This window comes from Coffea arabica, chromosome 7e (genome assembly GCF_036785885.1).
Source record: "Coffea arabica cultivar ET-39 chromosome 7e, Coffea Arabica ET-39 HiFi, whole genome shotgun sequence".
Classification (NCBI taxonomy): Eukaryota; Viridiplantae; Streptophyta; class Magnoliopsida; order Gentianales; family Rubiaceae; genus Coffea; species Coffea arabica.
This window is the reverse complement of record NC_092323.1, coordinates 34,403,681-34,547,859: the sequence shown is the minus strand read 5'-3', so window position 1 is coordinate 34,547,859 and position 144,179 is coordinate 34,403,681. Positions and strand designations below refer to the sequence as shown.

Sequence of the window (144,179 nt, the reverse complement as noted above, 5' to 3'; positions counted from 1 at the left end):
AATGAAAGTGCTATTGTAGTGCATTGGGAATGGTATATTGTGGAGTGTTTGGTTAATGGAATGTTTATATTGAGGTTATTGTGAGTGGGGTTGGTCGGCAATAGCAATGGAAGGTGCTAGATTGGGAAGTGAAATGGAACCGGCAGAAATGAAGATGTTTGGAATTGAAACTGGTTCAAGAAATTTCCACGGTTGCATGGCTAATTTTGAATTGGAGGAGGCTATTTTGGTCTTTTCACATTCATCCGAAGTTCCACTTACGTCCTCAATCCTAATCAAATTTCCGAAATTTACCCCAAGTATAAATCGAATGCCTACTTGTACATTAATCTCGCAAAAATTCAATTATCGAAAGGTATCGTCCTAAATATAATTATAAAAAGTTTTGACTTAAAACGATTCGCCTTGATTCTAATTTCCCCTTAACACCTATCGTTATTAATACATAAAATTAACTTATTGAAACTCAAGGAATTAAATAAAAACAATGGCACACTCAACGTCAAGAATTATTAATTTAGCTTGGCAGAAATTCAAATAATCTAATGTTTTGCACAATTGAATTATTTGTAATCTATAATAAATTATTTTTGCACACTTATTTAAGATCAAATAATAATAAAGTTTATTAAAAATCTAAAATGCACATAAAATTTATTTCTACGTACTTATTTAAAAACAATTAGATTTACTGCTAAAATTTATTAAAGAATTAAAAATGCAAATGAAATACGCACTAATATTTATATATTTTTTTTTCAGGGTTCTCACAGTGCTGTCCAATTTTTCTAGGCCAATTGGTTCCTTTAAGTTTGAATTGGCTTGTGATAGAAATGAAGGGCTTTTGGGTTGTTGAACCTAGGTCTTCATGTTACCTTTTTATTCCCAAAAATCATGTTTTGTACCATTGCATTAGTAATTATTTGGCGAGGCATACGACTAGTAGTCGAGCCTCACATGTGTATTTTGTTTACTCGAATCTAGATGTGAAACCTTCAATTGTTTTACTTTGGTATCTTTAGGGTTTCTTGGCGATTAAAGCCAGTTTGAAGTGAAACCTTTTGGAAGTATCCGTACTTGGACCGGTGAGTGTACCACTCCCCTCCATTGCTGTTTAACTTGATTTCTGCTCTGCAATCTGTTTAATTTGTTTGAGACGAGGGTGTACTTTATCACACTCGTTCTCTTGTCTGTTCATATGCCAATTTCGGTGTCAATCTGAATCTGAATCTGTATCTGATATCTGTATCTGTATCTGTATATGTATCTGTGACCTATGAGCTCAAATCCTGTGGCTAAGTTATTCGAGTCGGGCCGGCAAGGGCCTGGACGATTAGATAACGAACCACGGTAGTCTGTTTTGCGATCTTTGGGTATTGAGACCCTTGATTCCGGTATCCTCGAGTATTACCATTTCTGTTTCTGTTAAGGTGAGCGGGCCCGGTAAAGGGGTGTTTGGTGGACGGAATTTGGTGTAAAGTGGGGTCTACGGACGTGTTGGTTCTATATACGTTGACGGAGAGTCAACCGGCTTGGATCAAGTACTGCGCTGGAAAGCTGGCTCCTGAGAGCCACCTGTATCCTTCCTATTTGAGTTCTTGTGTTTACCTGTCTTACTTTATAGCGAGCATGTGTATCTGGTTTGTATAACGTGAAATACCTGATTTTTCTGCTACATGTTTGGTACCTCATTGGGCGTAAGCTCACCCCCTCCTCGTTATCTTTGTTTTCCTTACAGGAACCTCTTTTGGAAATCATGATTTTGAGAAGCGAGTTGAGCTAGTTAGAAAATCTTTTGTTCTTTTGTATAGCTCCTCGAGAATGAGCAAACCCTAAATGTATTTCGTTTCACTGGTTCCATTTGAATTGTAAACCTAGTGACATGTATATATGAAAGCGTTTTCTCCATGGTTAAGCTTGGCGGTCTTCAATCGCTCATTTCTTTTGGGTTCTCTCGCGTAATATCGGATTTGTGTGATTCGACTCCGTAGTCCTGGCGAGATCTGGGCAGGCGGTCCGCTGAACCCTTTGGTTCGCCTTAGGGTGAGGTGGGGCTGTCACAGGTGGTATCAGAGCCTGCTTCGCGTGGTCTCTGCGCGGAGTGAGCCTGGACTAAGTAGTGGATAGGTATGAGGGATTAAGTGCTCGTTCGAGCCTAAGCTCTGAATTGTGAATGTTATAGGCTTTAAATTTTCTTGTGGTATTTAAGGACCATAGATAGGTATGTCGGGTAGGAATTTCGATTGTAGATGGTTTACTCTTGGGACTGGCCAGCTCGAGATGTGAACTATCTTATTTCGGATTCTTGTGCCCGAATACTCCATAATTGAGGCGATGCAAGCTACTGGGTACTTGAGACCTGTATTTTGGGAACATGAACAGGTTTTATTTGGCTAGAATGAGACAGGAGGTCAAGGGACAACTAGGTTGGTTGATAAGTGACGTGAGAGACCGGACGGGGTTATTTGACTGCGACCGGGATGATATCGCATTTACTTCTGATTTGTTCTTATACCGTTATGACATGACATTGGTTTGAGTATTTGTGCATATGATTATTTGTCTAATATGACATGTATTGGTGTATTGGATTGTCTACCATCTTGATACATGGTGTGTTATACGTGTATATGTCTTTGGTGTAATTGGTGTGCTAGAATTCGATTACTTTTGTCACTTTACTGTATTTATTCGCTGAATTACCTTGGGGGGGGAAAAAAAGGGGGAAAAATATATATATATATATATATGTAAGGAAGATGCAGTCATGGACGTGGTCGTGGCCGTGGAACTAAGCGAGGCCAAGAATCAAGAGAAGAAAAGGGAAACAATAGCTGGACAAGGACCGAGAGTGCCACTTGTACTTAGGAATGTATTATGACCTATTGTTTTGCCCGACAGGCTAGCATCCGAGTTCCAGCAACTCTGTAAGATGACACATTGGATTGATCCGTATCGGGAAATTGCGGTTCTCCGAGATGAAATAGAGGTTCAAAGGAGGCTGACCGCGTACTGGGAAGGGCGATGGAAGCAAGAGTATTCGGAGAAACTTGAGCTCTTACACCAAAACATGGAGTTAAAGAGGAAATACGAAGGGATTTCCAAGGAGACTGTAGCAATGGCACAAAGCAATACTTCTATGGGGGTTCCAGAGGAAGCTCAAAAGATAGGAATTGTAAGGCCACAACTGAAGATCTTCCATGTAAAGAAAAAGGGTAAAACTGGTAGATCACTTGCTAAGAAGGGCCGTGGAGCTGGTGGTGTGACAATTTGTGGTTATTGTACAAAATCCAATCATATTGAAGTGGATTGTTGGAAAAAGGGAAGGAGATGTCTGCGCTGTGGAAGCGCCGAGCATCTGATTGTTAATTGCCCGGGCTTTATTGCACGAAAAGAAAGGAACCAGCAGCCAACCAAGACCGACCATGGACCGTCAAGTGGAGAAGGGACTAAAATGAAGAACCTCGTTTCTACTGACTCTGAAGACGAAGAAGGTACAAGCCATTGGTTACTTTAAATTTTGAAGGTAAAATTTCGAGGACGAAATTTTCTTAAGGGAGAGAGAGTGTGAGAGCCGTAATTTTTGTTTTTAAAGTACTAAGTTTTATTTTTCTTTTAATTGCACGTTTTTCCACATTTTATTGATTTGAAAAATTGTGAAAATAATTTTTATGAGTAAATAGAGTTTTTAGGTGATTTTTCTAGTATCGAATAGTTTCTGAAAAATTTAGAACGTATAACGGACGTGGGACCCGCTAATACGAAAAGTTCGGAAAAATTTGGCCAGTTAGGTTAAGTTTTGGATACTGGGTTTAATTTATCGGGTGTTATGAGATATTTAGAGGTACCAAGTGCATAGGTGTGAGAAAGACAAAAACAAGTTAGGCATGAATTAATGAGAGGGACATGTGTCACCATATGATTAAATCTTGTTTTGACTTACTATTCAACCTTTTACCAATTACTAAATAAAACCAAAAATTGACCAAATATCTTCCATTTTTCTTCAAGCTTGGCCGAATTTCTCTCTAGGAAAGGAAGAAAGAAAACCTCTTCAACTTCTTGATTCTCTCTTGCTCAAATCCAAGAATTCAACCATCTAAACTTGTTTGTGTTCCATAGAAACACTTAAGGGAGTGATAGTGAGTTGTTTTGTGGAGTTATTTGGAAAGCTAAGAGGACCAATAACTCTCTCTCTCTTGTTTCTAAGGTAAGTTGTGAAGAACCACTTTCCTTCCTTGATTGATGCTTAAATCATGCTTAGTGGTAGTAAGAGATGCCATTTTATGGATTATATTTTGAGTTGTGGTTGAATTGATGAATTTTATATTTTTTTGGGGATTTTTCTGTTTTAATATAAGCATGATTGTGTGGCTACCTATGATGATTGGAAATGGTCTATAATGACTTAAAGAGGTGGGAAAAGTGATTAATTGCAACCAATTTCTGTTTTGGAAGAAAATTGAAAAACCTAGGGTTCTTAAGGGAGCATTCTGTCCGAATTTTTAGGTCCTAGATAGAGGCCGAATTGGCCTTAGCTCAAAACATGAAAGTTGTAGGGAATGACATTTTAGAGGTACCTACAAAATTTCAGGTCAATCGGAGTAGTGTAGAATGAGAAAAGTCGAAATTACTATTGCTGTTCTGGTTTTACCCGAAATTGAGAACTGCGCCTGTAATTGGTTGTTTTGCCTGGAATTGCTTCCGAATTGGTTATTGAGGCCTTCTGATGAAACTTAACCCTGTTTCTTAGCTTTCATATGGTTTTGGAATATCTGGATTTGGACTTGTAGAGCCTGAGTTATGATGTTTCCGCTAGAATGCGTTTTGGTGAATCTGTTTTACGTTGTTGATGTAGTATCTTGCATTTTTGACCTGTTTTCACTCAAAACTGGGTTGAGTGACCTTCTGTGATTTTGTAGCCCTGTATTTTAGCTTCGAGATGGTGGGTCTTGCACCCTCATCCGATAAGCGTAGTGAAATTGGTGCCATTACCGCAAAATGAGGACAAAAACTGTTTTTTCCGGGCCAAAGCTAGTTACATTTCCGAAATTTCTGGTTTCCTCTAATGCTTATATATGCTTATGGAACCCTATTGTGATCGTGTTGGCATCGGTTTATGACTTTTAATCGAGTCTTCTTGTGCTTACTGGAATATCCTAGGGCTTGACTTTTATTTCCGGTCATTTTCCTAGCTAACTTTTGTACTTGGATAACCTTGAGCCTATTGAACGGCTGTGGTGATGAATGTATATTGAGTATGACTTTGGGAGTTGATTGAGGAAAATAATGAAGCCGTGATGGCTGGAAAAGTAAGAAATTTAGGGGAAGTGTTGTCCAATTTTTCTAGGCCAATTGGTTCCTTTAAGTTTGAATTGGCTTGTGATAGAAATGAAGGGCTTTTTGTGAGGACTCGCAAATTCCTCGTATTTTTCCTCAAAAATACCCTTTTATTTGAAAATTAGTATTTATCAAAGGCCACTACCCAAATATTTCACACTAAGAGTAAATAGATCTAGAAAGTAGAGTTTTACGCTTCGGTTTCAAGTTTGGAGCAAAATTAGGGTTTTCGCGATTTTCGCCGGATGAATTTTCGGTACAGAGTAAGGATTAATTTTGGGGATTAAAAGTGACTTTTAAGTGAGAAATAATATGTGACTAGTAGCAATGATATAAGGTTAGTGAATGGGAAGTAAAAATACTAGTACGTGAGTTTTTAAGAAAAACGGCGCGAACCGGCGGGTCCCGCGCATTACCGATTGAACGCACCACTTGACCACCATTTTTCTTATCCAACAAGTTTGTTGACTTTTGTACATAATATCTTCTTAAATTACAGCAAGGTTGACCGAAAATTGTGGCTCAAAGGCAAGGGAAGAAAGAGAAAAATTTTGTGGCCAAGATTAGTCCAAGTGTTTGCCCAATTTGTGGACACCATTAGTCCTAATCCTCTTGCTTTTTTATAAGGCAACTAAGCTCCATTTCTCTTCATATTTCTGCCAAGGAGCCGAGAGAGAGAGAGGGGACGAACAAGAGAGAAATTTCTTCATTTCATCTTCAAATCCAACAACTTAGTGAGAAAATAAACAAAGTAAACCGATTAAACTTGTTCTTGAGTGACTAGGTGGTGATTTGTGGTAAGTTTTTGGAAGAAGGAAGCTTGGGCTACTTGTAGTAACCTCTAGTCAAGGTAAGAGAGCTTATCTCTCCAAGTTTTGCTTTCAATTTTGTTCAATTAAGCTTGGCAACTTGATCTTGTGGTGAGATTATGGATGATTATCATGTTTTAGTAGTTTTCCCCAATTTATTTGATGAACTAGGGCTTGTGGAAATTCTGCCCAAATTGTTGTATGATGCTTATATGTTTCAATTGAGATTTTATAAGGTGTTATGGTAGTGATTAGACCAAGAAATTAAGGAAAGTTGCACTAGAAACTCAAAATTCCAAAATCTGGAAAATTTGCTCAACATTCTGTCCGAATTTGTATCTGTATGTTAGAGGCTGATTTGGCCTTAGCTCAAAGAATAAAAGTTGTATAGAATGGCATTTTATAGGTGCCTACAAAATTTCAACTCAATCGGAGCAACGTAGGACGTGAAAAGTCCAAAATACCCTTACTGTTTTAAGTATTTCCCAGCAGTCCGTTTCATCAGTTAAGTCCAGTTTATCACAATTTTTGACCAGGATCCATTCTGATTGAGCTCTGGGCCGAAACATGAAAGTTGTAGTGTTCTGAAGTAGCTTAAAAATTCCTCAAAGAAAACCTGATTCGGACTTGTGTACACTGAGTTATGACCATTACAGTGTTCTGCGTTTAAACAGCCGGTGAATTGGTTTCTGGTTTAGTAATCTGAGATTTTGACTAAGTTACATTAGAAACTGGACTAAGTGACCTTCATGAACATTGTAACCCTGAGTCTTAGCTTCGAAACGGCATAGGTTTCGTCTTAATCCGATAAGCGTAGCCTCGAATAAGTTGTTTCCGCTTTTATACGTCAAATCTGTCTTTTGGCTATAAGGAATTTCTGTTCTTGCTATTGATGCGAATCTTATTATTATGATATTGTGAGCCTATGGAACGGCTCTTGACCTGAATTGCTTATATGTATGATGTTGGGTTGTGTTTGAGAAAAACAATGAAGCCTAAATGGCTGGAAAATTAGGTAAACACAAAGGGCATGCTGCCCGAATTTTTACTTGAGGACTAGAAAACTATATTAGCGACTTGAGTAAAGGTTAAGTACTTAATACTTGAACTAGCGAGGACTTTGGCTATTATGTTTCTTGAGTGTTAAACGTTAGGACTTGACTAAACTTGTACCCTTGGGAAATGAAATAATGATTGCTCGAAGTACGTTTTCCTTGTACTCTCGACTCACATGACAATTTCAAGTATAAATGTTACAAAGCTTTATCGTTTAAAAAGCGAGCAAGTGTTTCATGACTACTGTCCGAGTGAATTTCAATTTCTTGATTCTTATTGAACGAAACGTCTAAGTTTCGAACTCTAGTCATGTTTCAAAGTTCTCAAATTGAGTTTTATCGCAGATTTGGACTCCGAACTCGGAGTATAACCTGAAAGTGACCAGTAAAAGCACTATATCTTTTGGTGAGTGCTTTCAAATACTGAATTGAACTTGATACTTGTACTTGATACGTGCCAATATGATTACATGTCACATGCGTGAATTGTTAGGGCAAGAGTGTACTTTATCGCACTTGCCCTTACATGATATACACTTGTTTATTGTTGCAATTGACTTGACATACTTGTTATGATGCGCGCACTTCCTGGAATTCCAGACACCCTGTGGCGAGTTACTCTAGTCGGGCCGGCAGGGGCTTGGTCGATTGGGTAACGAGCCCTGGGTCTCTTGCTTTGTCGAGTGGAGTGATATCTTCTCGACTAATCGGTATACTCGAGTATTACCACCCGTGTTTATTGAGGATTTTGGGCCCAGTAGGGGGTGTGAATGGTGGACGGAGAGTAGTGTAAGTGGTGTTCTACTGGATTGGTTTCTTTACTTGAAAGTTGACGGAGTGTCAACTATTACGTGATCAAGCTCCTGATGATGAAATGGGAAGTTGGCTCCTGAGAGCCATCCGTATCCTTATGCTTTGGAATGATTATTGCTTATTGGATTATTGTTGATTTTGAAAAACTTTTACACTCGCTCATTTTGAGATTTCTATTTGACGTGTTATTGTTCACGTTTATGAACTCTTCATGCTCGTTACTTTGCTATATCGAAAACTTGTACTTATAAATAATGGTCAATTTGCTATTTGGAACCTCACTGGGCTTTTAGCTCATACCACGCTATTTATTTTCCTTACAGGGGGTACGAGTGACGCGTGAGACTTGTAAAAGACTAGCGTAGCCTTTTGTTTTGACTTTTGACTTTTGGTCTTGTACTCGCGCTATTCCTCGAATGGAACATGTTGTACTTGGATTGTATACGTTTTGAACTAGTTTGGTGTATTGAGGCTTTGTACCTCGATTTCTATCAATGTAAATTATAAGCTTGAATTGTGGGTGTTATTTATGGTTCATGGATGTGTGCACATGATTTGAGTGAGTGAGTCCTGGCGAGAGCTGGGCAGGCGATCCGCCAAACCCTTTGGTACGCCTCAGGGGGAGGTGGGGTCGTCACACTTTTGGGTTGTTGAACCTAGGTCTTCATGTTACCTTTTTATTCCCAAAAATCATGTTTTGTACCATTGCATTAGTAATTATTTGGCGAGGCATACGACTAGTAGTCGAGCCTCACATGTGTATTTTGTTTACTCGAATCTAGATGTGAAACCTTCAATTGTTTTACTTTGGTTCGTTTAGGGTTTCTTGGCGATTAAAGCCAGTTTGAAGTGAAACCTTTTGGAAGTATCCGTACTTGGACCGGTGAGTGTACCACTCCCCTCCATTGCTGTTTAACTTGATTTCTGCTCTGCAATCTGTTTAATTTGTTTGAGACGAGGGTGTACTTTATCACACTCGTTCTCTTGTCTGTTCATATGCCAATTTCGGTGTCAATCTGAATTTGAATCTGTATCTGTATCTGTATATGTATCTGTGACCTATGAGCTCAAATCCTGTGGCTAAGTTATTCGAGTCGGGCCGGCAAGGGCCTGGACGATTAGATAACGAACCACGGTAGTCTGTTTTGGGATCTTTGGGTATTGAGACCCTTGATTCCGGTATACTCGAGTATTACCATTTCTGTTTCTGTTAAGGTGAGCGGGCCCGATAAAGGGGTGTTTGGTGGACGGAATTTGGTGTAAAGTGGGGTCTACGGACGTGTTGGTTCTATATATGTTGACGGAGAGTCAACCGGCTTGGATCAAGTACTGCGCTGGAAAGCTGGCTCCTGAGAGCCACCTGCATCCTTCCTATTTGAGTTCTTGTGTTTACCTGTCTTACTTTATAGCGAGCATGTGTATCTGGTTTGTATAACGTGAAATACCTGATTTTTCTGCTACATGTTTGGTACCTCATTGGGCGTAAGCTCACCCCCTCCTCGTTATCTTTGTTTTCCTTACAGGAACCTCTTTTGGAAATCATGATTTTGAGAAGCGAGTTGAGTTAGTTAGAAAATCTTTTGTTCTTTTGTATAGCTCCTCGAGAATGAGCAAACCCTAAATGTATTTCGTTTCATTGGTTCAATTTGAATTGTAAACCTAGTGACATGTATATATGAAAGCATTTTCTCCATGGTTAAGATTGGCGGTCTTCAATCGCTCATTTCTTTTGGGTTCTCTCGCGTAATATCGGATTTGTGTGATTCGACTCCGTAGTCCTGGCGAGAGCTGGGCAGGCGGTCCGCTGAACCCTTTGGTTCGCCTTAGGGTGAGGTGGGGCTGTCACAGGATATTTGTCATTTGTTGGATCGCCATCGCTACTTGGTCTCCTGCCTCAACCCTCGGCCTACGATCTTGCTCAGCTGCTGTTTCTATTTCATTTCTTGGTTCTTGAGCTTGCCTAATCCCACACCCTGACTAGCTCCATGTCCGCGACTACGTCTCCCCTCCATACCCTTTTTCTCTCTCTTTTTTTTTCAATAGGTGATTTAGTATGTAACAAAGTAAATTGACTAAAACAACAAGATATAACACACCAAATTCACAAAGCTACATATCAAGTTGAACAAAAACAAAATCAAGTACGGCAAATACTATACACGTAAGTATTAACATGCCACAAGCCAAATACATACGGTAACAATACAGAGGCAAAACAAAAGAAAACACGACATACCGTTCCACACTCGGTTAAAATATTCCCTGTCCCATCTCTCACTTCTCTTACCATCCGAACTAGACGTCCGTTAACCCCCGACACTTACTCTTACCAAACATTAGCCCATTCCTGTTCCCTGCAAAAAAGATCGCAAGTCCTTAGTATTGCCCTCAACTCCCACTTACTCGAGTACAAGAATCCGAGATAATTCACCACTCGAGCTGGCCAGTCCCAATAGTAAATTATCTACAATCGAGATTCCTACCTGACGTAGATATCTATTGTCTTCAAATACCATGAGAGAGATTTAAGACCTATAACAATTCATGATTCATAGATTATGCTCAAAAGAGCACTTAATCCTTCATACTTATTCACGAAATCAGGACCATAACACCACTTGGCCCAAGCTCACTCCGCGCAGAGACCACGCGAAGTGGTTCTGAGACCACCTGTGACAGCCCCACCTTCCCTTAAGGCGAACCAAAGGGTTTGGTAGACCGTCTGCCTAGCTCTTGCCAGGACTCGATCGCTCTCATCAAGTGAAATAAGATATAACCTCGAGACTAAGCGAAAAACAATTCCCAAACTTGAAACATATACTTACATTCATATCCATCTCAAACAGAAATACAATCCCAATTAGAACAAAAGCTTTAAGTTCTTACTACATCCAACCTTATCCAAGAACTAGTGTGAGAACAATAAAAAAAATAAAATTTCAAAAAACTAGACCAAACTAGTCTGCACAGGACTCACGCCCTCGCTCGCATCCCCTGTAAGGAATACAAAACTAACAGAATCTGCTAAAAGCCCAGTGAAGTTCCATACACGTAGCCAAATAATTAAACAAGGACATTAATCATGTAATAACAAGTAATCTAGAAAACATTTACAATATAAAGTAATCATAATACATTCATTAAAAGGATACATGCTCACATGGAGTCCTTCGTTCATTCATTCCACCAACCATTTCCTTATTCCTCCAGCATTAAAAATAATTTCATTTGTAAGTGAAAATCCCTCCATTATTCTTGCCATTCATTCATTCATTTCATTTTCCCCCTATTGGACACTGGCCAGCCTCTACCAGACTTCGTGGTCGTACTCGAGTATACCAAACATTAACCCAGGGTTACCAATCGCCTGACCGAGTCCGCTTCTGGCTCGAGTCGACCGACAACGAAGGGCAAGGGCCCAGTTCAGCCAAAATACTTACATTCATGTACAAGTAGTATTTAAAAATTTAATCATTGTAAATTTCACATTCATTTAGGTTGAGTGCGATAAAGTACACACTCGCCTAGCAAAATTCATTTTTAGAAATCATTGAAAATATTTAACATTTAATCCAACATTCACAAATAGTCAAATAGTCACAACAATCCACATAGTCATTGAAAACATAACGTACAAAGAACACTCACCTATTTAAGCAAAATAACGTCCAAAGTTTCCTTCCGGATAATACCCTCAATCACCAAGGAACCCTAATAATAACGAAGAGAAAATATTACAGTTAAACCATCCAAAGTTTAGGAGAACCAAAGAAAATTCGAATAACTACTAGTACAAAGTATAAGTATAGCTTTGGAAGTGAAGAGAGTACATTTAAACCAAAGGATATGAGTAAAATATTTGTAAAACTTATGCTCGCTCGTAAAACTTTGAAATCTCCATTTGAGTCGAAGAAACGAAGAAAACGTATTTCTATTAGTCGTAAATTTCATTTTTCCAAGGGTACAAGTTTCGGCCAGATTTTAACTTATATACCTCTAATGAAAAAGACTTGAATACCTTAGATTATTCAAGTTAGTTTCATCCTCAACCCTTACTCAAGTTGCGAATACATCTACCTGGCCCTCGAGTGCAAATTTGGGCAGCATGCCCTTTGTATTTACCTATTTTTCAGCCATTTATGGCTTCATTATTTTCCCCAATCAGCCCCCAAAATCACACACAAATAATCTCATTACAATAGCCGTTCAATAGGCTAAAATTCATTTCATTACAAAACCAAGCTAGAAAAGTGACCGGAAATAAGGTTTAATGTAAAGAACAAAATGACAGATTTGACGTCTCTTAGCATATCGGTCACAACCAAAGCTACGCTTATAGGATTGGGGTACAATTTATACCGTTTCAAAGCTAAGACAAAGGGCTACAACTTTCATGAAGACAACTCAACCCGGTTCACAGTTTATCTAGGTAGAATTTACAGATTACAGAACTAGAATTTCACTGTCAGGCTGGATAACAACACTAGGTTCAAATGACAATAACTCAGGCTACACAAGTCCGATTGAAGCGTTTTCGGATGCGTTGGAAAGCTAAAACATAAGATACAACTTTTGTGTTTTGGCCAACTTCTAATTTAATATGATCAAGTTGAAAAACGAAGCCAGAATGATGAAATGTCAAAACTGTCCGCAAAACTCTACTATGGCAGTCAAGGGTATTTTTATCATTTCATATGCTACAGTGCTTAGATTGAACTAAAATTTTACAGGAAGCTATAAAACATCATTTCTTACAACTTTCATGTTCTAAACTAAGCCCAATTCGGCCTCCATCATGGCCGAATGAAACTGGTCAGAACAGGGTAGTACAAAAACTTAAAGCTGGAATTAATGCATTCAAGTGATAATCTTCTTATTCATGTATAAAACCACTACTACCACTCCCTATCTAAGCTTATTCACATCTTATTCTATCTAAACAATAAGAAATACAACTAACCAATTCAAAACCCTAACTCACAAATCCACCATAATCATCAAAATTACTTAAAAAGCTATCGTAAGCCAAGAATACAAGTTGCTACATAAACTTAAGCAAGATTAAGGGAAAGGAATAAGATGGATAGCCATGATACCTCACTAAAGTGCTTGTAAAAGAAATCCACCACCTCTTCTTGTAAAACTTTTAGCACCCCAAGCTTTCCAAGTGCTCAACTAAGAGATTAATCGTTTTGGATTCTAGATTCTCACTCAAATTGAGCTAAAACTTAAGATGGAATTGAAGCTCTCTTCTCTCTTTTTTGCTCTCAAGGTTCGGCCACCATAGCTGCAAAATGCAGAAGAATAAAGTCCAAGAAAGGTTAAGAAGTTTGGTCTTAGTTTAGGTCAAAGATGGTTCGATTGCTTCCACTTGTCACCACAAAGTTTGATCTTGAATTTTCTTCTTTTCCTTGGTTTTAATGGTCAACATTTTCGGCCATAATGATCTGATGAGGGGGTGATATTATGCACTAATAACAATGAGATCAAGTTAAGAAAGTGGTGGTCAAGTGGTGTGTTCAATCGGTAGTCAACGGTACACGTCGGTTCACACCGTTTTTCCCTAATGAATAAGTGGAACAATAACATTCGAGTAATTAACAATTCAGTGAAATGTAAACAGAAACAATTCAAGGATACGGTAGCTCTCAAGAGCTAATTTTCACTTGCTTTGAAAATTTCATTCGTATATCTTCCTGTGATGACTCTCCGTCAACCGGGTCGATATTTCCAATTCGTAGAACTCCACTTACTTCTCATGTCCGTCCACCTTACAACCCCCTACCGGGCCCGAACGACGATTAAGGCTGATACGTTCCTCGATCAACACGTTTTGAGACACGTAGCACGTTTGCCCAAGGATCTAGCGAGGATGTCCAACGCTTGGAATTGCGGGATCTAGAACCAAACGGACGACACGATTTGATTCAAGACGGTAGACGACACTCCAATGAAGGTGAATACTCCAGGGGAATAGGTCGGTAGAACAATCTAGGACAGGACGCAAGACTGCTCAAAACCCTTGCCAAAGCAAGTAAAGGGGGTCGAATCTCTCTCTCAAGAAGAATCGAAAATATGCAAAACTTTATTGATAAAATGTCTCCCTAAAACCTTACAAAGCAAGCCTATTTATAGGCTAAAGTGACTGAAACCCTAAAGGGACTAGGAAAGGGAAAAGTCGGCCCATGGTCTTGGGACAAGATGGGCCGGCCCATGCTCTTACTTAAACACTAATCAATTGCTAAATAACTACTAAGGCCTAAGGCCCTATTCGGCCAACTCATTTGGAGGCCCACTTGACTCTTCATGGGCTTGGGTCATGGTGTAGATAACTCGATTAAAATCCTTCAAGCCTTCAATATCTCTATGGACTCCATGTTGGTTTTGGACAATTCGAACAAGGGCTTGGAGGGATTCTTTGAAGAGCTTGGCTCGTGCACGTGTGACTGGGCCCAATGGAACTCGGACTGGGTCATTACTTGGGCTAAGGTCCGTGCACACATCAGTCCCCTCCACTTGAGCAGGATTTGTCCTCAAATCTGGATGGAAATGAATGACACGAACAAGGGTTGGTATCATGGCTCCAGTGGCTCCTCTTGTTCGTATCATTCCCCCCCTCTTGAAAGCAATTTGCCCACAAATTGAAGCACGAATGGTGACAAGACGAGTTACATGCCTTCGACTCAATCTTGTTATGATGGCTACAGATGGCATCCAATGCAAAGCCCATGGGCTAAGTTGGACCATAACCCTTGTCGAACCTTGAATCTCACAAACCATCTTCAATGTATGCTCAACTTGATCGTTTGTGGTCATGAGGTAAGGGTCCTCAAAGTGGTATGAAGTGTATCCCATGAAATCGAACTCCGGCTCGAACACACTTGCAAGGCACCAAGGCGGATTTGGTGATGTTGGAGCTTCATGTGGACTAAGAGCAAGACGAAAATCATAATGGTCATTGAGGTACTTGTTCTTTAAACGAACCCTTGGTACACAACGATCCCAAAAATGTGGAGTGTTCCCTTCAAGACGAGCTCGAATCAACTCCCCTTTGGTGTGGACTGATTTGAGTTGATATTGTTCCATGAATGGATACCAACGGGGTTTAACTCTTGGAGTGCCAACTTCATGGAGGCTTGCAAAGTCTACAATTGATTTTGGAATGGAACACACCAAGATCAACTCAACTTGCCTTTGCTTGATCTGTATAAAAGTAGAAACACTAAACAAAGCGAAGGTAAGTTCGTTAGGAAAATAATAGGCCTTCACCGGGTTGCTCAAGATCAGCCCACTTTCTCTCGTTTCTTCCTTTTTACCACCCATCTCATTAGATTTTTCCATCTCTTTTTCTAGTTCAACAGCTGACCCTTTCATCTCATTATTTTCAACTCCCTCGGGTTTTACCTCTTCAGGCACAATTCCCTCATCTAGCTTTTTCTCCATTCTATAACGCTCAATCTCACTTTTCATGCATGCTAGATCAATACAAAGTTGGTCATAAGTAAGTGATACAAGTGCAAGACGATGGCTATTAAATAAGAAGGAATACTTATTAGTATGTCCGTCATATTTAATTTCTCGCCTCGACATCCATGCTTTGCCCAACAACACATGTGTCACTTGAATTGGGACTACATCACACAACACCTCATCCACATATTTGCCGATTTGAATAGGTACAAGTGTGTACTTAGTAACCCAAACATTACCATGAGTGCTCGTCAACTTGTATGGTTGAAGATGATCAATGGTTGGAAGATTTAATTTCTCAACCATGATAGCACTTGCAAGGTTGACTTCACAACTCCCATCAATGGCCAAGCTACAGATTTTATCTTTGACACCACAACGAGTATAAAACCAACTTCTTCCTCAAGAGTAATCACGGAGATGTAGGAGAAAGTGTAGGGAAGTGTTCCTAAAAACTAGGAGAAAATATAGGAGAAAGTGTAGGAGAGTGTTCCTAAAATCTAGGAAGAGAATATAGGAGAGTTTCCTAAAGTGGATGAGAGAATATAGGAGAGTTTCCTAAAGTGGATGAGAGAATATAGGAAAGGTCCTAAAAATGGATGAGAGAATTTTAGGTGAGTTTCCTAAAAATGGATGAGAGAATTTAGGAAAGTTTCCAAAAAAATGGATGAGAGAGTTTAGGAAAATTTCCTAAAAATGGATGAGAGAATTTAGGAAAGTTTCCAAAAAATGGATGAGAGAATTTAGGAAAGTTTCCTAAAAAATAGATGAGAGACTTTAAGAAAGTTTCCAAAAAAAATGGATGAGAGAGTTTAGGAAAGCTTCCTAAAAAATGGATGAGAGAATTTAGGAAAGTTTCCAAAAAAAAAAATGGATGAGAGAGTTTGGGAAAGTTTCCTAAAAAGGTAGGAGAGAGAGTGTCCAAGTGAGTACAAAGAAACCCTAGCCGCAAGGATAACCCTAGCAAGATAAGGAAACCCTAGCAGCCGTCACGTTATTGTTCTTGCTGCCCAAGCGACAACCAACTAACGAGACAGATTTGGGAGCAACGTTGAAACACCAACAACCAGAATTTTTGATGCAACTGATACGTTCCTCGATCAACACGTTTCGAGACACGTAGCACGTTTGCCCAAGGATCTAGCGAGGATGTCCAACGCTTGGAATTGCGGGATCTAGAACCAAACGGACGACACGATTTGATTCAAGACGGTAGACGACACTCCAATGAAGGTGAATACTCCAGGGGAATAGGTCGGTAGACCAATCTAGGACAGGACGCAAGACTGCTCAAAACCCTTGCCAAAGCAAGTAAAGGGGGTCGAATCTCTCTCTCAAGAAGAATCGAAAATATGAAAAACTTTATTGATAAAACGTCTCCCTAAAACCTTACAAAGCAAGCCTATTTATAGGCTAAAGTGACTGAAACCCTAAAGGGACTAGGAAAGGGAAAAGTCGGCCCATGGTCTTGGGACAAGATGGGCCGGCCCATGCTCTTACTTAAACACTAATCAATTGCTAAATAACTACTAAGGCCTAAGGCCCTATTCGGCCAACTCATTTGGAGGCCCACTTGACTCTTCATGGGCTTGGGTCATGGTGTAGATAACTCGATTAAAATCCTTCAAGCCTTCAATATCTCTATGGACTCCATGTTGGTTTTGGACAATTCGAACAAGGGCTTGGAGGGATTCTTTGAAGAGCTTGGCTCGTGCACGTGTGACTGGGCCCAATGGAACTCGGACTGGGTCATTACTTGGGCTAAGGTCCGTGCACACATCAAAGGCGCTACTACACGAGTAGGCCAAGCAAGATCTCTTCAATAGATCAAGGTTTTCATGTTATTCTCATAGTTCACCGAGGTCCCCGACCAAGCCCATACAGGCTCGAATCCCAAGGTCGGTCTATGAGTTTGGGCGTCCCCTATGTATATTTGAGAGTCGAGGAGATTCATTCCAACGACGTATGCAGCCATAGCATACAATTTCATTTCATTCAAGCATTTAATCATTTCATTCCATTCAATCAAGTCATTAATAATTCATTCATTTCATGTCAATCATGAGTCATTCATTTCAAATAAGAACGAGTGCGATAAAGTACATACTCGCCTCCATTTTCAAAATCTCCAATCAATTATAGCAATTAAACATGTATCAAGTATTTATACACTTGACACTCACCAAGTAATCAAGAAGCAAGTACATGTGTTTGTTTTAGGTGTCTTCCGTGAGATCCTCTTGAAGGTCTTTTTGAGTGCCTGAGCAATTAATAATGAACTATCACTTAAAAATCCCAATTATCAAGGAAGATTGCACACTTGTACAATCTAAGAAAATTTCACGAAAATGAGTCTTAATTACTCGTAAATCGAGACTCAAAAGTGGGGTTTTAAAACACAAACGAAATTTGATTTTCATCTTTGAAATCAAGTGTAAAACGATCAAGTGATATCGAAGGAAAAAGATGAGTTTGAAAAACTCCATTTCCTTTAAGTTAGGAATTTTTAGATTTGCTACACCTACTTTAAAAAATCATATCTCACTCTCTACAAGTCCAAAATTTGAAAACTTGGTATCGTTGAAAACTATTTTCAAGGTAATAAAATTTCCTAGAAGACACTCTTCCACGATTCCAAATGGAAGATATTCAAAATTCGGTTCAAAGTGGCTGTTTTGGAATGCCAAGACAGATTTGGGTTCATTTTCGGCAAAGTTTGGAAATTCGGCAAAATTCACACAATACGAACTAGCCTCTGAAATTTGGAACTCAATTAGAGTTACAATCAAAGTTTTGAACACAACAAGCGGAACAAGAATTGGAGTTTTGAGTACCAAGATATAGTGGCTCAAATTCACTGAAATTTCCTCCTCAAATAGGGGTTTTCTAGGTTTAAAGCTTGAGTTTTGGTACTTTAGTTGAGCATCTAAATGAACTTGGAATGGAACCAAAGTTAGCAGTATTACACTACCATCTAAGGGATATTCCTTTGTAAATTTTCATGTAAAAAGTCGCACGGAAAGTCAGTTAACAAAACCATTGAAATTTCAAGAATTTCCAAGGCAAATCTGCCTTGTACTTTAGTTTTCCTTTTCTCAAACATTTGGCCAATGAAAATTCCTTGAACACGATTCATTTATGAGGATAAAGTCTAGGAAACATCCAAAATATGTTTGATAGGTGATTAACACCAAGGATTTCGAATAACAAGTCCCAAATCAAGATTAGCTAAAAATCAGTCTAGAATTAGGGTTTTCTTTCACTAAGACAGTTCTGAAATTTGGCCACGTCTCACTCAATTCAACTCAGAATTGAGTGTGATTAGTGGCATTGAAAACTAAATTTATAAGGCTACAATTTCTTAGAAGGAATCATTTTAAAATTCTGTCCACAACTAGCTTATATTTGAGCATCAAGTCGCAGTTCAAAACAGGGCTTCCAGTACAGACGCGAAACAGAACAGGCAACTTTACAAGGTTGGTACGGATCCCTCAGGTGGAATCAGGGTATACATTTTATACCCTTGGAAAACTGGGAATGTCTAGTTTCTAGTGTTGCAAACGGCCCTTGATTTCGACGTCAGAGCAAAATGTTATGGCCGAAACAAAATCACTGCCAGAGCAATACGGGACAAAATTCCAGTTTTGGTAGAATTTCGAAATCTCAACATTTTCCCAACCAAATCAAGTAATTTTTTTATGAAACTTTCTACACAACCTATATTACACATTTACATCAAAATCTAGTAATTTGAACCACAAAAAAAAATGCACTAAGGGTCATGGCAATGGCAAGGGCAAAACTGGTAAAATTTTCCTCTTCACTTCCTTTGAACTTTCTTTAACAATACCACTCATTTCCACTAGATTAAACACTAATCCAACATAAACAATATCAAATCTCATCAAATCAGTCCATCAAGCCATAGTGGAATTTCATAGAGGCCACACACAAAATTTCCAACAATATAAAGCTACCCATATGAATTTATAAGCTCACAAGTGCAAGATAACTTCCATAAACTAAGATTTTAGAGGTTGATCGTTCATTACCTCTTTGGATAAGCAAGGCAGAAAATTTCTGTCCCTTGGAGCTAAAGAAAAACCGTGAGATGAAACTCTTTTCCTAGCTTGAGGTGATCTCCAAGTGGTTAACAAAGTGTATGTAAATTTTGAGGTGATTTGGTGAAGATTTAGTGATGAAATAAAAATGAACTTGATGAAGAAATTTGGTTCTTTTCTCCCTTGGATGGCCAGCCAGCTTAGAGCAGAGAGAGAGTGTGTGTTTGATGAAAAATGAAGCTTCTTTGAGAAGCTAAAATGTGTGGCTAAGAATGCCTCAAAAGTCAACTCTCTCCCCGCGCGCACACGCGCGCGTTTCCTGCTCGATTCCGTTCGAGTTTATTTCACTTGTGCACTAAACCTCTAATGCACTTCCATTCATACTATTATTATTCACTCTTAATGGTTTAAAAATAAGGGTCTAAAGTTCCTCAATGAATCGCCCGCGCGAAAACGCGTACTTCCGATTTGTGCACAATAAAGTGGAATTTCCAAGAAATTCTTATAACGATAGTATCACTAACTAATAATTGAACACTTAAACATAAAAATACCTTTTTCAAGACTAATGTACAAGTGTCCAATTTTTCAAGTTTATTGTATCCTCAATTCGATTATTGTCTCCAAACGTGCAACCACTATTCACTCTAAATGAGCTTTCAAAAATAAATTTTCGAGTCAAGGCATTTTTAAAATACTTGTAGGTCATAGTTCCATGTAATTAGATCTAAAAATGTTGAAATAAAATATTCGGAGTAAACGGGCAATTAAATATTTAAATGAGCTCAATAGAAATTTAAAATAAGAAAATTTGTGAGTCCTCACACCTTCCAACTGGAAAATGATGAAAGTCACTTGCCTTTCTTCAGTGTAGTGTAATGTAGCAAATATATCCACCATTCTTCAAACCAGTTCTCGGCAATTTCGGGATCTGGTCCTCCAAGAAATTTAGGAGGAGAAAACTTTTGAAACCGTTCCAAGGCCCTATCTTCGCCTACTTTGGGGTCCCTTTGCTGATTGCTAGGCACTTGACCTTGCTGGTCAACCAATAGAGTTAACAAGTCAGTCATACGATTGATATTCCATAGCTATCTGGTCCCCTTCTTCACCTCCAGGTCCCTGGTTCTGATTTGCTACAGATCCTTGTTCCTCTTCTTGATCCTGGATTTGCCTGGCTCTACGCCTACGGCCCCGACCACGTTGTTATCTACCCTTCATTATTTCTCACCGGTCTAGGGTCCACGGATTATAACTAATAGGGTAAGTAGGTATTGTATATAATAGATACTTGTGCATAATCAAAAGTCAAAGGGAAATAAAGTCAAAATCACGATAAGCAAGTGAAAACACAAAGCAATTAAATGCCAAATCGAAATAAAGTCAAAGTCAAAGTTAATATACATTCAAGAGCTAATATCAGTTATTTACAAGCTAACAAGGACAAATATCAAGCACAAGCCCCAAAAGTACAGGCATAGTTCATCAAGCCATGTCACACAACCACTGAGTCAAAAGGAAGCTGTACAACCAACGAGTCAACACATCCCCTACCCTTTTTATGTACAAAGGTCAAAATCATCCAAAACGGTAACTTAACAGTCAAGACTTAGTGTGCTGCAGAACTAGCTGACCTCTCATCCTGAATAGGCTCAGCTCCTGCATCATCTCCTATGTTAAAAGCCTCATCGCTTAAGTTCCGAAGTAAATCTCCACAAACATTCAGGATCGGCTCAGCTCTAGTCCTCACCTTTATTGTTCCCCTAAACAGCCGTTCCTGGGCTTCTCCAAGTTGTGCATAGAGGTCATCAGTTCTTTCTTGACCCTCAACTACATCATCTTCAAGTTCCTTAATCCGGTCAGCTTGCATTTTAATAGTTTCCTTTAATTGATTCACTTCAGCTTCAAGCCTAGCATTATCCTTTGCTAGCACCTTCCTTTCCTCTACCACAGCCAAAACTACTGGATTGGGATAGGCGTAAGTATGTCGACACTTGTAATGCCAATAGCGGTTAGCTAGACTCCAATGCACGGCAGCTCCTCCTGGCCTGATCTGGTATCTAATCATCGATAATGGAGCACGGGGCTGCTCATCAACCTTACTATCACTAGGGCCACTAGGTCCATCCATCCTACACAAAGCATAGATAAAACTTAAGTACTCTTAAGGGAAAATAATCAAATATAATCTTAAAGTCAAAAATTTCTAATACACTCAGGCCACTTCAAACCTAGGCTCTGATACCACCTATGACAGCCCCACCTCTCCTCAGGGCGAACCTTAAGGATTAGCGAATTGTCTGCCCAACTCTCGTCGGGACTCAGTCGACTAATGAACTAGCAAGCCAAAATAACTAATTAAATATCTTTGAAATAAAGGGTACAGACCATAATGGAAATGTAATCACCACACCACTTTCCAAACTTAGAATATAGAGTTAAATGCCAAACTTACAATTTCACACTTAATTTACATAATAGGCATCGAACTTAAAAATTCACGCTTATAAGAGTCATAAGTAAAGTCTTCTAAACAAAAGGGTTACAATCCAAAGTACAAGTTCAAGATAAAAGTTAAAGCTATAAAAGTTCTCGACCATAGTTCCATCCCAAATCTGTTAAGGAAAACAAAAGAGTGGTGTGAGTTAAAACTCAGTGAGATTCCAAATAAACATGTAAGCACATAGCCAATTAAAGGCATAATATAAACAAGTAAACACCGTATTGTACTATAACAATTTAATCACAGTTCAAGGATACAGGTGGCTTCCAAAAGCCAAATCCACTTAAGCTTGATCATACGAGAATCCATTGACTCTCCGTCAACGTTTGTATTTAAAGAATATACTGTCCGTAGAACACCACTTTCTCCAAATCCCGTCCACCAGTCAACCGCCTTACAGGGCATGAACGCCTCAAACAGTAATTAGGTAATACTCGAGTATACCAGATTTCAAATTCAGTAAACAGTTCTCAGGGTTTATCGGCCTTCTCGACCAAGCCCTTGTTGGCTCGATACAATCGACTCACCTATGAGGTTGGGTACCCAAACAGTCACAGTAGTTGATAGGATATCACCCAAACAACACACATATAGCCAAATATATAGAAATCACATCTTATAATATCAGTAGTGGAATCGAAGGAGGTCGAGTGTGATAAAGTACACGCTCGCCTCAAATTTATCAAAAGAAATGTTTAGCTCAACCAGTCACAGATCAAGTATTCAGATATTTCACATAGACAGTTTACAGGCAATGGAACACTCACCTGTCAAGAAATACAGAGTTCAAACGTCAAGTTTCGTGGTTACGCTCACCTCCGTTTCCCAATCCTAGGGCAACGAGAGAAAGTCGTTAACATTCTTGGTTCATTTTCCAACCCAAATGTAAGTTCATTAGATGACTAAGTGGGTTGTTAAATCGTCTCAAATCACCATGTAAGTTTGGCCCAAAATGTAGTAAAAGGTCATAAGAAAATGAGTTTGACAAGTACAAGAAAGTTGAGCAAAAGAAAATTTTCATTTAAGTTCATAAGTGTCTTCGCGGATAAAACAGTCGTGCCCGTGCAGTCTCGGGAAAATGGTCATATCTCACTGTAGAAAAGTCAAAATCATGTGTCGTTGGAAACTAGACTCGAAGGACTTTCCAACGGTATAAAATTCAGACTCTAGTTCCTCCCCTATCAATACCAGTAGTCGTGGAATTTGACTGATTTTTCTGTTCTGATCAGCTCAAGACCCTAACAAAGTTACTCTATTTCTTCTTGCCAACTTCACTCGTTTCGGCTCAAATTCATCCAATTCAATCTCCTAGAGTTCATATACAGGGGTTCAAATTATCTAGCACCATTGAAGCTTAAAATGCAACACACAAAATGATTAAATGAACCAAAACAGTCTAGCCTACAAAGAAGAACCAAAACAGTCCACTAGCTTGCCCAAAAACAACCACTTTACTTCCTTCATTTCCATTCAACTCACACCAAACCTTAAACCAATGTTTAGCCAAGTTCCTTAGGCTTAATTAAGATGCAATGAGTCACAAAAATCAAGGACAAACCTCCACTCCAAGGCCGGTCAGCCAAGAGAAAACAAAACAGTCCACAAGTTCACATTCAACTCCAACTTCCATCCTTTCATTATAGCTAACTCAAACAACATTCCAAGAGTTATCCCTAACTTTAAAAGGATCCATAACATGTTAATACAACAAGAAAATCCATAAATAAGGCTTAGACAAAATATCAAGCACATGCCATGCTAAACAACCAACCCTACTTCCGCTTGTTTAACTCAAGGAATTTAACCACAAATAACATCCACTCAACTCCTAGTTTGCCATCAATACCTCAAACACTGGATATAACACAATAAAGCTAAGATTTAAGGATCATATACCTCTCTTACGTGAAGCTTGAATTACCCAATAAGCCACCAAAACCAAAAGCTCCAAGCTTGAATCACACACTAGCCTTGAAGGAAGTTCACTCAACTAACTAAAGCTCTCTCTCTTTTGGTTTTTGTTCAAATATCAGACTAAGGTTTATAAGCAAGAAAATGGAGTTTTCTCTCTTCTCTTGGAAGCTCAAAGTGGCCGGCCATATGGAGGAAATAATGGAGCCAAAATGGTTTAAATTCTTCTAATTTCCTTGGTCAAATAAGATGAATGATTAGGGTTTTGCCACATGGTTCAATCTTGGCCATTCTTCCTTTAATCTTTGCCAAGTAAGGTTGCTACCCTCCAAATGTTTCCAATGTCTAACTAACACCCCTAAACTATCACATAAAGTCTCACACACAATTAAAAGGATATTTGGTTGTAGTATATATATTGAAATAAAATAAAACCAAGTCAAGGAAATGTTTCAATTCTTGTAAAAGGCAATGAAATGCAAGGCAAGGAAATGTCATAATTGATTTAATTTTAGGGCAATGCAAGTAGTTTAGGAGAATTTATATATTTAGGTGAGGGTTCTCACACTGGGGCTGTCACAGGTGGTATCAGAGTTGCTTCGCGTGGTCTCTGCGCGGAGTGAGCTTGGGGCCAAATGGTGTTATATCTCGATTATGTGAATAAGTGTAAAGGACTAAATGCTCTTCGTGGGCATAAGTTATGAATTATGACTGTTATAAGTGTAAACCCTTTATCATGAGACTTGGGAAGGATAGATATGTACGTTAGGTAGGAATCTCTAATATGGCTGATTTACTCTTGGGACCAGCCGGCTCATGTTGTGAATTATCTTATTTTGGATTCTTGTACCTGAGTACCAAAAAGTAGAGAGTACTAGACTAAGAGTTGGTATCTTGATTGCACTTGAGGTAAGTTTTGATAGCAAAGATCAAGGCGTAGAAGATTCTAACATTTGAACTAGGAATTAAACTGATCGAGGGGATTGGATTTAGGAGTGCTATCAAGGACTAATCTGGTAATAGTCTGGTTAGAGTTTCTATAGATGGTGGCTAGATTGTAGTGTATATTGGGAAATTAACACTGAAGACTTCTTTCCCTTCTCCTATGAACGTGAGGATTTGATAAGTGTTTACTTGATTTTGAAGCGGTTTAACTGCAACTAGTATTTCTACCCCTCTTGTGATATTTGATACCCGTAGCTTGGTTCTTGATGAACTACTCTTGCCTATACTTCCTTGATACCTATCCATTGATGTCAAAGTATGGATTTGGCTTTGATTATTATCATGCCTAAATTGAGAGTTTTGGACTTAGGTATGGGGATTTGAGAAGAAGAATTTGAGTTCTATACCTATATGCAAAAACTTGAGATAAGGTGTGAAACTTTTGATTATGAAGTACGCTTGAGGGTTTCTTTATGAACATAAGTGCTAAGGGTACACCTTGTGTTAAGATCCCAGAATAAGAATAACCGGTATCGTATCTTGAGATATTGCCCTACCTGTTTTCCACTTTCTCATCTACCTTATTTGAGAATAGTTAAGTTTAATCTTTTGTGGTTCGATTGGAATTGAATGAACTTAAAAATTATAGGGCTCGAGTTTCCAATTGTAATTAGTTACTTATTCTGATCCTTTGATTTGTCTAGCAAGTTATCATTTGAGTTAAGTGAATCGGCAAGATGACAAATTTGGCTGATATATATAAGGAAATAGAGATTCTTTGAAAGGAAGTAGAGTTCTAAAAGAGATTAGCTGAGCACTGGGAAGGACGATGGAAACAAGAATACGTGGAGAAAATTGAGCTGCTGCACAAGAACATAGAATTGAAAAAGAAATACGAAGGGATCCTGGAAGAGATGTGGAATAAGTTTGAATGGGTACATTTGCCTAGTCGAATAGCATCTCAAGACATTCTTAGTAATCAATATAAAAAGAGGTGAAGGAAGTGCTCGTGATACTAAAGGGAGACGTAAAGAGATTTGTAAAGATGAATTTGCTATGACCGATAAATAGAGGAAGAAAAGAAAGAATAGATACCTTATGAAGAGATGCGTAGCTGCCAATTATGAAATATGTAACAAAATTCATATGGGATTATGTTATTTGAAAACTGGTGCATGTTTTAGATGTGGCCAACTTGGACATCGAGTGAGGGACTACCCAAGACAAATGAATTTCGGGATGGTGAAGCTACTATAATAGTTAAAGTTAGCAATTAGTGAGCATTTGCCTGAAATAGTTGTAATTATTAGACTATGTGTAGGAAAATTTTATGTAGTAAGTTGTATCCCTGTTAGAAATAGTGGACTTGATACTTGATGTTTTAATGAGTGATATTAAATATTGGTGGTTAGACAGCATTGGATCCTCATTCATGAATCTATAACTATAATTTAGTCTTGAATTTAAGCGAGAATTCTTCATTTGTGGTTCGAAAGGAAAAAATTTTGATTACAAAGGTTGATTCGGATCTAGTGGTACAATTGTAAAAATGAGAGGTGCCTTATGTTGTGGATGATTTGTCAACGTACAGTGTATAAGTTTAAGAATTAGCAAGAGTAGTAACCAAGTTTCAACCCTTCTTTTCACCGAGTTTGAAGTTTATGTCACTTTTCACCATTGATCTTAGCATGTTAATTTAGCCATTGCATTATTAAGATTTTCTCTCTAGGTAAGATTGTGGTAGCAACATGACAGAGGGGATGCTCTTGAAAAGTGGAAGAAAACCTTGTAGAATCAAGTTTTGTGAGCAAAGTAGAGAATTTCGAGGACGAAATTTTGTTAAGGGGGAGAGAGTGTGAGGACCCAAAAATTATCTTTATTTTATCTTATTTCTTTGAACACATTTTCTTTACCTTACTTTATTACCTTAATTTCCTAGATATTTTTATAAGTGAGTCAAGTTTTAAATCATTTTCCTTGTATAAGTTAGTTCATGTTAAGTTTGAATTGCATTATGGATGTGAGACCCGCTAATGCGGTGCGTTCGATAAATTTTTGAAGATTAAAAGGAGTTTTGTGCAAAGGAATATTATTTTATAAGGTGTTAAGAGATAATTAGAGATTGGTTAGATATTTTAGTGATTAGAAGACAACAAGATGAGGATTAATCTTGGCTAAACACTTGTCACAAAATTTTTGGATCTTTGACTTTGACGAAAGACTTTCTTACCTCTTTAATTAACCAAAAATTTGACTAAAATTCCTATCACTTTGCTCCTCTTTTGGCCGAACCATTGAGAGAGAGAAAGGGAGAGAAATTTCATCTTCAACCTCAAAATTTTGCTTGAATCTTGAGTTTTAACCAACCATCTTGCAAACTACTCTATAGAAAGTGATAACTAAGGAAGATTAAGGGGTTTGGTGGAGAGATTTTGGAAAGAGAAGCTCTTGGTTTCCATTTCTTCTTAGGGTTCAAGGTAACTACATCAAGAAGCCCTCTTTTCTTTTATTACTTGCATATGAGTAGATTTAGAGCTTGATTTTGGTAGTTTACTTGGAAATTTTCATGATTTAAGTGGTGGTTGGCAAATTTCAGCTTTTGGTGAAAACTTTCAGCCTTGGTATGATGGTTTGAGTTTGGCTATGATTTGGTAGTTTTGCCATGTGAATTTTCTAGCTTTTATAAGTTATTTTGGCTTACTTATAGAAAATTCCTGCTTGTGATTATGAATTTCAGCTTAGGGTTTAATTTTCTAGTTTAAGTAGGTGAGGGTTATATGCTATAGATATGCTTAACTTAGTGAGTTGTTAGCCTGGTATGTATATGCTTGGTTTGAGACTATTTTGTGATGAGACTGAAGCCATGAAATGGCTGGAAAAATTGGTAAACACAAAGGAAGTGCTGCAGAAAATTTTTCGCAAGAAACCTTGAGCAGTCTTGGGAAATCTGTTATATCTTGGTGTAGAAAAGTTGGATTGAGTTCTGTTTGTTGTATTTGGAACTATATTTGGAGTACTTTGTACCGTCAAAATTTTAGAATTTTTCTCAATTCCTATGAATATCTGTGATTTTTCAAAATTGACTGAATTTCCATTCCTGTTCTGTCTTTCTACTGGATAAAGTAGCTGTGTGAGGCTGGAATTTGACTAACTTGTGGATAGAATCTTACAAATGTGTCTTCTGGACAACGGTATAAAGTTTATAAATTTTGTACTTGGGAAGCTTGAGTTATGATTTTTCAAATAGCATCGCGCAAAACTGGAAAAATTCTATTTTCCTAGAACTGTTCTTACTTTCATTTCCAACTTTAAGATTGGAGTTGGTAAATTATTTTGAGTTTGGTTTATGGGTGGAATTGAGATTTAAATGAAAGGAAGTAAAGTTTTGGAACCTTAATTTTTTCATGTATTTTGGTTTTGTATTGCTAGTCTTTTAATGCAGTATGTGACCACAGGACTCGAGAGATTTCAAGAGGACCAACCAGGGTTAAAGTGAAGGGTTGCAATTGATTGGAGAGTGTTCTAAGTGCATGAAAATATTTACGTGGAATGTCTCCTTGCTTGAATGATATGCTTGCTTAGTTAAAGTAATTACTCTTGAATTGATGACCTTTGGGACAAGGATGTACTTTATCATACTCAATCCTTTGTAGCTAACTTCTTGATATTGATATGAAATGAATTACTTTGCTTGCACTTGACTTGTTGGTCACTCGGGTAGTTATCCCACCCACTTTCTTGTGTGCTTGGGGCGCGTGTTACATGCTCACTGTTGCTAGAAATTGCTAGGTACTTGATTTATTATCTCATGGGCAAGTGTGTACTTTATCGCACTTGACCTAACTCGACTAAACTTTTGATATTCTGTTAAAACATGTGTTGGCCATTTTGTATAACTAAAATGTGGCCGGAAATCCGGCCATAAATGTATTGGCCGTTTTGTATAACTGAAATGTGGCCAGAATCCGGCCACTTTCTGGCCGAAATTCCTGCCAGATTCGAAGCAGTAAGCAATCAAATTATTTTCTGCCTTCCCTGTCAATCCGGCCTTGATCCGGTCAATATTTGGCCGGATTTGTGGCCAGATTTGCTGAAGAAATTTCTGATTTCTGCAGTTTTTCTCCAATTTTCTTGTTTGATCAGGTTTTGCACCCACCCGATTTTCAACTATTTGGATTTGAAATACTTGAAACATGATATACTAATCTTATTTGTGACTTGAGCCTGTTTAGGCAAGTGTATTCTTATGTACATTCAATTGACCTGACTTGACTAAACACTTGATATCTTATTTATGCATGAACAAGTGACTTGATTTGTATGTGACTTATATATTGACTTGAAATACTTGGAATGCTTAAGAATGTGAATTGCTGGACATTACTTGTGACTTGATCATGGCTAGACGAGTGTGCCCTTATTCGCACTCGACCTCCATGAACTTAAATCCACTGATCCTGTGTGTGGAATTGCATGTTTATGTGCATGATTGTAGATCGGCTGCATTCCTCTTGTGGCGGTTGAACCAAATCGAAACAAACTAATGAAAGAGGGAACCGAACAAAAGTACCAGTACAGGTATATGCCGTAGACCAGCAACAAGCTCCGAGGTCACCTGAGGCATCGGAAGGTAAAAATTTCGAGGACGAAATTTCTTAAGGGGGAGAGAGTGTGAGAACCCGAAAATTTTTATATTTTCTAGACATTATTTTATTTTTGCTTACATTTTTATACTTGCCTTTAAAATATTAAAGTTTCTATGTATTTTTATAAGTAAGTACAGTTTTAAATCATTTTCCTAGTATAAGTTAGTGTACATTAATTTTGAAGTGCATTATAGACGTGGGACCCGCTAGAGCGATAAAATTTTGGTGACTAAGTGATTTTTGTGTTAAGCTAGGAGATGATAAGAGGTTAGCTAGATAGATGAACCATTGGGAGTGAGAAGATAAGCTTTAAACAAGCAAGGTGCCAAGTGTCGCAAACCCATTGGATGTTGGATTTGACCAAGACCTTCTTAACTTTACTAAAACCAAATTTTGACCAATTTCTTTCCATTTTTCATCCATCTTGGCCGGCCACTTTGAGGAGAAAAACAAGAGAAACCACTTCAATTTCTAGTTTCTAAACTTGCTCAAATCTTGTGTTCTAGCTAACCAAATTTGAAACTACTCCATACAAGTGTTCACTAAGGAAGTTTAAAGGTTTTGGTGGAGTTATTTTGGAGGAGGAAAGACTAAGCTACCATTTTTTCCTTGAGGTTCCAAGGTAATTTGATGAGAACATCTTCCTTTGTTCATAGTAGTTGTAATTAGTGACTTGTGGTTTCCACTTTGGTAGTTTTAATGCAATATTTCTTGGTTGAGATGGTGATATGAAAATTTTCAGTTTTATGGTGTAATTTCTGCTCAATTGTGAAGTGTAATGGTTGGTCATGATTTACTAGCTTTGATATATGGAAAATCTTGTGTTTAGGTGCTAGTTTACTTTGCCTAAAGAAATTTCTGGTTGGTTTGCATAAATTCCAGCTTAGGGTTTTCATTTGGTAGTAATCTACCCTGTTCTGACCAGTTTCATTCGGTCATGATGGAGGCCGAATTGGGCTTAGCTCAAAACATGAAAGTTGTAGGAAATGATGTTTTATAGCTACCTGTAAAATTTTAGCTCAATCCGAATACTGTATCACGTGAAATGATGAAAATACCCTTGACTGCTATAGGTAGAGTTCTGTGGACAGTTTTGACATTTCATCATTCTGGCCTCTTTTTTTTCACCTTGATCCATATTAAATTAGCATTTGGGCAAAACACAAAAGTTGTAGTGCTATGTTTTAGCTTTTCAATGCATCTGACAACGTCTCAATCAGACTTTTGTAACCTGAGTTATTGTCATGTGAACACAATGCTGTTAACCAGCCTGATGGTGAAATTCTGGTTCTGTAATTTGTAAATTTGACCCAGATACACTATGAACTGGGTTGAGTTCTTTTCATCAAAGTTGTAGTCCTTTATCTTAGCTTCAAAATGGTATAAATTGTACCCAATCCTATAAGCGTAGCTTCGGTTATGACTAATACGCTAAGAGACGTCAGACCTGTCATTTTGTTCTTTACCTTAAACCTTATTTCCGGTCACTTTTCTAGCTTGGTTTTGTAATGGAATGACTTTGAACCTATTGAACGGCTATTGTAATGAGATTATTTGTGTGTGATCTTAGGGGCTGATTGAGAAAAATAATGAAACCATAAATGGCTGAAAAATAGGTAAATACAAAGGACGTGCTGCCCAAATTTGCACTCGAGGGCTAGGTAGATGTATTCGCGACTTGAGTAAGGGTTGAGGATGAAACTAACTTGAATCATCCAAAGTATTCAAGTCTTCTTTATTAGAGGTATATAAGTTAGAATCTGGCCGAAACTTGGACCCTTGAAAAAATGAAATTTATGACTAATAGAAATACGTTTTCTTCGTTTCTTCGACTCAAATGGAGATTTCAAAGTTTTACGAGCGAGCATAAGTTTTACAAATATTTTACTCATGTCCTTTGGTTTAAATGTACTCTTTTCACTTCCAAAACTATACTTATGCTTTGTACTAGTAGTTATTCGGATTTTCTTTGGTTCACCTAAACTTTGGATGGTTTAACTGTAATATTTTCTCTTGGTTATTATTAGGGTTCCTTGGTGATTGAAGGTATTATCCGAAAGGAAACTTTGGACGTTATTTTGCTTAAATAGATGAGTGTTCTTTGTACGTTATGTTTCCAATGACATTGTGGATTGTTGTGAATATTTGATTATATGTTAAATGTTTTCAGTGATTGCTAAAAATGTATTTTGCTAGGCTAGTGTGTACTTTATTGCACACGACCTAAATGAATGTGAAATTTACAATGATTAAATGCTTAAATGTTCAAATACTACTTGTACATGAATGTAAGCCTTTTGGCTGAACTGCGCCCTTGCCCTTCGTTGCCAGTCGACTCGAGCCAGAAGCGGACTCGGTCGGGCGATTGGTGACCCTGGGTTAATATTTGGTATACTCGAGTATGACAACGAAGTCTGGTGGAGACTGGCCAGTGTCCAGTAGGGGGAAAATGAAATGAATGAATGAATGGCAAGAACAATGGAGGGGTTTTCACTTACAAATGAAATTATTTTTAATGCTGGAGGAATAAGGAAATGGTTGGTGGAATGAATGTATTATCATTACTTTATATTGTAAATGTTTTCTGGATTACTTATTATTACATGATTAAAGTCCTTGTTTAATTATTTGGTTATGTGTATGGAACCTTACTGGGTTTTTAGCTCATTCCGTTAGCTTTGTTTTCCTTACAGGGGATGCAAGCGAGGGCGTGAGTCCTGTGCAGATTAGTTTGGTCTAGTTTTTTGAAATTTTATTTATTTTTATTGTTCTCGCCCTAGTGCTTGGATAAGATTGGATGTAGTAAGAACTTAAAGCTTTTGTTCTAATTGGGATTGTATTTCTGTTTGAGATGGATATGAATGTAAGTATATGTTTCAAGTTTGGGAATTATTTTTCACTTAGTCTCGATGTTATATCTTATTTCACTTGATGAGAGCGATCGAGTCCTGATGAGAGTTGGGCAGGCGGTACGCCAAACCCTTTGGTTCGCCTTAGGGGAAGGTGGGGCTGTCACAAGACTAGCTACATTTCTCTTGTAGTGGTTGAACTAGGCCTTGGACCTTATTCGAGATGTCGGGTAAGTGGAATTTAGGGTTACTCATGCGTATGCGTGAATGTAGGCCGGTAACGGCTGATCTGAACCCTCGTTGGACCTCTTGCTTTAGACCAGCCTCAGAGCGGTCGGGTAAGCTGGCAATCTTAGGTAAAGAACAAGTTCCTAACCTGTTTACTCTTAACTGGAATTCATCACTTGAATACTGATCTTACTGAATACAGAGCGTTAAGTCAACTAACGTCTCCAATTATTACTGCGTGAACGTTGGATACAGCCAATGACTCCACTCCCGAATACTGAATACTTGGGGCTATAAGTCAGATCCTGAATTACTGAATATCTGGGACTATAGTCTAACCCAGGGCTAGTTGGTCGAATCGAGCTGGCAAGGGTTTGGTCGAGGAGATCGATGAACCTTGGGTACTTCTTTGGTGTTCGGACTCGGTAAGGGGTATGTTTGGTGGACGGAAACTGGTGTAAATTGGTGATCTACGGACATTAAAATTCGTAGTTGACGGAGAGTCAACAAACCTTGATCAAGCTACAGTGGAACTTGCTCCTGAGAGCAATATATATCCTTTGCCATGAATGTGTTCTTTATTGTACACTTTTGCATGATCTATCTGGCTATTTGTTTAACTATATACTGGATCATGATCTATTTGAGTTTGACTTGTTTCTTGATATCCGGTGTATGGTCTTGCCTGTTATATTACCTGCCTGTTTTCTTGGAACCTCACTGGGCTTTTAACTCATTCCATGCAAATTTATTTTCCTTACAGGGATGAGAACATGAGCGGTTGAATTGAGAAAGGCCTAGATTTCATCTAAGTTCGTCAGTCGCTCATGCGAGCACTTTATGGATGTCTAGCCAGTTCATTTGGTTTGATTTTTTTGCAAGTTTGACTCCTTGGTTGTATTATAGACTGTGGGACATTGGAGGTCCATGAGTGTATATATTGAAGGTTGTTCTTAATATCGCTTTTATTTTGAGGTTATCATTTGTAAATTTCATGAATTGTAACTGAGTTCTGGTGAGAGTTGGGCAGGCGATCTGCCAAACCCTTGGGTATACCCAAGGAAAAGATGGGGTTGTCACAAAGGAGCATCAGGCAAAACTAAAGATACATTAGAAATGTTGCTCACGATTGAAAGATTTGGCTGACCACGCCTCCATTTTCTCCCTGTAAATTTTTACATGTGGTTGACAGACAAGTCAAGTTAAAGCTTTGCATAAATAGGTAAGAACACATCCTAAGCATGGACATAGCCAAACTGTGAGGACTCGCAAAAATTTACTTATTTTAAACTCCTGTTACAAGCTTATTTAAATATTTAATTGTCTGTTTCCTCCGAATATTTTATTTCAACCTTTTTAGACACAATTACATGGAACTATGACTTATATTTTTAAAATGACTTGTTTCAAAATTTAATTTTTTGGAAGCTCGTTAAGTGAGAATAGTGAATGCGCGTTTGGAGACAATAATCGATTCGAGGGGATAATGAGCTTGGAAAATTGGAGACTTATACATTAGTCTTAAAATAGGTATTTTTATGTTTAAGTACTCAAGTATTAGTTAATGATACTATCGTTATAAGAATTTATTAGAAATTTTACTCTATCGCGCATAAATCGGAGTTACGCATTTCGCGCACGTGATTAATTGATGGACTTAAGACCTTTATTTTGGGGCTATTAAGAATGAATAATAATAGTATGAATAGAAGTACATTAGAGGTTTAGTGCACTAGTGAAACAAACACGAGAGGAATCGAGCACGAAACGCACGCGTACGCGCCCTATTCCTAGTTGACTTTTGGAGCAATTCTTGTCCACAAACTTATAAGCTTCACAAGGAAGCTTCTTCATCAAAAACGTCACTTCCTTTCTTCCTTATAGCAGCCAAGTTTCACCAAGAAGAAGAACAACAAAACCCATCATCATTCCACTTCAAATCTTGCACCTTTTCTCTCCAAAATTTACACACAACTTGCAAATCACTTGGAGATCAATCTAAGCTAGGAAAAGGGCTTGCTTCTCATGGTTTTATTTAGCTTCCAAGGACCAAAATTTTCTGTTTTAGTCACCTACAAAGGTAAACAATGATCAACCTCTTAAATCTTGGTTTATGGAAGTTATCTTGCACTTGTGAGCTTATAGATTCACATAGGTAGCTTTATATTGTTGAAAATCTTGTGAGTGGGCTCTATGAAATCCCACAATGGCTTGATGAACTGATTTGATGAGATTTTATGTTATTTATGTTGGATTAGTGCTTAATCTAGTGAAAATAAGTTGTATTATGGAAGAAATCTCAAAGGAAGTGAAAAGGAAATTTTACCGTTTCTACCCCTGCTATTGTCGTGCACTTTTTTTGGGTCCAATTAACTTGTTTTTGATGTAGAAGTGTAATATAGGTTGTATGGAAAGTTTTCACAAAAAATTACGTGATTTGGGTAAGCAAATGTTGAGATTTCGAAATTTTACCAAAATTGGAATTGTGTCCCGTATTGCTCTGGCAGTGATTTTCAAACAGCTATAACTCTTTGCTCCGATGTCAAAATCGAGTTCTGTTTCCTGCACTAGAAACTAGACATTTCCAGTGTTCCAATGGTATAAAGTGCATGCCCTGATTCCATCTGAGTGAGCCGTACCAACCTTGTAAAGTTGCCTATTCTGTTTTTCGTATGTACTAGAAGCCCTGTTTTGAGCTGCAATTTGATGCTCAAATATGAGCTAGTTGTGGATAGAATTTTAAAACAATTCCTTCTAAGAAATTGTAGCCTTATGAATGTACTTTTCAACGCCACTAACCTTGCTCAATTTTGAGTTGAATTGAGTGAGTTGTGACCGGATTTCGGAGCTGTTTTCGTGAAAGAAAACCCTAATTTTGGACTGATTTATAGCTAATCTTGATTTGGGACTTGTTGTTTCGAAATTCTTGGTGTTAATCACCTACCAAATGTATCTTGGATTTTTCTTGGATATTGTCTACACAAATGAACCGTATTTGAGATTTTTTCGTTGGCCAAACGTTTGGGAAAAGGAAAACGGAACGACAAGGCAGTTTTGCCTTGGAAGTTCTTGGAGTTTTAATGGATTGGTTAACTGACTTCCCAAATGCATTTTTCTATGAAATTTTATAGAGGAATAGCACTCATATTTTAGGGTAATACTACCAAATTTGGTGCCATTCCAAGACCGTTTTGATGCTCAATTGAAATCCTAAAGTCTATGTTCCAACCTGGAAAATGGCTAACGGTCGCACTTTTTCAGTAACATTGAGCTACTATATCTTGATGCTCAAAACTCCGATTCTTATTTCGCTTGTTGTGTTGTAAACTTTGATTGTAACACTAATTGAATTTCAAATTTCAAAGGCTAGTTCATATTGTGTGAATTTCGCCGAATTTTCAAAATTGGCCAAAAATCAACCCCAAAACTGTCTGGATAGCCAAATCCACAACTTTTAGTACTTTGGAATCATGGATAAGTGTCTTCTAGAAACTTTTATTACTTTGAAATTAGTTTCCAACAGTATCAAGTTTTCCAATTTTAGACTTTCAGAGAGTGAGTTATGATTTTTCAAAAAAAATACCACAAAAATCGAAAATTCTTGGCCCTTTTGAAAAATTTTCGCGCGGGAACTATTCCATAGAATCCGGCTGTATATCTTGCCAGTGCTTGGCTGGATAGTTGGCCGGATTGATGGTGAGATTTGAAAAAAAATATTGAGTTCTTTACTGCCTCGAATCCGGCCAGTTCTTGGCCGGATTGTGACGTGGCACCTTCACGTCCGACTTCGATCGTTCGTCTGGAAATTGATTTACATGATTTCATACCTACTTGTTTCCGTCCAATGATTTTAAGGTTAAAAATCAGATTTTTGATTTACATGATTTCATACCTACTTGTTTCCGTCCAATGATTTTAAGGTTAAAAATCAGATTTTTACTTGAGTTTTGAACCCTACTTTTGAGCCCCGATTTACAAGGAAAATCTAGGCTCATCTTCGCAATATCTTCTAGATTGTACAAGTGTACAATCCCTCTCTTGATAAGAAAGGATTTTCATGTAATAGTGTGTAATAGATAACTATTGTTTGCTCAAGTGCTCAAGAAGACCTTTACGAGGATCTCGAGAGGAACACCTAGAGGCTTGTTTACGCACTCACTCTCTTATTTCGATTGGTGAGTGTCAAGTGCATGAATTTGTTGTTAAGTGGTTAACTGTTTCTTATCCGTTATGTGAATTTGAAATTTTGAGACGAGTGTGTACTTTACCGCACTCGTTCTCTTTCAAACGAAATTATATTCGTATTTTGCTATGTGAATTCATATCCGACTTATACATAGTAATGCGGATGTGATTCGTATTTGTGGTTCGTATATGTGATTCGTATTTGGAATCGTCGATTCGAGCATTTCTCATCGACTTATATTCATATTTGTATTCATATTCGTATTCGGGGGACGCCCAAACTCGTTGGTTAGCTTTACGAATCGAGCCAGCATGGGCTTGGTCGATAAGCTTAGCAAACCATGAGATATTCGTAGAGCATGATCTATTGGAGAGATCTTGCTCGGCATTACTCATGCAGTATTGCCATGATATACTCGAGTATTATCAAAACTTTGATGAGCGGGCCCAATCAGGGGGTGTAACGGTGACGAGATTCGAAGAAAAATGATGTATCTACGGATTTGATACTTATGTGGTTGACGGAGTGTCAACATGAGATATGATCAAGACTCAGACACGACTACGTGGAATTTAGCTCCTGAGAGCTGCAGTATCCTTGAATTGTTTGTTTTTATTTTTCCTATTCGAAGTGTGAATTATTCAAACTTGACAGCTTTACTTACAATGTAATTGTTGTTGCTACTTGGATTATGTGTTTGCATGTGTGTTTCTTGGCCTCACTGAATATTGGCTCACCCCATTAGTTTGTTTTCCTTAACAGGAACCCGATTGGAAGGAGTTAAGGAAATGCCGACTTGAGGCACTTTTGTATTAGTGTTTTGATTGTAATCAACTAGACACTTTTGGATGTTGTATACTTTGGGGAAAGTGATTGCAAATTTGAAATTGTGATGTAAGACTGAATATTTATGTATGGAAATGACTTCGTACCTTTATTCAGACTTTCATTGTTAGTATTAGACTAGATTTGAATTGGATTTGTTTCGAGTCCTGGCAAGAGCTGGGTAGGCGTCCCACGGATACCCTTGGGTTCGCCCTTGGGAGAAGTGGGGGCGTCACAGTTGGTATCAGAGCGCTAGGTTAGAGATCTATATGGGAGATATATTAGAAACTTTACCCTTAAGATTTGAAATAGGGTGGCTAAGTCATACTTTAAGTGATATGTGGGCAAGTTAGTGACTAAGTTAGTCATACCTTAAGCGATATCCGAGCGAATTAGTGACTAAGTTTCTAACCTGAAAAGTGTGATTGTTTTGCAGTGATGGAAAATGGAAATGGGACCCCGCAGCTAATGGGAATGGCCATGCTAATGGCTACGTAGAGCCTCCTAGGCCTATTTACTACCGAGCTCTTGGTGGAGGAGCTCGAGTGAGCTATTCACCCTCCACTAGATACCCTCGATGTTCGTGTAGGTTGACTTTTGCCTATCCGAACCACCTCGTACTAGCTTTGGACGATGAGCGTCGTCAGTTGGTGAACACCAACCTAGATTTATAGGTGGAGGTGGACGAGCTGAGACAGATGGTTAGTGCTCAGGGCGAGAGGGTCGCTGAGTTTGAGGAGGTACTGGCTGGCGAGGTGGCAACTGCTGCAGTCACTCGTGACGAGCTCCAGAGGACTAGGGCTCGACTCACAAGGTTAGGTGAGGAGGTCCGTGATTGGGCTTTCGGGATCCTGGCAGATGCCACTATGATGATAGAGGGTCAACGGATATTGTCCAGAGCCCGATTCAGGAGGAGGACCCTGAGGAGGATCCGTAGGAGGATCCTGAGGAGGAGATTCCCCCTGGTAGTCCTACTGTGGACTAGGTCCCTAGTGATTGACCCTTTTGACTGGTATCGTTAGGATTAACTGGGGTGATGCGAGTGCTGAGGCCATTGTATTTTGTACGACTGTGTGGCCTACTTTTGAGGCACTTGATTTTTACTTTAGTCTTACGTGACTAAAAGTACTCTTATGGCACCTACGTACTGTATTTTTGTGATTTCCCCATAACTTGCTAATTGTATGGATCTTGACATGATAATGAATGTAAATTATTGTTAGTTCCAATGCTTTCCATGATTGATCCTTGTTTAAGTATTTTTCCCGTATAATTGATTTATTTCTTGCACTAGGCATAACTAAGATAATGGAAGAACTAAGGAGTGGTCGAGACCGTGGACGAGAGACTAGACAGGCCCAACCTCATGGGAATGACCAGGGATCGGCAATTGGACCGACCCAAGGACAAGAGAATGTAGAGGGAAATCAAGTGGCTACTGCCATCAATAGGATGACTGATATCCTAGAACGCTTAGTTGAAAGACAGGGTCCAGGACCCCTTAACCAGCCCGGGGGCCAGGATAGAGGAGAAAATAGGGCTTTGGAGAGGTTCCTGAAGTTTAACCCACCTAAGTTCACTGGAGAGCCCGACCCCGAGGCAGCTGAGAACTGGTTAGAGAGAACGACTAATATATTCGCTGTTTTAGACTATACCGAAGATAGGCGAGTAAATTTTGCTGCTTTCCAATTTGAGGGAGTGGCACGTGCCTGGTAGGACTTGATAAGGGGAAATTGGGAAAGAGCGTAGACCCCTTGGACTTGGATAAATTTCACGAGAGAATTTAATGAGAAATTTCTCCCACCCTTGGTCCAAGAGAAAGGGGAAGATGAATTCATAAAGTTGAGGCAAGGAACTTCTAGTGTAGCCGAATATGAAGGAAAATTTACTAAATTTTCTAAGTATGCTCCAGAATTGGTGACTAATGAACGAAGGAGGATAAGGCGCTTTGTACAAGGACTTAATGTGGAGATTCAAGAGGGATTAGCAGCAGCCCAAATCTCTACGTTCACTGAAGTCTTAGAAAAAGCACAGAGAGTTGAGAGTGCAAGGCTGCAACTTAGAAACTTTCATGCTAAGAAAAGGGGCACTTCTAGTAACCCTTCTGGACAGGCAGATAAGGGTACCACACCTTTTAAAAAGGGAAAAGGAACGGGTAGAGTGGAGATATCTAGCACACCAAAAGGGACTCAATCAAGAGGAGATCGCAATGGACGAGGTCAATCAAGAGGGACACCTCCAAGTGGTCAATCTGTGGCTCCCCAAGTTGTTTGTGGTTATTGTGGCAAGTTCAACCATACGGAGAGTGATTGTTTTAGGAAACAAGGGAAGTGCTTGTATTGTGGTAGTACCGAGCACCAGATATCGAAATGCCCAACCGTACTAAAAGAAAGAGGTAGTACCCAAAGGCCTGAAGAGTCCGCCACTAAGCAGTCTAGTACTAGAGGAAGTCGATCTAAAGCACCAGCTAGGGTTTATGCATTAGGCTATCAACAGGTTTCCAATTTTGCTACGGTCGTTGAAGGTATGATTCTTGCTTTTCATTGTCTATCTGAGGTTCTAAGTGACCCTAGTACAATTCACACTTTTACAAAATCCTAACTTCATAAGATAGAATCAAAGTTTGACTACAATTTAGGTGGATAGAAATTGTGAGATATGGGTTAGCGATTGTAAGTTACTGATTGATCCGATAGGCGCGACTATTAAGGGGAATGATGTTATCCTAAGTGTGAATTTCGAGAACGAAATTTTCTTAAGGGGGAGAGGATGTGAGGACTCGCAAAAATTTACTTATTTTAAACTCCTGTTACTAGCTTATTTAAATATTTAATTGCCCGTTTGCTCCGAATGTTTTATTTCAACCTTTTTAGACCCAATTACATAGAACTATGACTTACTTATATTTTTAAAATGACTTGTTTCAAAATTTAATTTTTTGAAAACTCGTTAAGTGAGAATAGTGAATGCGCGTTTGGAGACAATAATCGATTCGAGGGGATTATGAGCTTGGAAAATTGGAGACTTATACATTAGTTTTAAAATAGGTATTTTTACGTTTAAGTATTCAAGTATTAGTTAATGATACTATCGTTATTAGAAATTTTACTCTATCGCGCATAAATCGGAGTTACGCATTTCGCGCGCTCAATTAATTGATGGACTTAAGACCTTTATTTTGGGGCTATTAAGAATGAATAATAATAGTATGAATAGAAGTGCATTAGAGGTTCAGTGTACTAGTGAAACAAACACGAGAGGAATCGAGCACGAAACGCGCGCGTACGCGCCCTATTCCTAGTTGAGTTTTGGAGCAATTCTTGTTCACAAACTTATAAGCTTCACAAGGAAGCTTCTTCATAAAAAACGTCACTTCCTTTCTTCCTTATAGCAGCCGAGCTTCACCAAGAAGAAGAAGAACAAAACCCATCATCATTCCACTTCAAATCTTGCACCTTTTTTCTCCAAAATTTACACAACTTGCAAATCACTTGGAGATCAACCTAAGCTAGGAAAAGGGCTTGCTTCTCACTGTTTTATTTAGCTTCCAAGGACTGAAATTTTCTGTTTTAGTCACCTACAAAGGTAAACAACGATCAACCTCTTAAATCTTGGTTTATGGAAGTTATCTTGCACTTGTGAGCTTATAGATTCACATGGGTAGCTTTATATTGTTGGAAATCTTGTGAGTGGGTTCTATGAAATCACACAATGGTTTGATGTACTGATTTGATGAGATTTGATGTTATTTATGTTGGATTAGTGTTTAATCTAGTGAAAATAAGTTGTATTGTGGAAGAAAGCTCAAAGGAAGTGAAAAGGAAATTTTACCGTTTCTGCCCCTGCTATTGCCGTGCACTTTGGTGCACTTTTTTGTGGTATAATTGACTTGTTTTTGATGTAGATGTGTAATATAGGTTGTGTGGAAAGTTTTCACAAAAAAGTACGTGATTTAGATGAGCAAATGTTGAGATTTCAAAATTTTACCAAAACTGGAATTGTGTCCCGTATTGCTCTGGCAGTGATTTTCAAACAGCTATAACTCTTTACTCCGATGTGAAAATCGAGTTCCGTTTGTGGCACTAGAAACTAGAAATTTCCTGTTTTCCAATGGTATAAAGTGTATGCCTTGATTCCATCTGAGTGAGCCGTACCAACCTTGTAAATTTGCCTGTTCTGTTTCTCATCCGTACTCGAAGCCCTGTTTTGAGCTGTGACTTGATGCTCAAATATGAGATAGTTGTGGACAGAATTTTAACAATTCCTTCTAAGAAATTGTAATCGTATGAATGTAGTTTTCAACGCCACTAACCATGCTCAATTCCGAGTTGAATTGAGAGAGTTGTGACCGGATTTCGGAGCTGTCTTCGTGTGAAAGAAAACCCTAATTTTGGACTGATTTATAGCTAATCTTGATTTGGGACTTGTTGTTTCTAAATTCTTGGTGTTAATCACCTACCAAATATATCTTGAATATTTTTTGGACATTGTCTACACAAATGAACCATATTTGAGATGTTTTCGTTGGCCAAACTTTGGGAAAAGGAAAACGGAACGCCAAGGCAGTTTTGCCTTGGAAGTTCTTGGAGTTTTAATGGCTTGGTTAACTGACTTCCCATATGAATTTTTCTATGAAATTTTATAGAGGAATAGCCCTCATATGGTAGGGTAGTACTACCAAATTTGGTATCATTCCAAGACCATTTCGATGCTCAACTGAAATCCTAAAATCTATGTTCCAACCTGGAAAATGGCTAACGGTCTCACTTTTTCAGTAAAATTGAGCTACTATATATTGGTGCTCAAAACTCTGATTCTTATTCTGCTTATTGTGTTATAAACTTTGATTGCAGCACTAATTGGGTTTCAAATTTCAAAGGCTAGTTCACATTGTGTGAATTTTACCGAATTTTCAAATTTGGCCAAAAACCAACCCCAAAATTGTCTTGATAGCCAAATCCACAATTTCAAACCAAAATTTGAATGCCTTCCATTTGGAATCATGGAAAAGTGTCTTCTAGAAACTTTTAGTACTTTGAAAGTAGTTTCCAACGGTACCAAGTTTTCCAATTTTTGACTTTCAGAGAGTGAGTTATGATTTTTCAAAAAAAATTGCCACAAAAATCGAAAATTCTTGGCCCTTTTGAAAAATTTTCGAGCGGGAACTATTCCATAGAATCCGGCCGTATATCTTGCCAGTTCTTGGCTGGATAGTTGGCCGGATTGATGGTGAGATTTGAAAAAAAATATTGAGTTCTTTACTACCTCGAATCCGGCCAGAAATTCTGTCGGATTGTGACGTGGCACCTTCACGTCCGACTTCGATCGTTCGTCTGGAAATTGATTTACATGATTTTATACCTACTTGTTTCCGTCCAACGATTTTAAAGTTAAAAATCAGATTTTTACTTGAGTTTTGAACTCCACTTTTGAGGCTTGATTTACAAGGAAAATCTAGGCTCATCTTCGCGATATCTTCTAGATTGTACAAGTGTACAATCCCTCTCTTGATAAGAAAGGATTTTCAAATAATAGTATGTAATAGATAACTATTGTTTGCTCAGGTGCTCAAGAAGACCTTCACGAGGATCTCTAGGGGAACACCTAGAGGCTTGTTTACGCACTCACTCTCTTATTTCGATTGGTGAGTGTCAAGTGCATGAATTTGTTGCTAAGTGGTTAACTGTTTCTTATCCGTTATGTGAATCTGAAATTTTGAAACGAGTGTGTACTTTACCGCACTCGTTCTCTTTCGAACGAAATTATATTCGTATTTTGCGATGTGAATTCATATCCGACTTGTGCATAGTAATATGGATGTGATTCGTATTTGTGGTTCGTATATGTGATTTGTATTTGTGATTCGCATTTGGAATCATCGATTCGAGCGTTGCTCATCGACTTATATTAATTTTTGTATTCGTATTCGTATTCGTATTCGGGGGACGGCCAAACTCGTTGGTTAACTTTGCGAATCGAGCCAGCATGGGCTTGGTCAATAAGCTTAGCAAACCATGAGATATTCGTAGAGGATGACCTATTGGAGAGATCTTGCTCGGCATTACTCGCGCAGTATTGTCATGATATACTCGAGTATTATCAAAACTTTGATGAGCGGGCCGGTAAGGGGGTATAACGGTGACGGGATTCGAAGAAAAGTGGTGTATCTACGGATTTGATACTTATGTGGTTGACGGAGTGTCAACATGAGATGTAATCAAGACTTGGACACGACTACGTGAAATTTAGCTCCTGAGAGCTACAGTATCCTTGAATTTTTTCTGTTTATTTTTCCTATTCGAAGTGTGAATTTTTCGAACTTGATAGCTTTACTTACAATGTAATTGTTGTTGCTACTTGGATTATGTGTTTGCATTTGTGTTTCTTGGCCTCACTGAGTATTAACTCATCCCATTAGTTTGTTTTCCTTAACAGGAACCCGATTGTAAGGAGTTAAGGAAATGCCGACTTGAGGCACTTTTGTATTAGTGTTTTGATTGTAATCGACTAGACACTTTTGGATGCTGTATATTTTGGGAAAAGTGATTGTAAATTTGAAATTTTGATGTAAGACTGGATATTTATGTATGAAAATGACTTCGTACCTTTATTCTGACTTTCTTTGTTAGTATTAGACTAGGTTTGAATTGGATTTGTCTCGAGTCCTGGCGAGAGTTGGGCAGGCGTCCTGCGGATACCCTTGGGTTCGCCCTTGGGAGAAATGGGGGTGTCACACAAACGAGAAACAATACTCAACCTGCATTTTCTGTTCTTATGCCAGAAGCACTACTACGTTTCTTGCTATGTGCAGAGAGTCTAGATGACAGATCAAGAGAATCATTCCTATTTTTTTTCCTTCCTCGACTAGCAGAATTTGTTGCAAACTGATTAAACTCTCTTCTTGAAAAAGAAGAGGTTTCTGTGGATAATAAAATCGAATTAGATCACTGGTATACTTGAGCAGGATTTTATATATGTACTTTTAATTCAAAGTAAAAGCTGCTGAGGAGGTGAAGGAGCAAGCAATTGGCCTGCAAGTTATAGCCTAAAAAGAACTAAATAAGGAGTGCTTAACAGAGGGCTTGTACCAAAGGAAAATCGAACCTTTGGATGCACTTGGTAATGCAGGATGTGTATTTTTACTAACAGGCCAATTTTTCAAAATAGAATTTTCTATTGTGGAAAATATAGATCGAAGAAGTCTTAGCTGCTATAGTTTAAAATGGTCATAATTCATCAGAATCTGGTTCTGAATAGATAAGGCTTGCAAGGTTCTATGCGTTTTGAGAAGGCTTAGCCAGAAGATATTCACTGAATAGAAGTACTGCAGTGTGCAAACAAAAGGAAACTCATTTACAGCAATACGGAATGCGTAGCAATCAATAGGAAGGCAAAGAAACAGCAATGATGCAAAAGAGGAAATTTCAAATCCAGTAGAACAATAAGATAATAAAAGAAATACCTTTATTAAGAGATGTCGTAGACCTGAAAGCTGCCTTTGTAGAAGATGAAGAAGCATGATTATCCAAAAAATTAGACACGTCAGAAGAAATGCAGGGCAACTCTCCACCAACTGTAATGACACTATCAACTGGAAGCAGGCACTCTCCATTTTCTAGCACACTAGAAAGCACACGCGTTTGATCATTACTACGAGAAGGGTTATCATGACTATATGAGAAACAAAAAGCAGATTCCACACAGGTAGGCGAAACCTTCTGAAAGAAAAAGTTTTTTTTTTTATTTGCAGCTCTAGCTTCTCGTAGAGAACGCAAAAATTCTGCTTTCTTGGCAGGCGGCATTTCTGTGTATTTTTTTTTGGCGCAAGGCATTTCTATCCATCTAATTCTAGCTACTAAGTAAGGAAGCAGCAACCCGAGAGTATTGAGTAAACATGGCAAGATGAAATTTACCAATAAGGAAGAAAATAATGAAAGGCTGGCCAACGGAACATCATACAACTGATAAACATAAAAGTGAAGAGAAAGAATGATGCAGTGAAGGCGAACAGCAGTAAACAATAAATAAAGACTGAACAACAAGAAAGGAAAAAAGTTTCAACCAAGCAAACTAAAAAGATCCACAAAGGAAACGACAAACAGAGAAGCATGCAACAGCGAAAAAAGAAAAAATAGCTGCATGGTTCATTAGGGAAACATACCAGCGCACATTAAAAGTAAACAAGGTAACAGCATAGGAATATAGTAAGAAAAGGTCAAGGAAAAACAACGAGAAGGAAAGTAACACCACCTCAGCCAAACACGCAAGCAGCCAAACCTCAGCCAATAAAATAGCAACAGGAAGGCACACAAAATCTCTTTCTGCCAAAAAAAGAGGCAAACAAGCGAAAAGCAAATGTGACATAAGACAGAGTACAGCAGAGAGGAGCAAACAATTTTTTAAAAATGCAGACAAAGCATAAAAAAAGAAAGATACTAACCTGTACTCAGAAAAGAGCAACTGACAGGAGAATCCGAAGAGAACAAAAGCTACAAAAGAACAGGATGATACAAAAGTCATGTACAGCAGAGGATCTTCAAAGCAAGAGAAAGAAAAAGATTCCAAAAAGCTATAGATTCATAATATAAAATAATGAGAAAGGAAAAAAAAAAAAAGATAAAGCGTGAACGAAAAAAAGGCAAATTGAAAAGAACAATGATCCTACGTCAGAGCAGCACAAAACAAAGAACAATGAAAAATTCACAACATCCAGCAGAGCATGCCTACCAGCAGCTAACTGAAAGTTGCAGAGATGCAAGGAAGCTTCTAAACAGGAAGCTAGCAACAAAGCAATAGAAAGAAAGACCAGGGAAATAAGAAGGAAGAAGATTAGTTCATTGTTCATGAAAGAGAACAACAAGTAAGACTAACACAAACAACACTGATCATAATGCAGGACTCCCAAAATCCAACGGGCAACTCATGATGACCTCACCAAGACTGTACGAAAAATTTTTTAGCAGTCTCGTCATCAACCAAAAGAAAAAGAAGAAAAAGCAGAAAGTCGTTCTTTGTCAGCATCGCACAGCGTTTACAAAGGGAACTTTACACTAATAGGCCATCCAAAGCAACATGGCCTTTAATGCAGAATCTGTAATATTAGCATAATAGTCAGGGTAAAATTGTCATTTCAATTTCCCTTTATTTAGCTAACCACCTAACCTTTGTCATTCAAGAAGACATATCACTCCTGCTACAATGTATCATAACCACTACTCCTTCTCTTTCACTATTATATCAGTCCTATACTCTTAGAACTCTCTTCCTCATATTATTATTATTATATATATATCTTATATGTTAGTCCTATCCTAATCTTGTAGTCTTAGTCCTAGTCCTATATATATTACATATATAGCACAAGCACAAAGAAAGAACGAAACACTGCAAACACGGCCTTATAGTCTTATCTTAGCCTTATATAGCCTGTTAAGAACTAAGAAAGAAAGAAAGAATGAAACAACAAAAAGGGAAATGAAACCGGCATACAACAGAAGGTAAAAAAAAAAGCTATAAGTGGAGATGAAGTTGGACGAACACTCTCCAACCAATCATGTTTGGCCACATCACCAATAGTACACACTCTTGAGGCATGGCATTCCCTCTTTTATACATATGTTAAAAAAGGTTCAAAAGTATGGGAACAAATGTAAACGGTGTGTTTTTGAGTTATTTGTGTATGGGAATTTAGAAGCATAAAATAAAAAAGAAAAAGAAAGGTCACTTTCAAAAGCTGCGTTCTTCAATCGGGAAGAACATAGCTTCAAAAGACTTTGGGAGGGAGAGGAGAGAAATTTCGACGGGCAAGAAACAAACATCAAAAAGCTACAATGCTGGTGAAAGTAAACAGAAGGCAGTGCATTGTCTCAAGAAAAGTATGCCTTTTGGTATGAATGAAATTAAAATTTGCTCCATTTTTGATGATTTAAAGTATAATAGGGATAGAAAATGCATGTTAATTTCACATATTTATATGCAATTTTGTTAATGTTGGATGAATGGTGAAGGATGAGAGTTGTCATGGAGGTGGTCATGAACCCTAATTTTTAATTAACTAATACTGATTTTAAGACTAGGTCCCTAATATTTAGATTGACTTAAAATTTTTTTGGGGTTTCAATTAGTGTTATGGTGTAATAGGCGAGGGGTTTTGTTCATTTATTTTTTACCTTTTGTTGCATAACAATTTGTATGCAGAATTTATGTCAATATTATTATAGCCTGGGAGTGTTTTGATTTTGGTTGTGGCTTTTGTTCTCATCTTTATTGCTTTCACCTTCTCTTAACAAGTACCTCAGCCTCTTTTTTCTTTTCCACTTTTGATTTTATTCTTTCATTCTTTTTTTTTGTCAAAATTTTTATTCTTTCATTCTTTTTCTTTTTTGTCAAAATTTTATTCTTTCATTCATTTATCTACTATGTTGTTTAAATATGTGAATGTGGTTCAGCTGAGAATATTTGTTAACAGTAAATACTGTACAAGTTTTAATTTTTCTTCTTGGATTTTTTCTAGATTAATTTTGATTGTGCATTCAGGATAATCATGGAGGATTCTGATACATTGGACTTGAATTTTTTTTCCTCAAATGTTGGACAGTAATATAAAGAAACTACGTCTTTCATTATTTTATTTAAATTTGTGGAGTAAATTTATTTCAGTTTTAAGAGTGACTGAAGCAATGCTAAAATAGTATATAATTTAGCTGAACACTAAACAAATGTTGCACGTTCTGATGGTGCATTAATTATTTAATTGTTAAAGACTTCAACCTTGAAGGATTCTGGGTTTTATTTGTTGTTAACTTTATATTGATCAGGGAAAATATTCTGCCTGCTTTTTTGCTTAAGTAGAACAAGAATCATGGAATATTGTATAATTCACTGGTAATCTCTATTTTTTACTAGAATTGGAAAGATGGAATTCTCCACTTAGAGATGTGTCTTGTTAGTGTTCTAAATGAGTGAATCAAAGAGCTTTAGTGGTAAGTGAACTGATTTTTGTTGTTTCCATTACTGCTACAAGATTTATTACACTTGATATGTTCCTTCAAAAGTCTTATACTTTGCATACGAGGAAAGAAAATTAGTAACTAATGGCATAGGTACGATCGGTTAGCAAAAGATATAAACAAGCTTTTCCATATAACTTCCTTGTGGACAGGAACAAGCATCACTTATGGACATCAATTTATATGCTCACAGGTATGCTTTATAACATTAGTCATTGGGATACTATTGCTGGAAAGTGAAGCCTACTAGTGGACTATCTAAATCCTTTAAACCACATGTGTGCAATCTTGATTTGATAATTAAAATTTGTTCCAAGACTTCTAAGCTGCTAATGAAGGAGACTGCAATTTCTGATCATTGAAGATTGTATTGCGACCTACAGAGACCTAAACTTATTTTATTATTAGCTTTATCTCAATCCTTCAATAAATTAATTAGCAAGAAGACGAGAAAATGGAAGAGGTGCATGAAATCTCCAGAGTCTTTTTAGACGTTAACATAGATAAACAATATGTAGGCATGTATTCTTTATGCCTTCTTATGGCGGATGTTTTGGTGTGTGCTGCTATGCCTCATAATCTGTCCTATTAATAATATTGTTCTATATTTCTTTATCTTTTAGACTGTTTTGAATTATTTGATATTCCACATATATTTTATAGTGTTGCATGATATGGTTCCCCTGTTAACATATCGTTTAAGTTCCTTGATGTCCTTTGTGTTGCATGTCATGCCTTACGTACTTACATTCTTCTATATGGGAATAAGTAGTAACATTGTCCGAGATTGCATACACAAAATTGTAGCATTGGATTTTTTGGCATAGCTACATGGCCCTTGGACTTTTTGGATCTTGATTGTGGTTGTTATTGAAAATTTGATCCTTGTCATCAATGATTTCATTTTTAATTAGCTAAAAAAGATGGTGAAATTTTGGTGAGACTCTTAGCTATAGCCAATATCCTTCTAAAGACACGTTTACATTTTTTTTATTTATTTGAAGTAAAACTAAATGATACTTGGTACACCTATTGTAGATTGTTAGGAACACTTTTAACAGAAAAGATAGCAAGAAATTATGTTAGATAATTACATCTTTTTGTATGACACCAACTTGAATAGACATGTATTGAGATAGAGAATATGTGTAATAGATTATTATGTAGGTGTAACAGTCCAACTGTTTGGTGCTTTTTTTTTGGGTTTTTGGATCAAGAGGAGTTGTAGTTCCGTGTAAAGAGCAAGTCATTGACCAGAAACTAGTATAATACCCGCCGATATGCATTTTTCTATGCCAATTATATCCACAAACAACTAATTTCTTTGTCTTCATTTTGTCAATACTTTAAGACTTACCATTTATTTATTGTGGTATAAATTTTCAACCATTTCTTATAAATTGTACAAAGGGTACTCCAAAAGAATTATTTCTAATTATTCTTATTTAGTGGTTACATGAATCACCTCTATAAAAAATTAGTTCTTGATTGTAAGAAATTAGGTTAGTACTTACATGTAATAGTTCAGTCATTTGGCGCAACACCTAAATCATCTGGTGTAACACTACTGGGTATAACGAGCTGGAATAGTAATTAGATGTAACTATTCAACTATTTGGTGTAATTTTTTTTTTTTTTGGATTTTGTTGTGCAAGAGGACTTTTACTTCTATTTAAAGAGTCATTGTCAAGAAACTAATATTTTTTTTTTTGCATAAAAATTCCTTTTACTGCTTTTACGGAAACGGTGGTATACAAAGAGAGGGGCCTAAACCGTGCCTCCAAGAGTTACTGGAACATAGCTGATGAGCACTAGTCAATCCTAATAGAAGGCATGCCTACCTGTTCTAGAGTAACCTCACCGCTAACCTCTAGGGGGAGTTGATCCAGTGACTCGAATATCCTATTGTAACCTGAGTTTGTGGCCACCCTAGCAAGAAAAATAGCAGACCTGTTTGCCTCTTGAAAACAATGCATCATTACCCGCACATGATGCTGTAAAGCTAGAAGCTCCTCAAAGTCACGCATTAGCCACCAAGGAATCCCTACCTCGTCATGGAACATTTGAACCAGGAGCAAAGAATTTGATTCCACGTGCACATCCGCAAAATCGTGTTGTACACAAAGCTTCACCCCCTCAAGCACTGCCTTCAGGTCTGCCTGCAAACCTCCATCCATATCAAACACCTTAGCAAAGGCAAAAATAAAATGCCCCGATAAGCCCCTTAAAATACCACCCCCGCCTGCCATTCCTGGATTGTCCCGATAACAGCCATCAACATTCAACTTAGGGATCTTGAACTGCGACCTGCTCCAGTTGTGCTAGGAAATCCTACTCGGTCTGTCCCTCGTGACCACCAAATCAAGCAGAGAATACCAAGACAAACCACCAGTGGCCAAATTGGGAAACCGACCACCGAGAATCTCCCATAGCTGCCCGAGGATACGCAAGTGAATACTTGCTGCCATCATCCCTTTACCCTCAAATAGCACCGAGTTCCTAGCCCTCCAGAGGTGCCAACAAACTAGGCAAGGAAGTGTGCACGGACCTTAGCCCAAGTAATGACCCAGTCCGAGTTCCATTGGGCCCAGTCACACGCGCACGAGCCAAGCTCTTCAAAGAATCCCTCCAAGCCCTTGTTCGAATTGTCCAAAACCAACATGGAGTCCATAGAGATATTGAAGGCTTGAAGGATTTTAATCGAGTTATCTACACCATGACCCAAGCCCATGAAGAGTCAAGTGGGCCTCCAAATGAGTTGGCCGAATAGGGCCTTAGGCCTTAGTAGTTATTTAGCAATTGATTAGTGTTTAAGTAAGAGCATGGGCCGGCCCATCTTGTCCCAAGACCATGGGCCGACTTTTCCCTTTCCTAGTCCCTTTAGGGTTTCAGTCACTTTAGCCTATAAATAGGCTTGCTTTGTAAGGTTTTAGGGTAGTCGTTTTATGATATATTTCAGCATTGTTTTCTCTTACATTCGAGAGTTACAATTCCTTTACTTGCTTTGGCAAGGGTTTTGAGCAGTCTTGCGTCCTGTCCTAGATTGTTCTACCGACCTATTCCCCTGGAGTATTCACCTTCATCGGAGTGTCGTCTACCGTCTTGAATCAAATCGTGTCGTCCGTTTGGTTTTAGACCCCGCAACTCCAAGCGTTGGACATCCTCGCTAGATCCTTGGGCAAACGTGCTACGTGTCTCGAAACGTGTTGATCGAGGAACGTATCAGTTGGCTTCAGAGCTTTGGTAGAGGTATCTTCCGTTATATCCGTAGTTTTGTCTTAGAGTTCTTTATTTCCGCTGCCTTGTTTTACAAAAAAAAAAAAAAAAAAAACGTCACTGTTCATCGTACTGTTCACCTCTACTGTTCATCCGTACTGTTCATCTGACACTGTTCACGTTACTGTTCATCCGAACACAAAATCTGTTGGTGTGTTATCTCCTTTGTGTTGTGTCTAGTTTGTTGATAATTTCTGTCCACAACTTGTTTCTTGTGTTTGAGTCGTTTGTTGCATCAAAAATTCTGGTTGTTGGTGTTTCAACGTTGCTCCCAAATCTGTCTCGCTTGGGCCGCAAGAACAATAACGTGACGGCTGCTAGGGTTTCCTTATCTTGCTAGGGTTTCCTTCTCTTGTTAGGGTTATCCTTGCGGCTAGGGTTTTCTACTTGCGGCTAGGGTTTCTTTGTTTCACTTGGACATCCTCGCTAGATCCTTGGGCAAACGTGCTACGTGTCTCGAAACGTGTTGATCGAGGAACGTATCAGAAGAATTTGATATATTAGCTTCAAGGCGGATTTTGGTGTACCCCGTAACCACTACTTTGTCAGTGCATGTCGCACCGTAAAACTGGGTCGCGACTTCCATCAATCCCTTCGAAAGACTGCCAAACCTGTAAGGGGATCTCGCCCATGCAAAAAATATGGTCAAGACTCTCTACCTCCGGATCCTTACAGCACCAGTAACGAGAAGGGCCCTGTACTTGAAAACGGTAAGAATATCCATAACTGGTAATCGGGACTCTAGCAAACGTAACATAAAGAAGGAAACCTTCGCAGGGATCAACGAGTACCATATCTTTGCCAAAAGAAATGACCTGGGGCCAGGTTGGAGCACCACCTGATACGCCGATGAGACTGTAAACGAACCAGAGGAGTTCAAGTCCCACACCAGGCGGTCCGGCCATCGAGACGCAAGAGGAGGAATATGTAATATGTCTGGCACAATAACTCGGGGTAATCATTGCTGTAACAAACTTATACTCCACCGGCCTTGCTCAGCAAAATTCGCCACTAAATGCACCCCAAAATTCTCTACTGTATCGCACACAGGCCTAGTCCCCAACCAATTTTCATGCTAAAAATCCACTTCCTCATTCCCCAAAACTCATCGAATATGCTGTTCCGTTTGGTCCTTGACCATCACCATCCTACGCCATGTGGGCGATTGCCCCCGAATATGGTTAGCTTCGCACGGGTGACCCTCACTCAAATATTTCCCCCACATAAAACGTGCCCATAAGGACACATTTTGTCTGAACGACCACCACAACTTCATAGAGAAAGCATCATGGATAGCTTGTACCGACCGTATCCCCACAGCACCCTCCTCCACCGGCTTACAAAAGGAACTCCATTTTATCCAATGAAACCGTAACCCGTATTTTGGATTGCCCCATAGGAATCCTCCAAAGATCTTTTCCAGACTTCGCAAGAAACCCCTTGTGGGAGTAGTGACTGCCAATAAATGAACTGGGATCGATGTAAGCACACTCTTAATAAGAGTCAGCTTCCCACCGTACGACAACAGCTTACTACTCCACGCAAACACCTGCTTGGACACCGATTCTGCAATCCCAGAGAAGTAGGTCAGCTTGCCCCTCCCGACATATAGCGGGCAGCCCAGATACCTAATGGGGAAAGACTGCTCTTTGAAACCCGTAACCTGAGAGATGATATGTTTCCTCGACTCGTTAAGCCTCTGATGCACTAAAAAACAACTTTTCTGGAGGTTCACCTATTGCCCCGACACGCTACAGTAAGCTCCCAAAGATCGCATGACCAGCTTTAAGGACCTCTTCAACCCGCTACTGAAAACCATTACATCATCTGAGTAAGCAATGTGAGAAATGTTAGGGCAATCTCTAGGAACCTTGAACGGGAACAAACCCCCCATCTGCTAGCAATGCATTCATTGAACGAGATAGAACCTCCACCCTCAAAATAAACAACGCTAGTGATATGGGGTCCCCTTGGCGTAGCCCCCTGGAAGATGGGAAGAACCCCTTCGGCTCCCCATTAACAAGCACAGAAAACCACACATTAGCCACTAACCGCCACCATATCAATCCACCTCTCCCCGAAACCAAACTTGTGCAACACCTGCATCAGAAAATTCCAAGATACCCTGTCATATGCCTTTGTCATATCTAGCTTAAGGACCACATTACCTCATCTATTCGGCCTCCGAATACCGAAAACTAACTCTTGGGCCAACAGAAAGTTATTCAAAATCTGACGACCCTGAACAAAGTCGCTCTGGTTATCCGAAATCAAGAGCAGCAAAACTCTCGCCAGTCTCCTCGCAAGCAGTTTAGATATAATTTTATTCACAAACGTACAGAGACTAATCGGGCGGTATTGCGAGAAATCCTGAGGAGAACCCATCTTGGGAATGAGGACGATAGAAGTAGCCGTTATGCTCCTCGGTAGCTCCGATCTAGAGAAGAAACTACCTACCGCCTCAAAAACATCCTTCCTAACAACCTCCCATGCAAAAGTAAAAAACCTCCTCGAGAAACCTTCAGGCCCAGCGGCACTATTGGGATCCAAGGAGAACAGCACGTCCTTAACCTCCTCAAGAGAGGGGTGACGCTCCAACTCGAGGTTATCCTGCTCAGAGAGCAATCTGGGGATCACATCCGGCACCGGAGGGAAACCCAACCCTAACTGATCAGAGAATAGGTATTGAAAAAAGGAAACTGCCTCCTTAGCAATATCGTCCTCCCTTTCCAGCCACTCCTCACCTTGTGATTTTATCCGATGGATCACAGACTTCCTCCTCCGCTCCGAAACACAAGCATGAAAGAATCGAGTATTCTTATCCCCATCTGTTAACCACACCGCCCTAGTTTTCTGGCGCCAAAACATGTCTTTGATCACCTGCATATGGGTGAGCAAAGCTCGTCTCTCATTTAGACACACCTGGTACGTCTCTGACGGGTCCTCGTCGAAGCAACGTTCAGCCTAGACCACTTCCTCCTCCGTCTTTTTCACCTTCTCGAAGATATCCCAAAAAGACTCCCTTGACCATGCCTTAAGCGCCCTTTTAACCCGGCCCAATTTAGCTGCCAATACGTACAGAGGGTCTCCCGTAAACTCCACATGCTAGTTCAACCGAACTACATCCAGGAAAGACTCCTGCAGTCCAACAGTTCAAAAAATGAAATAGTTTGGGGAGTTATCCAAGCGAGTGACTGTCGACAATATCAAGGGGGCATGATCAGAAGGCGCCCTACCCAAATGCTGGACCCTGAAATTGATACCCAACTCCTCCGCTGAACAATCACTAAGCAGCCTATCTAAGCTCTTCCAAATGCGTGCTCGACCTTGTCTATTATTGCACCATGTAAAGTTGGACCCCAAGAAACCCGTGTCCACCAACCTAGCCATAGTCATAAACGATAGCAACTCTACCCCTTCCCAAGGCCGAAATGGCAACCCCCTTTTTTTCCTCCTCTCCCGTAACCACGTTAAAATCCCCTACAATAAACCAAGGCAAAGACGCCTCCTTATCATTGCGCAACCCGGCCCAAAGGCCCTCTTGCTCAGCCATGGTACATTTAGCATGCACAAAAGAAAAAATCATAGGTGTAGGCAGTAGCTGGGAAGTAATTTTTATGGACAAGTGTTGGTCCGACTCACCCACAAAAGTGCAGGAGACTGAACTTGAGAAAACACCCAAACTGACCCCGTACTATTTATCCAAGCCGAGTCCATGTGAAGTCTTAGCCGAATGGATTGGATATTTGCAGGACTAACAGGCAATTTAGGCTCATACAGAGCCACAAGCTGCAAAGAATGATATCGAATTAGATGTTTCAATCTATGAAAATTAGGAGGGCGTGAAACACCCCGTATTTTCCAAAAGAGATAATTAAACATTTGACAAAATTGAGAAAGAGTTATTGGATGACTTACTCTTGGAGCGTAAAGAACGATCTAAAGGAAACTGTGCCCAAATCCCCTTCGTCTTGTGTGGACCCACCAAGTGAAAACCCTCGCTGCTCTGCACATTGTGTTGTACGCGCTAGATTATGGGGTCCAGGTTGAAATTATCCAACACCGACGACGAGTCCGCATTACTACCCTTACCCACCCTTTGGCGTGGAGACCTGCTGAATTTCCTCTACCACTTCCCTCTCCACCCTTCCGTGAAACTCCCCCCCTCTCAGCTCCCCAAAAGGGAGGAACTGCTCTTGTGCGTCCGAAATTGGTAAAACCACTTGTAGCCTACCTGTCATGCGGCAACCGTCCCTCTCCGCACTTTCTTCAACACGCTGCCCACCCTCTTTCAAAACAGCCGCACCCTCCATGCTGCAGCTAAGACCAGCGTAGGCTCCATTGACGTCGACCATTGCCTCTACTGCCACTGGCACTGTGCACTGGGCAGCACTAGCAAGGCCAGGCCCTGCTTCCGCAACTGCCATAGACTGCTCCCCATCCTCCAGCCCCACCTACTCCACCTCCCCAGCCGCAGCATGCCGAACAGTAGTCTACTGCAACTGGACAGCTCTCCCACCTCCATCGTCAGATCCGCCCACCTCCACCGTCAGCTCACACTCCACCTCGCAAATCTGCCTCGCCTCAAGAAAAGCCTGCGGTTTGGACGACTGTTGGGTTACATTCACTCTCGTGGCCTGTGACTTATGCACAGCCTTAGTCATCTCCAAGGCTTCCCTGTTCCGCGACTCCCCTTGCGATTTTCTTGACTCTGGGTTCTTCACATGACATTCACCCTCATCATGTCCCTGCCTATAACAGTGAATACAATACTTGGGAGGATTTTCAGGCAGTAAAGATTGCCAGAAACCATCTCCATCTCCCATATCCAACCACACTCTTGATGGTAACGCCTTCATCAAATCTATCTCCACGCACACTCTGGCTACATTCGGCAAAGAGTAAGAAGCGGTTGCTGCGTCCGCAAAAAGGGGAGTCCCCAGACAAGAAACAACATGAAAAAGGCATTGCTTATCAAACAAATATATGGGCAACTTAGGCAACCTAAACCAAATCGGAACCAAAGAGGATTCTCTGTCTACATGAAATTTTGGTGTCCATTTGAAGACTCTCATGGGACAACCATAAACATACCAAATACTTCTTGACCAAACCCGTAGGAAATCTGCCTCGTTGTTGAGTGTGATCAAGACATGCCTGCCGTCCAAAAGTCCAACCGTAACCGTATCTTTCAAGTCCAATGTATTGAACAATTTTCTCAACTCTAGCAGGGCCGGCCTGCCCTTCGAGAACTTCCCAACCAGTATGAACCGGAATTGAGACGCTACTGCTGACATATCAGCAGCCTTGAAAACCACTGCTGGCTCCCCCATATGCGTCGACATAGTCGCTTGAACCTGCGATGTCTGCGACGAAGCGACGTTAGCGAATAGCTCCGAGAAGGCCTTCTTCCTGAAAGAGGGAGACGAAGATGCAGGTTGCCCTCCCTCCAGGCGGGAGGGCAACCTCTGCCGCCATGGTAGTAGTCGAACCCTAGCAGCCAAACCCTAGCAGCGTAGAACCTAACCAATTTTTTCGAGAAACTAATATCATACCTATTGTTATGCTTTTTTTTTTTTGCCAGTTATATCCATAAACACAACTAATATTTTTGTGGGGTTTCATTTTATTAACACTTAAGATTTACCATTTTAGTATTGCGGCTTAAAAATTTTCAACATTTCTTATGAATTGAGCAGAAGGGTATTCCAAAAAGAATTGTCTAATTATTCTTGTTTAGTGATTTTATTGATCACCACTGCAACAAATTAGATTAGCACTTAGGTGTAACAATTCAATCATTTGGTATAACACCTAAATCATTTGGTGTAACAATTCTTAGGTGTAACAAATTTGAATAGCACTAAGGTGTAACAGTTTAATCATTTGGTGTAACATTTCAATCATTTGGTGTAAGTTCAATCATTACTTTATTTCACAAATTAGAATCAAGGATTTGAATCAAGTCCATTGTTAGTGCTTGGGTTATAGGTATCGGATTCAAGATTTTGGAATGAATGCTAAGAAAATGGCAACCCTCAATTCCTGACCAAGTTGGAAGGTTATGTGAAATCCCACGTCTGATTCCAAAGCTAATTAATAGTAATATTTTTTATTTCATTTCACTCGTTACTTCACCATCTCTCTTCTATTCCCATCGCATTCTCCTATTTACTTACTTCTCCATATTAGATGTTTCCCTTCCCTCTATCCCACTTATTCCAATCTTCTAATTACTCTCCTACCGGTGTAGTAGGCCTCTTTTTTCACTTCCCCTTCCATAGCTGACGACGGCTCTTGAAATGTGAGTAATTTTTGTTGGCCAAAGAGTCTCATCTTGATTGGCTTTTCAAATTAAGACAAAATTGTTCTCTTTTCTAGTTCTAATCTCCATAAAATAGTTGCTGTTCATTTTTTTTGGGGGTTGTATGGCAGCAATGGAGGAGGAGTTGAGGTGGTGGAGTGAGGGGCTGCAAAAACCCATGCTCTCTTTCTTTCTTTTTTTTAAAATAAGTTGTTTAGAAACTAGATCTAATGATCTTCAAGTTACAAGTAGGATTTACGAAAATAGAATTTGTGACCTTGAAGTCGAAGAAAAATACCAGTTGATCCATCAATGGTCGCTATGAAGTTCTGCAATTGGGTTAGAAGGATGTTCTGCAATTGGATTAAGAACAAAAAGGAGAGAATAAAAGAAATTTAAAAGAAAAAGAAATTAAAAAATGATAAAATATTCAAATTTTAATGTAATATCCATTCCTGACAAAGATCTACCAAACGCTTGTTATTGTATTGATACCTTTGACCAAAACCCAATCAAATCCCATACTAAATTTTTTAATATGATTCCAATTACAATTCCAATTCCTAAACTTGAACCATAGTCCTCGGATTCAAATGATGTTACTAAATGTTTGTAAGTGCGTAGTGTTTGGGTTTCTGACAATAGATTATGGCTTGTACACGCAAAAGAGTTGCTAAAAATGTGAGAAGGCCCGGATGAGGGAAAAAATGTATGCATGATGCAAATGAAGGAGAATGTTCCTGGCGGCAGCCACCACCACCATTTAATATTTTTCTTGTAAGAAATTAATATAGTTTTGGTGGCTAAATTTAGTGTCGCTCAAGTGAGCAAATATTGCAAATTGAAATTGTTAGCTGTATGTAAGACCTTCCCATTTAAATGTATTAGTATAGGAGCAATAAAAACTACTTATCATTGAAAAGATAAATGATAATGTTTCTTTATCTTTCTAAAGAACCTATTCGCTAGCCTTCATTGTAACATCGAACTTCTAAGAGGTTACACAAACGAATTGGAAGTTGACAGGCACGCGATGAACACGGATGTCTATGTACAATTGTCCTCCCGTAGGTGTAAAATTTTTGTCTCGATTTAATCTAAATTGAATAGTTTTGTGAGAGATGTAAGATCATCTTATTTCAAGGATGTAACAAACGTGTGATGAATACGAATCATTCTATTTGATGGTGACATAATCTTTATCTTACTGAGCTGGAATTACGCCCCTTGCTCCAGAGGCAAATTAATTGTTCAATTTTGGGAATAAGACTGTCCCAATCAAAAGTGTAAGCATAAGTGCAATTAAAACTACCTGTTGTTGTAAAAGATAATGGTAATACATATTTATCATTTATAAAGTTAAACCTTTAATCTTCATAGCTACATCCAAAAAAGAACACTATGAAGTTACATTAATGAAGTATAAGTTGACTAGCATAAGGAAGAGATACGCATGCATTTACATGATTAAATTTCTACACCAATACTAAAATTGTCCTCCTATTGATGTAAAATTTTTGTCTTGTGTAATTTTAAGTTGAATAATTTTATGATAGATGTAAGATCATCTCATTTTTAAGGATGCCACAGACGTACAATGAATTCTACGTATCAATCTACTTGATGATGACTTAAACTTCATCTTGTTAAAGCTGAAATTATGCCACTTGCTGTAGAGGTACATTGCTTGTTTAATCATTGGTTAGGGCAATCACGCATTAGCATAGGTATAATTAAGACCATCTATCATTCTAAAAGAATAATGATAATGTATCTTTATCATTTATACTGTTATATCGATAGGCTTCATAGTTATACTTTAATATTATAAAGTTATGCGGACAAAGTATATATCGACTAGCATAGGGAAAGAGATATACGTGCATCGACATGATTCAATACATGTGACCAACACTAAAATTGTCCTCCCGTCAATGTAAAATTTCCATCTCGTTTAATTCTGAATTGAATATTGAGAGACATGAGATTGCCTCATTTAAGGGTGTTATAAACATGTTAGCATAGGAGCAATCAAGATTACGTACTCTTATAAAGGTTAACGATAATGAATCTTATTCTTTATGAAATTACAGCGTTAATTTTCATACTTGATACTTTAAGGTTAGACATTTCGACAATGTGTGAGTTGACTGGTATAGATGAAGAGATAGATATTCATTGACATAATTAACTGCATGTACCAAATATGCATATTATGCTCTCGTTGATTGAAAATTATCCTTTCTTTTAAAGGTACATCGAATAGATTTATAGGAGAGGTGAGATTGTCTCGTTTAAAGTTGTTATGAACATACGATGAAAACTATCTATCATTCTATTTGATAATGACATAATCTTTATCTTATTAAGTTAAAATTATGCCACTTGCTATAGAGACACATTAATTATTTAATCATAGGTGTAGGAATTGTAGACACCAAATTTTTGGTGTAATTTCATTTACTGTTTATTTTTAGTTTTTTATTTGTCGTGTTAGTTTTATTCGATTTTTAGTTTTTAGTTTCTAGTTTTATTTTTATTTTTAAGTTTTTAGCATACAATTTCTTGGAAAAAGAAAAAGAAGAAAAATGAATGAAAATGGAAAAAAGAAGAAAAGAGGAAAATCTTAGTTTTTTTTTATTGCTTAAGTTTAAGTTTGTTTGAATTATTATTGTTTTTATTGTTATTTATATTATTCTTAAAAAAAAAAAATGCAGAAAGCTGCGTTTTTTGCCGCAGCTTGCAAGGGGGATTGCGGGAGGTCCTTGGGAGGCAAATTTTAGCTACAAAGGCCAGGTGTCTAGGACACCTGGAGGGGGGGAAGAGGATTCTAGAAGTAGATGACTAGGTTTTGGACAGCAAAGGGGGGCCGTAGGATGGAGGTTTTGGAGAAGGTGTTTTGCATTTGAGGGTAGCCGGAAGGGGAGTCGGGGAGATAGGGAAAAAAAACAGCAAAGGCAAAAAGGAAACAGAGGGAGCTCGGTTTTGGGAGAGAGATAGAAAGGCTTACGGGAAAAGAAAGAAACGGAGGAAGGTTTCGGCTGGGCTGGGGGCTGAAGGAAAAAACAGAGAATGGGCAGCTGAGAGTTGGAGAGCCGAGAGCAAGGGGGAAATAACGGCAAAAGAAAAATCAGAAGAGCTAAGTTGACGGCGGCTGGAAACTAAGTGAGGGAGAGATTACAGAGAGTTGGATAGATAGAGAGAGCAAGGAGAGTTCTGGTGTTGACGGGTTGAGTGGGAGAGCTGCGGAAGAAGCGAGGTGAAGAGAGGGAAGAGCGAAGCAACGGCGGAAAGAAAAGTGAGAGGGCCAAGCCAGGAGGTTTTGACCGAAGCGAGGAGCTGCTGCCACCGCCTTCTGCTGTTTTCAGATCAGTTCCTTCAATCAAAAGAAGGCCACTGTAAGCCATTCTCCCCTCTAAACTTTAAGTTTAAGTGCTGATTCCTTAAGCTTTCCAAGCGTGTATACGAATCTGTGAGTCCCACGTTGCCTTGCTCATCTTCTTAGCGTCAAAGCTGTCATTTTTATGTCTGTCGTTACCTTTGCACGTTCAGTGGGGAAAGTCGGAGACCCATTTGGTGTTTGTTCATAGATTGAAAGTCAGTAGCAAGTTCCTAGCTTTGAAAAGACTATTCGCATGGCCTGTCGACGCCTTGTTTAGTTTCTTATTGTCTGGTTTGGTTCGGATGTTGGAGCCTTTGTCTTGGTTGTTGTTGGAACTCTTTGTTTCGATTGAATTCTGGGATTTGTTGCTCAGCTCGTACATCATATGCATACCTAAACTAAAATTCTGATATTCGGCTTGTGTTGATAAGAGAGTTATAGCAGTCTTTGCTCTTCCTTTTCTGCGTTTTTTTTCCAGAATTTTTGTACAATATCTTTCCCAAATTTCGGGTCATTGGATGGTGATCATCATGAAGTTTTGTTGCTTGGTTTTAAGGTTGTGATGTTGAGATGAAGAATATCTAATCAAAGTTGTGCATTTGAATCAAAATCTGGTCTTCATGGAAAGAAAGACCGTGACTGAAATTTGGCTGCAAGTGTCATCCTTTCTTTTGCTGCATCTCTACCCATTCATTTTGGTTTAGATTATTTGTTAACGACATGGTTTAAGAGTTGTAGTACTTGAGTTAAGAGGGTAAAATTGATAGGCTTCATGGGCAATAGATGAGTTTTAGCCGAGAGGGAGATATCGAAGAAGGAATGGTGGTTGGGGTTTGCAGACACGCATGAGTTTCTTCGTGATTTTTGCATCAGTTTCTGTTTAAGTCTTTACTTGTTGATGTTGAAGTTGTGTGTTGTTTGTTTAACTCAAAGTTTATACATTGGATTGAGAGAGTTTGGCTGAGGATTGTGCTGGTTTTTTCTGAAATCTGGGGTTTAAAAATGCAGCAAGGGAAAGCTGCTACATTTTTTTTCTTTCTTTTCTCTGCTGCGTTTCCTTTCCCTTCGTTAGTGGTTGAGTTTTGCACTTCAGTCATGTTTGATCTTGTGTTGGGGGAAGGAATGGAATGATTTGGTGTTGGGTATGCATGTTTGGGGACTGAAGTGTCTGAATCATGTTCGAATGCTTTGCTGAAATTTGCAACCATTTTTGTCGAACCAGTTTTGTTTTCTTTCTCAGAAGTTTTGCATGATCTTTTCCCAAGTTTTCTGGTCATTTGGATTGTGATTACCAGGTAGTTTGTTACTTAGTTCAGAGTTGTGATGTTGGGCTGAAAAACATTTGATCAAAGCTGTGTTTTTGGATTGAAAACCTGGTCTGCGCGATGAAATGGAAGCCGCAGCCATGAAAATTGCAGAAAACTTCTCTTCCGCATATGTTGCATGCATGAAATAAATTCTGAAAATTGCTCTTCAATCCCCCAAGTCTCCCCTTGTCCTACTATGGCCCAATCAATTGAATGATCTCCTCAGTTTGGTCCTTGGTAGCCTTTAATTTTACAACTTCATTGCTTGTTTGTTTCAATTGACTACTATGCTTCGCTTCAATCGCACTTAATTCATGACTTTAGGGGCTTTATGGCCAAGTGAGCTTGTGTTTGCCTATTTTCTTTGTTTTTCCCAAATAAAGTGGTACCTTGACCGTTTTATTGTTTTGAAGTCATTTTTCTTTCATCTGGGCCCCAATTGCAAGGGAGGTAACCTCTATCTCCTTGATTTTCATTTCTCCTATGTGATCCAACGTGTTATGTGAATATGCATGTCTACTTCGCTTTCCTTGCCTTTCTTTAATTCCTTTCATTCCTTTCATTTACTTTACTTTTATTTAAGTTATTCATTATGGGGTATGTGTACACCTCTTGGCTTGTAATAGATAGGGCTTGGAGGAGCATTCGATGAAGACCTATCGAAGACGTGTGCCTAGCTAGCAAATGTAATAGTTAGGGCTTTAATTGCCTTATGTGTCTTGCCTGCTTAGTTGTTACATGTTAATTTGCTTTGTTAGGGCCTTGCATCTAGTCGAGCATGCTAAATGTTATGTGCTACGTGTTTACGAGTGTTTGGCATGTCTACTCGCTTTCCATAACCATGAATGAATGTGATGGATGAATGTACGTTTCCGCTAGTCCAACGCTAGTCGGAATTCATAGATGGGCTAGTCCAACGCTAGACCCTTAGGATTTCCCTTTCGATAGTGCATATTTGCATGTTCACTACATGTCATGCATTTTTCTTAGTTTTATCATTTGGCATGCTCCTCGAACCCCTTTTCCCCTCAATTTAGGATTTTTTTGCATCTCATACTAGTTATAGGGTTCATTTACCTGGAGAGTCCCCTTAAATATGGGATATAGACGAGTGTGGCTTTTTCTAAAGCCTTAGCACGCTTGTATCCTCTCTATAAAAGGGCAAATTGAGTCACGATTTAGGTCTCCCCGTACCCAATATGCATGAATTCCCTAGGCTCATGCATTCTCAATCCACTCTATCATCACACTTTCACTTTTGTCTCATTTGCACACATGCACCTTTTTATCACTTTCACTTGCACACGAACACTTTTATCTTCACTTGCACACGAACACTTTTATCTTCACTCGCACACGAGTACTTTCATCTTCATTTGCACACCGACACTTTCGCACTTTTCTTTAAATTGCATACATGCATTTTTGCCCACTTGCACTTGGAGTATATATATTTGCATTCAAAGACATTTGCACACCTCCACTTATATCGTATTTTTATCATTTTTCTCACTTCACACAAACTCACACTTTCACATGGCATGCATTCCACTCATTTTTACGTCATTTAGGATTACGTGTGACCTCTCCAAAGGATCATTATTGGGCTTCACAATTAATGTGATTGGCACCACTCAACCTTTGAAGAGAAATTTCCCCCATGTCCCCCTAGGTCTAGGTTTTTGCATTCATAAAGACATATCCAACACGCGATACATACCCTGGGTAGAAAAATTAGGGAAAATTGGTTTAAGTCACGCAACTAGCCTTGGCTAGGACGAAGGGGTGCCTTGGATTTTTATCCTTGCCTTCCCCTTCGTCAAATGTGACCCCCGATCCCTCTTTTGGTTACGTAGACCCAAAAGTTCTCTAAAAGGGTTTATTTACTTTTTCATTCAAAAACAAAAATCATTTTTGGGTGACTTGGTACACCCTAACTCTATACCAAGTGGCGACTCCATTTTTGATACAAAAAACCCTTTTTGAACTTTATATGGCCAAACCGTCGCATTATCAAGTCCCATGGCCTTTATTTTCATTTTGCACACGTACACACACACACTACACACTCACACTTCACACCACACATTACGCATCAAAAAGTGGGGCGCGACAGGAATATTACCTACTATCATAGTTGTGATCAAGATTACCTATCATTTTAAAGGAAAATGATAATATATTTTTATCAATTATAAAGTCACACCATTAGTTATTAGAGTTACATTTTAATACTATAAAGCTACACTGACAAAGTATAAGTCAGCTAGCATAGAAAAAGATATGCATGCATGGACATGATGAAATGCACATGTCTAACACTAAAATTGTCATCCTATCGGTGTAAAGGTTTTGTCTCATTTAATTCTAAATGGAATAGTTTTATGACAAACATGAGATCATCTCATTTAAGGGTGTTACAAACGTATGATAAAGAGCAGCAATGCATTGTACTTAATGATGACATAATCTTCGTCTTATTAAGTTGAAATTACATCATTTGCTACGAAGGCACATTAATTGTTGAGAAAATTATCTGTTTTATCCCTCAAATTTTGTAAAACTATTCTTTTCATTTCTTACTTTCAAAATGAAACAAATTTGTCCTGATATTTAAAGAACGAAACTGTGAGAACCCAAAATTTTCACATTTTCTCAGCATTATTTTATTCCTTTGCCTACATTTTATACTTTCCTTGGAAATATTAAACTTTCTTTGCATTTTTACAAGCAAGTACAGTTTTAAATTCATTTTCCTAGTATGAGTTAGTATACGTTAAATTTGAAACGCATTATGATGTGAGGACCCGTAAAATTCCTTATATTTTCTTAAAAATACCCTTTTATTTGGAAATTATTACTTTATAATGGCCCTACTACCCAATCACCTCACAATAAGTGCAAATGAATATACAATTAAGGGTTTTTCCTTTTCGTTTTCAAGTTAGTGCGAAACAACATAATTGTAGGACTTTATCTTAGCTTCGAAATGGTATAAATTTCACCCCAATTCGATAAGCGTAGCTTCGGTTGTGTCCGTTACGCAAAACAACATCAAATCTGTCTTTTGCTAAACTTTATTTCCGCACATGCTCCTAGCTTGATTGTGTACTTGTATGACTTGGAGCCTATGGAATGGCTATTGAAATGAGATGATTTTGTGTATGACTTTGGGTTTGATTGAGGAAAAGAATGAAGCCATAAATGGCTGGAAAATAGGTAAATACAAAGGGCGTGCTGCCCAAATTTACGCTCGAGAACTAGGTCGATATACTTGCCACTTGAGTAAGGCTCGAGAGCGAATACCACGTGAACCATCTAGGGTATTTATGTTTTCTTTGCCACTTCGACTCAACTAGCGATTTTAAAGTTTTACACGTGAGTATAAGTTTTACAAATATTTTACTTATGTCCTTTGGTTTAAATGTACTCTTTTCACTACCAAAACCATATTTATACTTTGTACTAGTACGTATTCGAATTTTCTTTGAATCACTTACATCTTTGATGGTTGAAACATAATGTGTTCTTTTTATTATATTAGGATTCCTTGATGATTGAGGGTGTTATCCAGAAGGATATTTTGGACGTTATTTTGCGTAAATAGGTGAGTGTTCCTTGTTTGTTATATTTTCATTGACTATGTGGCTTGTTCTTGATTATATGATTTGTTATGAACGAATGATAACATGTTAAATGTTTTCAATGATTGCTTTAAATGAGTTTTCTAGGCGAGTGTGCACTTTATCGCACTCGACCTAAATGAATGTGAAATTTTCAATGATTAAATAATGAAATGCTAGTTGCGCATGATGTAAGCCTTTTGGCTGAACTGGGCCCTGCCCTTCATTACCGATCGACTCGAGCCAAAAGCGGACTCGGTCGGGCGATATGGTGACCCTGGGTGTGAACGTTTGGTATACTCGAGTATTACCTTGTTGTCGGGTGGAGCCTGGCCAACGTCCAGGAAGGGGTGAATGAAATGAACGAACGAATGTCAATGCAAACGAGGGTTTTACTTACAAAAATGCATTTTCAAATAATTGGAGAAATAAGGGGAATGACAGGAGAATGAACGAACGAACGAACGAATGGCTCCTTGTGAGCCCGTATCCTTTTAATGAATGTGTTATTATCGCTTTCCATTGTAAATATTTCTTGAACTATTGATACTCTATGTTTAATGTATTGGATTGATTATTTGATTATGTGTTCGGAACCTCACTGAGCTTTTAGCTCATTCCTTTAGTTTTGTTTTCCTTAACAGGGGACGGCGAGCCAAGACGAGAGCTCGGTATAGACTAGCCTAGACTAGTTTTAAATTTTTGTAATGGTTCTCGCCCTACCTTTCGGCACAGGCTGGATGTATGAAGGATTGAGAACCTTTGTATATCCGATGTTTGTACTCCCTTTTAAGGCAGTTATGTATATAAGTTTCACTTTAAGTTTTGGATTGTTATTTTGTTTGATCTTGGGGTTTTATTTCGGATTTGATTGAGGTATGACTGAGTCCCGACGAGAGCTGGGCTGGCGACCCGCTGAACCCTTTGGTACGCCTTAGGGGGGGATGGGGCCGTCACAGAAACTATTACATCCATAAAGCCAACTTTCGATCTAAATTAACCAACTTTCGGTTTGAAGTTGAACTAGATTCATTAATACTAGTTCTCATTTTAAATGAGAAATCTAGTTGTCCATGAAGTATTTACAAAGAGTGCAGTAGTTATTTGCCTTTTCGGCTCACTTTCTGCAGATTAGTCATTGCTTTCGTCAGTCGAACCAAGTTGCTGATGTTTTATCGAATGTAAGGTGTTCTCATGCTGGAGAGGAGATTTAATCGGCATTATCATCGATTCCACCGCTAGCTAGAGGAGCCATGTGTCTAGATAGGTTAGACATTGCATCTATTAGGAAGATTCCGCATAAGCATGTAAGGGAGTAGTTCTCTATTTCCCATTGCTGCACAATAAGTTGTAGTCACACTCATCTTTCTTGGTGATTTATATAATATAAAAAGGTTGGCGTGTGACAACCCCACTTCCCCTAGGGCGTACCCTAAAGGTTTGCGGACTGCCTGCCTAGCTCTTGGCATGGCTCATTCACTTCCATTAACTTTAGAGATAACATTTCTAATTAAACATCCAAAACATTCATTCTTAATACTTCTCCAACTAGTAAGACAAAAGCTTTGTCCATTACAAAATACAAAAATAAATCTTAACAGTGATATATATATATATATACACACAAAAATGGACCTCCCAAAACATTCTAACCCAACTTGTTCATTCTTCAAACTTCAACTCCTGTAAGGAAAACAAAACTAAAAGGTTGAGTTAAAGTTTAGTGAAGTTTAAATGTGTAAAACCAAATATCAATATAAGACATTCCTTAAACATAACCAATCAAGAGAACAAATTCAATAAGGTAAACATTCACTTAAAAGGATATGAATTCTTCTCACTCCACCATTCTTTCCCCTTATAACCTCCAAAACAATAAACAATCCCTGACATTCAATAAACAGTTCATTGATCTCCAATCTTCAAGGTAAAACTCGAGTATACCATTCAATTGCTCATGGTAGCCAACCTAATCTACCAAGTCCTTTACCGGCTCAACTAGATCAACTTGCCAAGGCATAGGACCCGATTCAGCCGATGTGATAAAGTACACAATGGCCTACAATCATTCATGCACAATCCCGTCAATAATCACTATGATATACATTTCAGTTCATTAAGGCAGTAGCGATAAGTACGCTCTAGCCTTTTATCAGTAAAATTTCAAAACCAAGCAAAGTCTTATGTCATTCATTCAATTCGCATCATTTAACAGTACACAAGCAAGTCACCAAATAAACAAGTACAAACAGCTTAAGAACACTCACTGTAGCCAATATAAGTTACACTTGAATCTCGGAGTTGCTTCCTGGCTCACTGTTGTCCCTTGATACAAGTTTATAAATACTATAATTATTCAACTACTCTTTGGTGAAGTTTTTAAAATAAAAACAGCAATTTCACTTCACTTCTTTTATAGCTTTAGATTTAATGTACTAGAACTCAACATTAACTTTTAATAAGGTAAGTTTTAGAAGTAACTACCTTGAAGGTATTTTCTTGTCCCATAAACCCCTTTTTATTAATTAAGATCATGAGCAAAACTAGTTTATTACCCTAAGGTGAATATACAATTCGTATAAAGCGACTTAAATCATGTTTTAGTTGAATATCTTTTCATATAAATTTTAAGGCTCTCTAGACTCCTATAGTTGGTATAGCAACCTTTCCCGTCCATTTTAACCATTTAACTTTATTTCTGGCCACTAATCACTCACCAATTTAAGGTTTAAATTACTAGAAACCAAGTTCCTTAGCTTATCAAACAAGAGGTGAAATTCTAGCAAACCTTTCTTACATTTCTCTTCAAGATTCATCAAGTTTATCAACTCAAAACAAGGGAAATACATACGTACCCAAAAATTAAGGTCTTGTGTGGTGTTTAGGCCAAGATTAAACCATTTTCAATCCAAAATTCAAAGATTAAGCTAGTAATTTTTCATTTGTTCCCTCCAGGCCAAACCAGTTAGCTTGTTGTTTAATTTTTTTTTCTCAGATTTCACCAGCTTTTCAAGTGTTAAAATCAATAAAATGTACATGAAAATCAAGGACAAGATGTTACAAGATTTTTTACTTGAGATTATAGCCAATTATCATGGAATTTTTTGAAAATAACATGAAAATTTCAACCCCCACTCTCTTGGCCAGCAAAACAGATTTTCCAGCAATGTTACTTCAAAATTTTCAACAAAGTTCCCACCTTTTACTCACTTAAACACCACACACACAACATACATTCTATCCATCATGAAATAAAGCAAATAGCATATAATTTCAGCAAATAATTCCACCAAGAAACCTCAAGTAAATCTGTCATCAGCTAAACAGAATTTCCAGCAAGTTAGTAGTTTGGAAAACAAGTTTTCTCCACAATCTCTTCATATTTTTTCACTCAAACTCAGCATGCAGATGGCGATTATCATGCTACGAGGTATTTTAAGCTGCAATGTAAAATTTGCAGCCAAAGAGTCGAAGAGAAAAGCTGGACAATGCTCTATTTCCTCTCTCCTAAAACTGGAAATTTCCAGCAGCTTTCTTTTAACATTTCTAGCCAAATCTACCAACATTTCATGAGTTTCACAGCTAAATATCTTATAAGACTTAAGATAAATATATTGCATGCATTTCCTAGCATTATTCTCCTAAGAAAGCTCTGATAACAAGCTACAATTCCAGTTCCACTCTCTTGGCCATCACACAGTTTTCTTCCTGTGGGGACCCAAAAATTTTCATTATTTTATTTATTTTATTTCCGTGCATACATTTTCTTTACTTTACTTTATTATCTTAATTTCCTAGATATTTTTATAAGTGAGTATAGTTTTAAATCATTTTCCCGGTATAAGTTAGTTCATATTAAGTTTGAAGTGCATTATGGATGTGGGACCCGCTAGTGTGGTAAGTGTGATAAATTTTTGACGACTAGGTGAAGTTTTGCATAAAGGGATAGTATTTTACAAAGTGCTAGGAGATAATTAGAGGTTAACTAGATAAATTAGCTTTGGAAGACAAGAAGATGAGAACAAAACCCTAAGGCGCCATTTGTCGTGAAACCATTGGAAGTTGGACTTTGACCAAGGTTGTCTTAACTTTCCTAAAACCAAATGCCGTGCCCCATTTTTAAATAAAAATAAATAACGGGTTTGTAAAAATAAGTTTTTGATTTTTAGAAAAAATAAATAAAGAAAATGATGGGCCTAAAATGGGGTTTAATAAGTGCGACGATTTTGACCCAAAAGAATAGTTTAAAAAGGGTTTTTAATAAAAATAGGAGTCGTCACTTGGTATTGAGTTAAGGTGTACCAAGTCACCTAAAATGAATTTTGAATAAAAAAAGTAGAAAAACCCTTTTTAAACGACTCCAAGTTTTCGAAATCAGAGAAAAGTGTTCGGGAGTCACATTTGAAGAAAGGGAAGGCAAGGATAAAATCCAAGGCACCCTTTCAATCTAGCCAAAGTTAGTTGCGTGATTTAGTCAAAATTTTTCTTATTTTAACCTAAGAATTTATCACATTTGGATATACTATATGAATGCAAACCCTAAACCTAGGAGGATATCGGGGGCTCAATATGTCTCTTCGAATTTTAATTGGTGCAAATCGCATTAATTGCGACGCCCAAAAGTGATTATCTGAAGAGGTCACGAATATGCAAAAATATGAGACTCGAAGAAAAGATAGGAAATAATAATATACAAATACACATGACCTAAAGGAATGCATCATAATGGGTGCGGGGGCTATGACCGTGACTTCAATTTTCCCTTTTGTAGAGGGAATATGAGCGTGCTAAGGATAGGAAGCCAAACTCGTCCATACCCCATACTTGAGGGGTATTTCCTAATCTAATCAGGCAAATGTACTAACCTATCTCTAGTTTTCCTTATATGAAATGCAAGTCTAATGTCATGTCTCATACGTAGGGGTAAGGGATATACATATAGGGGAAATATGGGATAAGGGATGTGTATACGTATAAGGGGGGATGTCATGCAAAAATGATAAAAAAACCTAGAAAGTGAAAAATATGCATGAAAATGTAGTGTAGTTACACAAACATGATCTAGCGTGTGAATGGTTCCTAAGGGTCTAGCATTGGACTAACCCATGTCTACAAATTCTCACTAGCATTGGACTAGTGAGAAATCGGAACAAAGGGCCACAACTAGCATTGGACTAGTGTGGTGACGGGAAAGGGGCTACAACTAGCGTTGGACTAGTGTGGTGACGTCATACATTTATTAGAACTCAACAAATCATATAAAGCTAATAAAAACACTACAAGAAAATCAGGCTTTTGTGAGAACCAAATGTCGTCATTAAAAATCAAAAAGTTGTCATTATAAAGAGACAGTGACGACTTTTTCTGTTGTCACGTGGTTGTCACAGATTCTATGTCACAAATGAGTCCATGTAACAACTTTAGATAAGTCGTCACAGAATCATATTATTCTATGACAAAGAAAAACTCGTAACTAACTAAAACCATTTTGTGACGACTTTTCTTGTCATTGCTTCAACTGTATTTTTGTCATAGATAATGTAAAAGTCGTCACAAATTTCATATCTACAATGATGACTTTTACATGTCACTTATAATCCTGTTCATTAGTGACAAGAATTGTTGTCATTGGTTGAACTTGTAGCTAGTGACAACCTTCCCTGATGTAGTCACTGAACTTTGTTTAAAATGTTTGAAATTTGCCATAAAAAGCCTACTTCTATTGCATTTTCAACAGCCATAGCAGAAAATTGTGGCTCGACTAATGCAAAAAATGATAGTAATTAATGTACAATGAACCCTCAAATATATATATATGGTTATAAACATCTCTAAATTCATCAAAACACACATTAACCAAAATGGGTTCCAAAGTCCACATTAGTTCAAGTACTAACAGCCATTATCCATCCAAACAATAGAGTACTAAGTTCACATCAGTTCAACTAGTAACAGCCATTACACATCCAAAAAAAAACAAAGTACTCTTTCCAAACAAAAACATAGACTAAAGCAGCAATTTGTGTCAAACTGAAGTCATCTTCATGAGCATATCCAAAAGCCAACCTTTTTCATCTCCTCAAGAGCATTTAATAGCATTGTACTGCATTGAAAGAAAAGTATCATACGCATTAGAATCGATTTCAGTCAAAAAATTTGCCATTACAAGCATACACTATTGAATTTGAATGAATAGTCATACTGAACAAAAATCCAATTAAGTCAATATGATAAGAGATAAAAGAATCAGTCAAACAAGAGTTTCAACCAAAACATACTAATTAGAATATAGATAAAATCTGCCCAAAATACCTCGTTAGAAATCAATAAAGTCAAGTTTGTTTCAATTCTACTATTAAGGGTTATTTCAACCAAAATTAACTTGATATAATTGACAAATTAAGCTTAAAGAGTGGCTTCTATAAATAAAAAAATGACCCCACCAACTTAGTAAATTTTGTATTGAATCTGCACCCCAAACTCATTGCATCCAGGCAAATTATAAGTTCTCATAGTAAACTGGAAAATGTCATGTTTTTCAAACACCGACATTATAAATACATGCTTATTGAAAAGAATTCCAAATAGAAAATATGCTTCTCTTCTCCCCATTCACAAGTACCTCCTCCCATGTCATACCACTTGACGCTTCTCTAACAAAAAATAAAGTTCAAGATAATTCAATTTTGTTTGCATTAATAGTCTTTATAGTATTTGACTTAATCAAAATACACTCAAAACTTCTTTAAAATAGAAATCCCAGAAACAAGACCCAAGTATAATTTCATGTGTTGTTGTTGATGTTTACCTTTGTAAATATTAAAGGAACACAAACTTTGTAAATTCAAAATTATTTTACAGTATTTTCCAATTTTTAGCACCATTACTATCACAAAATTGTCTCTAGTCCTTGAAAATAAATGAACAAACGATTGAATGTCAAATCTCCAACAAAATTTACAAAATAAAAATAGGGGACTCAAGTGTATTTATCTTTGGTATCATACTAGCCAAGAAATTAATGAAAGCTGATTGTACATGGTGGCCTCTTTTGTGTAAATGCAATTTTAGTGCAATTCTGCCCAAAATCTCAAAGTTACTACTATAAAAACCTTATAGCGATTAGAATATGTAAACTACAATAACTTAATAACTAAAAGACTTCAAAATCTACTAGTTGCACTCCGATAGTGAAAGGTGCTGGATCTAAAAAGAAAAGGAAAGTTACCTCTATGGGTGAGAAGTTCCTGCCAAATTGGAAAAAGATGCAACAAAGCCAGGTGAACAAAGCTATTACGCACAAGGGAGTAAGGGAATCAACATGTACTTTCTAATATTCTTTGTGGAAGAAACATATGAAAGAGAGTAAGCATCACCTTCTAACGAAGTGAAATATCCTCTAAGTTATGTTCCTGCTCTTCAATTAATCTTCTCGCAATCTCCTTAACCTGAAAATGGAGAAGAGAACTGGTTATTTAAGCTTCTCTGACCACCAGTTTAAACATGAAATGGTGATGATGCTGCTAGTTGGATGAACAAACTTTTGTTGAGAATCAAAGAGAGGCTGATGTTGCTGAAGCTAATGCTCTTCTAGCTAACAGAAAGGCTGGATGGGCAAAACATACCCCTTCTGAAGGGCATAGAGGACGTTTGCACTACTATAGTACTATGATGAAGCACATCACAATTTTCATCAAACAATGGATTTATAGCTACCAATTTCAACAATCATTACAGTACTACCCCCATCATACAAGATAGGCAAACTTACTGCATGCAAAGGGATATCCTAAATCAAAGAAAGAAACACAAGACATTCCAAGCGTGCAAAATAGCTTAGTATAGAAAAGGTATATGCCTTCTCTGAATGCAGATAGTGTGCAAAACAGCTTAGGATAGAAAATGTTGGTTAAACAAACTACACCTGCTACTCATTGTAGAATAAATAGATATCAAAGAACTTGTCTATGGTGTAAACTGTAAATGACATGATATTGCCATCATGATACGAACGGCACCAACCTTGTGATGCAACCCGTACAAAAAGGCTTGGATCTAGAAGGTAGAGTCTCACGTTGAAGACGACGAACGCAGCGGATCACCTAAACCCGTTGATCACGTGGTCAACGAACCTCGGTATTTGTAGAAGACGCCACAATCTAGCGCGGTCCTAGATTGATAAGTCAATTGAATACCTAAGATACAAATCTAAGATATTCAAGGTGCTTCAACGAAGCTTTGAGAGAACTCTCAATGTAATTTTATTAATCATCAAAAAAAATTGAGTGTAAACAACGACTTAAGGCTATTTGTAGCCGTAACTAAAAACCTAACGAAGCTTGTAAAGAGTTGAAGGAAAGGCGGCCCGCCCTTGGGCTTCCCTTTGGGCCGCCACTAGCCCAAAAGCTCCGGGGGCGTTGCCCCCTAGCCCCCACCAGGGGCGTGTCGTCCCCTGGGCCCCCGACTCGCTGACCGGGCAGCGAGACCCCCGTAACAGCTCAGCGTAGGGACTACAAAGGTGGCCCACATGGCCTAGCCTATGGCCAAAGACTGACAATGACTAAGGTCCAACCCATAGGCGTGTTGGACCTCTTTATTATACTCTACTAACTGATGATGGGCCATGGCCCTTGGCCGAATCTTGGGTAGCTAATCCTCTTGAATGGCTGCGAGTAAGATCACATATCTAGCTTCGTTGAGGCCCTCAATAGCCTTTGGCTCTCCACTGGGCGCTCGGGCTGCACGAACCAATATTTGTAGTGCTTCATTCAATCTCTTTGTGCGGGGTCGTGTCATAGGCCCCAATGGCACCTTCACTTGCTCCACTTGGATAGCTCTCTCGACCTCCTCATCACATCAGGAAATTAAGGTCAGTGTACGCTACCATGATTCAGAGTATCAAGATTCATGTATATTTCTTCCAAGCAATTGATGATCTTAAAGCTACGGCAAACTCTAACAACTTTTTCTTTAAAAAATCATCTGATCTGCGGGCATTCTTTTTCTATCTTTGTTATCTTTTTTGCATGCAAGTACAGGTGAGCCGAATAAAAGGAGAGGGATTACCTCCAGAGAACTTTTGGAGATGAAAATCAAGATCTGATACCCGAAAAGGAAGTCTAATATAACAAGAAATTACTAAATATGATATCTGATACCCTTGCGAAAGGCCTACACGAGCTTATCCCCTTCAGTACCATACACAACCAAAGGACCTTTCCTGCAGATGTAGCGGCAGTTACGCATCTTACCCTTTCCTGGGCGGATACCCTGGCTGTCTTTAGCCTTCTCAGCATCAGGGTAAGCCCCAATTTTCTTGAGAAGACTAATAGCGTTGGAGGTTTTCTCCATGGCCTCAGCAAAATTGGAGATCGCACAGGGGATTTGCAGGACAGACTCGATGCGGTGGCTGCAGGCCATGACAAGTGAAGGCACTACAGAGGGGGCGATGGCAGAAACCACGGCATACCGTTTCTTGTTGACTGGGACCTTGCGGTGCCAACGGCGCCAGATCTTGGTCGGAGCAAACATGTGGCCACCGCAGCACATGTTGCCATAGGCACCCTGGCCTGCATGGTGAGTGCCTCCGCCAGGAACACGAGAGATACAGGAAACAGTGCGACTAGTACCCCAGGACTCGACAAAGGTCTGGTGGCCAGCGGACCTAAAGACGGCGTAGGTTGGCGAGAGTTCTTGGAGATGTCGCGCGATGAACGTCTTGAAGGATGTCTGGCCGGATTGGGGCTTTCATGACGTCAAGCAGAGGGAGGGAGTTGGCGTCGGCCTCCATTTCATTCTCAAGAGGGATAACGGTAACTACAGGGAGAGCGGCGGCGGAATTAGGGATTTTTGCTATCTATAACTCCACTAAATCTACACAAATCTTTTGGGTAACTCAAATTACGGATGAAAATGGTGGGTTAAAATAATTTTCTGGATAATTTCAGCAAAATGATAGTGGAGAGAAGGAGAAGATGTAGTGTATGAAGTTGGCAAGAAGGGGGAAAGCAAGTTTTATCCGAAATTTTTCTAAGTGTTATGAGTGTTTTTGTTTAACTCTTGCTAACGTGACGTCGTTTTTGCTTCTTTTGTTTACCCGTCTCTACTCGTACAATTTTGTTCAATTTTTAACTTTCCCCGCCTCTACTCCAAATTTCAGCTTCCCCCGCCTCTACTCCAATTTTGAGCTTCCCACTTCCATTTTAGCTTCAGCCAAAAAATAACGCTTTCAAGTGACTTTTGTACTAACTATTTGGACCTTTCTTTACAAAAACAACGCCTTCTCTAGTATCTCTCCTTTTCTTTTCTCCATCTTTGTGTAATTAAAGTTGTTTATTATTTTGAGTTTTTAGCTCACAAGTTGTATTAAAACTTTATTTGTTGCATTAAAACTTTAGAATATGAAAATTTAGTGTTTTTTGATAATTTTGTTTACTGACACATGTTTTTTTTATCTCTACAAAAAATCAATGTCCAAAAACTATAAAGCTTATTAAAAATATGTTTATGATTCAAAAAAAATCTTTTAATGTAAATATTTTTGGTATTAATTTAATAATTTTATGAATTATGTACGAATTATGGTTTGACAAGACCTAACAATCTGTTTAGTTGATCAAATAACCAAAATAGTTTGCTAATACATGCATGACACACTAAATGTTTTTGGTACAAGTACCGATTCATAAACCATAAACAATGTGACTATTGTAATTAATAATAAACTCCAGTCATCCAATTGGTTTACTAGTTAATAATAAACTAGTTGATCAAATAACCAAAATGGTTTACTAATACATGCATGAAACACTAAATCTATTTGATACATGTACTGATTCATAAACCATAAACAATTTGATTATTGTAAATTGTAATACATAACAAACTCCAGTCATGGAATTGTCAAGATTTTTACTTAATTTCATATTCAATTTTATTATTCTCTTCCATTATTTTCACACTATGTTAATCAGTAATTTCCCATATGTTGTCAAGAGAACTAAATAATGAATTCATGATATTTTTTAACTTTATAACAAGGTATTAGCTATGTTTGGAATAATTAAAAAATAGGTAAACATTGTTTTTTACAATACCTTCCTCATTTTGCTAATGATAAACACAACCTAAAGTGTAAAAGCATAGGGTGCCATAATAGAATTAATAAAACCTTTCTTTATCACATACGAGGCTAAATTGCAAAAGATAAGGTGTCATGGTAGAGTTAATGAGATTAGTTTATCAAATAAGGGGCTAAAAAATAAAAGTTCGGGTATCATAACATAATTAATTAAATTTACTTGCAGCATATGGGCCATATAGAAAAAATTAGGGTGGTATATGGGGTTAAAATGTAAAAGTTAGGGTGTCATAGTAGAATTAATAAAATTTATTTACAACACATGGGCCATATTGAAAAAATTAAGGTGGTATATGGGGTTAAAATGTAAAATTTAGGGTGTCATAGTAAAATCAATAAAATTTATTTACAACACATGGGCCATATTAAAAAAATTAAGGTGGTATATGGGGTCAAAATGTAAAAGTTAGGGTGTCATAGTAGAATTAATAAAATTTATTTACAACAAATGGGCCATATTGAAAAAATTAGGGTGACATAGTAGAATTAGTGAAAGTGAGATGGGAATAAATGCTTTGGACAGTGACGACTAGTTGTTGTCACTAATTTAGAACTGGCAACCATATTGTGACGATATTTCAAGTTGTCACTGTAGGACGAGTTTCAGTGACAACATGTTTTCCAGTCGTCACAATGGTGATCTCCTGCCACACTGGATAGTTGCGCGCCATCCGTATTGTGACGACTTATTCTATGTTGTCACTGTTGACGGGTGAACCCACGATCAAGTATGACGACATTAAAGGTCGTCACTAAAGTTTTCAATTGTGACAACTTTCTCTCTTGTCACAGAGAATGTTGTCACAAAAGGCCAAATTTCTTGTAGTGAAAGCAAGTAAAGCATAAGTCACATAGAGCACATAGCACATAAGCATGATATCTAGATGCAAGACCCTAAGAAAGTGAGTAACACGTAGCACATAAGCATGCAAAACACATAAAGCAAATAAAGCGAATAAAGCCCTACTATTACATTTGGGGTGACCCTAACTACAATCTAAGAGGGAAAATAAAATAAATAAATAAAAGAAATACCTAACTATTACAATTTTGGCATTTAAATGCCTTTCAAATAATCAAAATTAAATTAAAATAAATAAACTAAATCAAAACAAATAAAGTGACTAAATAAATAAATAAAATAAAAATATTCAAAAAAGCATGCAATTTCACACATAAATTCACATAGGAGCACATTGGATCAAGTAAAAAATCAAAATAAAACGGTAGAGTGTACCTCCCATGAATTGGTGCCCTAATGAAATGAAATTTACTTATTTACGTTCCAAAACAAAGAAAAGGTCAAGGCATCATTTTAATTAACAAAAATAACCACATAAAATGGAAATAAACACGAAATTGAATCACTCAAAACATTCAAATAAACTAAACAACTCATATTTATCAAATTGAAACCAACAAGGACCCATTAAAGAGGTTCGAGGGATCAATTTATTATTATTACAAACATTAAGGACCTAAAGGAAATAAATTAAAATTAAGGACTTAAGGTGAAACCTATCCCAACCAAATGATAAAGTTCACAAAAAATAAATGAATAAATGAAACCTATTTGCTATAATTAAATAACAAATTTCAAAAATTTTCACTAAAATCCAAATCAAAACTAAAATTTATCAAAAAACATTAAATCCTCAAATTCCATCCTAAAATTTCTAAACAATCTGTCAAAATCACATTAGAGCATACCAAAGGAAAATAACATGTTAAAGGGGGCAAAATTGATTAAATTTTCCAAATATTTGGGCCATAGTAGAATAAGGGAAAGTTTGAGGGGTAAAAATGTAATTTTTGGGAACTATTGCATGCATGGTTCGAAGCATAACATAATTCAGCAGCCGAAAAGAATGTTTCTGCAATTCATATTCCACAGCTTTCTGCAACTCTATCTAGCATCAAATCATTTGCAAACTCACAAGAACAAACCATAAATTCGTCAACCCAATTACCACTAAACTTCATCCCATTTTCTCAACAATTTCCAACAAGATTTATCTATCCAAAGATCCCAACAACAAGCATCATACAATCTGCGAAAATGAGTTTGCATCAAGCATAGCAAGTATCATAAAATGGGTTTGCCGTACCATAAGATCAAAACATTATTTTGAAGGAGCAAAACCCATGTTAAATCATTCTTATCCTCATATAAAAACATCAAACAACAATGCTCCCCACCCTTTGAGAAAGAAGAAACAAGTTCTGAAGAAACCAGGTGCTAGAAACGAAACAAATGGAAAAGGCAGCAAGAAGAAAGTACGCAACTCCAAACGTGTACATGGCAAACCACAAACTTCAAGCAAACCAAAAGCTTCAACAACCCAAAAAAAAAAAAATGACTCTATCAACATGGCTGCAACTAGCTTAGCATCACCATAACAAGCAAACAGAGACTCAAAGTTTGGACCTTTATCAACTTCAACAACATGTCCGATAATTCTTAAACATACAAAACCATCTAGCTGCCTCATATCCTATTCTTATAAAATCAGCTTTGAAGGAAATAAAAAAAAAGGAAATCAAGACAGAACATAAAATACAAACCAATGGCAGCAAAAGGGAACGAAAGAGAACTGCAAATGTTTAAACCAACAAGTGACTAGGGGAGGAACTATAAGATTAGTTCAGAAGAGGACCTGATGAAGCCTTCTGACCGAACTTGAACAAGGAAACGAGCAAAGAAAGCAGCTGCAGTCGACTCGTTGACCCTTTGAGCATGAACCAGAAATGGGGTCGGCAAATGTAGAGCCAGATTCGAAGATGTTCCAGGCATCATTTCTGCCAAATTTCCGAACGAAATTTCTCTCCCAATGTTAGAGTTTGTGCAGAAATTTATGGTTTCGTGGGCAAGGCTGAATTGACCGCAACTCTCTTGGTTTCTTTTCTTCTCAGCCGCAAACCCTTTTTCCTGGCTTTCTCCCTACTGCCCAGATTCCCCTATTCTCTCCAGCCGTCACCTCTCCATGCTCACTCGGTTTCTTCCTTTTTGTTCAACCGAAAACCTCCCTTCTAATCTTTTTTCTACCTTGCTTTCTTTCTCCTTCAGCCGAAGACTCCAAGGTCTCTTCTCTTCAGCCGTCAAAGCCCCTTCTGGTTTTTCTTTCTTGCTGTCTTGCTCTCTCTCCGCCTCTCTTTTTCCCTTGCTTGCTGTTTCTCCTCCTCCCTCAGCCCGTCACTGCCCCCAAGCTTCCTCTTTTCCTCTAGCCCAAGCTTTTCTTTTCTACCCGAAGCCTCTCAGCAGCTTTTTCTTGCTCACTTTTCTTCCCTGAGTTTCCCGTTTCTGTCGCCCAGCCCCTTCTCGGCTCTCTCGTCACTTTTCTGGTTTCTGGTTCCTCTTCCCTGCAACCCCATAGCCTCTCTCAATCTCCCTTGCTCCTTTTTCTAATCCTAGCCGCCACTCCCAATTACTCTACTAATTCTCTTCCTTTTATAGCTACAAAGATCCCCTAGCCCTAACATCAAACGGTGCCGGCTGAACTGATGTTTCCATGATGGTTTATAAACCATTAGATGGGTTTTTGTCCTATGATTCTCTTAATGTAGGGATTAAAGCCAGGTGGCTTGAGATGAAATGATCCAATGGAGCTAGAAAAACCAAAAAAAAAACGTGGGAAAAGAGCTGGAAATTCACAGCTACAATTCTGCAGTATAGCTTCATTCGGCTGTCATGCTAAAGAAGAAACGGCGCGCGTGTTGTCCCCTTTTTTTCTACTTTTTTTTTGTTTACAGTGAGTGAATAAAAGAAATGATTTTCTTTAACAAAAATGGAAATAGACAAAAATTTAAACAAAATCAACTAAAAATGATATAAAAAATGCTAAAATTTTTGTGTTTGATTGATGATTTTTTTTTCTTTCCAATCAATAATAAAAATGGTTTTCTTAACAAAATTAAAATAAGATAAAAATTAAAAAAATTAAAACAAAATCAACTAAATTAAATAAAAAAAACTAAAATTTTGGTGTCTACACCAAAATTGACCAAAATTTTCCTTATTTGTTTCTTGTCTTGGCCGAGCAAAGGGAGGAGAAAAAACAAGGAGAGAGTTCATCTTCCACTTCAATTTCTTGCTTCATTCTTGAGTTCCAGCCAACAAATTTGCAAATTACTCCATACAAAGTGCTAACTAAGGAAGAGTAGAGGTGTTGGTGGAGTGATTTTGGAGGAAAAAGTACTAAACTACCATCTTTCTTGAGGTTCTAAGGTAACTTTGACAAGAAACTTTCCTCTACTTCTAATACTTGCATATTAGTGGTTTATGGTTGCAAAATGGGTAGTTTTATGAGAAAATTTCATGGTTGAAGTAGTGATTGAGAAATTTTCAGTTTTATGGTGAATTTTCTATCCATATATGATGCTTAAGAATTGTTCATGTTTTGGTAGCTTTGCTATGAGAATTAGCTAGCTTTTATATGCTAGTTTAACTTGCCTAAAGAAAATTTCAGCTTGTGTGCATAAATTCCAGCTTAGGGTTTCCAAATTGAGCTTGATTGTAGTTGGTTTTTGGAGTTATCAAGTGGCTATAATTGAAGGGTGTTGTGGCCCTAATCAGTGTATTTAATAGCTTATGATTTGTGTGTGCGATTGAGACTGTTTGGGATAAAATTTGGTGATTGATTATAGGATGGAAAAGTAAAGAAATTAAAGGGAAGTGCTGTCCAAATTTTTTGGGCTACTTGTCTCCTTCGAGTTTGGGTTGATTAGGGTGGAAATGAACGACTTTTGGTTGTTCATGGCCCTAGGTATAACTAATTCCTTTCACTCCAAAGCCACATTTTCGTATCTTTGCACTAGTAGTTAACTTGGATAGGCATACGACTCGTAGTCGAGTCTCACTTGTGAATTCCGTTCGCTAGGTTTTGGATGTGGGAACCATAATTGTTTACCTTGGTTGTTCTTAGGATGTGCCGGTGATGAAGGGTGTACTTTGGGAGGAAACTTTTGAAGTTGTTTTGCTTGAACTGGTGAGTATACCACTCGCATGACTTGTTGCTTAATTGATTTACTTGTGTTTGAAATTGTGACGTGAATGACTGTAGCTTCTGTTTATTCTGAATGAGACGAGAGTGTACTTTATCACACTCGTCTCTCTCTTGCCTATTTGACTGGTTACTGTATAAATTTGGTTCTGTTACTTGTGCATGATTTGATGCCGTTTGGAGGTTTGTATCCAACGACCTTACTGTGAAATTTGAGCTCGACCTCATTGGTAGTTAATCGAATCGAGCCAGCAAGGGGCTTGGTCGAGGTAGATTGATGAACCATGAGGATACTATTACTGATCATCTGAATACTGAAACCCTCTGATATTTGGTATACTTGAGTATTCCCACCACTGTTTCTGCTTGGTGTCTGGGCTCGATAAGGGGTATGTTTGGTGGACGGAAATTGGTGTAAAGTGGGGTCTACGGTCTTGGTCGTGTCTTTAAACATTGACAGAGGGTCAACAGGTTTTGATCAAGAAATGCAAAGGAGGAAATTGGCACTTGAGAGCCATCTATATCCTTTGACTTCCGGTTTAACTGTGGTGTTCCTTCCTCTTTATTTGATTTCTATATTTGAGGGATTACAAATGTACTTTCTGTGACGCCCCCACTTCTCCCTAAGGCGAACCAAAGGGTATCGGCGGGACGCCTGTCCAGCTCTCGCCAGGACTCAATACAATTCCAGTTCAGACTTAAAGGATAACGATTAATAACGAAAGTCGAACTAAAGACAAGAAGTCATTTCCATACATGAATATTCAATCTTACATCACAAACTTCAAAATACAACCACTTTCCCAAAATATACAACTTCCAAATGATGTCTTGTCAAATACATTCAAAAACCCTATTCAAAAGTGCCTCAAGTCGGTTTCTCCATAACTCTTTCCATCTTGGCCCCTGCTAAGGAAAACAAATCTAATGGGATGAGCTAACGCTCAGTGAGGCCAAGAAAACATGCAAACACATAGTTAAAATAGCAATAGCATTTAAGCAAGACATAAAGCTGTAACATTCAAGCAATTCACAATTTTGAATTAAACACATTCAATAAGGATACAGGAGCTCTCAGGAGCTGGGTTCCACTTGGTATGCCAAGGCTCAACAAATACCTCCTCGCGATGACACTCCGTCAACCGGGTCGGCATTAAATCCGTAGAACTCCACTTTCTTCACAGTTCCATCCACCATTTCAACCGTCCCGGGCCCGCACTTCTATAAAAGGTACTACTATAGGCCAAGCGAGATCTCTTAATAGATCAAGCTTACAGTTATCTCATGGTTCACCGAGCTTACAGTCGCAAGGTCAGCCAATTGAGATTTGGGCGTCCCCCAATTCAGTTATAGGTCGAGGAGATTCACTCCAAACAATATCCAGTCAATCAATTACAATTCAGTCATGAGCAATTCAATTATACAATCAGTTAAATGAGAACAAGTGCGATAACGTACACACTCGACTCAACAATTATCAATCATTCAATCCATAAGAAGCAATTCACATAATTGCAACAAGTCATGCACTTGACACTTACCAAATCACAATAAGGGAGTAAGTGCAAAAGATCTTTAATGGTCGGCCCTGGGATTCTCTTCAAGATCCTCTTGAGCGCCTGGAAACATAACAATTAACTATTACCCATAAATACTCACAAACTCCTTGCCAAACAAGGAAGAATGTACGTTCGTTTTCAAATTAAAGAAAATCGAGATTCCAAAAGTGAGGGTTTAATAACACGAGAGAAACTGATTTCCTTCACGAAATTGAGTTTAAAACGATCGATCAATATCAAGAAAGAGTAACGAGTTCTCAAAACTCATTTTCATAAGAACTCGGGAAATTTCAGCTTTGCATGACAATCTTTGGAAAATCGAATCTTGAGTTTGGCACATCAAAAAATGGAAAAATTTTCACCGTTGGAAACTAGGTTCACTTTTCCAAGATTCTAAATAGAAGGCATTCAATTTTCAACTCAAAGTGGCTGATCTGAACAAGCAAGGCAGTTTCAGTCATGCTTTTCGACAATCTTTGGAAATCCGGAAAAATTCACAGAAAGTGAACTAGCCTTTGAAATTCATAACACAATATGAGTTCCTAACAAAGTTTTAAACAGGACAAACAGAACTAAATTCAGAGTTTTGAGCGTAAAGATATAGTAGCTTAAAGTCGGCTGAAATTTGAACACTGATCAGGAATTTTCCAGATTTGAAAAGCAAAATTTGGAACATCATTTGGGTATCAAAATAGTCTTAGAATAACACCAAATTTGGTACACTTAAACTTCCATATGAGGACTACTTCTCTATAAAATTTCATGCAAAAAATCACGTGGGAAGGCAGTTAACAAAAATACCAAAATTTAGGAAATTTTCAAAGCAAATCTGTCCTCTTGCTTTTCTTTCCTTTTTCAAACATTTTGCACCATGAAATCAGTCCCAATTTGGTTCATTTTTGAAACCAAGGTCCTATGAACATCTAATAAGCAATTGGTAGTGACGGGTATTTTACATATGTACAAGTTAAAAAACCGAATTACACCCGTTCACTGCAAGTATACAGGTCAACTAGTAGTTTAGGGTATATATCGGGTCGATCCCACAGGGAAGAGTGAACAATTACCGGTATTACTAAAGCTTCTCTATTATTTAGACTATCAATGAATTATAACAAATTTAACCTATTGAAATTATACAAAATGACAAATGAAAGCTCCTTAGGTTGTGGTATCCCTAACTACTCATGTAAGTGCTATATTTGGATTATTAAATACTACTATCTAGGCTAGTTATGGTGTAATTTCCTTAAACATGTGAAACCTACTTTCGTAGTGAATCAATTATACTCATAACTAATCCATACCTATTCTCATGGTTATGAAATTAGCTACAAGTTCATTTCTTCAGTGAAATTACATGAAATGAATCACTAAAACCACATAGATGCACCTCTACTTTAGTGAGTGTACTCCCTATGTTTAGCACTTCTTGAACTAGTGTTAAATCTCAATTTTCATTGCAGAAACAACACCTTAGATAATCATAATTAATGGTACCAGATTAATCATGATTTAAAGAGCCAAAGTGCTAAATAACTTGCTCAAATCGTAGCAATCAAATAACCAAACAATTAACCCTAACAATCATAGAAAGTTCAACCAAACCCAAGGTATAAACTTTAGAAACACATAATGAACACAAAATCCAGAACTTGTATATTAACTAAACTTGGAATCAAATACAAAAGATAAAGAGTTTGGAAGGAATACAACCCTTGTCACATGAGCTTTCTTCCTTGCCTTCTTCATCCTCCATCTTCATCCTAATCTAGATAATAAACAAGAATGGAAAAGCTACACTACTCTATACTAAGCTAAACTAACACTAGGGAGATGAAAGAGCTACATTTCTGCAGCTTCAAGCTTTCTCCCGTAGCTCACTGTATTCTATTGTTGGATCCCTTTCAATCTTGCAATCTTGGCTATTTTATGATGAAAGATGGTCAAGAAATGAGGCCTCCACCTTCCTTTTACAGTTGGAGATGTTTCTCACATGTCTAGCAACGCATGTGAGTTGGTGGAGGTGAAATTGAGTTTTACGCGTACAAAGCAGCCTTTTCTGACCACAATCCGGCCAGGAATCCGGCCACAAATCCGGCCAAATTCCGGCCGGATTGCTACAGTGACCATTTGGTCACTTCTAGTTCAATTTCCAGCTCTGCTCCGATTTTGCATCAACTTCCACTGAATTTTTCTTGATGATAAAAGCTGATTTAGCTCTTGATCAAAACATGAAACTTGTAGCCCTTTGAGTTAGCTTTCCAATGCATTAAGAATAATCTCATTTGGATCTGTGTAGTCTGAGAAATGACCGAAATACCCTTGACTGTTCATTGCCCTGTTTCAGCTTCGACCAAATGAAATTGGCTACTGTACTTCGGCTTTTTGACTTGGAAAACCTTCAAACTGGATTCAGATGTCTTCACCAAAGTTGTAGATCTATCTCTTATCTTCAAATTGGTTCAAAAATCATCTTAATCCGATCACTGTAGCTCAAGTTATAGTCAAAATACGAAGATGTCTCAAAACTGTCAAAATACACAAAATCCCACTAAAAAGTGATAAAAACCTCATTTAATCATTTAAAAGCATTTTTCACCAATTATAGCCAAAATGATTCATTTTCTTCCAATAATATAACTAAAGTGACTAAAAATAATATAAAATATCATACAATTATTACGTAAATTAGTCACTTATCAGGTAGGTAATTGACACCAAAATTTTCGAAACAAAACATCCCAAATCAAACCTAACCATTCGGCTAGCAAGAAGAGAAAGATTTCCAGATTTCCAGCTTTGTTACAGTTTGGAAATTGAACCATATCTCACTCAATACAACTTGGAATTGAGAATGGTTGGTGGTTTTGGAAACTAGATTGAAAAATCTACATTTCATCAGAACAAATCATTTTCAAAATCAGTTCACAAGTGAGAGAAAATAGAGCCACAAGATGCAGCTTGTACCTTTCTCTCGGACAGCAAACTTTGGGGAATCACTACAGTTCACTCGGTTCGAACTAGAAAGTGATTTTTATACCGTTAGAAAGCTACAAATGTCTAGTTTCAAATGCCACAAATGGCACTTGATTTCAACTTTTGTACAAAGAGATATATTCGATCAAAGAGTTACTGTTTGGACAGCCAGAACCCATTTCCAGATTTCTTCCATTCGAAAATTCAAGTTTTGCTCAATCAAATCAAATGATTTTTCATAGACACTTTCTACACACAATAAAAAAAATATATCAACCAATTTCACAGCCAACAATCATCAAAAATTTCAAAATATCACAGAGCAACATGACCAGAAATTTTCGGCCAGCTCAAGTCTCCACTTCCTTTGATTTTCCTTTCACTTTTCTAACCATAATCAACTCACTTAACATATAAACAACATTAATCAAGCATTTAATCCTCAAGGCAGATACCTAAAGGTCACACCAAGTCCACTATCTTAGAGTTTAAAGCAAGAAAAATAGATTTCCTCAAGTCCTCTACCTATCTTTGCTTAGGGTTTCAAACCCTTGCACAACCAACCATAAATCTTGAATTAAATAGAGAGATTAAAGGAGTTGATGGTTACCTCTTGAACCTTGATGAAACCAGAAAATTTCACCACTAAAACCTCCAAGAAATCCCCCTAGATTAAGCCTTTCTCTAAGTTCAAGTTAATCTCCAAGTGATATGTGAGTTGGGTGGTGATTTGTGAAGGAAATGGAAGCAAGATGAAGTGAGATGGAGTGAAGCTTTTCTTCCTTCTTCCTTGGGAGGTTCGGCCAAGACTATGGAGTGAGGAGAGAGACTATTTTGTGTTGTGAAGCTTCCTTTGGAAGCTTAAGGAATTTGTGGCCAAAAATTGTCCAAAAGTCAACTAGGAATAGTGCACGTATAGTGTCCCTAACTACCACTTTTCTCTCTTGTTTGCTGCACTAGTGCACTAATCTTTAAATGTAATTCCTTTAACACTATAATTATTCACTCTTAGTAGTCTAATATAAACTTCTTAAATCTCTACTTAGTCGATTCGACGCGAAATACACGAACTTCCAATTCGGGCGCGATAAGGCGAAATTTAAAAGGAATTCATGTAACGATAATATAATTAACTAATACTAGGGTAATTAATTATAAAAATAATCATTTTAGAAATAAAACATGAGTTCTCACACTTTCATGATTCTTGACTGCTTGACCTGTTGGTACCTCATTGGGCGAAAGCTCACCCCTGTTATCTTTGTTTTCCTTACGGGGGACGATATTTTGGAAACCATGATTTTTGGAAGAAAAGAATAGAGCTATTTATAGATATTCTTTTGATTAAGCTCCTCTGCAATAGTAAACCCTAGTTGTACTTGATACATTAAGGGATATTTTGGCTTGTACTTCAAGTTGACTTGTGAAACACTCTAATGTATATATATAAGTGTTTATTCTTGTATCTCATGTATCTCAAGTGTATTTGGTTGAATGCATGTCTCTAGGGTTTGAGTAGTTCTCCTAGAACCGGTTTGGAACCGGTGAATGCGGAACTTGATCAGAATGAGAGAAGTGGAGTTGTTCTGCCACAAATCCGGCCATATAGCCGGCCAGATCTTGGCCGGATACATGGCCGGATTGTCAGGGGAAGTTGAAAAAATTTCATTTCGCCCACTGCCTTGAATCCGGCCAAATATTGGCCGGATTATGACTTGGCGTCTGTTCTTTTTGCTTGTTCGTTGGAGCGTTAATCGAAGTTCTATTGCCCCATTTAGTTTGGTAATCATTTTTTTAGCTTAGTAGTCCTGGCGAGAGTTGGGCAGGCAATTCGCTAACCTTTGGGATACGCCCTAGGAGAAGGTGGGGCTGTCACACTTCCAGCTTTTAGCTAGTCATTAAACAGAATTTTTCCTCAGCCAAAACTCACTTTTCTAAGCTAAAATCTAACATGCAACTTGAATAATCAAAGATATTAGAAGAATAAGATGTTTATAATGATTTTTACCTTCCTTTTTCCTCACAATCAAAGCTAGAAAAGAAGAAAAATGCAAGCAGTCCCCTTCCTCCTCCTCCTTCTCCTCCTTCGATTCCTTATGATGAAATGCTCGAAGCTTCCTTTTTTTTTCTACCTTACCCTCTGACTCACTCGGTTCTGGCTGGAAAGGAAAAAATGGAACCAGAAAATGTTCTCTCTCTCACTCTCTCGGTTGGTCTTGAAGTGAAGCAAGAAGATGAGCTAAGTCCTCACTTTTCCCTCGGTTATTGACTCCAAAGGAAGCAGAGTCTCTAATCTTCTCTTTCGGTTTTTTAATCCAAGATATAAGAGGAGCTGGTCGGTTGCATGGTAAATTTAATTAAGTTCTAGGGTTAAATGGTCATTTGGTTTTAGTTTATTTACTTGCCAAGGAGCTATACTTTTATTAATTGCATGTGTTATCTCAAAATATTATCTTGTTCTTATTGGTTTACACCTATAAAGATTTTCATGCATTAATCTAGGGTATCTCCATACATTGAATTATACAAAGTCAATTAAACATATAAATTGATCGATTATACGGTATATGCAATGTCTTTGGTAATATATGAAGATAAATATATATATATATATATATATGTGTAATTTCTCAAATTCTCACATGGTGTCCCCCCCCCCGGTGGCCGGGGTTAGCCAAAAAAAAAAACCAACCTAATAACCCGGTTACAAATTTTGGTGATAGAATTGATAGATTATTCGATCAACTCATCATATTCATGTGATATTTAATGAACAAAAAAGGGAAAAACAAAAAATATAACATAAAAAATCTGTTATTTGTGTTGGAATAGTAGGATTTCTTTTTGGGTAAATCTTTTCATGCATTATCAGTGTAAACAGTTATGAGTTTAGATGTATGCTATATATGCAAATTTTGGTATTTAAATTTAAATTAAAATGATGTGGTAGGTATCTAAACCCATAAGTATATATATTGACAATGTAAGAAAGATTAATCCTTCTTTTCTATGTTATAATTTTTTACTTTCTATTTTTTGGTTCATTAAATTTCACGTGAATATTAATTTTATTTGACCAAGAGATCTACCAACTCTACCCCCAAATTTGTAATTGGGTTGCAGGCTTGTTTGATTCAAATTGAAAGTTGATTTTAGGAATGTAATAGTTTTAGTTTAAACGTCAAGGATGAATTCGCTTTGTTTTAAAAATGAGGGATGAAAAGATTATTTTTGTGAAATGTAAGGGATGAAAATGGTTATTTTCCCTTAATTGTTTAATCATGGGTGTAGGAATATTATGTATTAGCATAGGTGCAATCAAGACCATTAGTCATTATTAATGATAACGATAATGTATCTTTATCGTTTATAAAGTTACACTTTTTATTTTCATAGTTACATCTTTGTACTATATAAATACACTAAGGAAGTATAAGTTGATTAGCACAGCGAAAGAGATATTCATGCATTGACAAGAATGAATATGACCACTATTGAAATTGTCCTCCCGTCAATGAAAAATTTTAGCCCCGTTTAATTCTAAATTCCATAGTTTTATGATAGATATATGATCCTCTTATTTTTAAGTGCGCTACAAATGTATGATGAACACTACCTATCATTCTAATTAATGATGACATAATTTTCATCTTATTAAGTTGTAGTTACACTGCTTGCTACACCTGTGCATTGATTATTTAATTACAGTTATAAGACCATACCATTTAAATGTGTAAGCATCGGTGCAATTAAGACTACCTATCATTCTAAAGGATAACAATAATGCACCTTATTGTTTTAGTTCAAATTTTCTATAATGGACTCAATTATCCAACCAAAATTAACATGCTGCCGTCAATGGAACTTTAATGGGAAAATCAATCGAGGATGCTCAAGAAGAGTGACTGGTATGTATGAAATTGACACTCAACTTTTTAAATGCTACATTAGAAAATATGTTTAATTTTCCATTGGATAACGTTGAGAGGTTGCTAAGTAAACAAGAGGGAAATGGGTCAAATTCTTATATAAGTGTTGCTTATTGTTCAATATGTGGTGGTAATCATGATAATACTAATTGTTTTCATTTGGAGCGAGTTCATAATGTTAACAACTATAATCAACCACCTCAAAATAATCCTTTTTCAAACGTTTACAATCTTGGCTGGAAGAATCACCTCAATTTAGGGTGGAGATACCAATTAACTTTACAAAAATCTATCAATCCACCCGATTTTTCAACAAGGTTACTTGAGTCACGTTTTTCAACTTTGGAGGCTAATTTTGAAAAACATGTTCATGAAATAAAAGAAAGATTTGATGATGTTAAAATAAACATGAATAATATAATGACCATGATTAGAGATATGCAAGGCCAGTTAGATAATATTGCTAATTCCATTAATTTGAGGCAATTAGGTAAATTTTCAAATAAAACTGAGGTGAATCTTAGAGAACATATGAATGCAATCACTCTTAGGAGTAGTAAACAATTAGAGGCTAATGACCTCACTAAAAATGAAAAATGATTAAAATGCGGGTAATAATGAACAAGAAGATAAAAAGGATCATATTCCAAATGAATTTGATATGCCTTCTTCTCATATTTCTCATAAGAATGCTATTAATTCCGTTCCTTTTCCCGATAGGTTGAAGAAAAGCAATAAGGAGAAGAAATTTGAGAAATTTGTTCAAATATTTAAGCACATTAGAATTAATATTCCTTTTGTTGATACTATTTTACAAATTCCCTCTTATGCCAAAATTTTGAAGGATATTATTTCAAGAAAGAGAAAATTGAAGATCATGAGACAATAGCATTAATGAAGGAATGTTCAACATGCGTTCAAAAGAAACTTCCATCAAAACTTAAAGATCTGGGGAGGTTCACTATATCTTGTTGTAGACACCAAATTTTTTCCAAAAATTTTGTTGATTTTTATTGTATCTTTATTTTATATTATTGATTAAGTAATCATTTTTATTTTGGTGATTATTTTATAGGAAAAAGGAGAAAAGAAAATGAAAATAGTAGAGGATTTTTTGGTTTTAAACCCAGCCAAAAATCCAACCAAAACCCAAACCAAAATCCCCCAAAATTCCAAACAAAAACCCAAGGCAAAACCCAACAAAAGTCTAGAAAAGAAAGAAAAGAAAAAGACCCATCAGCTCATTTCTTCATTTTTCAAAAAAAAAATATTTGCAGCTTCACGCTGCACGCACACGACCTTCTACTTCAGTTTTTCAGCAAGCCATAGTACAAGGAAATAACTAGATTTTGAAGCAATTTAGATCTGTTTTTGCTTCTTATTTCTTACCCCCCAAGATTAGTTCGTATAGGGACAACTTATCACGTAAAATTCTATTCAAAATCCAGCAAGAACAGCAGTCAAAAATCAATCAAAGGAACCAAGAAAACCCACAAAAACTTGGGTTCATCTCAGCCTTCCTTCTTAGGGTTTTAATCAGTTTTGTTTCATTTCAAAGGCCAAGAGACAGTCTTTAGGGAAGGGAGAAAAGTGAGGAAAGTCAACTAGGCATTAGAGAGAGAGAGAGAGAGAGAGAGAGAGAGAAACAAGAAAAAAGGGAAAATTTTCATCTAGAAGATCCCTGAATCACTTCTGCAACTTGCATTCTATTCACACTAAACTTTTGACCAATTTGTCTGCAAGAAATCCAGCTGGAACCAACTAAAAATTGAATTGGAGAAGTGAAAAACAACTTTGTGACTACATTATGAGAACATCTTCTCGTCCAAAAATATCAATAAAACCCTTTGTATCTCATTCATTTGAGGATCACGTAGTTCTTGTAGTATCTTGAAAACTTGTAGTATAGAGTAGAAGTAGAGATAGGAGTAGTTTTAACAATACTTTCATATTGTAAGTTTCAAAATTAGTTTAAGAGCTTTCTAGAGGAAGGTGAAAACACTCTTATATCAAACTTATTTAAAAGATCAACTTGTGAAAGAATTCAAGGATTCAAACTTCAAGACATTGAATAAGAATTCTTCTTCCTAAACTGTTCTTATCTGCCATGCTTTGTTACAAGTTTGTTTCATACTTAGATGTTTTGAATATGATATCTAACTAAGCTTTCTTTTCATATCCTAGGGTAAAGATGAATTTGTTATAGTTTTGATTTAAAGGAGTTAAGACATGATTATGCTTTTTCATGATTTGTTAGATTGAGAACTTGTGCTTATGCTTTATAGTTGATTGTCTATCAATTATGAATGATTTGATAATTGTTGAGCTATGAAAGTTGCTTTCAAATATATCTATGTTCTTAAACATTAACCTTATTCTCACAAAAGTAGTGGATAATGGTTGGTTGGATTTATTCAATAACTTCATCGAACTTATTTAACTTGTTTCTTACCTTTTCTCTATGAACATACGTGAAGAATGATTCAAGGAAATAAAGAAATTGGCGAAAGCAATTTCTAGAGAAATTAGCCAAGGAAATTTCTCTTAAATGTCCATTGGTGAAAGCAAGGACACATATTTGGATGTTATTCCTTGATAATTCATGGAAGTATAAGCATAATCACCTTAACTAACTTCTAATCTTGACATAACAAGGGATTCTAATCCCCTAGGATCCACTCACTTAACTTTAAACAATTCTAATCTAACTAGTTTTTACTTTTATTTACTTTCTTACAACATACCACCTAGATGGTTGGTTTTAACATCTTATGGCTGGTTTTACATCTGTTGCTCATATCCTATGGCCGGTTGTATCACCTAACTAACTTTTAATTTATATGGCCGGTTATATTGTCTAAACTGACATCTTTCATGGCCGGTTTTACCACATAATTAACTTTTTTTGTTTTTACCACTTTAAACTTTGATTGTCTAGATAATAAAGTAAGTGATTAAACTCAAGTGATTGCCAATTTTTAAGTCCCTGTGAGATCGATACCTATTATCCCTATATTTAATAAACAAATTTGCACTTCCAAAAATAGGGTAATAAGGTTTTAAAATTTGTAGTATAGTAAAATACCCTATCACTTTTATAAAGTCACATCTTTAGTTTTCATAGTTACTGTGAGGACTCGCAAATTTTCTTATTTTAAATTCTTATTTCGAGCTTATTTAAATATTTAATTGCCCGTTCACTCCGAATATTATTTTCTAGCCTCTTGAGACCTAATTACATTGATCTATGACTTACTTATATTTTTAGAGTGGCTCGTTTCAAAAATTAATTTTTCGAAGTTCGATAAGTGAAAATAGTGAATGCACGTTTGGGAACAATAACCGATTTAAGAGTACAATGAAGTTGGAAAATTGGAGACATGTATATTAGCCCTAAAATAGGTATTTTTATGTTTAAATGTTTAAATGTTAGTTAGTTATATTATCGTTATAAGAATTTCTTAAAAGTTTCATTATATCGCGCAAAATCGAAAATACGCGTTTTCGCGTGCGCGATTAATTGAGGGATTTAAGACCATTATTTTTAGACCATTAAGAGTGAACAATAATTATATGAATACAAGTGTATTGGAGGTTTAGTGCACAAGTGAAACAAACTCGAGAGGAATCGAGCGCGAAACGCGCGTATACGCACAAGTGAGAGTTGACTTTTGTGCCAAAAAGGGCACCAACCACCAAGCTTCCTCAAGAAGATTTATTCATCACAACACTCTCTCTATTCTCTCTCATTCTGGACGTCCAAAACAGCAAGGAAGAAGGAAGAAAAGCTTCACCATTTTCACTCCAAATTTTGCACCAATCTTCCTCCATTTCATCTCAAATTTTGCATCCAACTTGCAAATAACTTGGAGACTACCTTGGACTAGGAGAGGAGCAGCTTATCCACGGTTTTCTTGGAGCTCTAAGGGCCGAAATTTCTGATTAAGATCATCTAAGGAGGTAATCAACGATCAAGCCCTTGAATCTTAGTTTTTGTAAGTTATATTGCACCTAGAAGCTTGTAGCTTCAAGTGGGTAGCTTTGGATTGTTGTAGATCTTGATGTGTGGGCTCTATGAACTCCCACTATGGTTGGTGGACTGATTTGATGAGTTTTGATGTTATTAATGTTGGTTTAGTGCTTAATCTAGTGGATAAATGTTGTGTTGTTGAAGGAAAACTCAAGGGAGTGAGTTGAGCAAAAAGGGACCATTCTGCCCTTGCTCCTTCCGTGACCTTTAGTGCAATTTTAGGTGGTTCTAATGACTTTTTTCTGATGGATATGTGTAATATAAGTTGTGTATGAAGTTTCATCAAAAAATTTCGTGATTTGGTTGGCCAAATGTGATGTTTTCGGAAATCAGCAAAACTGGAAATTTTTCCCGTAACTGCTCTGGCAGTGTTTTTCAAACGGCTATAACTTTTTACTCCGATGTCGAAATCGAGTGCTGTTTGTGGCACTGGAAACTAGACATTCCCATATTTCCAACGGTATAAAATTCATGTTCTGATTCTACCTGAATAGTCCATACCAATCATTTGAACATGACTGTTCTGTTTCACGTCTACACTGGGAGCTCTGTTTTGAGCAGCGAATGGATGCTCAAATATGAGCTAGCTGTGGACAGATTTTGAAAATGATTTCTTCTGAGAAATTGTAGATTTATGAATCTATTTTTCAACGCCACGATTCCAAGTTGAATTGAGTGAGTTGTGGCGGAAATCCGAAACTGACTCAATGATTTGAAAACCCTTACCTTGGACTGGTTTATAGCAAATCTTGACTTGGGACTTATTATTCGAAATTCTTGGCGATAACCACCTACCAAACGTATCTTGGATGTTTCTTAGATAATGTCTACATAAATGAACCAGATTTGAGATGATTTCATTGGCCAAATGTTTAAAAACGGAAAACGGAAGCTTGAAGACAGATTTGTCTTCGGATTCCCTTGAACTTTGGTAGTTTAGTTAACTACCTTCCCTTGTGAATTTTTAAGTGAAATTTCGTAGCGGAGTAATCCTCATGTGCAAGTTGAAATGTATCAATTTTGGTGTCATTCTAAGACTGTTTTGACGTACAAACAAGTCACCAAAATTTTACTTCCAAATCTGGAAAATTGCCTAACAATCTCGATTTTGACCAACTTTGAGCTGCTATATCTTGGTGCTCAAAACTCCGATTCTTGTTCTGCTTGTTTTGTTTTAAACTTTGATTGCAACTCTAATTGAGTTTCAAACCTGAGAGACTAGTTTAAATTCCGTGAATTTTGCCGAATTTCAAAAATTGGCGAAAAACCAACCTCAAAACTGTCTCGCAAGCCTAAAACAGTAACTTTGAGCCAATTTTTGAATGCCTTCCGTTAGGAATCATGGGAAAGTGTATTCTAGGAACTTTTAGTACTTTGGAAGTAGTTTTCAACGGTACCAAGTTTTCCAATTTTGGACTTGTAGAGAGTGAGATACGATTTTTCAAAGTACGTGTAATAAACCTGAAAATTCCTAACTTAAAGGAAATTGAGTTTTTAGAACTCATCTTTTTCCTTCGATATTACTTGATCATTTTACACTTGATTTCAAAGATGAAAATCAGATTTCGTTTGTGTTTTAAAACCCCACTTTTGAGGCTCGATTTACGAGTAATTAAAGCTCGTACTTGCGAGATTTTCTTAGATTGTACAAGTGTACAATCTTTCTTGATAATTAGGGGTTTTAAGCGATAGTGCGTAATAGTTTAATTATTAATTGCTCAGGCACTCAAGAGAACCTTCGAGAGGATCTTACGGTGGACGCCTGAACCCTCAAGTGGGCATTTCTTCTTTGTTTACTTGGTGAGTGTCAAGTGCATGAATTTGTTGCTAAGTGGTTAACTGTTTCTTATCCGTTATGTGAATTGGAAATTTTGAGATGAGTGTGTACGTTACCCCACTCGTTCTATTTCAAACGAAATTATATTCATATTGTGCTATGTGAATTCATATTCGACTTGTACATAGTAATGTGGATGTGATTCGTATTTGTGATTCGTACATGTCATTCGTATTTGTGATTCGTACGTGTGATTCGTATTTGTGATTTTTATTTGGAATCGTCGATTTGAACGTTGCTCATCGACCACTGAACGATTGTAAGTACCACACCAATTTGGTGGGAGGTACCTCTCGAGTCGTCTCAGTACCCTAAACCTCTGAACGATAGCTAGTACCACACCGATTCGGGTGGGAGGTACCTCTCGAATCGTCTCAGAACCATTAAGCATTCTAAGTCGATTGGAGCGGTGTCTCATCGACCTCTGGACGATAGTAAGTACCACACCGATCCGGGTGGGAGGTACCTCTCGAATCGTCCCAGAACTATAAACTGAACGATAGTAAGTACCATACCGATCCGGATGGGAGGTACCTCTTGAATCGTCCCAGAACTATAAACTGAACGATAGTAAGTATCACACCAATTTGGGTGGGAGGTACCTCTCATAGTCTCAGAAACATACATGGAATACGTGAAAGGCTACGAACTCAATTACCTACCCGGGGGACGGGGTGTCGTCCCGAAAAGGTATTTAAAATTGAACTTGGACAAAATAAGAAATCATTAGCTCCGGAGAGTTTCTGCATCATACTCAAGGGTGTTTATTATAAATTGTGAAATTCCTTGAATGTTATAGTTGTCACTATTGTGTAAGTGCTATTACTATTGAATAACTTGCTTTGCATGTTTTCTTGGCCTCACGAGTGTCCGCTCACTCCGTTAGATTTGTTTTTCCTTAACAGGAGCTGAAATGGGAGGAATTCTGGAGAAGCTTACTTGATGCTTCACTTGATTAGAATTGTGAATGTATTTGTTTAGAATTTAATTTTGGAAGCTGTATATTTTGGGAATGTAAAGTAATTGGGTAGATTATGATATAAGACTTGAATATTTATTGAGGAATTGACCTTCCTTTATATTTTTGACTTTTAGTACTGATTGATTATTCTTAAGTTTGAATTGAATTTGTACCGAGTCCTGGCGAGAGTTGAGCAGGCGTCCCGCAGATACCCTTGGGTTCGCCCTTGGGAGAAGTGGGGGCGTCACAGTTACACTTCAATCCATAAAGTCACGCTGACAAAGTGTAAGTTCACTGGCATAGATTAAGAGATAATTACTCATCAACATGATTAAATGCCTATGACCGACACTAATTAGAATCATCCCGTCAACATAAAATTATCCTATCATTTTAAGGTATATTGATTACTTTTATGCAAGATGTAGACCATCTCATTTTAGGGTGTTACAAACATATGATGAACACTACCTATCATTCTAAATGATAATGTAGTATATCTTTTTCTAAAGTTATACCTAGGGCTGCAAGTTGACCAAACTACTTAATTAGAGCTTGTGAATAGCTTAATCAACTATTTGACTTGAGCTCGATAGTGACCAAACTGGAGTCAAACTCAAGCTTCTCAATAATATGTGCGAGTTCAGCTTGAGAGAGAGAGATACACATTAGTTTTTATATTTATTAGTGCAAAATGTCAACTATATCCTTTACTTAAAATCATATATAAAATATTAATTTTTATTACGTGAGTTTGATTGAACTCGATTAAACTAAATTAAGCTTGATTAGAATCAAATTCAAGCTCAAACTTGAGTAAGGTGATTGAAGTTGAGCTTAAACTAGAGCTCAAATAATAAAAATTTGACAAGCTTGGTTACTTTAATTCAATTTGGGGCTCGAGTAGCACACTACTCGAACTCGACTCAACCCGAATGCACCCCTAGTTATACCTCTAGTCTTCATAGATACACCTTAATATTAGAATGTTAGACCAACAAAGTGTAAGTTGATTAGCATAGCGGAGGAGATGCATATTCCTTGACGAGATTAAGTGCATGTTACTAGATTTTGGTAGCAATTGACAAACATCAATCCATGGGACTTAATTTTTTTTCCCAACAAACGTCAACATTTTATAGATATCAACACTTGATAATACAAGAGCTAATCACAAAAAGGGGTGACTACTCCCATATCTTTTCTAACTAAATCTATTAGCCATATTAGGAAGGAGTTTTCCCATTCAACATTTCTAATCAACTAGACAGTAAATTGAGCCAGAGATTGGCTACAGCCATTTCCATCCCTGGGAATAAAAGAAAATTTGCAACAGTCGAAATCCTATCTCAAGTCATCAATGTCCTCCAGGACTGTTTCTATGCTACTGTCCTGAACATTGCTTGTGTTAATTTGGTCTACAACACTTTTGCAGTCTGTTTGGACTTCTATATTTGTCCATCCTGCATCTTTTGCCATTTCAAGTGCACTTCTTATAGCTAGTGCTTCCTCTTTGCCTGCTTCTCTTCTCTTGCATTCAGTGATTCCTTTTGCTTCCACTATCATTCTGCACCAGTTCCTAGCTATTATCCCCAGTCCTGTTCTTACCATTCTAGCTAATAATGCTGCATCAATGTTTATTTTGATCACAGCTTCTTTAGGTGGTTCCCAACCACATTGCATCTATCTGTCCAAATCTGAGAAGGCATTTGTCCTTGCACCTGTTTCAGTTTCAGTTTCATACTCAATCCATTCCTGCTGTGCTTTATCCACAATCAGTTTTGCATTCAAGTTCTCACTATGAAATGTCATCCTGTTTCTAGCCTTCCAGATTTGCCATAAGATATTGACCGTAAGCTTTATCCTATCCAGTCCTTGCTCCTAGTCAGCTGATTGCATCACTGCATCCCACCATCTCCATATGTTACTTTGTAGCTCAGTTATCCCTTCCTACCTAACAGGAGCTATCTTCCACACCATTTGGGCCTTTAGACAGAAGAAAAAGATGTGCTCAATGGTCTCAGTTTCCTCACCACAGCAGCTGCACAGGCTAATTCCTTTCCCTATTCTCTTATAGATGGCTTCATTAACTGGAAAGCTATTGTGCAGGCATCTCCATAAGAAATGTTTCAGCTTCATCTTCAGGTTAAGGCTCCATAGTGTTTTCCACACAGTGTGTTTTCTGATTTCCCAGCTAGTTTCTGAGCCAGGTTCCTACCTTCGACTCTGAGGTACACCTTCCAATTTTGCTACAGCATATCCTGACTTCACTGTATACATACCAGATTTGTTATGTTTCCAGTAAAGTCTGTCCTTTCTTCTATATAAACTGAGGGGAATGCTAGTTATGTGCTCCATATCCTATGCACTGAACCATTTTTCCAAACAAGCTGCCTTCCATTTCCTTCCCTCTATCAATTCATTAACAAAACTCAATTGGCATTCCTCAGGCATTGTTGTTGTTACTCTTCCATTTTCTGTGCCAGGGATCCATCTATCCTACCAAATCTTCACTGTCCTCCCATCTCCCACTCTTTTCCATAGTCCCTTCTGTAATAGCTCATCTCCCTTGTGGATACTTTTCCAACACCAAGAGGCAGAATTGGGAGGTTCCTTCTCTAGCCACTCTTCCCCTTTCATATATTTAGCTTTCAGTACCCTGCTTACTAACAAATTTGGAGTTGTAATCATTCTCCACATTTGTTTTGCAAGCAGAGCTAAATTAAAAGCTTCCAGATCTCTAAAACCCAATCCCCCTTTCTCTTTAACTTCTGATAGCTTACTCTATTTAACCCAGTGAATCTTGATTTCCTTGTCCCCACCCCCCCTACCAGAATCTGGCAATTCTAGCACTTATCTTCTTACACAGTCCTTTGGGTAATTTAAAGCATGACATAATATACGTTGGCATTGCCATGAGTACTGATTTGATCAATACCTCTAACTGAGTGTCTTCTGTTTCCACCCTTGCATCTTACTGTTTATTTTGCTTTTCAGATATCCAAACATCTGATTCTTTGACCTCCCTATAGTCATTGGTAAGCCTAGATATTTTCCATTGTGTGCCTCCCTCATGCTATCCAATGCATCACTGATCTCCACTCTTGTCTGGTTTGCAATGTTCCTGCTGAAAAACATTGCAGATTTGTCAAAATTGACTACTTGTCCTGATGCTTGTCCATACTACTGGAGGATCTCCTTCACCTTCATTGCTTCCTGCTTACTTGCTTTGCAGCATAGTAGTGAATCATCTACAAAGAACAAGTGAGAAACCATAGGGCTATCTTTACAGACTTTTGTGCCAATTACTTCATTTCCGTCCACAGTTTTCTTGATTAAGTTAGATAGCCCTTCCGTACAGATGATAAACAGATAAGAAGATAAAGGATTTCCTTGCCGTATTCCTCTAGCAGGCCTTATATATCCCATCTTTTATCCATTCAGATTAAACGAATATGAAACCGTGGAAATACAAGCCATGATCCATTTAACAAAAGTAGGGCAAAATCCCATGTGCATCATTAGTCTCCCTAAGAAATTCCATTCCACCCTATCATATGCCTTAGACATGTCTAGCTTTAGTGTCATGAAGCCTACTTTGCCTGTCCTCTTATTTTTCAGAAAATGCAAAATTTATGAGCAATAATAACATTATCCAAAATTTGTCTCCCCGGGACAAAAGCAGATTGAGAGGGGCTAATGCAGTGCTTTAGAACTTTTTTCAATCTATTAGCCAGTACTTTTGAAATGGTTTTATACAACACCGTGCACAAGCTAATGGGTCTGAAATTAGTCAAGAGCACTAGATTGTCAACTTTTGGAATCAAAGATATGATGGTCTCATTAACAGTTCTAAGCAAATTCCCAGTATGAAAGAAACTACTAATGGCATTGACAACATCATCCTTAATAATGTTCTAGTAGTTTTGAAAGAACAATGGGGACATACCATCTACTCTTGGGGCTTTGTTAGGGAACGTAGAGAAAAGAGCTTACTGAATTTCAGCCTCATCCACATGTTTAATCAACTATTCATTCATTAGATTGGAAATAGTACGAGGTATTCCCTGTAGAACCTCATCAAATTCCTTAGGATTTGTAGAAGTGAAGAGTTCCCTATAGTGCTTGCACAATTCTTCTTCAATTTCCTAGTCACTTCTGCACCAGTCCCCATTCAACTTTTGTAGCAGACTAATCCTGTTCCTTTTCCTTTTGGTCATTACACTTATGTGGAAAAATGCTATATTCTTGTCCCCTTCTTTAAGCCATCTGCTTCTTGACTTCTGACTCCAAAACCGCTCCTCATCCTTGTAAGCTTTACTTAGCTGCCTTTTCAAGCATGCAATGTCTCCTCTGTTGCATGGATCACCTCCCTCTCTTGCTACTTTCGATTTCTCCTTTATCTCTTGGATCTTTACTTTTGCATTACTTCTCACTCTTTTGTTCCATTCAATCAGGGCTAATCTGCACTCCTTTATGCTTCTGACAACTCTATACATCCATGAACCATGTTGTTCTAATCCCCATGCTTTTTTTATTATTGTATCTGATTCTTTATCCTTGGCCCATCTCTGATCGAAGTAGAACCTTCTCTTCACTCTTATTTTTTGTGGATTTGTGTCCAGTATCAGAAGGCAGTGATCAGATGTTTGCTTTTCAACGTGTTCATAAGTTGCTTTTTCAAATTTCTGCACCCAGCTTACACTTCCCAAACATCTGTCCAATCTCTCCCTTATTTCTCCCTCCCTCTCCCAAGTATTGCTCCATGTCCATGGTACCCCCATAAACCCTATATCCACAAGCTCATTCCCTTTAATGAAGTTATTGAAGTGCCTAAAACTTCCCTCTAGCCTCTCTCTCCCTCCCTATTTTTCCTCATTGGAACATATATCATTAAAATCCCCCACTAGCACCCAGGTCTCCCACCAGTCCCTCTTTTTTTCCTCAATAACCTTCCACTGTTGTTTTCTAACACTTTCCTCTGTACTTGCATAGATTCCTATCAGCCACCAGTGGCTATTATTCATCTGATCTAACATGCATGCTCGCTTCTATATACCAGTCAGTACCATTCACTTCCTGCAAACACGCTCATCCTTCCAGAATAGGGTTAGTCCCCTTGCTCTCCCCTTTGAGCTCATCACAAAGCTGTTCTCAAATCTAATTCTTTTTTGTACCTGTTTCATAAACTTTTTCAGGTTTTTTGTTTCACTCAAAAAACTATGCTAGGAGAGTGGAGGTTTAAAACCTCCTTCAGCTGGGGAATTGTCAAGGGGCCTCCCACACCTCGACAATTCCACACCACAACCTTCATTGAAAAGGTGGAGGCATTTCGGGGCTAGCCTCTAATTCCGCTATGTGATAACCAGCAGAATTGTCCAATTTCATTACCTTTTGCCTAGGAGCTTCTGTTGTATCCTCTTCCATTAGGTTTAGGTCTTGCTGGGATTCCAGTAGTTTTCTCTTCTCTCCTTGCCCCCCAGCATTTTCTCTGTCTGTAATATCTCTTAATAGGGTTCGCCTGGTTCTTAGGATTTTTCTGCATTGCTTCTTGTCCCTTTACATGCTGCTACATGCTAATGTCTGAGATTTATTAGCCACTATTTCACTCCCTTGAAGTGCTATAATTCCTTTATCAGTCCTGTTTGGCAGTTCTTTGTCTAAAATTTCTTCTATGGCCATGTCTGTAATACCCCAACTTTTAGGATATTGTGGTTTCTCTATTTTATTTTTGTTTTAAGACATTGTTTTGTTTTAAAGATTAGAAACCCTACTTGTACTCAAAACCCTAGTTTTACTTGTGACTAACAGGTTTTCTTAAATCTCTCATATTTTAGTCGAAACCCTAATGTTAATCTATGGAATTATAAAATCCCTTATATTTTTCTTAAAATGCCCTTTTATTTGGCATTTATTACTTTTTAAAAGCCTTACTACTCATTCACCCCACAATAAGTGCAAACAAACATAGAATCAAGGGTTTTTCTGTTTGTTTTCTTGTTAGCGTAAATTAGGGTTTTTACATCTTTTCGTGGTATGATTACTCGGTACGGAGTGTGTACTAAATTTGGTAGTTAAGAGTGAGTTTTAGATTAAAAAAAATGTGTGATTAGAAGTGTTAATAATAAGTGAGTGAATCATAAGTGAAAATACTAGTACGGGCAAGTTAAGGAAAAACAGCTTGAACCGACTCGCGCCGTTTGTACAGGTCAAAGGCATCGCTTGACTAATACTTTCTTCTCTAATTTTCTTATTTTTCTTTCATTTATCCTTCCCTAATAATTATCCTAGTGTGGATGAAATTATTGACCAAACAAAAGGGATAGACTAAGACTTGATTAAGACTAAGCTATTATTTTTCTCTTGTTGACAATGACAAGCCACAAAGTTTGACTAAGAATTGATCAAGACTAAGATATCATTCCATCACCATTTTTCCTCCATTTATTGCTTGTCTTGGCCGAATGTTGCAAGGAGAAAAAGAGAGATATTTTGGTCTAATTTTGGACATTATTTCTTGCCTTCACAAGTGTCAAATTAACTACCTCACTTTTGACCAAGACTTCTTTAGTCTTTATCTTAGAATTTTGGACTAAAACTCCCCTCATTGTTTGTTTCTCTTGGCCGAACCTCCTCTCAAGAGAAAGGAGAGAGCAAACTCCATTTACAACCCAAAAACCTTGCTTGATATTTGAGTTTTATTCCAACCTTCCAAAACAATCCACAAAAAATTGATTTTAAAGTAGGAGGAGGAGCTTTGGTGGAGAGTTTTTGGAGGAAGAAATTTTTGGTAGAGTACTTGGGAAAGAAAGCTCTTGAGTTGCTTGTTATCTTGGGGTTTTGAGGTAAAATTTCTAGAAAACATATCTTTTTACTTGACTCTTGAGATTCATTCAAGATAAGGTATGATTAAGGCTAAAAGAAGCATGGTTATGAAAGATTTTATGGTTTTGGCTAGGGTAGCATGTAGTTTCCAGCTTTAATGTTCAATTTCAAGCCTTGATATGCATTTTCCAACCATGAGATGAACTTGATAGTTTTGATATGAGATGGTTTAACTTTGATGTGAACTTTTAAGGTTTGGTATATGGTTTTCTAGCTTTGGTTGAAATTTCCAGCTTTAGTTCTAGAATTCCAGCTTTAGTAGAGAAAGTTCCAGCATGGATAGTGATGAATCTGCCCTGTTCTGACCTGCTTAGTTCGTCTATGTTACAGGCCGAATTAGGCTTAGGTCGAAACATGAAAGTTGTAGAAAATGGTATTTTATAGTTGCCTGTAAAATTTCAACTCAATCCGAGTACTGTATCACCTGAAATGACAAAAATACCCTTGACTGCCATAGGTAGAGTTTTGCGGACAGTTTTGACATTTCATCATTCTGGCTTCATTTTTTCACCTTGATCCGTATTAAATCAGCAGTTGGCCAAAACATAAAAGTTGTAGTCTTATGTTTTAGCTTTCCAAGGCATCTGAAAACGCCTCAATCGGACTTGTGTAGCCTGAGTTATTATCATTTGAACCCAGTGCTCTTATCCAACTTGACAGTGAAATTCTGGTTCTGTAATCTGTAAATTAGACCTGGATAAACTGTGAACCGAGCTGAGTTGTCTTCATGAAAATTGTAGTCTTTTGTCTTATTTTGAAACGGTATAAACTGTACTCCAATCCTATCAGTATAGCTTTGGTTGTGACCGATACGCTAACAGACGTCAAACCTATCATTTTGTTCTTTACCTTAAACCTTATTTCCGGTCACTTTTCTAGCTTGGTTCTGTAATGGAATGACTTTTAGCCTATTGAACGGATATTGTAATGAGATTATTTGTGGGTGATTTTGGGGGCTGATTGAGGAAAATAATTAAGCCATAAATGGCTGGAAAATAGATAAATACAAAGAGCATGCTGCCCAAATTTGCACTCGAGGGCTAGGTAGATGTACTCGCGACTTGAGTAAAGGTTGAGGATGAAACTAACTTGAATCATCTAAGGTATTCAAGTCTTCTTTATTAGAGGTATATAAGTTAGAATCTGTCCGTAACTTGTACCCTTGGAAAAATGAAATTTACGACTAATAGAAATACATTTTCTTCGTTTCTTCGACTCAAATGGAGATTTCAAAGTTTTACGAGCGAGCATAAGTTTTACAAATATTTTACTCATGTCCTTTGGTTTAATGTACTTTTTTCACTTCCAAAACTATACTTATACTTTGTACTAGTAGTTATTCAGATTTTCTTTGGTTTACCTAAACTTTGGATGGTTTAACTGTAATATTTTCTCTTGGTTATTATTAGGGTTCCTTGGTGATTGAGGGCATTATCCGGAAGGAAACTTCGGACGTTATTTTACTTAAATAGGTGAGTGTTCTTTGTACGTTATGTTTTCAATGACTATGTGAATTGTTGTGATTATGTGACTATTTGTGAATGTTGGATTAAATGTTAAATGTTTTCAATGATTTCTTAGAAATGAATTTTGCTAGGCGAGTGTGTACTTTATCGCACTCGACCTAAATGAATGTGAAATTTGCAATGATTAAATGATTAAATGTTTAAATACTACTTGTACATGAATGTAAGCCTTTGGCTGAACTGGGCCCTTGCCCTTCATTGCCGATCGACTCGAGCCAAAAGCGGACTCGAGCCAAAAGCGGACTCGGTCGGGCGATTGGTGACCCTGGGTTAATATTTGGTATACTCGAGTATGACCACGAAGTCTGGTGGAGACTGGCCAGTGTCTAGTATGGGGAAAATGAAATGAATGAATGAATGGCAAGAACAATGGAGGGGTTTTCACTTACAAATGAAATTATTTTTAATGCTGGAGGAATAAGGAAATTGTTGGTGGAATGAATGAACGAAGGGCTCCATGTGAGCATGTATCCTTTTAATGAATGTATTATCATTACTTTATATTGTAAATGTTTTCTGGATTACTTGTTATTACATGATTAATGTCCTTATTTAATTACTTGGCTATGTGTATGGAACCTCACTGGGCTTTTAGCTCATTTCGTTAGCTTTGTTTTCTTTACAGGGGATGCGAGCGAGGGCGTGAGTCTTGTGCAGGCTAGCTTGATCTAGTTTTTTTGAAATTTTATTTTTTTATTGTTCTCATGCTAGTGCTTGAATAAGGTTGGATGTAGTACGAACTTAAAGCTTTCGTTCTAATTGGGAGTGTATTTTTGTTTGAGATGGATATGAATGTAAGTATATGTTTCAAGTTTGGGAATTGTTTTTTGCTTAGTCTCGAGGTTATATCTTATTTCACTTGATGAGAGCGATCGAGTCCTGGCGAGAGTTGAGCAGGCGGTCCGCCAAACTCTTTGGTTCGCCTTAGGGGAAGGTGGGGCTGTCACAATGTCTTCTGTTTGTTGGTCCTCTACTCTGCTATTTCCATTTCCCTATTCCACAATTACCTTCCTATTCTCTATTTTTCCCCCCTCCACTCTGCAATTTTCCTCCTCACATTTTCTATCAATTTTTTCCCCCTTTTCCACCTCCTTCTTCTGATCATTGTTTTCTCTTAGGATTTCTCTCCACTTCCTTTCAATCTCATTTTTCCTCTGGTCCTTATCTTTATTCTCCTTGTCGCTTCCTTTACATCTCTGTCCATCCCTATTCTCAAACCCTTGACTGTGTTGTTGCTCAGCTACTGCCTCGGTCACGCTGTTCCCTTTAGTTATCGCCACTAGGCACTGATTATCCTCTTTACTAGACCCTTTCCAGGCTCTCAGTGGTGATACCATTATGTTCCCCGCGCGTATCCATGCACCAAACTGTCCTTCCTTGGTATTTTGTCTCTCACTCCTTTCCCCAGTACAGGATTTATCCCCATGCCCTATAAACCCGCAGTTATAACAGAAATTCAAGCACCTCTCATATCTAAACTCAACCCATGTATTTGCTCCATCCATTTTCACAGAAGTTCCTCTCAGTAGAGGTCGGAGAACATCTACTTCTGCAAAAATCTTCATATGTCTCCCTTCTTTCCCCCCTCCCGGTGGGACTATCACTTCCCTCACAAAGCTAAATAATTTCCCCAACTTGAACCCCACTGCTCTACACATCCAGTGGACAGGAAGATTCTAGATTTGTATCCACAGGTGAGTAAACCTAAAATGGTTGGAGTTCCGTTCGCACCCAGCTCTCCATTCCTTTACTACAAGGATCTAGTTATCCATTATCTACGAGCCTCCTTGCAAGATTTTTCCTCGGTCCTCTTCTCTTTCCAGTTGAAACTGAAATATATTTGGTCCTAACTCCGTCACAATCATGTTTCTTGGGTAACCCCAGGCATGGTTGGTAAAGTTTTTCACTCCTGTGAAATTTGCCACCTTTTCTCCTATTAACTTACCTACTAGGCTTCCGCTACAATCCTGAACTCCCTTCTTGATATCTTCACTACTGAGATCTATTCCTCCCAGCTCTGTTTCAGATAGATCAAACTTCCTAAACGCACGCTCTAGTGCTTCTTCCATCCTTCCAGAATTCCAGAAACTGCTTGAGTTACCTTGGCACTATTTCTCGTCTTAGAATTACAGATCGATTAAACCTGCAGAAAAGAAAAAACTACACTGAATTAGTTGAAATAACTAACTCTAAAAACTACCCAGAACACCATATAGAATATTGGTTCACCCCGATCTAATGCTACCACACTCAGATGCAACTTAACAACCTAAAACACAAACGGATAACTCCTTCCTTCCTAAGTTTAAAGGATCATGGTTTCTTTCACACGCAGAACAGAATGTGTAGCTCAAAGAACAAATCTTTTGATGCTAAGCGATGAGCCTTGTAAGTGAAACAATGAAGGTAGAGTCTATGCTTTTTGGTTTTGAAAGTTCAAAAGCTCTCTAAGGTTTAGGTTGCCGTTAAATTTTGAAGACTCCCATACAAGGGAGGTTAGCTCTCATAGTAGAGAGAGAGGCTCTCATAGTAGAGAGAGAGTCGCTGCTAGAAAGTATACTATGACTTGCCAACATCCATAGGACTTAATGTCTTTAGAAATATCAACGTTTGAGACTACTTTTGCCTCATCCAAACTTATGTAACTATAAGTTTCCTTGCCCCCAAATCTTTGGGACCAAAACTGAATCTTTAGTAACCATCGAAATTCAGCCAACATGAATCATCAGTCCAATGGTTTTGAATTTTCATATCGAATTTGAATGCACACATTTCAATTTGGTATAATATGTCCAAATTAAGGTGTAACTATGCTCAAATGTGGTATAACGATTATCCAGAATCAGTTACAAATTTGAGGCACTGGTATTTACACGCCATAATAGGCATATATATCTTGAGTGCCATGCAAATGAGAATCAGTTGCAATGCGACATGCCGACATCCTTAACACATACATCAAACACCACGAAAATTGGCATCGGTTGCAATGACACAGGGCAATAGGCATACTTTAGACTCTTCTCCCTCGTTCACAGGCGCCTCTTTATATCCGCTCGTATGCATCCCAGTTTGTGTGCTCCTCCTGCTTGTTTCACCATCAAGTCATACATCTTGGTATTGATATACCTACGTCTTCTGCAACTTTGGCTTCAATTGCTTGCGCCTCATTTACATTTCTCTGTGATACCATCAAGTACCGACATTCTGGGAGAGTAGCCGGTGATTTTGTTCCACAACAAAATTTGAAACCACATACTTGTTCGATTTAATATTCAAGATGATACCCATTGAACCATATCCTATTTTAGTTTCTGCCCGGAGCTTTTCAGTCTATATGTCCCGTGCATCTGCTCGTGTTTTACCTTTTTTGCTGCACATGAACCTCCTTTCACACACTAATGCCCGTAGCTGTAGCATAAGAATTGTCAAAACTTGAAGGCATCTTCTTCTGAGTCAAACGATATACGCAACCTTGGAATGCTGCAACTAAACTACTGCATCCCCTTGTCCTCGCCAAACTCCATCTCCCTAATTTATAAATAAATATAAAGTGGTCAATGCTCCTTTTATTTCCAAGTGCATTGTTACCATTCTCTTAAGTTCGACTATCAAAGATATTTATACAGTTCATCTTACACGAAATAACTGTTCATTTACACTTAACCACTGCAAATTTACACCATGTCACTACACCTCTACAAATGATTTCTAAACTAACTTTTATTTAGTTCTCATTACGCCCCATTTTTTTCTTAACTCTCAATTCACTGGACAGTAGTTGTCTATTTAAAAAAGGGCACACAAAAGGGATCAATCTTTGCTAGAATATGATTATCTTTTATTAATCTTGCAGCATTACACACAGTATCTACCATATTACACTTTGTCCCTATACATTAATCCAATTGCCAATTGTCCTACACTAGAAATTGGCAAACCAAACGTGCATACAACAACATGCTCTGCATTCACTATTTCATACCACTAAAATGGTCATAGAATTTTTTTATCAGTCTACCATCCTCAATTGGAATTTTACTGATGCACAAATACATAACCCAAGCATAGTAATCTACCATCCTCAATTGCAATTTTTCTCAGTTAATGCTTGTAGATTATACATCTCCATTGATAGTCCAGCTTGGCACCATTAATTAATCTTACTGATTTTTTAATATACAAAGAAAAAATAATGGCAGATTGAATTTCAAATATTTTAATTGAATGTTTCAGATACATTGACTGAATAAGGGAGAAAGGTATATGATCCAGGGAACGAGTATGATCTGTTCTTGGACTTTCTAGATCAAGCTTCTGTCCTTTGTTTGGAAGTTCAATTTCATTATTTTGAAGTTAAATTTCATAACTTGCTTTCAATTGTTTCCTCCATTTTTTAACAATTTGACGAAAGAAGGGCAGAAAAAGAGAAATATTTTGCACATTCCAATGGAGACATGGAAGAAGAACAAATCGAAAGACAAGAAGAGCTATATCTCACACAATTGGAACTAATTTTTGGGAACTTTGTCTCTGAAAATATGGGGGTTTTTCATGTCTTCAATTTGAGAAGGATTCCGTGCACAGAGGAAAACGGAATGCCAATGGCGTTCCTTATTTTTTGTCTATTTTTTGTTTTCTTTTTCCATATGAAGACAAGTGGTTTTGGTGGTAAACTTAAATTGCTTGTGTGTTATCACCTTGTCCATTGATCTTTACCTTTTAATCCTGGCCATGAACTTGTTCGAAATGGAACTTGCAAGGTTGCGCTGCCTCTATTGTCAATCATATTCTAGTTCCCATAACAACGAGTTCTCCTCTCTGTGTAACATGCTGTCCAAACTTATATTAGCAAGTAATATCTATTACTATAATATAAAATTGTGTTTCTTCCTTTTTTGTGATGTCAAATATACCCTTAATAATTAGATTTTCCATTTGCCAATTATGAGCAGTCACAATCATATTCATATGACAAGTTTTCAATTCATGCCATTCCTCACCCGCCAAATACTGCACAATAGCCACAATTCTATTCAAAATGCAATTCCTCAACTTTTCCCAATTTTATCCCCGCATCAGAAGTCATAGCTAACATAAATTATAATATATATAATCATATTTCTTCCTCTTTTTGTGATGCCAAAATTAGATTTCTCATATTGAGTACCCACAATTAATCTTATTCATACTACATGTTTCTTAATTCATGCCATTTCCTCATCTGCCAAATACTACACAATAGCCACAATCATATTGAAACTACAATTCTTCAATTTTTGCCAATTTTATTAGCACATCAAAAGTCACAGCTAACATAAACCGTATAATATGGAACACTCCTCCAACCACCATAAGACTAAGGGTGCGTTTGATAAAATTGAAATCTAAAAATTAAAGTTTGAAATCTGAAATTTGCAATCTGAATCCATTAAGTTATTGAATTGTTAAGTATTAAATCTAATATATTTGAGTGCATACCATATTCAGTGATAAGTGAATAACTTATTACTTAATTTTAGGAGCAAACCTAGCAAATTCAGTGTCAATTAATTAATTCAAATATTCAATTTTTAGTTATCAAATGGTCTAAATATGTTATGATCTGAATCCATTAAATTAAAGTGTTGAATTGGGTTATCAAACAGGGTCTAAGTATAACTAATTTTAATTTCTTGACTATCTACTTGTGCTTCAGTTTCTCTCAAGTGAGAAGGAAATTCCTTCTCGCAACAAAACTTTGTTAATACCAAATCTTGGAACACGATCTGATCAATTTTGTGCTATGGCCAGTGACATCTCAAACGTTTTTATTGTAAATAATTTCTAAATTTCAGATGCCTCATTTGTCTTGATGATTTTGATTTTTTTTTGTTCTAATTTTATGCTTGAATATCATAACTTAATCATGTTGAGCATTTACAATTACAGAATTAAATTATTTTTGGATTTTAAGTTTTACAAATTTAATGTGGTTTAACAAAAGTCGTACATTTTTTAAAATATTTCTTTCTCCTTTTTTTTCTTTTTTGCTTGGTAAAAAGCAATTTCTTGAGGAATTACTTACTTGATATTCTTTGTAAGCTCAAAGCTTTCGTGCAACCATGTCATATTTTATTTTGATTACCTCAATGAGGATATTTAATTGAATTATTTGTTCAATGTCTTTTAGCTATTAAAATTTTTATGAAAGAATCATGAACCCAATTTTAAGGAAATGGGTTTTTTTAAATAGCATTGTAAAACAAGTAATCATATACCAATATCATAAATTTTGACTAATGAACCTGAAAACGTATCTTTTTAAGGTCTTTGAGGATGTAAGAATAATTATATTGAAACCACAAATAGATTTTAGCAATTCAATCTCTATAATGTGGGTAACATCAAGCAAATTGAAGCACTCATAAACACGCAAAAAGCTTCAATTTACCATCAAAGTTAGAATTTTACCATTGATTACATTCAAGCAATTCCAGTTTACTTGATTCTAACATATTCCAAGTTACCTGATGAGTTCGTCTTATTACATAAGCACAATTCTGCAAGTAAACATTCTTGTAGAAGAGAAAAAATGTAGCATCTTTTTGAAGAAAATCTTGAGAACCACTATCATAATCACTTAATTTTTGCCGACAAATTATTTTGCAAAACCTTAACTAGAACTCATGCATACAAGAATACCTAAATGAGAAAGTTGATATGCCAAAGGAGTAGGATTTGGTAAAAGGAGGAGCAGAGGTAATTTTGTGTTTTCTTTTCCCTTTTTGGGTAGAGGAAATAATACAAAAGAAAGGAATAGAGGTAATTTCTTTGCTGTTTTAATGGATCCGCACATCGTAAAATAGGTTTTAGGTTATAACTGTTCAAATTGCCTACTTTCTGCCAATAATCTTTTCTTAAACAATTTATATGGAGTAAAAGACAAGTAAGCAACTTTTTTTTTACCCTTTTCAGGTGAGCAATTGGTTCTAGGAGAAAGGAACAGAGGTGATTTCTTGTTTTTTGAAGGAATCAATTGTTGATACATCTAAGGTCAGAACTATACAAATTGCCCATTTCACTTGGGTTGGAATGTTACCTATGGTCTGCAAACTCTAGCACTTCAAAACTCAGGAGAAGTTTTAGGCTAAGAATTGGTGGGAAGAAGACGATTTAGAGGATTATCAATCATTAATAAATATTTTAAGAATCTACAAGGAAGTGATGAAGTTCATTTCCTAGACTCTGGGATTGAACTTGAGAATCCCACAATCAATGACGTTGATGCATTTGACATGGAATTTGGCATACTCTGGTTAGGGAATTTTGTTCCAATTAGAGTGTCACGAGATTTGCTTAGCTTGTAACTCATAGTTGAAGAGAGAGTTCTTGAGAGGTGGTTGAATGAAAGGCATAGATATTTTAGTGCTGGGATGTTAAAAATTTTGCCAATTATGGAACCCCCTTAGTCTATTCTGTCGCACGTTAAATAACTCTTGCAAATCTTTGAAAGTTGTCAACCTCCTTAAGTATTAGACTTTGGCAAAAAATAAAAAAAGGTACGTTGGACCACTGTTAGCAAATTGTGCGATTTATAAACTGTAGTGCAAAATGCTAGAGTTAATTTGCTGATTCCTTATTGCTTTATAAAGAAAGTCACTGATTAAGAACTAAATGAAATCCAATTTGTCGGTGATTAAAGCTTTATCCTTCTACTATTAAAAGATTAAAAATATTTTCTTTTCCTGTCAAAGTTGTTATCACCAACTTCTAAATCTATGTAGATATAGTCAAATTCCCAACTACCTTTTTTAATGCCTCTGCCAAATTATGGTATTAAACTATTAAACAGCTCAAATTCAAGTACAATTTTAAAATGATGAGTAAAGGTTTATTTTTTATAGGCTTTTTTTTTTGGCATTTGTAGAAGCACGACAAATTGAAGGATTTTTCAATTAGATTATTGCTGTTGGTCCTCTCATCAGCTATGTGATAAATCTCTCAGGCTTTTCTCCCTCGGCTTTAGAGTTTTGCGTGAAAATGATCCTTTTGTTTTAGCTAGAGGTGTCAAAATGGGTGACTTGGGCAAGTTTGGGTTGGGTAAAATGGGTGACTTGGGCAAGTTTGGGTTGGGTAAAATGGGTAATGGATATAAGTGAGTCAACTAATTTAGACTCATTTAATTAGATGGGTATAAATGGATAAGTCAAAAAATGAATTGGGTAACCCAATTACCCATTTATAATTCATTTATTTTAATTTTTTGTAAACTCATTTAAATTTATTTTTTCAAACTAAGTTATCAATTTATACCGCTCTTTGTACCCACCATTAATTTTAAATATTTACTTATAATGTTCAATAAGCCTAATTACCAATGTCGCAAAATTACATATTATTTAATAATTGAATAATAAGAATAAAAAAAATTGAACTAAGTACTATAAAAGTTAATATAAAAACTTAATCCAAAAATTTTGAACCCCTAACATTTTTTTCATATATAAATTTAAAATTTCATTTTAGAAAGATAAGAAAAGTAGCTAAAACTTATCATAAATTGGTAATGCTAAAAAGTGAGCAAGTTAACAAATTAAGAGAAAATAAAATAATAAGATAAAACCAACAAATAATAATAATAGTAAAACAAAAGTAGTTAACATCATGACAAAATGAAATATTTGAAAAAAAAAAAAGGTGGGGGAAGAGAAGAGACTTAGGAGAAGAGAATTCTAAATGGGTTAATTGGGTTTGATGGGTATTATTGGATAACTCATTTATATCCATATACAAAAATTTAAGATACCCATACCCATACCCACCTATTTATGGGCGGGTATAGGTAAATTTAGTTAAGTGGGTTGGTTTGCCACCTATACTTTTAGCATGCAAAATTTTATTTCAACAGGTCTATAAATTCTTATTAATCTATTTGCTCAACTTCATTACAGTGATTGTCTAGGGAATTCTTGAAGACAATAACTCTTTGGGTCGATAAGTATGAATAATTAAATATTTTATTGTCAACTACCACATGATATTTCAAATGAACTTTTGACTAATTGTTAATTTTTGTACTTTATAACTATCTGGAAAAAATTATTAAATACTACTAATTCCCGAAGTGTGAAAAATTTAAAAAGGATGCTAAATATTAGTGCTTAGTTTTGAAATTTATCAAACTAATATTGAGGTACAAACTAGAATATGACAAATTAAAAGGAAATATTTTAAATCCTAAAATAAAAAAGAGTAGAATAAGAACACAAAATAAGTCTAAACTTTAACCATTACATACTAAAAGTTTAGTAGGTTTTATAATATTTTTATTCTAGATTTTTGTTTGCATTAATGTTGCTAGCTATTGTGTTATATTTTAGAATAATCTTTCATGTCCATAAGTTTTCGGCTATCATAGTAGACTAGCATGTATCTTGCATATGAAAACTTGCAGCATCATTTTAAGTATGATTCTAACTTTTTACAAAATAACCGAATTATACTAGACATCTGTAAAAAATTAAAGGGTAAAATCCACAAATCCCCTTTGTGGTACCACCAAAATTTAGGAAGTCTCATTCAAAAATTTCCATAAAACCCCCTTCTGATTCAGTGTAATGGTGATTTTTGACCAACTACGTCATAGGTAGCAGGACATATATATTTTATTTATTTATTCTTTATAATTTTTTCCTTTTTATTTACTTCCAAAAACTAGTTTTTTCTTTTCTTTTCTTTTCTTTATTTCCTTTTCCTTTTCTTCTTCTTCTGCCCCATCACTCCAACCATCACGCCGCCATCTTTGCTAATGCCATAAACTCTACTCTTCACCACTCTCACTACCACTATTTCAAACTCCCGCCACCCTCCCTTCCCCTCTCTCCTGCTCCTCTTGCCTTCCCTAACTAGTACCTCCTCTCCTAACTTCTCTCTTCATCCTTTGCCCTTTTTCTCTGTTCTCACCTCCTTTGCCTGCTACTCCCCCTTTTATCAAGATTAGCTCAGAAAAGGGGGAAGGGGAAGCAACAAGTAAAGGAAGGGAGGGCAGATTAGGAAAAAAGGGGAGAAGGAGGAAAGGTGGGTGGTAGGGGTGAAAAGAATGAGTGTGATAGGAGTGGTAGAGGTGGTGGTTGAGCAAGCAAAATCCATGGGTCTAGTTTTTATATTCCTATCAAAATTTTATTCAAATTGGGACTTGAACTTGGTAATGATAGAAGCACCCTAGACTTTTATGCAATTGGGATTCTTTATGCTATTTGAGAAATTTTAATTTTGAAATCATATTTGTATGTGGTGTTAGTGGTATTGATTAGTGGTGGAGATGGTAGTGTTAGTGGTGGTGATTACTGATTAGTGGCTGAGAGAAGGCAACTAGAGCTGTTGATTAGTGATGAAGATAGTGATAGAGATGATGGCAATGAATCGCTGAGATGGTGACTTTGTCTAAGAAATGTTATTTCAAATAAAAAGGGTAGAACAATCATAAGAATGAATTAAACTATGCACCACTTGAATTTTGGATACCACGGGAGCTTTTTTGGATTTTATCTAAAATTAAACTATGAATCACTTCCCACAAATTCTTTTAAGCTATAGACTTTCAAAGTGACAAGCTATTGAATCTAAAAGTTTGTAGCATGATATTTCCATTTGGAGTTTGGAGTTCAAAATCAACGCTGTCAATTTAGTCACAATATTTTTTTTCTCAATTTTCCTTTTAAGTTTCCTTTATCAATTCACATATCAAAGAAGATAGTTCACATTATTATTTGGTAAGCTTATTTCGGATAAGAACAGCCCATGTAACTCTAATTCATTAAAGATGACTAAAAATATGAAATATATTGTATACCAGAAATTCTAAAGTAATAATAAAGACAAAAGACATGTACATCTTCTTAAGATATGGAATCAAAGACTAAATTGCATCAAGAATTACCAAATTATAACTAAAGTCAGATGTAATACAGAGGGGGAAAAAGTTTATGAAGAGGAGCAACACCCAAAATTTCTAAATGCATGATTTCTTTTATATTGATTACTAAGCACTAAAGTAATTTTTAGCAATGCATTATCATGTATAAAGTTGATCATGAATAAAAAGTAGATTACCTAAAATATAACACAAATAAGTTTTTTATAATATATGTTTGTCATTTTAACGCAAATAAGTTTTTCCTAACAATAAAATAAAAGGAAGAAATCCACATCTCTACATGTCATATTAGTTATTTAATTTTCCTTCTTTATGCATTATTTTAGACTTTGCTTTTATTCTAAATGCTCACACAAATTCATCAAAAAAGTATATCACATAAATCATACTCCTCTTCAAAAGTTGTTTAATGTAGGCTCATACATTAGAAAGTCATTTTACATAATAAACTCCAAAGTGATTAATGTAATGCTATGATTTAAAAGCAATATGGATGAGAAGATTAATGGTATCTAGGAAAAAGTCAAAAATAAAAATGAAGATCAAAGGTTGAAGCAAGAGTTCCACTTCTTAAAACTGATTTAAATTTTTTTACATTTGATTGATTTAAATCAAATACATTTCATGGTACAATCTGTTCTTTCAATATACATATATACTTTAAAAATAACTAATTCAAAATATCATTATAATACACATATTTCAAAAATAACTAATTCAAATTTTTGTTTCTTCATCCTGAAAATTAAACTACTAATGATTTTACCCACGTACAATGCAGGTGCAGGGTACAACTTACAATAAAAGAAGATCTTTAGTTTAGATTCAAGCTACAACTTATTTAATTTATTATTATCATCACCACCATCATCGTCAACTTGTCAGTCATTATTATTATTGTGAAGGGGCCAAAAAGAAACGCTTTGAGTTCCCGTTCACATATTTCTGTACCTTTCCAATTTTTCTCGCCCAAAAAATCGTAAATGGGACTATAAACTGTTAAATGCAGACCGATACTAAGGTGACAGTCAGGAATTGGATTATGAACTGTTAAATGCGAATTGATACTTAGGTGACTGTCAGGATATGGATTTGGATCCGAAATTCAAGTTTACTCGACAAAATAATGCAATGGCCTATAATGAGAGTCCAATTTCATCTCATGAGTAAACAAAAGCCTTTGCGAAAGCTACTAATATTAGTGAAGGAACACAAATTACAAGTTTAGAGTTATCCACGGAATAAGCTAGCTAATGTCCGTCAATCTCTCTCTCTCTCTCTCACAAAGCAGTTTGTTTACCTTTCTTCATCATATTAAACAATTAATGACACTAAGGACAATGAATAATTTATAACAGTTGATTGACATGACCCAATCCCAGAAGACCTCGATAGATCAGGCGTCCTGTTAAGCATAAATGGGTAAAAATTCAATGGAAATCTGGAACCATAGAAACGAAGATCTCTCACCCAAGATATTTAGATTCACAACTCACAATATTGTACACCTGTTGAGCCCCACAGCAGTGAAAAGTCTTTTGACTTTAGGCAACAATCCCAACATAAAACTCAGACGAGTTGGAGCAGCAACCTGCTCAATATCCTGCTCGTTATTATTAACTAAATCATGATGATGTTCATCATTGTTGTTCTCAGTAGCAATTTCTTCTCTCTCTCCTACTCCAGCTTCTGAAATTTCTCCAGGATTCTTATCAAAGAGTCCCTTAAACTGGTAGCTAGCCCGCCTATGCACTTCCTGCTTTGCATCCAAGTATGCAATTAAAATTTTAAGAAAGCAATGTTAACACACAATTTGTAAATCAACCAACCTGTTCTTCCTTTTTAAGTTTGAGAAGAGCTGCTTTTGCAGTAGGCTCAGATGACTTGTCAATACTCATCATCTGCATAGCAATCCAAAATGCAACTTGAGGAGGTATATAGCTATGGTACCCAACTATTATTAACATAGAAGACACAATTACCTTGTTAAGATCATTTCTTGCCTCCTCAAAATCTCCAGCTGTCATGTAGGCCATTCCACGTCGATAGAGAGCTTTCACATGAATAGGATTTGCATCCAATACCTGCATTACAAATCAGTTGTCAGAGCAAAGTTTGACTTGGAATGAAATCACCCAGAGTGATCAAACTTAAACTAAGAGGTTTCAGTAGAACACTAACACGCATCTTTTTCATACATCTGGGAAACTTTTAATTTCGGAGGCAAGTTATTTACCTTGTTGCATTCCTCAATAGACTTCCTGCAATCTCCCATTTTCAAGAAGCATGCAGCCACATTTAGATGCAACAGATTCTGGAACAACTCAACCAGAGAACGCCATTAGAGACCGACTATTCTAGATAATGTGAAAGCTACGCGTTGAAAATGTCATCAATCCAGAGAGACATGTCTATTAAAGTAGCAAGCAGATATAAGCACTCTTACTCTTGTATCTGAAAATTCTTTTCCCTCGTCATCATCTTGAGGATTAACATGCTTAAATTCTCGCAGTACCTGCCAAAAAGAACCCAACACCACTGTTCTAGATCTTCATTCAGTTCAACATAACTTCTTAGCAACTACTTTAAGGAAAAAAAGGGTCACCACGTGCTATTTATCCTGATTTTATCAGCAAGAACTGCAACTACGTAAGGTGGGACAGAAGAACAAAACTAGTTGCATAAAACCAACAAAAGTAGTATCTGATTTCCAAATAAACAAGACACATAATGCAAGCTTATATTTGAACAATGAATGCTCTATAAGTTGATAAAACATAAAGTTATCAAGACTGAATGAGTTACCACATGCCTTCTCATACTTTGCCTTGGCAAGTTGATATTTTCCTTCTTTGAAAAGCCTGTTACCCTGAAAAGGGTATACAGAATAAATGAGCTTCATTTGGACAATACATATTGTTATGCATGCAAGAAGTCTCAAAAGCCTGCCCTAATAGATAGAAATTCACTCTAAGTGAAGTCATGTTTAAATGAGGCCCTTCAATAGACCATGTGGAAATAATAATTCGACTGTGGACACTGAAATGACCGTCAAAGTCACTTAGAATAGTGCATGGCATCTATTAACTAATAACCACAATGACAGATGAGGACAACTGATAATTCTCATACAATGCTAATCACAAGAAATGATGATAATAATGGATAGCAGCAGTGGTAAAACAAATAATATACATTGACAAGGAAAAAGACAATATGAACAAATAGTACTGAAAAGGCTGAAAATAATATTCCTCAGAACCTGTCCAACTAGATTAAAATCATACCGTGCCTTTGATCTTCTCAACATCTTCCATTATCTGCCTGAAGTTGAAACCAGTCCAGTCCTGCAACCAAAAATCTTGTCAAATAAGACTTAATCATTTAATGCAACAGGAGGATGCACAATGAGAAACATGAAAATATTAAAGTCAAATGAGACTGTCAGCCTGTTCGATGCATACACCAAAACTTAACTGGTTGGTATCATCATTGAACCAAATATGATAAAATTTTTATGTTACTAATTCTAGAAACATAATAGAGGGAACTAAAGAGGCATTGATCTATGGGTCCTCCACTGCCCGTTTCCTTAACTTTCTTATGCCCAACAGAAAGATAAAACTCTAAAAAGGAGTTCTCTATCAACAAGTTTATAATCAGAAAGTCAGCCCATTTGGACCATAAAAAACTGTCTATTCATTCTCCACTAACCTATCTGCTACTTAAGGTTTCACAATGCCACCCAAACTTAAATGAAGAAAGCATAGAACCCTGACTCTTTTTGCTGGTCATGTCCTCAGTAGGGCTGTAAACGAACCAAGCCCTTAACGAACAGTTCAGGCTTGATTCGTTTAGGGTTTGATTTGAGTTCGATTTTCAACGAACTCGAGCTCGAATTCAAATAGGAATTAGGATTCATTTATAGTATCAAATCGAGCTCGAACTCGTAGATATTCAGCTTGTTAAGGCTTGATTTGATTCAAATAATTTTTAATATTTTTATATAAAATAATTTAATAATATTTTTATAAAATTATATATTTATTATTTTATCATATAGATATTATATATGTATTCGTGATAATATAAAAATTGAAGAACTGAATAAATTTTCGAGCTCTCGAATTGAGCTCAAATCCATTGAATGTTAAATCAAATAGAACTTGAGCTTAGATTTTGAGCTCATATAGGATTAGAGTTCAAATTCGAGCTAAAGTTCAATTTAATCAATTCGTTTATAGCCCTAGTCCCCAGTGTAGCAGTTACCATACTCTCCAATTTGCTTTTATGGTCTACAATTCTGTTAATTTACAATGAATGACCAATCATTCTTTTCAATCTAATCCTCAGAAACTAGATGCTCCTTAGAAATGTCATAAATCCATGATACAACATACATCTATAGTAATAAGATTCTTCTTTAAGTTTTCACAAAAGAATACATGTATCACTTAGTTACCTTTGGCATCTCAAATTCAAGAAGCTCAATCTCCCATTGGATATGTGCACCTTCAGGAACATTAGCTGGCCTAATGATAATGTTAGAAGAAATGTCAAAAGGATGCTGTGCAATAATGCATGAAGTTTCAGAAAGAAAGACATAAAGCTAAAATATTAAGGACTACCCATGCATTTTCAGATTATACATAGCAGGCCCAACCCAATGCTTGAGGTTCCTGCCAATGAGGTCTGGGAGTGCCTAGGTTTTTATGGCCTTAGCCCCACACAGGCAACTTCTCTATTTACCATGAAGTCTGAGGTTACCCATTGAGTAATTTTACTTTTGTGTAAAGACTACTATCATTCTCATGCAAAACATTTTTTCTAAGCAAATTTGTTATAACCTTTGAAACTTGTCATAGGCATATTCATGAGGACATGTGACAAGAGCTAACTCTCCAGGCAACATCAGACGAACACACATTTCAAACCCTTCAGGTACCTACACACATTGCAGAAGATGAAATTTGCAATCAGACTTAAACATAAGATCAATAACTCAGTGCGGTGTCCTCCCTTGCATCTATGCAAGGCATGGAACTAGATACCTAAACCGATTTGAGGATAGTAGAGGGGAGAGGGGTGGGGGAAGGACAGACTAGAAAAAGAGACATTTGAAATGTGTGCTTGTGTATAGTAACTTGACTTACAAGCCCTTCCCCAGAGCTGAACTCCAGAGGCTGCCCATGATTATCAACTTTTGTATCATAGAAAACTGTCTTTGCCCCATTAAGAAGAATGCCTTTGTAATGGACACGTAATAAGCTATCATGAAGAGGGCAATCCATGGGGAATTCACCTAACCATGAAGAGTTAAGAAAAGCATAAGACGTTATTATTTAGTCAAAATCAGATAAAACCTTGAAACTCCTGTAAAGATATGACAAAGTCATCGAGATACCCTTTTAACCATTCATTTGTAGCTTATATGCATATTTACACACATAGAGACTTGATAGTTGGAGGGAGGCACACAAAAAAAAAGGAAATATAACAGGATAAGCAGTCAGAAATTCAGCGCTATATTTCACAGGAAATATGAGCGTAAACATTCAGGCCCAAAATGAAACTATGGATGTCTTTGAATTGTCTAAAAGTTCATCAGATCTCGGATTTGACAAATAACAATATGTCATAAGAGGTTCTAAGTTCAAAATATGCAAAAACATATAATGCCGATCTCCAAAATGTAGAAAAAGGAAAAGCAAACCTCTTCCATCACGAATGCGACGCTTGATAAGGCGTCCATCTCCAAGCACATCACGGACCTACAAATGCCACAACCAGAAGTTAGAACATCCTCTGTCATTTCGCTACCATAATAGATTGCAATACCGCATTAACAAGGCATGCTTTCCCATGATTCATGGACATAATGAAATGTGATTATTCGGAATGCCATTTAGTAGAATTAATTTTTGAAGATCCAAGAAGTCCCTAGTCATTCCCCATAGACAAGAAGGATGACATTCATGATTCAATGAAAAAAGAGCAAAATTTAACCATTTCAAACTCCAACTATCAGAAATTTATATACTAACATTCAATCAAACACATCAAAGTACTACTGCTGGAGCGTCATGGAACAACTCCAAGAAAAACAGAGGGGAAAGAGAAGGGATTAAGGCTCCTATAAAATTTAAATTTGAAGACATCATCTCAGCCACAGTCAAGTACACAAATATGATTATCGACACATATACATGTTAAAAAACAAACATGCGCGGCATGCTCTGGGCAAACTAATGAATATATTAAACGACTACAGGTTTGTGAAACTCAATTTCTACCTGAACAAAGTGGACAAGTTCCACCTCAAAATAAATTTCTTCCACTCCTCCTAAAGCAGAAATCAGAGGAGTTTCCGTTATATGTTGACCAGTAACATAAATTACTGCCTTCTCACCACGTGACATTGTTCCTATTCCCATTTCAAGCCCTTTAGGTATCTATGTCAAAATACACAAGAATATAAGAATAAGTTTGAGTGAGTTGTCATGACACAGGCAAATAGGAACAGAAATTTTAGGAAGAAAATAAAGAAAAGAAATGAGTAACTAGGATAGTAATTTCACAAATGTGGAGAACTCAGTAAAATGCTTATTTTGTAAAGAGATGACATAGGAATAGATACACAGGAAGAACAAGAATCAAGATAATTAAGCATGAACCATAAAGAAAAGAAATGGAACAAAATGGTATAAAACTCACCTCAGATTTTCCCAAAGTAAAATGCACTGGTTGCTTAGCACGTGACAAGACCATTTTTCCTTCCCCTGACCTTGCTGAAATCCTAGAAACAAAGATAATATTCCAGTTTCGCCAATGTCAATTATCAAATATCGACTACAACATGATCATGGTAAAGACGAATATGACACACATAGCAATCAAGAAAGGCAACAATCAATTCCTACCAAGCTTTTACTTCATATGGCTCCCTTGGTGTTTCCCAGCCCTGTCCTTCATCTATAACCTGGTCAGGAAAAAGAAGATAAAAACCACTAAACTTGTGAAATGCACTAACAAAAATCAACTTTGGTTTCATTTGCTTTGTACTTCTTTCCATAAGCTTTTCCAACTACTTCGACCCCAATCGCCTGAAGTTTGTTAACACAACCAATATTAATAACCTACTTTGGTTAGCATCTAAACTAATTTCCTCCGACATTCACCACTCCTGCAAGATTTTGTTTTGCTTAACATAAATAGAGCAAGTTCTTGTCAACTACTTGATTCCAAATAGAGCAAGTTCTTAAGCATTTAGTAAAAGAAAAATCCTTGAGAGCTGTTATATTCACTTAGCTTGCAAAGCAGGTGAACAAAAGTATTTCTTTATTTCTTTTTCGAGTACTTGATTAGCAAAACTCCATCACACTCTTTCAACTAATCCTTTCCAAAATGTGGTGAGTACACTGAACCCGACAGGCTATCTCTCTTGCAGTATTATTTACATTTCCTATTGCCATGCCTTTAGTAGATTATTTGTTGACTAACGATGCAAACTGCACCTAAAATGGAAACATTGAAGAATTTACAAAATTTTGAAGCTGATTGCCAATTTCACCTTCTTCAACACTCCCAAATCTTCGCTGATTACCTGAAAATTCAAAAGATTGGAGCACATCTTAGCAGAATTAGATGGGATCTGAGGGCCAGACATCACATACTTATATCCTGAAGAAGACATGTAGGAAAATAACAAAGTGTAAGATATTAGACAGCAAAAGGAGAGACGAGAAGACACAAATGCCCAAACACACTAACAAAAATATAGTTGGATTCCATAGAGAAACTTTTAACTATAAAATCGCATTGGTAAAATAGTTGACCAAGTGCTTTTTACTTTATAATCCATTCTCTAGGCTTCATTATCATCCTCAATATACTATAAGAAATGCTAAAACATCTATATAAATCATCCGAAAGGACTCAAAACCAACAGTGCAGTCAAACTTATAGAATAACCAACAATATCCAATAGAATAACAGATTGCACGAGGATTAAACACCAATATCCAGACTTGGTTTGAGTATTACTTGAGAAATATTATATAAAAACAAGCACACACATACTGGAAGACAATACAGAAACCGACTTGTCATGGGAAAACGAACCATTGAGGTATTGTTTCATTTGTCTTGAATTTGGCGGCTCAAATGAACAACTTATTCTACAAGAGTTTTCTAGACCAAGTACAGGCATATATTAATGAAGCCATCAGCAAATTACCATGGTTAAGGACATTGTACAGAAAGATATTCTCACACTTAATACCAGTAATTGACGAGAGGACTATGAGAGCAATTCAATACAACAATTCTTTGCTGAAACATCAAGAAATCAGAGTGACATGCATAAGTTTTGTACATTTAAAAGTGATACAACATAGCAACTCATGGACATATGCTTGCCTTGACTTTTGAGAAATCTATCAGCTCTATCTCAAAATGAAGTTCAGAATCCTTTGGGAATCTATCATCCACTGAGACAGGGCAATCCTCCTCCCCGTAATGCATTTCAGGTTTCATCTTAAACTGCAAGCCAATATCACAAATCCAACTAAAAAGATTAGCCAAACGATGTTTCAAAAGTAGTGGACACTTTTAGGCCCTAGCCAACAACTGGAATATTCTCGTCCCTTGGGCACTTTACAATGCAGATGTCATGAGTCAGATTTCTGTTTTTGCTAAGCCAAGTCATTGAATTAAATTTAAATATTCCCAATGTCCTGAAAATTTAAAAAATGATTACAAAAGAAGATGGAGTAGCAGGCAACTGCATAAGAATCCAAATTTCCTGAACACACCTGCATTTTACACTTTTAAAAAAGGTTTGACATGCAAATATGTTTCAATATTGCAACTCAGTCATTTAACATTTTTTTCCTATATGACATCTGTAGTGCTCCATCCCACACAAGCTTCCAAGTCTTCAACTAAAGAATGAAACAAAATAAATAAGCAGAATTTTAAATATTGCTTTGTGGTCATAGCCCAGATATACGAGTTTTTACATCATCACAGTCTATTATGGTTGAACTCATTAATAATGGTACAATGTGTGCAACAATAGATTAAAAAATCTTTAACAAATGAAAACATACAGCCCAACCCAAAAAAATGAAACATCTTTTTGGGCCTACAACAGTAATACCATTCGATCCCAATTTTACAAAAGAAGGTTGAGATAAAGACCATTGCAACTTCACCCGTCAGCATGGTAGGGATTCCTTCCAACAGTCCTAATATCATCTTGCTTTTCCCCAAAACATGCCTAATTGGAGCACCATTGCCTGTCAAAAGAGGACAAAAAGCCTTTCATAATCAATAGGAATGTAGAAAGTAGTTTTATTACCAAGGGAAACACTATATCTTAACAACATCCAGGTATAACTGCACCATTAAGTTAACAAAAACAGAAAGATATCCCAGAAGCCCAGTATAACGTTGCTCTCCCATTCCAGATGTAGCAAAATAATCCGCATGGATATTCAGACAGCAAAGGAGCAGCAGAACTGTTATGACAAGTTCACATAGCAAGAAACTAGAGTAAACCCAGAGAACAGTCTAGCTTCTGAAAAACACATGCACTGAAGAGGTTTCAGGTGACCCATCAGTTGCAATACTAGTTCTAGTAAAAATCAGAGTTCTAAAACCCTCTATTCTTAATTTCTCCTAAAACCTTCCCTTTTGCTTTCCAGACTTCTATCTTGTATCATAATTTTACCACCACAGTAAGATGACAGAATTGATGCTGGAACTCACCTCCAAATTCTCTTCTTGTTGACTGGATAACAACACCATCCAAGGTGCGAATTGTGCAATGATAAATGACCTGCATATTGGTGCACAATTTATTAAGCATCATTTGGCACCATCATAGGGGGGACATGGTTTTGTCATGGAAGTAGTGTAGGAACACTTAATAGGTTGTTGGCACTCGCAAGTTACAGCCAGACGACGTCCAACTAACAAAACTATTCAAGACAAAAAATCCACCAACCTGATCACCGTCAGTAGGGGTCACTTCTCCGCCCCCTGGCCTTATCACAGCTTTCATCAAACTTCCCGGCACAATCTTCTTCTTCCTATGCATAAGGAATTACTAAATCAACACACAAGCAATAACAAATTACACAGCAATAAGCAAAGGTAATAGATAAATAAATAAATAAATATAAACAAACAGACCATTAGAGAAAGAAAAGACGAAACGGAAGAATATTTGACCTTTTATCTTCATCAGAAGTAGGTTTTTTCTTTTGGGTTTTATAATCTGGCAGCCTGTCTTCATCCGTAGCCATGGTCGCCCGATTCAACTCTTTCTCGAAGTTGTAATCTTTGATTTCAGAACTTGAAGAACTTGAACTTGGAATTAGTTAAAAAGCCGAGCAACGAAAAGCCCTATGCGAAGATATAAGACTATAAATTAATCACAGTTAAATTGGAGGGGTGCCAGGCATGTTCATCATACAGAGTTATAGACGGTAATTAAATATTCAGTATACTATTCTCATTAGTTAGAGATAATATCAGAAACGTCTCTTGAGGTTTCTCCTAATATCACTTGACACCCTAAGCTTTTAAGAATATCACTTACCTCTCTTTACAATTGTAAAAAAACTATAGTAACCCTCACTTGATACATAATTTGCATACCGAATAAATGGAGCTCAAAAAATTTTAAAAAGAAGAAACAAAAGTCACTTTCTTCTCTTTCTCCTTTGTTGAACATTCTCTACTCTTTTTTTTGGATGACTATGCGATTTTTTAATTTATAAATTATAGTAAATTGAATTTTGTTTATTTTTTTACTTTTTGTGATTGTGATAGAGTGGGGTATGATTTGTAGAACCCAGAAAATTTCACAAAAATTATATAGGAGATAAATTTCATAAAACCAATTTAGATGGGGAGGCAATTTACACACATCTATATCTATATATATGACAGAGGGGGTTTTGGATAAAGAGCTTCCAAAATTGTCAAAAGTCTGAATGCTATTTTAATAGAATTTTACATTTTTATAGTTAAAAAATGTTTATCTCTTAACTAATCCTATAACAGCTCCTACAAATCTTATAATCATCATCACGTTTTTCCCACATTTCTACCCAGTTTTCCCCGCTAATCCATAAAATTAAAACGTCTAAATTTTAACTAACAGGTAATAATCACCCATGTAAAATGATATCTGCAAATTCCAATTCACGTCTCACATTTACTATTGACACTTACCACATCACTGATAGTAATGACTAACTGTTAATTTAAGAAATTCGCAACTATTAAAGTCACATATCGAAAATTTAGGAGCCTTTATAAATTACAATTTTCACAATTCAACGTATCTTATTGTTATAATATATTTTAGTCTTATAATCATTCACAAAACTGATGATCACTAATCCAATTTACCCATTTCATTTGTCATTATATAAATTAAATACAGTGAAAAAAATTATGTATCATACTTTCACCATGGATAAATCTCACTTACAAACATTTCAATCAGTGATGAAATCAAGATTTTTTTCTAGAGGGGCTAAACTTTTTCCTAACATAATTATTTTTATGTGTTATGTTTAAAATAATTTTCATCTATTTAAATATATGACATCTAAAAATATCAAATGTGGGGGGCTAACTTTGTTTTACACAAATCTTTACACAACATGAATTAAAATTTTTAAAAGTTGGGGGAGAGGGGAGCTATGGCCCCCATTAGCCCCTGTTGATTCCATCATTGATTTTAATGGCGTCTTAATTTCAAACCTACAAGATTACAAAAGAGAAAACAACTGATCACAAAATGAATTTTACACTATGGTGATTCCACTCAAATATTTTAAGAAGGTTCAGCAAGTTCACTTCTAAGAATACAGGTCTCACTAAACACTTTTTTGTAGTATCATGAAATTATTTTTATGTGTTATATTCAAAATAATTTTTATTTATTTAAATATATGACATTTAAAAAATCAAATATTAATTTTAATTATAAAGGGAAGTAAAAAATAAATAACTTTTTAAGAAAAAAATAATTCAAAAGTAGTTAATTCACACACACACTCACACATATATACATATATATATATATTCTCATAATATAAACTAAAATTGTAAAAAATTAGGAGAACTAACTTTGTTTTACACAAATATTTACACAACATGAATTAAATTTTTTAAACTTGGGGAAGGGGGGAGCTATGGTCCCCATTAGCCACCATTGGTTCCATCATTGATTTCAATGGCATCTTAATTCCAAACCTGCCAGATTACAAAGGAAAAAACAATTGATCACAAAACGAATTTTACACCATGGTGATTCTATTGAAATATTTTAAAAAGGTTCAGCAAGTTCACTTCTAAAAAATACAGGTCTCATTGAACATTTTTTTTACAGTATCAACTCCACAAAATTCAACAGAGTCAACAGAGTTAATTAAACCACAAATATGGATTTTCATACTAAAAGTTGATTGATGTAAAAAATGTTCGCATCTTTGTACAAAGTTATCAAATCGAATGCATAATGTTTGTAAGTATTTCATTTTGAAGTAATTTTCATCTATTTAAATATATGACATTTAAAAATATCAATTATTAACTTTAATTATAAAAAATAAATAACTTTTTTAAATAAAAAAATTAATTCAAATGTAGTTAATTTACACACACGCGCACACATATATACATATATATATTCTCATAAGATAAACTAAAATTGTAAAAAATTATGAGGGCCAACTTTATTTTACACAAATATTTACATAATATGAATTAAAATTTTTAAAATTTAGGGAGGAGGGCTATGGCCTCCATTAGCTCCCATTGGTTCCATCATTGATTTCAATGACATCTTAATTCCAAATCTGCAAGATTACAAAGAAAAAAAAACTGATCACAAAACGAATCTCATACCATAGTGATCCCAATGAAATATTTTAAAAAGATTCAGCAAGTTCACTTCCAAGAAATACAAGTCTTACTGAACATTTTTTTTGTAGTACGAACTCTACAAAATTCAATAGAATTAATTAAACCACCAATATTAATTTTCATACTAAAAGTTGTTGGTGTAAGAAGTGTCCGCACCTTTGTACAAGATTATCAAATCAAATGCATAATGTTTGTAAATATTTCATTTTGAAATCAAATAAAACATGCAATTACATTTATTTCTATCCATATATCATTCATTTTCTAATATAAATTTTCATTATTATTTTAAGATCCATCTTCCGTAAAATGCAATTCTTGAATGATATACAGATTTTGTCATATTTTGAATTATTGTTAGACAAATCTTAAATTTTAATTATGTTGGTATAATTTTTTAACTTTTTTCAAATTAAAATGGTATAATCTTTTAATTTATTTCAATAACGTAAGCACCGTGCGCAGCACGGGTATTCACGCTAGTAAAAATATGTATAGGAGAAGAGGAATAAATCAACTAATCACACATAATAACAGTCTCTCAAATTTTCGCTCTTATCAACTAACAACAATAAAAGACTCCCCATTTATAGACTAGATGACTTGGTAAACAAGTCTTACAACCATAAGAAATTTTCTAATAAATTACCAATTCCAGACTACTAAAACTACTATAACTTGACTTCAATAAAATTACTAAAACTTGACTAAAACACTGCTGAATAACAATTTAGAAAAGGATTGATTTAGTATGTCAACATGATTTCTTTCTTTATTTTGAGTTGGTTTTTATAATGATCAGTACAATTTAAGGGCTTGGACACAAGTTGAGAAGAAATTGAAAAAATATATATAAGGTTCACATGAAATTGGTTTTGACCATATAAAGTTAAATTGGTGTTAGTGGATTTCTTTGCAAATATCATTTTTGTTTTCAAATTTATATTTCTATGGACTATAGCATTGTAACGTGGTAGTACTACTGGAAATCATTTTTTAGATGATGGTTTTCTTGAAGTAAACAAAGTAGTTTAGGAGTATTTTTATTTAGTGAGCAAAAGGTAGTTTAGGTTTTTCGAAATTTTATTGCACAAATAACAAAAACAATGGAGGTAAGTGATATCTTTAAAACCTTAGCGTTGTTAGGTGATACTAAGAGAAACATGAGGGGAAATTTCTGATATTATCCCTATTAACTATTCCGCTAAAGTTTGAGCAGATAAAACAAATTTCCTGAATAAGACAACAAAAAGAAGTAGGCAACCTTAGCAACACTAACTGGGACTAGGAGTAGAACCCTGTGCACTTACAAGTTGCCCACCGCCCCATTAATTTCTAAATTGTTATTAATGATTGTGAATGTTAAATGAAAAACAATATACGTGGTTGTGTAACCTTAAAAGTGGTCGAAGAAAGTTTTAATGCAAAATTTTAAAATAAAACTGGTAACAATTGGAAATGATTAGGAATTACACAACATGGACAGCATTAGCAGGTACAAACCATGGTATAGTGGAATAAGAGCTGTACCAGTATTTTTACTAACTTAAATTTGAAATTTAAAGAGCACATATTGAAGAACATGATTACAATTGAAAGAAAACAAATAAACTTTTACTGCATATCCACCCCAATTGAGATACTGAAATGATTCAAATCTTAAATCCAGAGGACAATGACAGAACAGCACTCGAATCATGCAATAAATGGAAAAACATTGTAATATGATTAACCTGCCACTATTATGACAGATTGGCAACTAAGCTTGAGGGAATGAGGTGCAAATGGTTCACTTCAAGTTCATTCCAACTTCTTTACATTCTTTTTTTGCCAAACAGGAAACCAACTAAAAAATGTAAAATCAATTGAAAAATATGAAAAAGAAATTATGATTATTATAATTCTATAGCATTCTGTAAAACTTTATATTTCTCGGTTTTCATGTTGTACATTGGAAAGGAAGCACATGGTTAATTACAAAGCCATACGACATCACAATGACTTACAAGTCCTTAAAAGGCCCCCCGTACCAAAATGATGGTTCATAATTCTTGTAATACTTTTGATCCAAAAGATTCGAAAAGAAAGGAGCTATCATCAATTCATTTTGTTCCTCAAGAAGCTCAAAGCAGCTTTTTGTTGTACTAAATATGGAAAGTGACACGTTAGTCATCAAGGATAACATGTTTAACTTCCAACTTTAAAAAAACCTCTACGCACCGCTTTATGCATTAAACTATATCCTCCAAAGCTAGAAGTACAAACCATTTTTAACGCTTTGTCGCGCCCCATTTTTAATAAAATAAATAAATGGTTTAAAAAGTGAATTTTTGATTTGAGAAATGAATTTTTGATTTAAAAAAGAAAATGGGCCTAAATGGGACTTGTAATGCGACGATTTGGGCCCAAATTATAGTTTAAAAAGGGTTTTTGAAATAAAAATCGGAGTCGTCATTTGGTATAGAGTTAAGGTGTACCAAGTCACCTAAAATGAATTTTTCAAAGGAAAACATAGAAAAACCCCTTTTAAACGACTCCTAGTCTACGTAAATCAAAGAAAAAGGTTCGGGAGTCACATTTGAAGAAAGGGAAGGCAATGATAAAAATCCGAGGCACCCTTTCGACCTAACCAAAGCTAGTTGCGTGATTTAGTCAAAGATTTTCTTATTTTTAACCTAAATATTTATCACATTTGGAAGTACTATATGAATGCAAACCCTAGACCTAGGAGGGTGTCGGAGGGTCGAAATGTATCTTCAAAGCTTATTTGGTACCAATCACATTAATTGTGACGCCCAATGAAGACTCTTCGAAAAAGTCACGAATAATGCAAAAATATGAGATTCTAAGAAAAGAAAAGAAAATAAAATAATTATACAAATATACATGTCTTAAAGGAGTGCATCATGTCGGGTACGGGGGGCTAATGTTCGTGACTCAATTTTCCCTTTAATAGAGGGAATACGAGCGTGCTAAGGATAGAAAGCCAAACTCATCCATATCCCATATTCGAGGGGTTATTCCCTAATCAAGCAAATGATCTAACCTAATTCTAATGCTTAGATGAAATGCAAGTCTAATGTCATGTTTCATACAAAGGGGGCAAGTAATATACATATAAGGGAAAATATGGAGGGAGGGATATGCATATATAAGGAAAGTGTCATGCAACATGGTAAAAAAGGCCCTAGAAAGTAAAGATATGCATGAGACGAAGTAATTTTATCACACAATCATGATCTAACGTGCGGATGGTTCCTAAGGGTCTAGCGTTGGACTAGCCCTTAACTAACGTTCTCTCACAAGCATTGGACTTGTAAGAGCTCGAGGGAAAGGCCATGACTAGCATTGGACTAGCCACGGTAACATGCATTCCATTTACTTAATCGGATATAATACTAAAAGCAAATAGACATGCAAAACACATAGTTTCACCTAGCACGTAGCACATAAGCATGCTTATCTAGATGCAAGACCCTAAGAAAGTGGTAACACATAGCACATAGGCATGCAAATCACACAAGCAAATAAAACCCTAGCTATTACATTTGAGGGGGCCCTACTACAATCTAACGGGGGAAATGAAAATAAATAAAATAAACCTAACTATTACAACTTGGCCTTTAAATGCCTTTTAAATAATCAAAATGAACTAAAATAAATATACGAAATTAAGACGACTAAAGCGAATAAATAAATAAATAAAATGAAAACATTCAAAAGGCATGCAATTAAACACATAAATCACATAAGTACACGTAGGGTCAAATAAAGTAAAAATAAGGGATAGAGTGTACCTCCCTTGAGTTGGTGTCCTAATGAAATGAATTTACTTATTTACCCTCCAAAAACAAAGAAAATGTCAATGCATCACTTTGATTAACAAAATAATCACACGAAATGGAAATAAACATGAAATTGAATCACTCAAACCATTCAAATAAACTAAACAACTCATATTCATCAAGTTGAAACCAATAAGGACCCAATTGAAAACATAACCAATCACTCAAGTCCAATCAAAACATTTTGAGAACTTCAAAGATCCAAGAGTAATAAGAAGGTCAAGTAATGGTTCAAAATGTAGTTACTCTAGAACCTAATTGCAAGAAACTAGAATATAATGGGGCTTTTGTAGCATGGACAGAAACTAAGGGGAGCCAAGTGCAATTTTTATGAAGATTTGAATGCATGCATGCGAAGAAGATTTCTGCATTTTCTGTTTTTCTTCATTCTGCAACATGCAGCATTTGACAACTAATTGAACATGTCCCGGAAAAAACATCAACTTTTGATTCAAGACACAATACACAACCCATCTTGAAATGGTGAAAACGTGAGCTAAACATTCTACCCAAAAAAAAAACTCAGCCACAGAACTTCTGAAATCTGGATTCAGTTAGCTTCTTATGGATTTGAAACTGCAGAAATGTTTTATTATTCACTCCAAGTTTGTTCGTGTGAAAGGGCCCAAGTAAGGTCTATCAATGCAACAAACCGAAAATGAATGCAAGACCTTCAACTCATGTTATTAACCTCACTCAACCACAATCATCTATACCCCAAAAGATCTAATTAAATCATCCGAGCATAAAATGCAGCAAAGTAAAAGGAACATTTGCAACAATTTCGCTCACCTCCCTCTGGTTTTACGAATGAAAGTAAACTAATGGCTTTTGTCCAGGAGTTCCCCAATCAACGAAACTCAAAACACTCAAGAGGGAGAGTTAGAACTAGAGCATGACTGAATGTAAGATAAAGAACAAAGGAACTGAGATGCTCGAATTCCTTCAAAAGATCTGGTTTTTGAAGAAAATCCTCTTTTTGCAAAGGAAATCCCTACACCTTATTTCACTCGAATGGCAGACCAGCTAAATCACAGACCGACCTCATATAAATCATAGGATTCAAAACAAAACCATGAGTTTCAGCAGCAAAATGACTCGTTAGCTACGTTTTCTCCGACTTCAAAGCATGAAAAACACTACTTTATCACGATTGACACACACTCAAAGGATTCTGGATACAGAACATGCATAACTAGGAAACGGAAACTTTGGCAGCCAAACCGAATGGACAAAATTGCAGCAGGTAAACAAAAACTGTAAACAAGAACTTGACATTCATTAGACTCCATACGACCCTTATGAATCACTGCTAAAACCGAGAAGATCTAATGTATAAAGGCAACATCTTTGGGTAGTAGACCATGGACCAACGTGAAGAACAACCATTACAACTCTTAACATATTCACAGGCTCAAACCAAGCGATAACACATATTCATCAGACATCAAACAAACCCATAGTTCTCATGGTCTCATAATTTATTAACCAAAGTTATCCGTAGGAAAAGGCTAGAAGAAATCTTACAGAGCTACTTTCTGATAGGGTCTAGCAGTGATTTTTCGGAGAACAGTCGCAGATGACAGTGAGATTCCTCCGTTCAGCCTTTTCTTGCTTGAAGCTCTTCCTCCGCAACTTGAAGCTTTTCTTCCTCTCCGTTTTTTCTATTTTTCTTTCCAGTCGTTCCCCAGATTCTTTTCATCCGCCGTTGTTCTATCCTCCTCCAGCCTCAGTTCCTTTCTTTTGCTTAGTTTCTCTCTAGCCGTCAGTCCTTCCTCTCACTCTCGATTCACTCCCCCGTTGCCTCTCTTCGGCCTTCAGCCGCTACCCCCCCCAGCTCTCTCTCTAGTTCTCCTTTTTCTTTTCCTGCCGTCACCCTTTTTTCTATCCCCCTGGCTGCGTTTCTTTTCCCAGCCTTTTTATATCAAGTGGAAGACCCTAAACCCTCAGTTCAATGGTCACCAGTAAACCTCAGCTCAGCCCTTCTCACTTGGCCATCCGATTGGATTCTTGCATGAAACAGCTTTTTCTTTTTCTTCTTTTTTCCTTTTTTTTTCTCTTTTTCTTTCCAGTTAATTAATAATAAACAAAATATATAGAAAAATAACAACTTAAGTAAAATTGAATAAAATGAGCAAAACTAGGCATAAAAAGATAAAAATGAAATGCTAAATTTTTTTTTAAAAAAAATTTTGTTTTGTTTTGTTTTTCCTTTTTTTTCAATTAATAAACCGTAAACTTGAATCTAAAAGAAATAAAACATATTTTTGTGAATGATTTTCTTTTTTCGATAAATTCTATGCTAAAATGACTAAAAATAAAATAAAAAATAAGAGACTAAAAGTAAATAAAAACTAACATGAAAACAAAAATAGTAAATAAAACTATACTAAAAATTTGGTGTCTGCACGCTTGAACATGGATTAAATGAGAATCCTGCCTATTTTTAAGTAAACTTCAATGAGATAAAAAAAGAAACAACACAACGCACAAGATATAAGCCCATACTTTGAAACATTGTATGATCAATTGGACATAACTGTTGTAAATAATATTTCAACATATTTTTTCCACGTTTTCTTTGCTCTATGTGCACAGTAAAGTGAATCAGATTTTCATCAAACGAATTATTGGTTGGTTAGAAGTTTGACTCTTTCAAAAGTTATCTCCTGATTGGTTTCATGAGTTTTCTTATTTCCGTTGCAAGCTTCAAGGGATAAAGCCAATAGATATCCTATTATCTGTTAGCAACGTCAGAAGACTTGATTGAGAGTCTTCTCTGTAGCTATCAACTTTTTCCACGTTTCCTAATTTTTTTGCAAGACTCCAGCAGATTCCTTTGTTAGTGGAAAATCATATCTTATCTCCAAACCTAAGCACATTTCCTTAGCTGGTTGCTGACTTCAACCGTTAGCCCAAGATTTTCTCAACCACTTAATGGATAAAGTTTCCCTGCATCTGACGTACACTTCTCAAGCCTATAAATACCAAGCACTACCAAGGCCATCGTGACCACGGAACACTAGACTTCCAATATTTCTCCACCCCATCTCATCTCTTTATTCTTTTTCTTTTCTTCTTCTACTGCTGGTTTTAAAAGGATTTGCTGGTTCTAATCCTTCTTGTCAGACGACAAGAGGAAGGCTTGTTTAATCCTGGGAAAACATTTCAATACCCTGAAATAGTTTCTTAGGACAGTGCTATTTAGCACGACTCAAGCAATCTAAATTATAATTGCTAACGTTGTTATTTGCCACTTTGCCAACAATCTAAGAAACTATGGCATCTGACAATGTTAGCGCCCCACAGCCTTCATCAGCAACTATTGCAGTGGCACTACCATTTGCCAAGCCCTTTCCAGATGTATCCAAAATCGAAATTTTCGCCAATGAAAATTTTAAAAGATGGCAAGAACGTGTGCACTCTCTACTTGACATCCATGGAGTAGCTTATGCGCTCACTGAATCTCAACCTTCTGCAACTGCGGATGCCAAGACTCAAGAATCATAGCAATACGCCAATAAGGTATGCCGACACACTATCTTTCAAACACTCTCTAATGAATTATTTGATGTCTACTGTAGCAGCAAAGAAGCCAAGGCAATTTGGGAAGCCTTGGTAACAAAGTTTACTGCCGAAGATGCAACCAAACAAAAATTCGTCGCAGGAAAATACAACCAATGGCAAATGACTGATGACAAGAAGATGAAAATTCAAATCACCAAGTATCAAATGCTGCTAGAGGACTTGAAAAATGAAGACATCAATCTACCTGAGAAATTCGCTGCAGGCATGCTGATTGAAAAGCTACCGGAATCATGGGCCGACTATAAAAACAACTTGAAACACAAGGAGAAAAATTATACCATGGATGAGCTCGTGAAGCACATCCTCATTGAGGATTCAAGCAAAAGGGAGTTGAGAGCTACCAAGGCAAAGGAGATGGCTTACAAAGCCAATCTGGTGCAAAGCAATAATAAAAGGTACGCCAATAAATCCCAGAATTACAGCCCAAAAAATTTAATTTCAAGCCTAACAATCCCAACTTTAAGAAGAAGAAAGGCAATTGCTTTTATTGTGGAAAACTAGGACATTATGCAGTCCAATGCAGACTTAATAAAGGTGACAAAGCAAATGGTAATCCTCCTAAGGTGCACTTAACCGAAGGAAATGATATAATTGCTGCTGTTATCTCTCAAGTGAACATTGCAGCCAATGTCAAAGAGTGGGTGGTAGACTCTGGGGCTACTCGGCACATATGTGCAAATCGAGAAGCATTTTCCTCCTATACTCCTATAGGGGATAATGAGGAAGTAGTCTACCTTGGTGACTCACGAACTGCTAATGTTCTGGGTAAGGGCAAAGTATTCTTGAAACTCACTTCAGGAAAAACTTTGGCTCTCAATGATGTACTGCATGTGCCCAACATTCGAGCAAATCTGGTTTCCGTAGCATTGCTAGGAAAAGTCGGAGTGAAAGTGTCATTTGAATCTAGAAAGATTATAATGACAAAAAATAATGTATTTGTGGGGAAGGGCTATTGTAATCAGGGACTCTTTGTATTTAACATTTCCAATGTGATTAATGAGAATGCTTCTTCTTCTGCTTATATTATTGATTCAATTTCTTTATGGCATGCAAGATTAGGACATGTTAATATGAGTTATATAAATAAACTGCAATCTTGTGGCCTGATTTCTGGTGTTAATGATAAAATGGATAAATGTGAGATATGTGCAGAAACAAAATTAAAAAAGAGAAGTTGTGTATCTGTCCAAAGAGAAATTGAACTGTTAAGTTTAATTCATACAGATTTAGGTGACTTAAAACAAACTATGACTAGATGTGGGAAAAAATATTATGTTACCTTTATAGATGATTACTCTAGATACACTAAGCTTTATCTACTTAGAAATAAAGATGATACTCATAATGCCTTTTTATCTTACAAGACTGAAGTAGAAAATCAACTTAATAAAAGGATAAAAAGAATTAGATCGGATAGAGGAGGTGAATATTTAGCCTTAGATAATTTCTGTGAACGTGAAGGCATTATACATGAAATAACACCACCATACTCACCAGAATCTAATAGGGTAGCTGAAAGGAAAAATAGAACATTAAAAGAAATGATGAATTCTATATTAGTTAGCTCTCATGCTCCTGATAATTTATGGGGAGAAGCTATTTTATCTGCATGTCACTTACAAAATAGGATACCTCATAAGAAAACTGGCAAAACTCCTTATGAGTTATGGAAAAGTTATAAACCAAATTTGAAATATTTAAAAGTATAGGGATGTCTTGCTAAAGTATTGTTGCCTGAACCTAAGAAAAGAAAATTAGGTTCTAAAACTTCTGATTGTATGTTTATTAGATATGCTAAACATAGTGCTGCATATATATTTCTTGTTTTAAAAAGTGATGTGCTTGATTGTAATACAATTATTGAGACAAAGAATGCTGAATTCTTTGAACATATTTTTCCATTGTCTAGTAAAATTTCTCATGCACCTGTTGAAATAAATAGAGAAATAATTCCGAATGAGGAATTAAGAAGGAGTAAAAGGCCAAGAAAAGAATTTTCTTATGGAAATGATTTTCAAACTTTTCTTGATGATAATGATCCTTTGACATACTCCGATGCTATTTCTTCCCCTGATTGTAAATTTTGGAAAGAAGCAATTAAATCTGAAATTGATTCTATCTTGTCAAATAAAACTTGGAGTTTGGTGGACTTACCTCCTGGTGCAAAACCAATTGGTTGCAAATGGATTTTTAAAAGAAAATATAACTCTGATGGCTCTATAGAAAAGTACAAAGCTCGTTTAGTAGCAAAAGGATTTTCTCAAAAATAAAATATTGACTATTTTGATACATTTGCACCAGTAACAAGAATTGCGTCTATTCGAGTTTTATTTGCTTTAGCTTCTATCCATAAATTTATTATTCATCAAATGGATGTCAAAACAGCCTTTTTAAATGGTGATTTAGAAGAAGAAATTTATATGTTTCAACCTGAGGGATGTATTGTATCTGGATAAGAAAATAAGGTTTGTAAACTAATTAAATCTCTTTATGGCCTAAAACAAGCTCCTAAACAGTGGCATGAGAAATTTGATCAAGTATTGATGAAAGATGGGTTCTCATCTGTAGAAGTGGATAAATGTGTATATGTCAAAGTTATGAATGATCAATATGTGATAATTAGTTTGTACATAGATGACATGCTTATATTTGGTACCGGTCTAAGTATTGTAAATAGTACTAAATATTTTTTGTCTTCTAATTTTGATATGAAAGATTTGGGTGAAGCCAAAATGATATTGGGTGTTAAAATCATAAGGAGAGGTGATGGTATAATGTTGTCACAAGAACATTATACAGAGAGACTTCTTAGGAAGTTTAAAAATTATGATGTGACACCTGTGAGTACTCCTTATGACGCTAACACTCAATTAAAGAAAAATAATGGTGACCCAATTGCTCAGTCTAAATATGCTCAAATTATTGGGAGTCTGATGCATCTGATGAATTTCACTAGACCGGATATAGCTTATGCTGTATGTAGACTGAGTAGATATACTCACAATCCCAATCGTGAGCATTGGTTTGCATTAGTCAGACTAATGAAATATTTGAGAGGTACCATGAATTCTGGTATCCTGTATAGTGGATTTCCCACTGTATTAGAGGGTTACAGTGATGCTAATTGGATCTTTGATTCCACTAGTGGATATGTGTTCACCCTTGGTGGTGGTGCAGTAGCATGGAAGTCAGCTAGACAGACAATTATTGCTCGGTCAACTATGGAATCGGAGTTCATAGCTCTGGAGTTGATTGGTTCTGAGGCAGATTGGTTAAGAAATTTCTTAACCAATATTCCACCAATTAAAGATATGTCGCCTCCTGTGCCTATACACTGTGATTGTCAAACGGCTATTGCTATTGCTAAAAATAAATCGTATAATTGTAAAAGTCGACACATGAGATTGAGACATGATGTCGTAAAGCAACTGCTTAGAGATGGAATTATTTCCATTGATTATGTGAAGTCAGAGTTGAATTTGGCCGATTCTCTGACTAAACCTGTAGGAAGAAAATTGATTCTTCAAACTACAAAAGAAATGGGACTTAAGCCAACGATTGTCAATAGAGATGGTAACCCAACCTATGTGATTGGTGATCCCATGAAGTAGGTACATATGGGTAATAACAAGTCAATATTGACTGTGAAGCACTAAAAATTATATTCCCTACTGAGATAAGTGCTTTGACTCCTAGTAGTTGTGAGGTTGAGTTTAAAACTCTTCATGAATTTATATCCCTTTAGGGAGGTGTATCTATAGCAGTATACACTTGATAAATTCACCTATATGAGAGTGGAGTAGGACCGCTCCTATAAGATTTTTGGCCAAATCTTTAGAGCTCTCATGAAAACCCAGGCAGACGCATGGCCTAAAGGCACAAAACCGCAATGAACAGCAAATTATGGGGTACAATGTGATTGATAAGACCGCTGTTATATAGCAAGAATTGTTGGTTCATAGAAATTCACATTTCACCAACAAATCTGTAAATCATGTCTTATTAATCTAAGTTTGGTTCATAGTCTAAAAGACACCAAACTAATTGCATTAAACCCAAAACAAATCCAGCAGATTCTTTTCTTATTTCTTATCCAAAAATCTTTTGAAATAGGTGGGAGATTGTTGTAAATAATATTTCAAAAGATTTTTTCCATGTTTTCTTTGCTCTATGTGCATAGTGAAGTGAATCAGATTTTCATCAAACGAATTATTGGTTGGTTAGAAGTTTGACTCTTTCAAAAGTTATCTCCTGATTGGTTTCATGAGTTTTCTTATTTCCGTTGCAAGCTTCAAGGGATAAAGTCAATAGATATCCTATTAGCTGTTAGCAACGTCAGAAGACTTGATTGAGAGTCTTCTCTGTAACTATCAATTTTTTCCACGTTTCCTAATTTTTTTGCAAGACTCCAGCAGATTCCTTTGTTAGTGGAAAATCATATCTTATCTCTAAACCCAAGCACGTTTCCTTAGCTGGTTGCTGACTTCAACCGTTAGCCCAAGATTTTCTCAACCACTTAATGGATAAAGTTTCCCTGCATCTGACGTACACTCCTCAAGCCTATAAATACCAAGCACTACCAAGGCCATCGTGACCACGGAACACTAGACTTCTAATATTTCTCCACCCCATCTCATCTCTTTATTCTTTTTCTTTTCTTCTTCTATTGCTGGTTTTAAAAGGATTTGCTGGTTCTAATCCTTCTTGTCAGACGACAAGAGGAAGGCTTGTTTAATCCTGGGAAAACATTTCAATACCCTGAAATAGTTTCTTAGGACAGTGCTATTTAGCACGACTCAAGCAATCTAAATTATAATTGCTAACGTTGTTATTTGCCACTTTGCCAACAATAACTGTGAATAAGAAAGTTCAAACAATGAATTCACAAGATTAAACACAGAGAAACTAAAACTTGATTCAACAGGAGGAGAGAAAAAAAAAATTACAAGGAATAGAAACAAAATAGAAATGAAAAGAAACGAGTCTATTTCTTTACTTTAAGTGTTTCTTAGCCATAGAAATCACAAAATCATTTCTTCTATTTTTGAGAGTACTGTTTTTTAAATATAAAACAACTTATAAAAGAAATCAAGACAGACAACAAATTCTGCAACTGCCAAGACAAATACAGTAGGTATAGCGGCCAAAAGATAAAGAATAAAACAAAATTATCAAGTAGATTTTATCATGTTGTCTAAACAAAGATAAATGACGTCTCATAAGTGAAGACAGTTTTCATTAATTCTTAATCCTATAGAGCGATTCAGCCCCATGGCCACTTTGAAATGACATTAGTTCATCTAGAAAAAGCTATATTGAAGTCAAACATGTTTACATTGGAAGATCAAATTTTTTTTTAAAAAAATCTTACTTACATAATTTAATTAGTGGACACCAAGAGCTTGATATTCCAACCAGAAAAATGAAATGACAAGTGGACCTTTCAATTTTTTCTCTAAAATAGAAAACCTACAGAAACATTCCACATTTCAAATACTGGCAGGAAAAAAACTACCCCCAAATTGAAATCTCAGATTTTAGAGTTCCAGAAATGTACTACACTAACGTTGGTCAACCATAACAAGTTCTTAAACCAACAAGATTTCCTAGTCTGAAGCATATAGACTAATGCTACAAGCAGAGGCATCACACTTAGTTTAGTATTTGTGAAGATCTAACATGATTTAATGTCACATGGCTGTATAATACTATATCAGAAACTGCCTAATGGTATAGCTACTAAGTATTTTACCTTGGTGGGAACAAATTTTCTCCTTGTAGCCGGATGTCCTATTCAGATCAGTAGCAGCAAATTTTATCTTATCTTGAAGCTGTGCCAATGTGCTCAGGTCTCATAACTCCTCCATTAGTCGTATTCTCACATGCGACAAAATACACCTGCAACATGAATTTTTCAGAGATCTTAGCATCCATTACAGTTTCAGAAGTAAATAAAACCTGACCTTCCTAATTAGCAGTAACTAATGCAAGAAAATCAAAGTCAACCCAAAAAGTTCCTTCTGATATTTCATCATTAGCATAGCAAGAGCAAATAACGGCAAGGAGTTTAGATATTATTCCAGAAGTCTTAATTTGACTAATAGCCTTTGTTGCACCAAAATTGATTATCAAGCCTCGTATGTCAAAATCAATGAGATGTACCATGGACTAGACCAAGTTTCTCACCGTTGTTTCTCTTATTTCAAAAAATAGTACATCCATGTTGAATTATAACAGAAAGATCAGATGATCAAATTAGAACACAAAAACATGAACTACATAATTAAGATTCTTTCACTTTCAACTATTTGTGAGAGAACAGAAAAATATGAAAGAAAAGAGAATCACATGCAGTCTGCAGGATGTAACTATCAAACATCAGTGCATTATCAAGAACCATGATGCCAAAATTTCCAACTTGGAGCTGCATAACTTACAAGGAGCGCACTATAAGTTCCAATCCAAGATCTAAATTTTAAAATTCCACACTGATTT

At 36.7% G+C, this 144,179-nt stretch overlaps 3 protein-coding genes, 3 long non-coding RNA genes and 1 pseudogene across 11 annotated transcripts; 2 read left to right on the top strand and 5 right to left on the bottom strand.

The window, feature by feature from the left end:
• The first annotated feature begins 60,984 nt into the window (after positions 1-60,984).
• LOC140011493 (uncharacterized) lies at positions 60,985-67,375 on the top strand. Of its 3 annotated transcripts, none has more exons than XR_011818676.1 (3): positions 60,994-66,294; positions 66,461-66,523; positions 67,184-67,375. It is a non-coding gene; the product is annotated as an uncharacterized lncRNA (long non-coding RNA). The 3 variants fall into 3 exon arrangements; XR_011818675.1 differs by having other exon boundaries at positions 60,998-63,366; XR_011818674.1 differs by having other exon boundaries at positions 60,985-66,523.
• A 4,947-nt stretch (positions 67,376-72,322) lies between these two features.
• Positions 72,323-74,043, bottom strand: LOC113702458 (uncharacterized). Its single transcript, XR_003451131.2, has 3 exons — positions 73,916-74,043; positions 73,768-73,786; positions 72,323-72,642 (listed from the first exon to the last, which is right to left on the bottom strand). It is a non-coding gene; the product is annotated as an uncharacterized lncRNA (long non-coding RNA).
• A 1,634-nt stretch (positions 74,044-75,677) lies between these two features.
• On the bottom strand, positions 75,678-76,491 carry LOC113700809 (large ribosomal subunit protein uL4-like; annotated as a pseudogene).
• Positions 76,492-99,318: 22,827 nt separating this feature from the next.
• LOC113700808 (uncharacterized) lies at positions 99,319-99,657 on the bottom strand. The gene has a single exon (XM_027221247.1). It carries the CDS (start codon positions 99,655-99,657, stop codon positions 99,319-99,321), a length of 339 nt encoding a protein of 112 aa, XP_027077048.1.
• Positions 99,658-101,591: 1,934 nt separating this feature from the next.
• On the bottom strand, positions 101,592-102,758 carry LOC140011339 (uncharacterized). Its single transcript, XM_072060131.1, has 2 exons — positions 102,198-102,758; positions 101,592-101,891 (listed from the first exon to the last, which is right to left on the bottom strand). The coding sequence occupies exons 1-2, from the start codon at positions 102,756-102,758 to the stop codon at positions 101,592-101,594; spliced, it is 861 nt and encodes a 286-aa protein (XP_071916232.1).
• Positions 102,759-104,614: 1,856 nt separating this feature from the next.
• On the top strand, positions 104,615-107,205 carry LOC140010957 (uncharacterized). The gene is made up of 3 exons (XR_011818157.1): positions 104,615-104,819; positions 106,269-106,331; positions 107,011-107,205. It is a non-coding gene; the product is annotated as an uncharacterized lncRNA (long non-coding RNA).
• Positions 107,206-118,482: 11,277 nt separating this feature from the next.
• LOC113702226 (peptidyl-prolyl cis-trans isomerase PASTICCINO1-like) lies at positions 118,483-127,753 on the bottom strand. Of its 4 annotated transcripts, none has more exons than XM_027223322.2 (21): positions 127,540-127,753; positions 127,313-127,397; positions 127,075-127,144; positions 126,505-126,602; positions 125,722-125,844; positions 124,874-124,906; positions 124,224-124,282; positions 124,018-124,099; positions 123,597-123,755; positions 123,017-123,074; positions 122,457-122,605; positions 122,151-122,248; positions 121,766-121,835; positions 120,591-120,650; positions 120,116-120,172; positions 119,750-119,818; positions 119,540-119,617; positions 119,286-119,387; positions 119,133-119,204; positions 118,800-119,059; positions 118,483-118,708 (listed from the first exon to the last, which is right to left on the bottom strand). In XM_027223322.2, exons 1-21 carry the CDS (start codon positions 127,611-127,613, stop codon positions 118,618-118,620), a joined length of 1,947 nt encoding a protein of 648 aa, XP_027079123.1. In that variant the 5' UTR covers positions 127,614-127,753; the 3' UTR covers positions 118,483-118,617. The 4 variants fall into 4 exon arrangements, with proteins under 4 accessions (XP_027079123.1, XP_027079124.1, XP_071915279.1 ...); XM_027223323.2 differs by having other exon boundaries at positions 127,313-127,414; positions 127,540-127,679; XM_072059178.1 differs by lacking the exon at positions 123,597-123,755.
• Between the last annotated feature and the right edge of the window lie 16,426 nt (positions 127,754-144,179).

Coding starts and splice junctions, on each gene's coding strand:
- LOC140011339 (XM_072060131.1), bottom strand. CDS start 102,758: ATGGGGGTACCATGGACATGGAGCAATACTTGGGAGAGGGAGGGAGAA. Junction 101,892..102,197: donor TAGCATTTTTCCACATAAGT/GTAATGACCAAA, acceptor CAAAACTACTAG/AACATTATTAAGGATGATGT.
- LOC113700808 (XM_027221247.1), bottom strand. CDS start 99,657: ATGCAATGTGGTTGGGAACCACCTAAAGAAGCTGTGATCAAAATAAAC.
- LOC113702226 (XM_027223322.2), bottom strand. CDS start 127,613: ATGGCTACGGATGAAGACAGGCTGCCAGATTATAAAACCCAAAAGAAA. Junction 123,075..123,596: donor AACTTGTCCACTTTGTTCAG/GTAGAAATTGAG, acceptor TGGCATTTGTAG/GTCCGTGATGTGCTTGGAGA. Junction 119,819..120,115: donor CCAAGGCAAAGTATGAGAAG/GCATGTGGTAAC, acceptor TCTTTTTGGCAG/GTACTGCGAGAATTTAAGCA.